General features: G+C 42.8%; 1 protein-coding gene across 1 annotated transcript; it reads left to right on the forward strand.

Annotated features, from left to right (window-relative positions):
- Positions 1 to 10,561: 10,561 nt before the first annotated feature.
- CPS1 (carbamoyl-phosphate synthase 1) lies at positions 10,562 to 115,767 on the forward strand. Its single transcript, XM_009944634.2, has 38 exons — positions 10,562 to 10,684; positions 19,155 to 19,264; positions 23,370 to 23,514; positions 25,183 to 25,272; positions 25,998 to 26,054; positions 28,512 to 28,604; positions 32,677 to 32,766; positions 33,844 to 33,972; positions 34,557 to 34,663; positions 35,056 to 35,197; positions 44,287 to 44,364; positions 45,886 to 45,984; positions 46,685 to 46,780; positions 50,790 to 50,979; positions 51,537 to 51,694; positions 52,464 to 52,592; positions 55,166 to 55,310; positions 55,704 to 55,914; positions 57,005 to 57,203; positions 59,357 to 59,533; positions 64,188 to 64,306; positions 75,400 to 75,541; positions 77,374 to 77,439; positions 78,006 to 78,069; positions 81,537 to 81,718; positions 88,401 to 88,595; positions 89,174 to 89,241; positions 91,442 to 91,517; positions 94,930 to 95,007; positions 96,014 to 96,121; positions 97,338 to 97,427; positions 98,847 to 99,017; positions 101,596 to 101,670; positions 104,616 to 104,714; positions 110,829 to 110,888; positions 111,810 to 111,922; positions 112,456 to 112,585; positions 114,630 to 115,767. Exons 1-38 carry the CDS (start codon positions 10,562 to 10,564, stop codon positions 114,726 to 114,728), a joined length of 4,503 nt encoding a protein of 1,500 aa, XP_009942936.1. The 3' UTR covers positions 114,729 to 115,767.
- The last annotated feature ends 6,129 nt before the right edge of the window (positions 115,768 to 121,896 follow it).

Genomic DNA, 121,896 nt, shown 5'->3' on the forward strand with positions numbered 1-121,896 from the left:
TCTGAGGGATCTGCATTTTTCAAGCCTTATTTCCTCCTGCAAGTCAGAAATGGCAAACTGAAGCTCTTCCTATCCATGTGGCCTATATAAGCAAATTACTCGTCTTTGCTGTGATCTCCAAAGCACATGTTCTTGTTGAGACCTGTGTGATCAGAGTAATGAAATTGAAACTTTCCAGTTGTACTTAGTTGTGGATTTTTATCAGGTTAGTGCAATTTCATTGCACTGGATGTGGTAGTTTCTAATTGCTTTGGTTATAATGGATTGTAGCATGATGGAACCTATAGGAAGTGGACATAAATGAATAGAATTGATTTTGTTTTATTCATGGCAGTGGATAAAGATGAAACACTGTATATTTAAATTACTTTAATCCATACAGGAAAGTGAATAAGCTACCTTTGTACTACTCTCCTTTACAATTTGATTGCTCATTTTACTAAAATCTGATAATATTGTAACCACATCTGTTCATGAAATTAATTATCTGAACACTGAAGCCTGTGTTTAGAGCTCTTAGCTGAAGTAGGCATGGATAGCCAATTTCAAAAAACATACATTTGATTTATTCAGGCCCTAGCTTTGACTCTTGTGGGGCTGAGCGAAGCAAATCCACAGATGTGGGTGTTTTGTTCTTTTCTAATAGTACTATAGCATGTCGACACTGTCCCGACTGTGACTGTGCAAGGACTCGATACCAGCAAATTCAGAGGGCTGTTGGAGGAGCACTAACCAGATGGGCCTTTTTGGTGTCTTCAGCTCTGTGGTTAGTTACTGTGCTCTCACTGGGGGAAGGTCTGTGTGCTTAAAGGAAGAAGGAGAAGCATCTTGTATTGCCTTGGTCTTATCAGTGTGAATTGGGGTGTTTGAGATCCTGCCTTCCTCAAATGAACAAAGAATTAGGACCCTGCTGACACTGCATATATAGTGATTTCTTCCCATGGGGTGATTAATTTAAACCCTGCCGAACATTGGTAGACATCAGAGTGAAGTGAGTTATGGGAACATTACAATACAGAATGTCTTCAGAGAAAGGGCATCCTAACTGCACCCAAAGCCTACAGCACTGGTCCCACTCATGTCTGCCGGGGATGTGTGCCCTCTTTTAAGGTGTGCAATAGAAGCCCCTGCTCAAAAGCATAGACTCTCTTTAAGCCAAGTCGTCTTTGTGAGGAGAAGCCTATTTCTGGGGGTTTTGTTAAGGAAAATACTAGTGTAAAGGGGTGTATTTGTTAAAGTACATCAGTATGTATTGCTGGGTAACAAACTTTATCAAGGGTGTCTCATCCCCATGGAGCATGATATAGTCTTTTAATTAATGCACTCAGAAAGTTTCCGCGTTATTACAAAAATACTAGCTGAATAGACACACTGGGACTTCTTGGGTTAAAGTCTTACCTGACAGCATCAGTTACTTCTTTAAACCTCTTTGCTCTCCTGCCCTGAAAATGTTTTTCAGTTAATCAAAATCACATGCCTTCTTCCCCTTCCCAACTAAATGACATTACAGATCCATATAGCAAGAATTTGCTGTGCTGTTTAGAGATGTCCATCCTCAGGCATGTGTCTGCCTAATGTGTATCTATCCGTAAGTTAAAGTAAAGGCTTCAGTGTATGACAGCCAAAGCTTTTCATTTTTTTTTACCCCCAGGGTAATCACAGGAAGAAAAAAAAAAAAAGTAGAAGTGGGGAGAAGAAAAAAGGCAAACAAATTTTGCAAATCCTTCCAGTCTGAAGCAGCAGGCATGAAGCAACAAGGAAAATGCTGATTGATCAGGGATGCTTTATATATGGTGAGAGGCCAAGGCCATGTTAAGTAACTCCTATGAAATGTTAACTCCTCCTCCCACCAAAACCAGTAACATCCAGCACTGCATCGACTGGTACTAAAGCGATGTTGAGTATTTCCTTTTTCTTTAAAAAGAATAAATATATTTATATGAAAGGGAAGATTAATTCATCTGTATGCTTTTGAAGTTATGGTTCCCGTTTTCTGTGGGAAAATTTCTGTATCTTCTCATATAGAATACTTCAGTTGGAAGGGATCCAGAATGATCATCTAGTCCGACTGCCTGACCTCTTCAGGGCTGACCAAAAGTTAAAGCATATTATTAAAGGCATTGTCCAAATGCTTTTTAAAACACTGACAGGCCTGGGGCATTGACCACCACTCCAGGAAGCCTGTTCCAGTGTTTGACCACCACCTCTGTAAAGAAAGGTTTCATAGTGTCAAGTCTGAACCTCCCCTCATGCAGCTATGAGCCATTCCCACATGTCCTGTCACTGGATATGATGTCTGTTGTAACAAAAGAAATGTTAGAGCATATCATCAGTAGAGTATTGCCTGCTCAGGACAAGCCTGGTCGAATAAGGCCGGGAGATGTTACTTGAACTAAATACTCAAGGTACTAGCCCATAAACTGATCATTAGGACTCATCATGTGTTCCACAATTTTAGTGGAGCTTTTTTTTTCCCCAAAATGAGGCTAGCTCTAAGCTGTAGGCTCTAAGCCTCAGTAACATGCCTGGAACAATAAGCCTGTTTTATTTGGGTTTTTTGTAGTCCGAGGAAGGGGTAGCTGTCCTGCCAGTGACAGTTACTGTGAATCGTATTTCAGAATACCTGTGAGGACCTGTTGTTCTAAGGAAATATACGTGTCTATAACATGCTTTTCTGATCTGGTGCTTATCTCTTCTTATGGATGCTTTCTAATCAATTCCTTACTTCCCTTCTGTGTTTCCCTAGTCACAGATCTGAGATCACAGACTACAGAGTGGTGTGTGATGGGTCTGACCTCTGTCCTCTGTAGATGTCCACGAAGAAGGTTGGACCAAATGATCCCAGGTCAAAATGTCCATGAAAAGTATTTGGTCATAGAAATTTTTATTTCAGTGAGGTTATATTTAACTGGGAAAAAAGGACTGTCACATCAAAGAAAAATAGCAAATCTGTCCAGTGAATACAGTATGTGCCTGTGTGAATGCCCATACACAGTTTTATGTGCATAAATTAGCAGCTCAGGGCAGTTTATATTGTACCTTTCATTCTAGATAAAAGCCTATTTATTTATAGTCTAATCAAGGGCAAGTCAGTTTTGTTTTCCTTTGCTACAACAAACACACTGGGATATGATAACCTATTGAAAATTCACCCATGATAGGACTGCCACAGAAGGAAGCAAGCATAACGTGGCTCTTGAGCAAATGTAGCTAATCTTCATTGTAAGGTCATGTTATTTTTAAAATGTGTAAGGAATGTGTAGCATGGGGGAAACAGTGTTTGTGTAGTCGTTATAATTTGTTTTTATTTCATAAAGCCATTTTGGCCTTTTTGGTGATCCCCGGGAACAAGCCAGTGGAATCTGAGCCTCTGGAACCACAAAGGAAAAGGGATGGCTCTTAATCCTGGCCCTCATTTGTAAAAATGTCTTTTTAGAAAATGTAAGGGAGTGAGAAAACTTGCTGCCTCCAAACATCTTCCAGTAAATAGAGTTCAGCTCTGGGCTGAAGTCAGACACAGCGGACTCCTGTCGGGTAGCTCTAAGACTCCCGGGGCCAGCCTCCCTTGGTTGCATCAACATGAAAATTAGAGTTGTGTCTGAGGTGTGGTGCTCAGTTTGGCACTGGGAGCAAACTGCACTTTGTGTAGTCATTATTACCCCTCGGGCAATACTTTTCTGACTGCACTCAGTTTTAGCTAACTCAGGGTTTTCTGAAATTGCCCTTTTGGAATAGTGTCAGTCTCTATTTCTTCCAAGTCAGCCAATCTAAGAGGAGCTGCTAATCCCAGTGGCAATGGAATTTGACCCATTTTAAAGAAGTTGATTCTTTTTTTCTTGCTGAAGATAAGGCTCTTATCTTCCTCAGGTTTGGGTGAAGCAGGGGTTCAGTATCCCAGGCAGCAGATGACCATACCCTGGTCTGCTCAAGCCTTAAAGAAAAGTTTTAATCTTCTTGAAAATGGATTTTCTCTGACTTGGGAATGGATATAACAGTCTTGCTGTCAACCATTATGTAAACTTTACCGGTCAAAAGGTTGTCTTGATTACTGCTTATATACAAAATTTGGAAAAGAAGGGAGGTGCCAACATGGGCAATTCAGAATTAACATGAAATTTGCCTTTTTTTTTTTTTAAACTATCTTTTATGTGGCCTTGGTTTGAGATTTTTAATTATTCTGTTACAGTATTTTTTCTTTTTACAAAATGAAAAGTCTTATTCAAAGAACTCTTGCACGTTGTGTTTTCCATTAATTGAAGTTGGCTCAGGGCTCAGATCTGTAAATTCTCATTCACCCAGATATGCATGTTCTCTGTGAGTGAGGACTGCAAGGTAGGGATTTAGGAGTAAGATTTTGTTGTGCTGTTAAAGACAGATTTTGTACTGGTTTTCGTATTGATTACTCCCTTCTGTGGGAAATAGTTAAGCTTTGATAGGATTCTTGCCATTTCTAGTGTGAGGTGCTAGTTAGCAGAGATGGCAGTCAAAATCTGTCCTTGCAGGAAAAAGAATCGTGTAGAAAAGTATACGAAAACAAAGGGAAAAGGTGCAAAGGCAGGAATTAATTCTGCTTTTCAAACTGACTTCTACAATCCAATTTCAGCTATCAATGAAACATTTACAGCTTTGTCTCTGGAAACAGATAAAACTGCCCTTGCATTCTCTCCATATTTAGCTGGGTCTTTGGCTAGTAGATGTGGAGGATGAAAAAAATAAATTAGTGGGAAAATATAAAAAGGCAAAAAAAAATTAAACATCTGATCATGTAACCGATCTGATATGAATTTGTCATCTTTATGGCTGTGAGTTATATTTTTCCAGATGTTCTCCCTAAAAACTTTCACTCAACCATGTTATTCAATAGCTGTTTTTCCTCAACAGGAAGTCCTTTCTCAGTGACTCTCAGAACTGAAAAGAGCAGATTTTCTGAAATTCTCCTCAAAGTTCAGCAATTAGTGTAAGGAAATAATGGAGTGAAGTTGTGGATGGGTGCAGAGTGTGCTGCCCTGATACATTTTAATCTGGTGGGTGAAACTGTGCATTTAAAATCTTATAGTTGAATGTTGCCATGCTTACAAAATCGTGTGTGACTTTAGAGAGTAGTCCTGGTGAAGGCAGCAGACTTATTTGTAAAGTAAGACATCAGCTACCCTATCAGGCTGATGTGTTACTGAGTGACAAATCAGGTTACAGTGATTTTGAGGGAGTTACAGAAGTGCCTGCCACTACCACATAGGCAAATTAAAAAACAAATTAAAATAATGATACAATAACCGATTTGTTCATTCTTTTTGTTGTGTTCCTGTAAGTAAGTGGTAGTGGGGGAAACTGAACTTCTGTAGACAATGAGGCTGACGTCTTTCCTCTGAAGTGTGGTTCATGGGAAAGCAGCTTTCAGGACCCATGGAGTGTGGTGGGCAGGAGAGTCACATCAAGGAGCTGCGAGAATGTTACTCCTGCAGAGAAACTGTGGAAGGAAACAGAGAGTAAAAAGCCCAGGTCTCAGGGGTAGAAAGGACAAGGGACCAGAGAGGACTGGGCAGTTTGCATCTCAGGCACGGAGATGTCTGGAAAACAAGTTGCAAGCAAGAGCACTTCTATAAGGGCACAGTGGGTAGCTAGGAGCAGTCCATTTTTAGTCCCTGTTCTTCTTACCTTGTCACTTGGAATTGTTTCCAACTAAAAAACCAAATAATATGAGTTTATATTCAATCATTCCTGTCTTCTGTCAGTTTAAAAGCTATTTGGTATTCTTTGGGAAGCTCAGGGTAGAAAAAAATGTTTAGGATGAAGTCTAGTTTACTTGGGCTATTCACACATCCAGTTTCTGCTTTACTGAAACTAGAATAGGAGGATGAAAACTTTACCTTTACATTTACCTAAATATATTCAGGTCTATGGTAGAATAAGAAGTAAAAGAAAAGTCAACAATCAGCAGTGCTTGGCTTTTTGGATAACAACCTGTCTCTCCATCTGAGGAATCAAACAGGTGGATTTTTAATAAAGTTTATTTGGCTTGTCAGTAAGTTAGGCAAGCAAAGAAAGTGCTTATCAACGTTTATGCCACATGACGGCACTCTGGAACAGTAAGAGAGCATACAGGCTCAAATGTCTGCTGTTTACTCAAAATTTGACTGAGTCTGAAGTGGAAGAGGAATTGCTACAGCTAAACTTTGATTTTTTTTAATTTTTTTTTTCCGTCTATATGTAGATCTGTAATATACTTCTGTCAAAATACCAGTTGGCAGGAGCTGTCAGATTCCACATGGTTGCAAAATGGATTAGACATTCCCCCAAATCATGCTTCATACTAACCTACGTGTATTGTTCTGCCAGGTTTCATGAACTTTCCCAGTCATATTTCTGTGAATGTGCAGTATGGTTCATGAGCTGTGAGTTCCTAACTGCAGGTCAGCGCCAGACTTGCCTTCCAAGCAGGTGTGCTGTTGAGCTGCACACACAGAGGAGATCTGATGCTTCCACAAATCTTTGATCTCTATGTGTGAATTCTAGAGAGTGAATCTGTGCAGTCAGTGTTTCTACCTGTCCAGAAATCCTGAACGAATGTATGAAGCCATCAGTTGCTGCTAATGCAGTAATTCTGTCTGGAAATAGATAGGATCTGGCAAGACTTTAATTTGCTATAATTTGAAACGTAACTTTTAAAAATTTATCTTCTGTGCTGAAGTCAGAACCATGTCTTAAAATTTTATATCACATCTACAAACCTTTTTTGCTTCATATATGAAGGCTGATGTTTTCTAATAATGAACTGCTACTGTTTGGCTGGACTTCAGGAGAAAGGAAAAATGTCAGGATGTACAATTATGTGAGTTGGTAAGAGTGAATCAAAATGCAGCACCCGAATCTGAAGACTGTATTTTGATCTGCTGTGAACCTCTCCCATTAAAATTTAAAATACCCTTTTCCCCAGACCTCCTCTAAAATAGAACAAACTATGTGGAAAAAACCCCATGTTCTCACTGTGGGTTAAATAACAGAAGTCAGGAGAGCCAAGCGGTAAGGCTGGCACTTGATTCTTATTCCTTTCAGTTTCTTTCCATATACTCAGGTGAAGATCAGCCTTTGTTTTGAAATTCTTGGCGTGTCACACTTTGCATGACAATTACTATGTATTCTAAACATTGTGGATTTTGCTTGAAATGCTTCATTTGATGTGAGATTGGCTCAAAGCAGCAGATCTGAAAGTGTAACTGAGCTTGCTTTTTCTCCTGCAGTAATCCAAGAGGATCAGGTGATGGGGATGCCTGGGTGCTGTTAGTTCGTTTGCGTGTGAGTGAGAGAACTTCAGTTTATTTCCCCTTCTACATACTGCAAACAAAGTAAGTTGTGGTCGCCGAAGTAATGGGGTTTGATAGAGTTGTTAGCAATATGCTGTGCTGTTGTATCCACTGCAGTGATCTTGCATGATAAACTAACACTTGATTAGAAAATATATGGCAAATCCTAATATTATTCAGGCAATTTTGAAACTCTTCCTGAAAGTTCCTTGGGAAGCAAGTGGAGCTTGCCGTGAGATGGAAGACAGGGTTTCCGAATCACTTTGAGGGCTTTTCTGCTAGCTGTAGGGATGGAGGAGAATATATGTCTTGTTCACTGTGGCAGGAGAGAATTTCAATTTTGCTGGCACCTTCAACTGTTCTGCTTTTCCACTCAATATTTTTGAAATGTGTTTTAGTCGGGGCAAGACAGGTTGGTCAGAAATCAGACGCAACCGGGCAGATGGCAGGAGAGATTTCCAAAAGCATCTGAAGGACACTTGGGGAAAACAACTCCTCTCTGATCTCAGCTACAAGGAGGAGAGTCCACGCAATTCATGTGGTCTCCTTGTTATGCTGATCCCAATCCAGGAGAGACTTATGCCACCGGAGCTCCACTGAGCTGGAGGCAGTTACTTGAGACTTGCACTGACATGAATCTGGACCAACGTGCCCACAAATTGGCTCTGATCTCTTGTCCTTCAAGGAAGAACAGAGCTATCTTGTGAGTTTTTCAGAGAACATGAAAATGAAAAATCCTGCATAGCTCGATTGCTCATAGCAGAGCTTTCCAACTGTGGCAAGCAACTTTGTGAGCTTCCATTTTGGGGTGCCAGACCTGGGGCACCTAAGCAGGACCTCAAGTGCTCCAAGCACTTGTCTTCTGAAAATCAAGCAGTGTGTTTTAAGCCTCTGAAAATGTAAACACTTAGCTTTCTTTGGATATATTGGCCCTGGGGATTTACAAAGCCACAGACCACTGATTTTGTTTGATTTTTAGGGTACAGTGGGACTATGTGATGAATTTTACTTCTAGTATTTTTCACTTGTAAACAGTAAGAAAAAGCTCCTCATATTAGTAAGCACTTTTCTCTCCTTGTCCTACTCCCTATGTGTGTAGGGTATAGCATAAATGAATATGAAACAAAAGGCCGTCTACCTTTCTCTAAATGGCTATGCTGAGTCTAAGACCATGTTAAGGAAGCCCGAATTGTGAGTACTTCCCTTCCCTCCCACCCCCTGCCCCAAGTATTTGAACTGTTCTTGTCTGAGTGAATTTTCTGCCTTCATGGCTTTGCATTCTTGATTTCTCTGATATGCATCTTTCCTTCAGAACCCCCCAAAATTTCTTTCCTGGAAGGACGATAGGATTGCAAGTCATGTACCAGCAGACGGGTTTTAAGCTCAGGCAGTGTGGTTGCATCTCCATAAAACCATTCGTCTCTCTATGCTCTCCTTTAGAAGAAAGCTGGCTTCTGAATTGCATCTGTGAGTGCATGTGTGTTTGTATGTTAGGATGACCTTTCTACTACAAGGTATAGGTCTTTGCAATCCATTCACTTATAAGCATGCCTTTTCATTCTGTACATTTCCTCTCCCGTGTGTATCTCTGACTTGGATCACTACAGGCTAGAGCAAAGCAAATAGAGGAAGATCTAACAAAAGCATCTCCCCGTTCCCTGGGGTCCATTTGTTTGTTTGCAAAAAGTGAGATCTGTGTGTCTAAAGCTCCATCTATGAATCAGAATGATTGTCAGGTATCTTCTTGTAGGAAAAATGGTTATGTCTGTCATAAACCACACTAAAGTTACCAGTGAACATTGTTGGCTTGCTTCTCCCAACTCTGCACACTTGTAAAGCTTGTGTTAAAGCAGGAAGCTCCTCTACTCATGGGATGTCTTCCACGCTATCAATATTTATCTCTTTCAATCATCTGGATTCAGGCCTTTCCCATGTGTTTCTCATCCAAGTGTCCCATAAACTCACATCACAGAGGGTACTCAAACCCATTGCCCGCTCTTCTCTGTCTTTTTATTACATACCAGCTTGAACCATCATGCACTATAATGAGCTGTGCAGGAAATATTTTCATGTGATATTGGCGACAATTTAGACTAATGTCAAACCATTGTAGACAAAGAAGTCCTGATTATTACTGTCAGTGATTAGAAAAGGTCACCTAAATCCTTTATAGCAGTATATGTCCAGCTGAAAAAAAACAGTCTGTATATATCTTTTTTTTGTTTTCTTGCTCTTAGCTAATTGAAGCTTTGGTCACCTGGGTTTCAAAAAATGCCTCACCATTTTAGTTCTTGAAGAAGAATAATAATGTGCATGCTTCTCCCACAGCTTTTCTCTTCATTAGGCATTTTCATGTCTGGCTAATGAGGAACACGATTCTTTTTGAAGACTATAGTGCAGGATTATAGGAAATATGTGATAGTTATAAAGATCTGTAGTCAGTTAGGAGATAGCATATGGAACATTTAACCTTATTTCAGCCATTGCCCATTGAAGTTTTACCAAAAGATGTTATTCTCTTGCAGCCATTTATTTTTCCTGGTGATGTCCTTTTCATTCATTTGGGGAGGGGCAGCACTTTGGGACCAGTGCTAGGGCATCTAGTGACTGTGTACTCTCCAAACACAGAATAAAGACTGCGGCTTTCCAGAGAATTTGTTCTTGCCACTTCTTTTAGTACAAGTATTCTTGTAGTAGTCAAAGGCTGTCCCACTAGCTACCGTGCAGACCCCAGATCACACTTTGGAGAGCACTCAAAAGCAGACTATGAACAGACTCTCTTAACTTGCTTAGACCACGTGCTGTTAGCAGAGCAAGTGGTGCTATTCCTTGTCTCTTACTGAAAAGTAAAGTATTTGTTTCAGAGAATGAGTACTGTCGTAATTGTTCTGGGTATGATTTCTTTAGCAGGTTTTGCTGTCTTCCAGCAGGCAGGGCTAGTGTCTGGCCTGTGATGCAACCACTCCAAGAGTGCTCAGAGACCAGCCTGAAGAAGAAAAGTGTTGCAAGGGTGTCTAAGCAAGCACCCCTCCAAGGAGGGGCGGGAGGAGGTGGGGCTGCACCAGAAGCTTTTAATGGCAGAATGAATAGGAAGGTGGAGGGCAGCACTGTATATTCAGTCCAGTGTACCTGCGGTGTCTCTGTTCTCTTCCCCTGTAATCTGCAAGAGACGGCGCCAAATCTTGAAGAAATACATATGAGCAGATTTTTGTTTTGTCTTGTTTTCTTTAAACTTTAGTTACCAATCAGCAACTTTCAAGATGACAAGAATTTTGACAGCTTGCAAATTGGTGAAGACTTTGAAAGGCAGGTTGGAGTTTTGCAATGTGTCTGCTGATCACTGGAATTTCTCAAGGACTGGTACCAGGTTGTTGAGCGTCAAGGTAACAGTAACCGAGGTACTGTGGTTTAACAGGTGTGTTTGGCATGCTGAGATATAGCTCACTGCAGATAACAGGGCTTACCTAGACATAAAATTGAACCAAAGGAGATTTGTCTGAACTCTAAGCAAGGGGGGTTGCCTGGCTAAATGGTTTTATTAGCTAAGCAAACACACTTTTTGTTCGTCTGGGATGGAAATTATAGGGTAAATTGCACCAAAAGGTGGGAGTTCAGGGTTTCAGTTAATTGTTATATGGTATTTTCTTTAGAAACACTTCACTGATAGCTAACAGAGCAGATCTTTCAGTCCATATGAGCATGAATCAGCTAGATATTTAAAAACATGCGTCACCTGAAACAGGATTAATCCTACTGGATACACGAAGGATCCATTTTCAGTGTTTTGAAAACCACGGTGGCTCTGAGATTAACTGGAGAGGTTGACTACTCTTTGTGAATCCATCGTTGTATCAGTTCTTGATTTAGTGGGCACTACAGTACTGAACCCCTTAGTTCACTTCCCCAACTTTCTTCTGTTCTTTGTTGCAAGAACTGCAATTTGACCAGCTTTGCTAGTGTAACTCAGGCAGGTGTGGCAGAGCACAGTGGTGAAATGGGACTTTGTGTGAATTTTGTAGCACTGGCAGTGTTTTGTCATCATACACGTTGCATTGAAAAGGGGCTCTTGGAAGTGTATCCTGTTGAACGAATAGTGTAATAGGATTATCAGCTGGAGGAGTGATGTTTCAGTGGGTGGTGGGGAAGAGCTTTTAGAGACTTGGGCTGTGGGTACCCAGTGGATGCTGCCTTACCTGCGGGGGTGGAGTAGGAGGCTAATCAGTATCACATCTGTCCACTGAGAACTAATGTTTCTCTCACCTACCACACAGCCACTGATTTTTCAGGAGTTTTCTGAGCTCCTGGCAACAGATCCAGTACTTTTAAAACAAAAATTGGCTGCAGAGAAAAACTGGATGTGGAAAGAGGCATCCCTATTTTCATCTCTTCCTTCAGCATGTGAGTTTTCAGTTTAGCTTTGTCTCACCCGCACTTGAAAACAGCCTGTGTTGTGACCAGCATTCTTGATAATGGACCTGTCTTCCCTTCACAGAGAGTGCACAGCAGGCATGAACTATTACCTTGTTCTCTGTCTTAAAACACAGCACAGTAATCTTCCTCCCAGCAGATTGATCCTGACTCTGCAATCAGATCTGGCTTAGGAGGAAGTTATTCCTCCTCCTGATGACAACAGGAGTCATTCTTGTGAATTAGAAAGCCATCATGGTTACCAGTTTCCACAGCTGCACCACCTGAAGACAAAGTAGGGCGCTGACATGAGGAGCAAGTTCCTTGGTTGTTTCTTAGGCTGGTGAAGCTATGTTGGTTTAACACTGACCACACATTAAAACTATGTCAGAGCCCTCAGGTGGGGCAGTGCTGTTTTTCACATCTTCTAGGGCAGGTGTCAGCTCCTGTCGTTCTGTTTTGAAATCTCAGCACCGGGCTAGAAAGTGTCTGCTGGTGTGAGAGAGCAAATTGCGACAGTTTGAACAACCTCTTCTCTTTGGGCTGTGTGCTTCAAATTGAAATGGGATAGGATAAAATGGAAACAGTTTTACTGCCAGTATTGCTGGATCAGTGGAACCTGTGAATGCACAGAGAGGTGCTGTTGGCAAATGTCACAGTGTCTAGGTGATAGAAGCCCAGGATTTGTACTTGGCCACTTGGTTTTATGGCTGATGACAGCCTGTAGCATCAGTATGCTGATGCTATGTGTTGTAGAACAGGAGTCCATGCAGGTACACTCAAGTTCACTAAAGTTTTAGAAACTGTCAAACCAACTAAGCTGGACTGAAGCGTTCTTTTCGAACGCCATCCTTGCCTGTCTCTATTGCCTCTGATACCTCTCTTGCTGTTTGGAGATGATGCAGTTATTTCTGCCGTGCTCTGTAGAGTAGAGTACAGCAGTTGAAGCCTTGTGATGCACAGAGGAGTTCAAAGACACATTAGTCTGTGGCTACAAGTCTGCTGCAGTAAAAAGCATCTTCCGCTGGTAAAGCTTTGTAGCCCTAGCCCATGGTTAGGATTCCTGGTTCAGATTTTGATGAGACCCCATCTTTCTTTACATATCCCAGGATATTTTTGGTAGGCACCTGTAGCAGACTGGGTCTGATACATTCTTATACTGATAGATTAGCATCTGAAGTTTGGATCTGGCATCTTAAAAGACAGACTGATGGTGTCACTCATTGAAGGACTGCACAGTGACAGACCTACAAGATCAGATCTCATAGTGCTGAAGCATACAGTTAAGAAATTTCATGCTCATGGAAAACTGCTGTCCTAACCCTGATGGAGTTGAAGCACCAACTGTTCTAGCATCTACCTAATACTGTGCTTGTAAAGCTAAAGAGTGATTGCTTAAAGCCAACGACACCAATGCTAAAGTCAAGGAGAATGAATACCTGTTAAGAAAACAATGCTGAGTGAAACCCTTGGGAACTATTTTAACCTCAAGTCCCAGCAAATACACCCCAGATATGGGTCAGAGTGAATCGGGCCTTTTTTCTGTTTCAAGGTGTATGACAGGATCTATTGCAGCGCAGCCAAGACCTACTGTGCATCTGAAGTGCTGAGTCTGGTGGAGTATTTGTACTTGCACTGTGACTACCTGGCTCACCAGAAGGTGTGGTGCTAGCCAGCCAGCCTCAGAAGTCTCTTTCTTATGTCATCTTCTGCCTTGGCATGGACACTGGGAAAGTTGTTCCTTATTAGACTTAATTATTTGAGTTCAAATACCTAAAGGATTTTGTGCTGCCAGAGTGGATGCTTGAACTCATGGAGAGTAAGAAAGCTGATATCTAGTGTAGTTTAGGAGCCTGTGGCTCTTGAGATCTCTCAGCTCAGGTTTTTAATGCCAATTTTGCCAGGTGCCACGTTGTTCTGTTTCAGTTCAGAATGTGGAATACAAAAACCTGAACCTTTCCTGGCCTGAGGCTTTTGCTTTAAGATAGTGCCAGGCTTATACACCTTTTTCCATGGGACATATGGAAACAGAAGTTGAAGGGACTTTCTAATATACATATGCAAGCAGTAAAGCAGCAGGCCTGAGGGAAAATTTAAGGATAAGTGGTCCTAAAAACCCAACCTATTGCATAACTTTGTGTCAGAGCATGGAAATTAACTGTAGTTGTGAGACAAGTGACCAAGTAGTGACTTAAGGCTGGGTTAAATGTTCCAGCCATCATCATTAGGGATAGTGGATATTTGTAAGAAGTTTGGAGAAAGAGTAAAATGCAAACTAATAAAGGTGTGTGGGCTAATGCCGGTATAGATAATGATCCCATTCTCCCATTATTGCAGGCTTAAATGAGTGTTTAGTTGCCTTTTATTGCTTTTTCTCAGTGAGCTATTTTGGGAAGCATAACAAAATATAATGAAAACATGTTTCTAACCTGTGTATAAGCTATATAAAGCATTAGAGAGCATGAGGGAGAGGTGGTAGTTTTAGCAGAGTGCCTAAATAATTCTTCTCCCAAGACAGTTTTCTGACCAGTTAAACTCAGTATATGTGGGGAAATGCCATTGTAGTTGAGCAGTCTGAGACGTGGGGACTCACAGGTCCATATTTCCCTATTTTGTCACATCCTTCAGTTCTGAAGGAGAGATGAAGCATCCACAGGTGAAAGACGGGCACAGACAGCAGATCAGAGACACCTGTGAGCTCTCTGTAGGGGTGCTTAGCATCAGTGGTTTCAGGGTAATCAAGCTTCTAATTCAGGAATGGGCAGAGAGACTGCAGCTTGAAGCTTGTATCTTTTAATGCTCATCTGAGCCCAATGCAGTTAAATGGGGATGTAAAGAGTATTACAAGCAATAAATAGGTGGCTTGTAACAGTATAGCTGGCTCAGTAAGGAGAGGATTGGGAGAGCTATAAAAACCATGAGGAGCAAGCTAAAAATATTGTTAGAAATGAGAGGGAGAGGAGGAAAATTTTTGAGCACTGGCTTTAGAAACTATTTCGGATTACTGTAAAAGGGCCTTTCAAATACATTTTGAGGCAGGTGGAAAGTACCTGAGAAAATAACTGCATGGGAAGCGGAGAGGTGGATGAGGAGGAGAAAGATCAGTCACAAGCTACTCCACTCCTCTCCCCATGGAGGTAAAAGTGAAGGGAAGGTAAAACTGGGCCTCTTCCCCTAGAGATGGGGGGAACTTAGTGAGATGCTGCTGTGAGGAAGAAGAGAGGTGCATATTTCCTGGGATGCTCACTGACTTCTGCTAAATGCCTCGCCTGTCTTGGTTCGCCCTCCTCCTTTGACTTTTGCCGTGAACAGATATTTGTGGCATTGCTGCAAACAGCCTTAAGAAGAGTTTAAGTTGTAGGAGCTGTGACTTTTCCACCATGGTACCTTGTGTTGTGTTTCTGGCTTTGCTTTCTCTTTGGCTTGGATGGTAAAGGAACTAATCCAAAGCTTCTCCCAAAAGTTAGCCCAAGAGAATCTTCTTTGCTGTATCCTAAGACACGGACCTGGCTTTTGATTAATTTTTTTATTCCTGCCCTTTCTTCTTATCTTAAGTTTAGCCAGAAGCAAATGTGCTAAAATAAAATAGTATATATATATATAGTGTTGGCAAAGGAAGTCTTGACTGTTAGCAATGTGCAGATAGATTTCCAGCCTGTGATGGCATGGTACTCACAGGAAGAGGCATTTTTCTGTCAGAGAAAACTCGTCCTTTGTTGCTGGTTATTTGGTCTTGAGTGAGCGCGTGCAGCACAGTCCTGGTACCAGCTTTCTACTGTAGAAGAAATCTGGTGGCTTTTGGCTGCTTCTGCACTTCTGATATGTTGGCTGTTACGTAACCAGCCAGATTTGTGTGCTGGGAAATGTGGCAGAGGCTGTCATGCTCATGGAATCATGACCTGCCTTAGAAGGGAGATGTTTTATCTTCGTCTTACTGAAGTGAAATAAACTGATCTGCATGGAAATTGAGTCCCATCTGTGTCTCTGCTGTACATCAGTGCCCATCCTGGCTTCAGTACTCGGCATACTCATAGTCCTTCAGCAGCCCACTGTTCAGGGTTCAACTTGGTCTTGCCAAGACAAACTGAGGGATTTCTCTGGAGGTGGAAGAACTTGACTCTCTTGATTGGTTACTCTGTAAGGCAAGTAGAAAAGAGGAAAAATTACCTGTTTACTTTCCAGTACAGGGCTTTATAGTAGAGACACTTAAAAAAACAAATTGTACTGCAGATCTCTTGAGATTTTGCAGATCTTTATCATACATCCTGTAGATGGGAAGGGCTGTTAGAGCAGGGAACTAACTGGAACTAATTTCATCTGGTTTTTTACCTTCTTATTGTTATTGGTTGTTGTTTTTTGTTTTTTTTTTTTTAATTGCTACAGTGCTTTGTTTACTTCGTGTGTGAAGTCCTTAGTAAAGTGGGACCTGAAGTAGTTAACCTTTCAAGTTGTTTGGACAAGATGCACAAAATCTAGCAGTACCACAGTAACAGCATGACCCTTTCTGTTAGCCATCTCCTTCCTCAAAGCTCTTCAAGAGCCCTGCAGACTCACTGGAGCACAGGGAGCTCTGCTAAAGCTACTGGTGTGTAGGAAGGAGAAATCAGATTGCAAATGGTGTGTCTCACATTGGGGGTGTTTGTGGAAGAAACGTTTTAGCCGAGACCACAACAGAGATTGATCTGAGACTACATGGGGAAGCTACTGAGAAGAGTGGAGAGAAAAGGACCTCACAGAAACTCTGGGGTTTTTGCTGATTTCTTGCTTGTTGTTTTTTTTTTTTTGAAAGTGAAAATCTTTCCCAACTAATCCCTGACTGAGCCACCTGGCCTTCTTTATAGCCTGTAAATCACTTTTCACATTAAAAACAAAACTGAAAAGACAAGGTAGGCTAGCAGCTTAGGGATATGGTAACACCTCCGCTGAAAATGTAAGCAAGAATAATTGCTTCTAGAATGCTCAACAAACCAACCTACCACTTAATTAGGAATAATAAATCAAGTAAGGGAGGGAAACATTTGAACATCTGTCCTATAGCTGAACTTGCAGGCAGGTTATGGTTGCTCAGGGACTTTCTTCTACATTACTTTAACACTGTGTAGGGACTGTAATAGTATAACAGGGCTTCTGTTCAACAGATATTATTTCTGTGCTGGTCTGGTGTGTAGGAGGGCAGGTGGCGTGTGGTGGGAGGAAAAATGTGGAGATTTCTGTCAAGTACTATAGTGAGGACGAAGTTCTTAAAGGTCACAATGATTGCTCTGGATTGTGGCCCTCAGGAGTTAGATGGATCTTGACTTTTCTGGTCATTCCACTGTTGTGGACTTTGCTTGCTGGAGCATTCTCCCAGGCTGTCTTTGTAGTTCAGACTGCAATTCAGGCGATTACTCCAAGTTGTTCCAAGGAGAGGTAGGAGTTGATTGAACTTGAGTTGATATTTGGGTGGACTCAAATACGGGATCCATCTCTTGAAATGAAGGCTGAGAGAAATTGGTTCCTACAGTCAGTCTTCCATGTTGGCAGCATGGGCTGGGTTTTCAGCAGGCTTCAGAAAGAGCAGAGGTCCTGTCCAAAGCCCAGTGTGAGGCACCCAGGCTTTTTAATGCTTTGAGTGTGTGGCAGATTTCTGGAATGAGAGACTTGGTGAGATTAGGGAGCTGACCAAACTGTAACTTTTATTTGGGATAAATATAGGGGATTTAGCCACAAAAACTATATTTGTAACTGGGGACAGGGAGTGGGGTGCCTTTTGATGTTGCTGACTATTCCATCCATTGGTTTGGGAAGGTTCAGAAAATGATGGCTAAATCTTTCAAGAATGACTGGATGTTCGACACTAATGAGGAAAAAAATGCAAGGCTAAAAGCATCCCAGAAGCACAGAATTCAATTATTTGGCAGTGGAGTTTGATTTTTGGTGTATTTTGTAGTACATTAGTAATTGATCTGTTCAGTATTTGTAACTGTGGAGGAGCTCTAGATGACTGTTTGTCGTGACTGTTACAAAAAGTTCAATACTAGGAATGAAATTTCTCTTTGCTGTGATTGTTCCTCTGACTTATGGCTAATGGAAAGTAGCTCTCATGCTCCTTTCTACAGAAAATTGATCTTGATTTTTCTTTACCAAGATCCCAGTAAGAGGAATTGTTTTGTAAAAAAAAAACCCAGTATGAAGTTAAATCATGGTGAGAGCTGCTGCCTGGTGGGCATGTTTGGCACATCTCCTCTGGTGCAGACCATTGGGGTTTTTGCACTGGTCATTGCTCTGTGACTGCAGCTCTGTGCCCAGGAGGCAGCTGTGCTTGCATTCCAGAAGTGGAAATTTCTCAGGGCCCAAAAGGTTCATCGTCCAAGTTCTATTAAGCCCAGAAATTTGATGGCAAATCTGTTTTGAGCTTTTCTTACTCTCTCTCTTTCCCTGCTTGTCATCAGTGATTCTACTGCCTGAAGGAATCTCCCAACTCATTCTGTCATTTCTGTTGTGCATATACTGTTTTTTGGGGGGGTTTTTTTGTTTTTATTTTTTTTGGTAGAAGCTGGAGTTCTCAGGTGGTTTCCCTTCCAATTCCTGGACAGGCTAAGAAAGATTTGATTTCCAAATGAGGCAAAAGAGAGTGTGTTTAGTCTGGTATGTGCAAAGACCCAGCTGTGCCACTGAATCTCTTAATGACTTTCATAAAAGCTGTTCTCTGTGTCCCGTCTTCCTCAGCTGTAAAATAGTGACTAAGCCTGCAAGGGATCCTGTGCTTAGTGTGGGACTCAGTTCTGCTAAACACTCTCTGAAACAGGTGTGGTTTTATGGGAGCTTTTCCTTTAGGCTGCTTGTTCCACATCTACCTCTTCCAGGACAATTTATGACCGTTTCTGAGGTAACTGAGACCATGAGTATCTGTCTGATCCACGAGCTCCTCTCTTGTGTCCTACAGAGGAATGGACTGGTATTTTGAATTTTGCTGTCTGACACCAGTCCAACTAAATGTACACTTATTTTCAGTGGCCTAGCTGTACAGTTGCAACAGAAGTTAAGCACTTATCAAAGGTCATGGCTGGATGAGAGCCAGCGTACTCAGCAGCAAACCTAGAGCAAACAAGGAGGAGAGACAAGTGATCTTTACCCCACAGAGTTATGATATTGGTTAATTACAAGATATAATGAGTGAAAGAAATGAACAAAGTGATATGGAAGGGTGATAGCACAGCACATGCTCCACTTGTGGTGAGGTTTGCCAGCTGCCTTGCCCTCATTAGGAGCATGATGTTTCCTAAGAGTTAGAAGGAAAAAATAACATCAGGAAACTAGTAAAAGAGACAGTATGGCAGCTGGGAATGGGAGAGGGGCAGGAATACTTACAAAGTGAGGTGTGAGAGCACGTGTCCTATGTGTTACCTGTATAAACATCGGGCCTTTTCCTCCTGTATATGAGTCTCTTCATGTGCCTTTCTCTAGGCGCAGACAGCGAACTTGGTGCTGGAAGATGGGACGAAGATGAAGGGCTATTCTTTTGGCTATCCATCCTCCACAGCAGGGGAAGTTGTATTCAACACTGGTCTTTCTGGGTAAGGCAAAAAGCAAATGAGATATAAGCACCAAAACTTCTCTGGGAGCTTGTTAAAGTGTGAAAGCTGGCTTTTCCAAGTTCATAGGGTCCTGATTCAAGCACGTAGTAGTCTGTATAAGAAAACACTTTAGTCCAGGGATACAGAGAGAGACACAGATAGTTAATGAAAAGACTTCAGGAAGTCGCCTTGTGTCATAGCATTTTGTGGTGATGAGTAACTTTAAAGACTGATATAACTAACCATGATAGTGAGGTATGTAGGGATTTGATAACTTCCCATTGAAATGCAGCCACTACCGAGTCAGAGCAGAGGAGCTGTCTCTGTTCTCCCTTGAGTGCCCTGATCAAATATAGAGGTTTGAAGTATCTGCGGCCTTCTGAGCAATGGAACTTAGCTTCTGAGTGCAAAATTTTTAAATCATGAGGTTCCCAAGCTGGTCACCTATATGACCTATCCCTTATGACATTTCTTGGCTCATACCATGGTTAAGGATGCATTTAAACTCTGTGCCCTTTCCAGCTAAATGGTAGGATCAGATTCATGCCTAACCTAGCATGACTCTGTCATCTTGAGTGGTAGAATTCAGTGGCTGACTTAAGATGGCAGCCAAATGCTGCTGGTGCTTTTATTGAACTGCTTGAGCAGGGGAAATCTGCCCAGAGGAATAAGGCTTTTGTTTAGGAGAGGAACGTGTCCCTGGGGAGGTGAGACAGCTCTGAGGCTGTTGGTGCTTGAGCTTCTTCTGCAGTCATTTGTAGCTGTCTTTACCCAGCTGCCTTGCATTCCCCAAATTCTGCTATCCTTTGGAGAAACCAGTACTCACAGGGTGAGTTTTTAAATGATCTCATTGGTGAGACTGCTAAATTGCTGCGGAGGGGAATGTGTTTGCAAAGTTTTGCATTAGAAGGCAATTATTTAAGTATTTTGACAGCACTAATTACTGGCTGTGTTAATATACCTGCCAACAAGCAACTGTTTAATATAGATCAGAATGATGGAGGGCACCAGAGTTCTCTTCTTGGTGACAGATTACGGGCAATAAATCTTGTCACATCACAAAAGTCAAGGAGGACTTGATGAATTAATTTCCTCTCCACATGTACTGTGGCAGTAGAAGCTGTGTTTGCTCATTTTCTAGTGATTTGGAGAAGATGCCTGTGAACGAGCGATCTCTTCTGTGCTGGGGAGCATATGGGTATGGAGGGAACATTCAAAATGTAAGGTTGTATCTTCAGAGCACTCTCACGGAACATGACCTTCATTGATTGATTTGGAGAAGAGGAAGATAAGAGTTTTCAGCATTGTTGCAGATCATAAAAGTGACAGATTTTCTACCAGTCCAGGGACTGCTGTCCAGTGAAAGAAACCCTGTAGCTCTGCCTAGTGCTCCTGAGCACAGAGATCAAGACCTTATGTATCCAGAGGAACTCAGCTACCTCTTTTCATTGACACAGTAAGAGGCTGAGTGGCTGTGTGAAGGAGGTGCCCAGGGTTGGGGCCTTTTACAGACTATCTGGGCGTGCAGCAATTTGTCAGTGTAGGGAGCAAGAGGCTAGCACAGGGGTGATTTTGCCATGGCTGTTGTTAAGCCTCAGACCACTGCTTTCCGTGAAGTGGATGTTTCTAGATGTGAAGTTGGGTCATCATGGGCTCTGTACTGGGATGATTAATATGCTGCTCTGCACCTTGTCTCCTCATCTAGACTCCCATGTTCTGATTCATGTCATAGAACTGGGAGGCAAAGCACTTCATGTGTGTGTAGCTTTCAGGCTTGAAGCAGCTGAAGCTGGCTGAAAAGTTATCATATTACTCTGGCATAGAGGGCAGAGAGCACTGTTTTGGGCGTGGAAGGTTGAATGTTCATTAGGAAAGCAAGAGGATGAACTTTTCAGAAACATTTGCTCAAAAAAAAAAATCCTAGTGTTGCAGCCATCTGTTTGGTATAGGAAGAAAAAGGAGAGGAGATTTGCAATTAATAAGAATTACAAGTCATAAAATGTTTCCATGTTTAAAACATCTCAGTAAATGCATTTGCTTCCAATAAGTCTGCGTGTGTTTCCCATGATATTCTAGCAAGAGAACTGATTGATAGGAATTTACTGAAATCAGGCAGGCCTTTGGCCAGGCACAGCAAGGATTAGACCTTGCAGCATCTTTGGAGCTTGCGTTCCCATCTGCTTCTCTGTGCTCCACAAGGCATTGTGCCTGCTTAAAGGGCATTGCATCTCAGTGCGGTGCTGTGCCTTCGTACACCAGCCAATCCCAAAGGCTCTCTGTCCTTGTTTCCTGATTACAAATAACATGCAAAGGTTAACTACATTAGCTTTGTCATTAACAAAGAGACTTTCGGAAGCATAACCAATTGACTCAGAAGGAGAGCGCAATGCCAAATGTGCATGGGTCACTCACTCACTGCAGTTCTGTGATCACACTGCACTTTGTGAGGTTGTTTACCTGCAACAGGCAGTATAGGTTTGAACAGCAGGAGAGGCTTACCTGAAAATATTTCATGGCCATTGCTCATTCAACATGTCATTTCTCAGAGCTGGCTAGTGTGCTGCGTTGTCTATATCTGCCTGCAACCATTCTGGGTTTTGTGAAGAGTTTGCCAGTGTTTGACAATTAGTCTTCTGTCAGGAAATCTGATGTTCTACAAAAATATCTCTTGTGGCTTGCTGATATCTGGTAGATGGCTGGAGTTGTCAATTATGTATTGTTTAAACAATAATGACAATAATAAATCATAGTTTGTATAGGGCAGATTCATCCTGAAGTGTCTTTATCCATTTGGCTAAATATTTGTGTGGACAACTTCAGATGTTGCTAAATTACAGCTGCTTTTGGGTTGAAAGATGGCAATTGTTTAATGGATTGCTGCAACAGTATGCTACAGTAGAAGGGAGAAAGTGAAAGACTGTGTTAATGTGAAGCTGAAGAATAGGAACATACGCATGCAGACCATGTTTAACCTGTTGCCCTCTTTGAGGTTGAAAGTGAGACTGGATCTACCAGATCCAGAGCTGATACTTTGCAAAATCCTAAGTTTGATCCTCCACTGAAGAAGAAGGTTCCACCATGCTTTTAGACCTGTCCTTGCTGAGAAGGCTATTCAGGCAGGTTCTTGAACAAAGTTGCTATTCCTGGGGCTTCTGCCTGGGCATGCTTTGGAGCCTTGTGACCGGAGTGGACTGATGAATCGCAAAGCATTGCCTCCATCTTGCCTTCTTCAGAGATACACAAACCAACTTCCAAGCGCATAGGGGTCTTGTCAGGGGAAATGTATAGTGTCCTGTGGGTGGGAATCTGGAGATTGCCTAGAAGACAGGCCAGGCCTCTGCTGAGAGAAGCTGCACAAGTGGTACCATGGCAGGGTTTGTTGACAGAGCAGGTAGGAGAGAAGAACCCAGAGTAGTAGTGAGGAATCACAAGGATGATTCACAGCTGTTTCCCTGATACCTACATAAAAAGATAGGCATAGATTTGTCTACCTGCTCCCCCACAGAAAGGGCAGTTACAGCCCTGAACATCTCAAGACCTGCAAGCTCCACACTGTGGAAGGGACTAACTCTGGGCAAACAACTCTGTTGCCTGTTGGCTTTTCAGTTTGAGCGTTCTGTTGCCACTGAGAGGGGCAAGTTTTTAGACCACATGAAGGGAAGAACACAGCAATGAGAAAGCACTGCCCACATGCAGTGCCCAGGGAATGACCAAGCCCAAGCTGTTATCTGTGGGTCAAGTGATACGCCATGCACTTACTGCAGTGCTGTGAGCACTCTGCTCTGTGTGTAGTTGTTTACCGTATGTTAAATTACAAGGAGTCTGAGTTTAATAGCTCCTGTGCTTTTCTTAAATGAAGCATAAGAAGCCAAAGCCTTTCCTTGTTTTCAGTGTCAAACGTTTAATCACAGGTGGCAAAGTCAGGGCAGATTCACAAATGCGTTTACTTTTACACTGAGAATGCTTTCACATGAATACCATTTCTGTCTTTTTGTCATATGAGAATTCAGACCTGTCTTGTTTTCACTGGCTCTTTTGTTTTCCTTTCAACTCCAATATACTTTTCAAGACCAATATACTTTTCTTCTATTGCTTCTTCATCTAGATACACTGAAGCCTTGACAGATCCCAGCTACAAAGGACAGATTCTTACACTGGCTAACCCCATAGTTGGGAACGGTGGAGTGCCTGACACGGCTGCTTTGGATGAAATGGGCCTCAGGAGGTTTCTGGAGTCTGACAGGATCAAGGTAAGAGTGGCAGATGCAAAGCTGATCAAAGGGTGGTGCTAGCAGCCAGAGTGTGTGCGCGCAGGAGTTTACTGGCACCCTCATAGATGTGAGAGGGAATCAATGATAGTCAGCCTTTCTTTTTGTTCTTTTGGATACTGTCCTTTGGGGGAATGGTGGTGAAAGATAATCCAGTTGCTTTCTGTACCAGACCAGGTGCTGTCTGAAAGCAATGTATTTCTGATCAGTGATTGACATGCTACAGTTTTTATGAACTGCTCTCCTGGATGGCTTTTTTCCCCACATTCTTTTCTGCCTCGCATTTATCTGTGTTTGCCCAGGACTGGTTGCCACAGAGAGATCAAATGCCGGTGAGAATGAGAAGTTTCTGTGCACTGAGACTTTTCTCTATGTGCCTGTACTACCATAAACAGGGGAGGTGACAGTTGTGTGGAGAAGGCTGTACGTACTAGTGCAGGAGAAGCAGTATTTACACTGTCGTGACAGGGAATATTGGCTAGGAGAAGGGCTGTGTCCATGCAGTGGTGGAAGTACTGAAAAATGAAACAGAAGCATGTAATTGCAGAACTAGTGAAACGCTTTACCTGTCCTGACATGAAACAACTCCTTTATAAGCCTGACTCCACTGGACAATGGAGCTGACTTTTGAAATGAAATGTTGCTTAGAAGCTAAAAGCTTTCTTAAGCAAAAAATGAATCTAAAACATTTTGTCTTGTCTTACATTTCCGTTTTCTTTCTAACAAGAAGTGTTTTCTCAGTTCAGTGCAATTTGTAGCTTTGGTTACCTGGAAGCCACGTTATTCTATGAATTACCTAAGTAAAAGGGCCCAGGTACAACCACGACAGAGTATGAAGTCTTTACCCTTTTGCCAGGTACCTGTTCTGCGCAATCCCCCTGTGAAGACTCAGTTTTGCTATCTTTTTGTTATATAAGACCAGTCACATCATGTCTGCGTAGCCTTGTGTCCTATCCGTGGTATGGTTTGCAGTGGATGAATAGTCAAAACTCAGAAGGTACAGGGCAAGAAAGCCAACCGTATTCTGGGCTGCATCAAATGCAGTGTGGCCAGCAGGTCGAGGGAGGGGATTCTGCCACTCTGCTCCACTCTGGTGAGAGCCCACCTGGAGTCCTGTGCCCAGCTCCGGAGCTCTCAGCACAGGACAGACGTGGACCTGTTGGAGCAGGTCCAGAGGAGGGCTGCCAAAATGGTCTGAGGGCTGGAACACCTCTCCAATGGGGAAAGGCTGAGAGAGTTGGGGCTGTTCAGCCTGGAGAAAAGAAGGCTGCGGGGACACCTTACTGCAGCCTTCTAGTACCTGAAGGGGCCTACAAGAGAGGTGGAGAGGGACTTTTTACAAGGGGTAATGTCTTCAAGCTGAAAGGCGTAGTTTTAGATTAGATATAAGAAATAAATTCTTTTCTGTGAGAGTGGTGAGGCCCTGGCACAGGTTGCCCAGAGAAGCTGTGGCTGTCTCCTCCCTGGCAGTGTTCAAGACCAGGTTGGATGGGGCTTTGGGCACCTTGGTTTAGGGGAAAGTGTCGCTGCCCATGGCAGGGAGGTTGCACTAGATGACCTTTAAATGTTCCTTCCAACCAGAACCATTCTATGATTCTATGAAGTACAAGGTGATCCTTCAGTGCAACATGATGTTTCTTCTCTCTGCAGGTTTCAGGTTTGCTAGTGCTGGATTACAGCAATGAGTACAGCCACTGGCAGGCTACTAGGAGCCTGGGAGAGTGGTTGCAGGAAGAACAGGTGAGCAATCTAGGGGTAACTACATGATGAGAACAGACCTGTACATATGGGAACATGCGAAAGAACTGCTGGCTTTGAGCTGGTAACCACTTTTCTTGTGAGATGTCTTCACAGGTCTGTACTGGGCTCATTGTGTGTTCATTAGTTCTCTGATTCTTTATCTATTTCTCTTTTTCAGGGTGCAATGGTGTTTCCATGATCTGTCCAGAAGGAATGTTAATTAAATGGAGATGTTTTGTTCTCCATAAACACGATACACATTAGATCATATTCAATTCTCACATCAAATGTTTCTGTAGTGCTGCTGCTAGTGGTTGCCATGGTTGTAACCTTGAGAGATGGTAGCTGCCAGAATCGCACTGACTTGAAGCCGTGGGAGTCAAGGACGTGTTAGTAGACTGCCAGTGACTTGTAATGGCTGGGAGGGTTAGGTGCTTTTCAGTAAGGCAAAATGGAGTTCAGAAGTGAGACATATTTGCCCACATGAGCTTTTTATTTTGTGCTTTTTAGTGCAGAAACTAGATTTGAAGAACTAAGCTATTTATGAGTGGGAATAGGAAGAAGAAGTGAAGAACTGGAAATGAGGAAGTCTTGGTAATAGCGATGCTAAGAGCCAGAGCTCCTTGAACACGGACATGTTCTTCTCAGCAAAGTGATCTGGCTGCTGTCTTCCTCTGTCTTAGCTCCATGCTCTCTAACTTATCCTTCACTTGTGTTTTCTTCAGGTGCCAGCACTGTATGGGATTGATACCAGAATGCTGTCCAAATTAATTCGTAGTAAGGTATGATATGCTTCCCTTGATCCACTTGCATTAACCTTGCTATTGGTGGACTCTTTTCCTAACAGTGCAGCAAACCTGGGATACTTCTGCTGGGTTGTCTTGACCTCAGATGCTGCTCAGGTCCCTGTGCTCTTCCAAAGGCTCTGTGTCTTCTGTATGGCTGAGACAATGCTCTGATCTCAGGGAGCCCCCTCTCCTTGGCTCTGCTCTGGGTTTCCTGTTCTACATAAGTGAGCCAGCACAAGCAGATGTAAATGAAAGGCCTCAGGTAGCTATGTCACACTGGTGTGTTAGACACAGCAGGTAGTAGTAGTGTCAGCTACATGTTGCCACAGATATTAACAGAGAGATCAGTAACTTTGTGAGATACTATGGATATTAGGTCACATACAGCACCACCTTTGGCCAGTGGAAATTCTCCCGCTCCTCAGAGACAACGGAATGCCTACAATAACCTAGGCTGGATTGCTAACTCAGCCTAGTTTTCTTTGGTTGAAGCCAGATATTATTTTTAATAGTTATTACATTTCTCTGGTTTCCAAGAGCCGACAACTGAAGGATGTGAGCAGGATTATCTTACCGAATGGAGGTTAATGTTGAGGTACATTTCACACTGGCTAAAACAGTGATCAAAGCCAGTTTGAATGTAAATGCACCTTGGAGGCTCTTTTGTAACGTATTATTCAAAGCTGCTCTTTTCTTTAGGTGATCAATTTGCAGTCTGCAATCCAAGCACACACCCTCTTTCATTCCACAGAGCAAAATACGAACCACCCAGCCTGAATGGGGGAATATTTGTAGAAATGAATTCTTATGGGAAGACAGGGCATTGTCCTGCTCTTACAGACAGCAGACAAATGCAGTTTAATACAAAACAAGTTGGCAATACATTTTCTACTTTCTTGAGACATGCTGTGTAATGGATCAGCATTCCCTTCATCGAAAGTAAATATGCTTTCAATGTGTATGCTGTAACTTAGCCGTGTATGGTAGTAAAGCCCATTATACTGGGACTCCGAGTGTTATTGGTTTATGGCTCTTAAAATAATGCGTAACGTAGCCTTTTCTCCCAATCTTTTCAGGTTAAAAAAACAGCTTAGTATTTCACTCCATGTTGGTTTATAAATTGCGAGTGACAACAGGGTTTCATTATTATAAATGCAAAAGGAGTAGTGACTTGCTAAATTTGACTCTAAAAGTAAATGCAGGGCACCATTTGGCTGAGTAGTGTGGGAGCAAGGAAAGGCACAGGGTTCCTGTTTGAGAGCAATGGCTTTAGGGCTTTGTCATCAGCGTTTGTGGGACAGACTGCATGGTGGCACACAGCAGTTCCTGTGGTTCCCAAGAGCTTGACTTGTTTAAGATTATGCTAATCTTTTCAGCTCTGCTCCATGCAAAGCAGCCTGGAGCAGCTTTTGGTGTAAGGTGCTGCTTAAGGTGAGATAGGATGTCAGCCACTGTTAAGAGCAAAACTCTGTCTTTAAAACTTAGCCTTAGTAGTGTGCATGGCAATGCAAGATGCTGGCTCTTTCTTGCTCTAGGAAAATGACAAGGATACTTCAGGTACGGCCAACCATGGAAGTATCGCTAAACCCAGTGAGCAATCCTGGTGTGCGTGCTTGTCTCATATCCATAGGGCAAAGCTGAGTTTAACATGTTTTATCATGAAAGTGTTGTGTATTAAAAGTCACAACAAAACATTGATTTCCGCTGTTTTGCTTTCCTCTTCCATCCTTGAAAAGTTCTGTGTTGCACACCTGTCCCCTTGCTAAGGAGAGGTTAACCCTAGATTAATCTCACTTATTCCAGGAGTGGGGCTAAGCCAAAACAAGGATTTTTCCACTGAGAAATTTAATGAGCAGAAGGTGGAGAAGGATATGCTGCTGACAGACCAAAAGTGTCCTAGCTTCTGTGAGGTGGAAACAGCAATAAAGAGTAGAGCTTGCTGGTGGTTTTTTGTTGATTGGTTTGGTGGTTTTTTTTATCAGCTTATTCAGAAAACAGCTGTGCTGACCTGTCTCCTACATAACTTTGCCTTACCCTAGCTCTGCTGCCCTGTAGCTATCCACAGGAGGTGGCTGAAGACCTCACAGTGGGTTTCCAAAATCAAGAAGCTTCAAACTGCTTTGTGGATTACTCCCAGATTTACACAACAGTTATTTGGGGATCTGAATTCTGATCTTCTTGGAAGGCTATGCATTTTACTGTCATTAGACAGCTTGCCAAATTGCCTGTTAACAAATTTTACTTCTGACTATGCCTTTAGCCTGAATGAATGATTTCAAACAGATTTTTGATACCAAGGTAGGCTCATAAACCTTGCTAGAAATGGTTATAAGCCACCAAGACACCGTCTCTAAACAGCTGTTCTGGTTGCTGTGCCTGTCAGCACCTTTTCCCGGTGTTCACAGCTTCTCCATTGCTCATGCTTTGTTGTTTACTGGTGTATTTTCACAGGGCACAGTACTTGGGAAGATTGAATTTGAAGGTCAACCCGTGGAGTTTGCAGACCCAAATAAACAAAACCTAGTTGCAGAAGTTTCAACAAAGGTGAGAACTTCTTCTGTAGTCTCAGGGCTGTATGCTCCAGGTAGTAACTGCTCCCCATTTGCTATGGGGATCATCCAGTCTTTCGAAACAAAAAATCTGGGGACCTTTTCTAACCGTACACCTTTCCAGACCTTTGAAGGACTGTCATCTCAACATCATCCTTGTAAAATCCCCATGGCTTCTTAGGTGCAGTGTTGGAGATGTAAAATGAGCTGTGTTGTGCTGTATGTAGTCTGAACAGTACTCTGATCAGAGGATTGTGTGTTACAAAGACAGGATTGAGAAGTATTGCGATACAGTTAGATGTAGTATATGGTTTTCAAAAATAAGAAGAATTAATAACAAGAATGTTTGCTTTCCTTAAATAAATTTCAGGAAAGCTTATAATAACTTTTGATAATCTGTGTTCAGACATAATTTTGTTGAGGTGATTCCAGAAGATATTTCTGGATTTCAAAAAGAGACCAAGTTAGAAATCCCCTGGATCTAATATTACTAGTATTAGCTACTTTGTCTGTAGAACAGCAGTTAAGTTTGTACTCTGTTAGCTCAGCGTGCAAACTGTTTAACCACAAACTAAGAACAACATTACAAATCACAAAGATGTAGCAAACCGGGCCTGTACTAAAAATAGTAACTGTTCTTGTTCCAGTGCAAGGGCTAACGTCTTAAATTGTGGACTCTCTGGGGATTTAATTGTGGGATAAAGAGTACCTTGGCTGCTTAATCCCATTGACTGAAGTGGGAACTGAGTGTATGAGTCTCTCTTACAAATTCCATGCTTACTATGATGTTTGCAGCTCCTTCAAGATCAGTGAGGTTTTGGAAGAGCTCTGCAACTCTGCAAATAGTTGCTTGTGTACTGTTCTGCACAAAAGCTGGTGTGTTAGTGGCATGAGTGCAAAGCATTTCTGAACAGACTGGTTGGTGAGGAGGTGGGAATTTGATGTTCAGTCTCCATCTGGGCTTGGATTTACAGTAGTAACTGCTTACCTGGGATGCCATTGGAATACGTAGGCCGCCTTGCAAATCTCACCTTCAGGGATCTCGCCAACTATGCCAATGCCTCCCCTCTATTCTGAGTCAAGGCCTTGTTACTACACAGAAGGATAGCAATTGCTTACTGAGGTTGTGATCTATGATTGCAAGATGCAGGTGGAGTCATTTTGAGCAGTAACTCAGAAATATGTAAGGCTGCTGATGCTAAACTCTGCGATTACTAAGACACAATTACAGTAAAGATGCTACAAATAGCTTCTGAAAGGGAGATGTAATAAGATTAGTGGAGCTTTGGTGGTCTCATGTTTATAACTTCATTTTGTAGGCTTAAAAAGCAACATCACAAAGCTGAAAATGAAGTAAGCTGTTCAATGTTGGTAACTACTTGACGTAAGAATCTATCTGTTGCCTAACAGCTATTTTCTTGTGAATGAGGGTACAGTAAGATTAGGAATGTGCTTATCAATTGTACAGTAGGAGTGATTGTTTGTGGTTTTTTTATTGTTATTTGTTTCCCTTCCTTCTTTAGATCCTAGTGGTATAGATTATTTGCCAACATTGCCTATAGAGGACAGTATTTTGCAGGAACTTTCATCAGAGATTTATTTTGGTGCATGTGATGGTCAGGGTCCCAGAGCAGATGAGAGGTATTTCACCCCTTGAAGCTAAAAGGTCACTTCTATCTACACACACAGCCCCATGTGCTCTTTCTGTTCTTAACAGTATTGGCAGCAGGAGTTTCTGCTCTCCATGACTGCTGGTTTGCAGCCTTCCTACATCATCCTTTCAGACTGGGACAGTTTTTTATAGGCTGTGCAGTCAACAGAGGAAGGAAATCCTCTGGCTTTAGAAGGAATATATTTTAACAGTTCCCTGATCCAGCTGACAGTGTGGTTTCTGTCTGGACATATTCTTGGCCAGATGCAGGGGTCAGTGCTCTGTAGTACGAAGGTATAAGTGTGAGAAGTAGAGGGAGGGTTGTGAAGACAGCAACACCTAAAATCAGTCTTGTTGCTGAAGGAAATGTTGCAACAAATCATAGCCTAATTAATTGGACAGGGAAGAGTTTTGAGAGTGAGGCAATTAAAGTACCTGAGAGCAGTTTCATCCTACAACTTGCTCTATCCATTAGAACAGCCAAGGAGAACCTTGGAGGGAGATCGTTGCTTTATAATGTTTTGCAGATTTTTAAGTATGAATGTTGTGAGGACTTGAGGAGTCTCCAAAAGCCCCTTTAAAAAGGACGGTGAGTTTTTCTTGTGGGACATGATATTAAGTTAATTTCTGTGAGAACTGGCCACCTTAATCTTCCCGAGATTTTTGAAATCCACTTCCCAGAAGCCTGAAGGACATCAAGTAGAAGAGCCATATAGTTCTTGTGCAGTGATACAATTCCACCATGGACTGTGGAAGTAGAATCCACATGCGTATTGGTGACTGTGAAGATACTGTCATATTTGATGTCAAGGACAGCTTCATATCAGAAGCCTCAGGTGATCTGACAAGACCCAGTTGCAATATGATTTCCATTCTATTCTTTCTCAAGAAGGGATTGTGATGATTGCCATCTGATTATGTAGTGTGAACTACAAGATATGTTCCAATACAAAAATCTCCTTTCAGCATTACACAGCAGGAGTTGTGACAGCAGTGGTAATGCTGGTGGCTCTGTGATGAGTCATGTCTTCTAAGATGGATTAGGGACCATTGGTGGTTCATGTCTTGCAGCTTGAGACCTTCTAACGAAGGTTAGAAGGTCCATCTCTTCCACCCTTACTCCTGACATGGCAGTAAGTTACTCCTGATGATGATCAGAGCTGCCCTCACATCAGATACGCTCTTGCATCCTAAAAATCTCTTCATCTCAGTCTTTGAGAAAAGTTAAAACAAGAACTGAGTTAGGGTAACACAGAGGGAGAACTTGTAACATTCTGCTAATAAACTTCATCTTGGGTTCTCTAGAGAGGGGATATTTTTCCTTCTGGATGGTCATAGTCCTCCTATGAAAAGATTCAGTTCATCACCCAGCATCAGGCATATTGGGCATGGATTTTAGCATCTTTTCATAAAGATGCCCAGCTGTGAAATATGAATGACAGAGAAACTGAGTAAAAGGAAATTACTTAGTTTTGGGGTTTTGGGGGGTTTTTGTTGTTGTTGGTTTTTTTGTTGTTGTTTAAAAAAAAAGACTCTTTTTCAGTGGTGTATTGCACAGGAGAAAAGCCACTTTGGATAAATTACACTTATCAATATCAGCTTTCAGAAGCTGAGCATAACTGAAGGAAACACAAAGTTTGTTTTCATAAGGGAGAAGGCTGCCTTATGTGCTTATTCATGAATAACATTGCAGGCTGGTGCTAAGACAGTGGTTACAACTGTTAGAGAAGTGAGTGAACAAGCATAATGGTCCAGATTTGGGACTGCTGACAAATTATTTTGTTGAATGGGTTAAGGAACAGCAGCTGGAAGAGGAGGAGAACTGTTGTCTGATACATAAAACTGTCAGGTCCGTATGAACGTAGGTCCTGCTCAGTGGCATGCTTGGCCTGTTCTGTACTTCTGTGATGTACTAGAGGTCAGTCACAGGATATTTCCAGCTGTGCTATGCTTTGGTCTTACTGTGGCTGGAGGGTAAGCGTGGTGTTTAATGTGATGGGCCTGTAGCTGGTGTGAAGTAGCCTTGCTCCACTAGCATCAGCAGGAGAACTTCAGCTGAAAATCTCTTACCATGTATCTGGTGTTTCTCTTGGACTGCAATAATCTGTGAGAACTGGCTTGCTTCTTCACTGCTAATGAGGTGAAACACAGGGAAAAAGCTTGTCATTAGCTATGGAAACAAGTGATTTCTTAGGGATTACTGTTACTGCTGTAATCAACAGTATATAAAAGAGCATTATAACTTCTACCTTCACAGAAAAATGTAGTGCTAATGCCTGCGGTACTTCTGGAGATTTCCACGTTAATTGATTCTTAAATACCAGTCGCTGCATGTTGGTGAAAAGTTATTCTACTCCCCTGTGTTTTGGGGGTGGCAGGTGATCTGTCATTTACAGCATGGTCTGTCTTTGTATAGGAAGTCAAGGTTTATGGCAGAGGGAATCCAATAAAAGTTGTAGCTGTCGACTGTGGGTTGAAGCACAATGTTATCCGTCTGCTGGTAAAGGTAGGTCAGTGCTTTACGTCCTTCATCTCTTGTTTTACTTTGGTAAAAGCCTCACCTGTGTTCCCTAGCATTCCTTCCACCTGGACACATCCATTCTAGTAGCAGTTCCCTCCTAAATTGAGGCACTATTTTTAGGATGATTTTTACGGATTGGGAGGTGTTTTGTGAATATTGTACACTGAATTGAGGGGGTAAGGAAGAGGGCCTGTACAGCAACCTCTCAGGCATGAGAAGAATTCCTGGAAGGTGAACTTTAAAAAGACAATGCATAGTCTCTCTAAAAAAGAACCAAGGAAGATCAACCCAACATTGTCAATAATAAATAAATGGGGGAAGAAAATTCTCAATGAGGAGGGTGAATGGCTGACATGGGCCCAGAGAAGTTGTGGAATGCCTGTCCTTGAAGGTACTGAAAACTCAATTGAACAATGCCCTCAGCAACCTGCCCTGAAGTTGAAGTTACCCCTGCTTTGAGCAGGGGCTGGACCAGACAACCTCCTGAGGTCACTCCAGCCTGAGTTGTTCTTTAATTCTGTGATTCTGTGAAAATCTTCTTCTGTTGTTACCACAGTGGTGTAGCAGTCCTTGCTACCCTAGGCACACAGGGGGAATGAGTGCAGTGTCCACTCATTCTCTGGATGTACAAAGTTTCCCTGTTTCTGGTTTTTAGTTAGTGTGGATGTTCCTCCCATTTTTGCTATGCAAACTATTTCTGGAATGTCATAGAATGAGGCTATGAAGCCCTATTTTAGCAGTTAGGATGAATGCATCGTGTAGAAATGAATATATTGTGTACATACACACTTATTTTGCATTGCGTTAGTAAGTTTTGATGTCATTAGTGAATTTCAGATAAACTTGACAAACACTGAAATGGCTTGGAGAGACTAAGTCTGTCAGTTCTGTGAAAATAATCTGGGCAGATAGTGGAGAGAACACTGGTTATTGGTCCTGGCAAAGGAATGACTGAAATCCAAATTCAGCCTCTGGGACATGAGAGCATGGGAACAATCTCCTGACACAAATTCATTTGTTGCCATCCTCCCCTCATTTCTTGTTCCCTTGTTTATTTCCCAGCGAGGTGTGGAAGTACATTTGGTTCCGTGGGACCATGATTTCACCAGCATGGAGTATGATGGGCTCGTGATTTCCGGAGGTCCAGGGGATCCCATGAAGACCCAGGAAGTGATTCAGAATGTCAGAAAGGTACAGTATAATAGCCATAGGCCAATTATTTTTGTTTATTTGACTTTTTTTCAAGTGCCTTAAGTCTAAACAGTTGGTAGTACTAACATGTTACAATCCAAATGTTCAGTCATTTCAGCTGCCTGGGATATTCCTCATCCTGGTCCACTGGGAGTTGTCTCCAGACCAGTAATTACAAGAAGGCTGTACAGACCTTGGTGAACAGTACATAGTAAACATGATTGCTATGATTACCTTACCAGTGCCTTAAAGTACCCTGTGCTCTTTCAGAACCTCTGTGACCTTATGAAAGAACAGCCCTGATTTCACACTCCTCCCATTAGAAATAATGTCCTGTACTAAATGGCTGTAAAGCAGAGGGTCATTGCTTATTCCCCTAGAGTAGACCAAGACATCAAGCTGCGCTTTGAGGCTTCCCTCTGAAGCAGAGGAGAGGAAGAAACTTTCCATTATAGGCTGTTGCCACACTTACATTCAGCTTTTTCCCGAGTCTGTGTGGCTGCTGTGAGGGAACTAGAATGGTTTATGCTGGAACTGCTGAACAGAGACAGTCCAGTATCTCTTGAATACGTTTTCATTTTTAGGTCCTGGAGAGCAATCGCCCAGAACCCTTGTTTGGAATTAGCATGGGAAATCTAATTACTGGAATAGCAGCCGGAGCTACTTCCTACAAGATGCAGATGGCCAACAGGTGCGGCAGCTCTTCTGCTTCCCAGGGCCCAGACAGATCAGCTCAGCATTGCAAAAGGCCACAGTGCTTTGCTCCTGAGCTGCCTTAACAGGCTATCATGGCAGTAACGTTACTTCTTCGTTCCATTTATTTTAAATTGCCATGTCATGCATTACTTTTTATGAAGGTGTTTTGAAATTATTTGGTGTAATTGATCCCCATTAAACTGAAGGATAGCAAAATTTCTCCTAGGATTTATTATTTTGAGATTGCCAGCGTTGAACAGCTACTATTGAACCACTATGTATCTGTTACTATCATAACTAATGCCGTAGTTATCAGCTCCTCCTAATCCTGGCATTTGGACACATCTGGCACTTCTGTCCCTAGTTCTCTGATCCTTTCTCTTTCAGAGGACAGAACCAGCCTGTCCTGAATGCAGTGAATGGACAGGCTGTCATCACTACTCAGAACCATGGTTATGCCATCGACAGCTCTACCCTCCCACCTGGTTGGAAACCTCTCTTTGTGAATGCCAATGATCAGACAAATGAGGTGAGCACATGCTTTCCAGATACCTGCACACAGGAGCCTCTAGTGAGCAGAGACTCTCTCTCACTTTATTTCACCTCCTGGAAGCTTGCTGTCAGATTACAATTAGTTATCAGGACTAAACTTGATGATCTGATCATCTACTTCAATTGGGGCTCACCCAAGGGGGTGAGCCATTACCACCATTCTCCATACTACCCCAAAGTGTAGGATTGCAACAGTGACCATATGATTTCCCTTGAACTTGATTTCCCTTGCCTTATTAACTTCTGTGACTTCCCTGCCATTAGTGGTGCTTACACAGTTACCATTGTCTTAGGGCTTGTGCTGCATGTGTTAGTGTCACCATAGGTGCCTCTGTCACGGTTTTGTTCTGTTGGTTCTGTGTTGGCCAACACAGAAAAAGAATGTTATTGCAGTCTAATATGGTCTGTTATTTTAAGTGACTAAAGTCATGGGGGAGAGAGGCAGTTGCGTCTAGACAAAAACTTACAGAATCTACGGTAGACATCCAATGTCAAGTGGTGTCCGTGTAGGGGAAAAAAAATTAAAAATGCCTTGTCTCTGGAGGTTTACAGCTGAACAGGGAAAAGCGTAGAAAAGAAAACAATATCCCATAGTTCAGTTTTGACGAGGTCAGAGAGACACAGAGACAGATCTCAGGCTGTGTAATTGTCCATTTAAAATCTTGTCCGTTAGGTCCAGTGTTGTGCAAGTCAATTAAGTCTTGCTATTTATTAGAAAATATTGAAAAGAAGGTATTTTCAAAAGCAGTTTCCCCCATGGGAATATCCCTCTCCATTGTTTTGTATAAATGCTCCACATCAAGTCTGGCAGATTGAACAGTGCAGTTCTGGCATATCCTGGCTATACTTTGCAGGATTGAGGAGCAATAATTTCCAGCTGATGGTTTTAGAATAAGTTTTGTCTGTCAGTTGCTGTTTTCTGTATTCTTACAGACATATCTAAACAGAGAGAAATGTTACAAAATAAGATATTATTTCAAAAAATGTACAGCTCTTACATTCAATTTTTGAAATGAATTTATTTTAGCTGTGTTGACAGGCAGAACCCTTTCATCCCCAGGCCTCTCATTTTTGATTTAGCTGAAGATTGGAGACAAGTGTGATGGTGCTTTTGCGTAAAGTGGGTGATAAGGCTGGACATGAGTCTTTTGGTTCCAGAAACATGACATTCTTTTATGTGAGCTAAAGGACCAGTTCTTTGAGCCCCAAAGTGCTATCAGTCTCCTAAACCTTCATAGATGGAGAGGGACAAGGAGCAGTGTTGTTCTAGCACGGGATGCACAAACAGGAACTGGGTTGGATGGGCTGTCTGTTGCATTCCTGCGTTTGAAAAAGAAGAAACATTTCTTGTGGCTGACCTGATCCATCACAGTTGGACAGGGCCCACACAGGTTTCCAAATACTGACAAATCATGAAGTTAACATTTTAAACAGATATTTGTATAGAACTGGAAGTAGCATGGGCATTCAGGGAAAATGTGACTGATGACATTCTTTACTCTGAGGGCAAAAACTCGTACCATAATGGATCGGCTGTGGTCAGTAGCTAATCTCTTGTCCCTGTCCTATCCCAGCATCCCACCCTGCAGCTCTGGATGGCACTGTTGCACTATAGGAGCTTTTGGGACTCCTTTGTCCGTCCCTAAGGGAAACAGGTTGTATCAGCACTGTTTTTTCTGCGGTACCCTCTTGAGAGACTTCTCTGCTTCCACCTGCATTTGGGGGCCATTAGCAATGACAGCTACAGGGTAGTTTCCCAGTGGAACACACTGCTTGGTGCTATCAGGCCATGCAAAAGAGAAGTCTGTTTTTCTTGGCTCCAACTGAAACTGGAAGCACTGTTTCCAAACTCAGTTTAGGTCCTTTATAGCTATTGTTTGTCCAGAGGAGTTGTTTTGGTTTCGGCTGCCGCCGGCAACAAAAGCGCCACGCGGCCGCCCCTCCCCCCGCCGGCGTGCAGAGGAGAATGGAAGGAAAGAGGCAGAAACTGGTGGGTCGGGATAAGGGCAGTTTAACAGAACAGCAAACAGAGGGAAAACAGGAACAACAACGATACAAATAAGGAGAAAACACAACCACGAACCGTACAACAGTCGCTCTCCCGAAACAGGACCGGTGCTGCGCCCGCCCAAGCCGCGAGAGCCTTCCCGCCGCACCCCCCCCCCCACCGGAACCCAGCGTGACGTCCCATGGTATGGAATACCCGGCTCTGTTAGGCCAGGTGGGGTCAGCCCCCACCCCCTGGCTGTGCCCCTTCCTGGAGTCTGGTGAAAATTAACCCTGTCCTGGCCAAACCCAGGACATTATCCACCCCTTATTCCATACCATCTACGTCATGCCCAGGTCCCCCATTGTCCGGTCGATCACCACCACTTCTCCTGTCTCCAGATATCATTCCCTTAGTCTATGGATCATCACTCTAAAGTGTCCGTTGAGTTCATTTAATCCATGACTTCAGGCTCCATCTGTCGTTACGGTCTTCCGTGGCAGGGGAGGTGATGTGTGGTGATGGGCGGTCACTTGCTGCATCCCGAGCTCACGGCTGATGTATCTGGTGCGGCCCGTGCCCACAGTCTGCAGGAGATGTTGATCTTGATGAAGTTGCTGGATGCCAGTTGTTGAAAACCAGGTCCAGTTCCATCATTGCTGTGCTCTGCTAGGTTTTCATCGAAAAAGTCCATCCTTCTTTAATCTGGACGATTCTTACTATGCTACTACTGGTACAAAATATAACAATTATAACAGTGATAACAGACAGTGACAGGGTTATTTAACAATTAACTTTATACAATTTATTTATGGACTATTCTCGCCCAAAATTAAATCCCCATGAGGTACACATCGGACTTCCCCATCCTTCCGCATTACCCACCAGGTACACCCAGGTCCTTGAGCAAAAGCAATCCCACGGACGGGCTTGCCTTTGCCCGAGGCAGGACTAACCCAAACTGTCTTCCCTAACATGTTCCGCATGTGCACTACAGGGACTTTATCCCCTTCTACTGGGCGCTGAGGTTTTGACTGGGCAGGACCAGCCCTGTTGGTGGACCCTCTGGTGTTGACCAACCAGGTGGCCTTTGCTAAATGGGTATCCCAATTTTTGAAAGTCCCACCCCCCATTGCCCTCAAAGTGGTTTTTAGCAGCCCATTGTAACGTTCAATCTTTCCAGAGGCTGGTGCATGGTAGGGGATGTGATACACCCACTCAATACCGTGTTCTTTGGCCCAGGTGTCTATGAGTCTGTTGCGAAAGTGAGTCCCGTTGTCTGACTCGATTCTTTCGGGAGTGCCATGTCGCCACAAGACTTGTTTTTCCAGGCCCAGGATGGTATTCCGGGCGGTGGCATGGGGCACAGGGTAGGTTTCCAGCCATCCGGTGGTGGCCTCCACCATTGTGAGCACATAGCGCTTGCCTTGGCGGGTTTGTGGCAGTGTAATGTAGTCAATCTGCCAAGCCTCCCCGTATTTATATTTTAGCCATCGTCCTCCATACCACTGAGGCTTTACCCGCTTGGCTTGCTTGATTGCAGCGCATGTCTCACATTCATGGATAACCTGTGCGATAGTGTCCATGGTCAAGTCCACCCCTCGGTCACGAGCCCATCTGTATGTCGCGTCTCTTCCTTGGTGGCCCGAGGTGTCATGGGCCCACCGAGCTATAAACAGTTCACCCTTATGTTGCCAGTCCAGATCCACCTGAGCCACTTCAATCTTAGCAGCCTGATCTACCTGGTGGTTGTTTTGATGTTCTTCAGTGGCCCGACTCTTAGGGACGTGGGCGTCCACGTGACGGACTTTTACAGCCAACTGCTCTAGCCGGGCAGCAATATCTTGCCACAATGGGGCAGCCCAGATAGGTTTGCCTCTGCGCTGCCAGTTGTTCTTCTTCCATTGCTGCAGCCACCCCCACAAGGCATTGGCCACCATCCAAGAGTCAGTGTAAAGATAGAGCACTGGCCACTTCTCTCGACTGGCAATGTCTAAAGCCAGCTGGATGGCTTTCACCTCTGCAAACTGGCTGGACTCACCTTCTCCCTCGGCAGTTTCCGCGACTTGTCGTGTAGGGCTCCATACAGCAGCCTTCCACCTCCGCTGCTTCCCCACAATGCGACAGGACCCATCCGTGAACAGGGCATACTGTTTCTTATCTTCTGGCAGCTGGTTATACAGTGGGGCCTCTTCAGCACGTGTCACCTCCTCCTCTGGCGATGCTCCAAAATCTTTGCCTTCTGGCCAGTCCATGATGACCTCCAGAATTCCTGGGCGACTGGGGTTTCCCATTCGGGCGCGCTGGGTGATCAGAGCGACCCACTTACTCCACGTAGCATCGGTGGCATGATGCGTAGAAGGGACCCTCTCTTTGAACATCCAGCCCAGGACCGGCAATCGTGGAGCTAGGAGGAGCTGTGCTTCAGTGCCGACCACTTCTGAAGCAGCTCGAACGCCTTCATATGCTGCCAGAATCTCTTTTTCAGTGGGAGTATAGCGGGCCTCGGATCCTTTGTATCCCCGGCTCCAGAACCCCAGGGGTCGACCTCGAGTCTCCCCTGGTGCTTTCTGCCAGAGACTCCAGGTTGGGCCATTCTCCCCGGCTGCGGTGTAGAGCACGTTTTTAACATCTTGCCCTGACCGGACTGGACCAAGGGCTACGGCATGAACTATCTCCCGTTTAATCTGTTCAAATGCCTGTCGTTGCTCAGGGCCCCATTCAAAATCATTCTTCTTCCGGGTCACGTGGTACAGAGGACTCACAATTTGGCTGTAATTTGGGATGTGCATCCTCCAAAAACCCACAACACCCAGGAAGGTCTGTGCTTCCTTTTTGCTGGTTGGTGGAGACATAGCTGCTATTTTGTTGATGACATCCATTGGGATTTGACGGCGCCCATCCTGCCATTTTATTCCCAAAAACTGGATCTCTTGAGCAGGTCCCTTGACTTTACTTCGCTTAATGGCGAAACCGGCTTTCAGAAGGATCTGAACTATTTTCTCCCCTTTCTCAAAAACTTCCTCCGCTGTGTCGCCCCATATAATGATGTCATCGATGTACTGCAGATGTTCTGGGGCTTCACCCTTTTCCAGTGCAGTCTGGATTAGTCCATGGCAAATGGTGGGACTGTGTTTCCACCCCTGGGGCAGTCGATTCCAGGTGTACTGGATGCCCCTCCAGGTGAAAGCAAACTGTGGCCTGCACTCTGCTGCCAAAGGGATGGAGAAGAATGCATTAGCGATGTCAATTGTAGCGTACCACTTGGCTGCCTTTGACTCCAGCTGATATTGAAGTTCTAGCATGTCTGGCACAGCAGCACTCAGCGGTGGTGTGACTTCATTCAGGCCACGGTAGTCTATTGTCAGTCTCCACTCTCCAGTAGATTTTCTCACTGGCCATATGGGACTATTAAAGGGTGAGTGAGTTTTGCTGATCACTCCTTGACTCTCCAGCTGGCGGATCAGCTGATGAATGGGGAGAAGGGAGTCTCGGTTGGTACGATACTGTCGCCGGTGCACCGTTGTGGTCGCGATGGGTACCTGTTGTTCTTCAACCCTCAGCAACCCCACAACGGAAGGATCCTCCGAGAGACCAGGCAAAATGGACAGCTGTTTAATTTCTTCCGTCTCCACAGCAGCTATGCCAAAAGCCCACCGATACCCCTTTGGGTCCTTGAAATAGCCTCTCCTAAGATAGTCTATCCCAAGGATGCACGGAGCCTCGGGGCCAGTTACAATGGGGTGCTTCTGCCAGTCCTGCCCAGTGAGGCTCACTTCAGCCTCCAGTAGACTCAGCTCTTGGGACCCCCCTGTCACTCCCGAAATGCAAATGGGCTCTGACCCTTTGAACTCTGATGGCATTAAAGTACACTGTGCACCAGTGTCCACTAGAGCTTTATACTCTTGTGGATCTGACGTGCCAGGCCACCGAATCCACACCGTCCAATAGACACGGTTGTCCCTTTCCTCCACCTGGCTGGAGGCAGGGCCCCTCTAATCCTCGTCAGAGAAATTGCTGCTCACCTGCTGTAAAAATGACTTGGAGGTCCCCTCCAGAGGATCGGAATCAAGGTCAAACTGTCTACCTGGTCTGGAGAGCTGGCTTTTGGAAACTGGAGCGGCATTTTTCCTAACAGAGTCCCCTTTTGTGATTGTTTTACCTCGCAACTCACGTACTCGGGCCTCTAGACTTGAGGTGGGTTTTCCATCCCACTTCCTCATGTCCTCTCCGTGGTCACGCAGGTAAAACCACAGGGTGCCTCGGGGTGTATAGCCTCTGTATTCCCTCTCCTGAGCAGGGAAACGCTTGCCCCTAATAGCTGAGACACTGGCCCGTACAGGTGGGGAGTAGGACATGTTCTCTTTGATTTGCCGCACCTCCCGGGCCAGTTTCTCCACAGCTGAGACAAGGGAGGAAGAGAGACTTTCCTCATATTGGCGGAGTCTGACAGCCACCTCGTCCACTGTTGGTACGTCTTTACCTTTCCAGTTTACAACTGCCAGTGAGTTGGCATATGAGGAGGGTGCGCTCCGCACAAACTTCCTCCACATGGATTGTGAGCACTGGAGTTCATCTGGGTCTGTGGGTACCTGCTCATCGTCTGTGTCACAGTAAACCAGCTCCCGCACAGCTAATTCCCTCAAGTACTGAATACCCCTTTCCATATTGGTCCACTTGCCAGGATAGCATACAAAATCGTCACTGAAGGGGTACCTCTCCCTCACGCCTGACAGAAGTCTCCTCCAGAGGCTGAGGATTTGTTCCTTCTTCCCAATGGCCTTGTCAATGCCCCCATCCCTGGCCAGGGATCCCAGCTGCTTGGCTTCCTTGCCCTCTAATTCCAAGCTGCTGGCCCCGTTATCCCAGCACCGCAGCAGCCAGGTGGCAATGTGCTCGCCTGGGTGGCGGCTGAAGTCTTTCCGCATGTCTCGCAGCTCGCTCAGGGACAGGGACCGGGTGATGATCTCTGTCTCTATCTCCCGCGATGACCCTGGCTCATCGTCATCCCTCCCGGAGCGATCTGCTCTCTTTGCGTCTTTCTTTAGTTTTACGGGGGCGACTGCTACCGGCACAGGTTGGTCATTGGGCTCAGCCGCGATGCCTGCGGCTGGAGCTGGGGCTGGAGCAGCTGCTGTGCCTGCCAGGGAAACCGAGGCAGACCCTGCAGCTGTGGCAGTGGCGGTGCCAGTCTGGGGGGCTGTGACTGCCTGCTGGGCTGGAGGGGCTGCAGGGCCGGCTGGGGGGGCAGCGCCAGTTGCAGCGCCTGCCGCTTCGCTTCCCCCCCTTTCCCCTTTAAGGCACTGAACAGTGTTGAACATGGCTCGGTAGGCGTGGGCCAGACCCCAGCACATTGTGGTGATCTGTGTCTCTCTGGAGTTCCCAGGGTGGCAGCACACTTTTTTCAGATATTTTACCAGATTATCCGGATTCTGTATTTGTTCAGGGGTGAGTTTAAAACACACCGGTGGTGCCCACTGCTCTAGACATCTGCCCATGCTGTCCCACACACCCAGCCACTCACAGCTATCCAGCCCCGGGGCAGGTCTCTGCAGGATGTTCTTAACGACTTGCTTAACCCTAAACAAAACCCAGAACCCGTTCAGCAGGCAGAACAAAAGGAGAGTGCTGCCCTGAGCATCCCACGGGTACTCGAAATTCTCAAAAGCAGTTAGGACCAGCCTGAGGAAGAGAGGGGGGGCGAAAGAGTGGGGGAAGGTATCCCCTTCGGCTTTCCCCACAGACTGGGTTTGATTATTAACAAAATCTAAGACATAGGATCCGAGGTACGGAAATGACCGCAGTGCCGCATGCAAATACAAGACTAATTTCATGCATATCATATCATAAGTCGATATCGTAAGGTAGAGCAAAATCATCATCCTGATCTTCTTTCCCGAGGTAACAAACAGCACGGCGGCAAACACATACAGCAAGTAAGGATTTACGTAGCAGAGATATTTGATCAAAGTCAGAAACATTTTTACCGGCGACTATTTTAACACAGAAAAATGCGTATAACAAAATTTAACAAAATGTAAGAAAGCAGTTTTAACACCCGCTGCTCAGCCCTGCCGTTATCCCCGCCCCACGTCTGGGCGCCAATTTAATGTTTTGGTTTCGGCTGCCGCCGGCAACAAAAGCGCCACGCGGCCGCCCCTCCCCCCGCCGGCGTGCGGAGGAGAATGGAAGGAAAGAGGCAGAAACTGGTGGGTCGGGATAAGGGCAGTTTAACAGAACAGCAAACAGAGGGAAAACAGGAACAACAACGATACAAATAAGGAGAAAACACAACCACGAACCGTACAACAGCCGCTCTCCCGAAACAGGACCGGTGCTGCGCCCGCCCAAGCCGCGAGAGCCTTCCCGCCGCACCCCCCCCCCCCCACCGGAACCCAGCGTGACGTCCCATGGTATGGAATACCCGGCTCTGTTAGGCCAGGTGGGGTCAGCCCCCACCCCCTGGCTGTGCCCCTTCCTGGAGTCTGGTGAAAATTAACCCTGTCCTGGCCAAACCCAGGACAGGAGTGGTCCCACTTCATCACAGGCCTGACAATGACCCAGAGCAGAGATCATGTGCAAGGCCCTGTGTCAGTGTTTAAAGTGAGTTATGGAAGTAAAAAGCATGTCCCAGATCCATCTCTCCTGTAGCAGAACAGACCTAGATGGTAAAACCTTTCATTCCATAACAGCAAATTGATCTTTTCTTGCTATGTGTGGTTTTTTCTCTGCCTGGTCCAGGGTCACCATTGGAGGGAGACTAACCTATCTGCTCTGTTAACTGCTTACAACCTAGTAGTGTTTTCTGTTGTAGTGGAATTGATGTCTCCATTATGCTTCTTGTCCACGCACAGCTCAGTGGGTTATACAGGCATTGGGAGTGCTAGCAGAAGAGCAAGAGGGTCAAAGATGCCTCAGATACATTGTTTGAAGGCTGAGAATTAAATGGGTGCAAATTTAGCAGGCCCTAAAAACACCCCAGTCCTTTGGCCTTCAGTGCTTACAGGGATAAAGTGTGGCTTTCTGTTCTTTTTCTCGTTTGCGAGGAGATGTCTAAATGCTTGTTTTTGTTCCTGCAGGGAATTATGCATGAGACCAGACCGATTTTCACAGCACAGTTCTACCCAGATGCAAATCCTGGGCCGAGAGACACAGAGGTATTGTATGAGAGTTGATCTGGGCTTGCTTTCAGATGACCTAGGGAGTGCAGATATGCATCAGCTACAGTGACAAGTCTTTATGTTGGTGATGGTCCCAAATCTTCGTTTTGGAAAAGTCAGGATCCTAACAGGGGGCCCAGTCATGCATAGGCTTGTGTCTGCTTAGCTTGATCCATAGTTAATTACAATCAGCAGCAAGGAATCTATTGACTTCTGTATGCTTTGGATCAATGATTCCATTCATATCATGTGTGTGCTTGGAGTCCTGGTGGGATTATTTGTGTGTTCGAATTTACTGAAGTGCTTAAGCCTTTGCAGGATCAGGCTTAAATCTCTTGTACCTGGGGTGATTGCAAAAGGAGAAGGATTTTATCTTAACAGAAAAAAATACTAGCCAGATGCTTTGTTATAAAATCATTAACTTTCTAATACGTTTTTGTTCCACTTTAAAATTTCATAATTACTGTAGAGTTATGTAAATGGATTCACACTTCTTCACTCTGGTTCTCCTAAGTGAAATGAAATTTTAATCCCCAATCTGTGACTTTGCACAAATTCTATACCAACTGGTTGCATAGTCACAGAGTATGACTTAGCAGCGACAGGGGATGTGGAAGGCAGAGGAGGTATGTTTGAACATAAGTAAACTAGTTAGCGTTTCTTGAGAGAGGAAGATGGAAGAATACATAGAAGTGCTTATTTTCATCTTGATTTGATGATGTTGATTAAACCTGCAAGTAAATCTCTTGATATCAAGAAGTTTCTTGGCAATCTGATTGACTAGTGAATCTCAGAGAACTGAAAACAACCCTCAGCTCTGTCTTTTCCTAGCCTTTGCGGTCCCACTGCTGGGGTGGGTTTGATAGCATAGCGCCTATTCTGCTAGGCTTGCAGGACCTATCCATACTCCTTCCAGAGGTGATTCCCAGCAGCCAGCTTCAGGGGCCTTGTGGACAGAAGCTGTGGAAGTGTGGGGTCAGGTGGGGAGCCTGGTCTATCCCACTGTCTGCAGCTGCCTGCATGCCAGTGGTGGTCATGCTGCCTCCCCTGCCTGGCCTTTTCTCACAGCTGATCTGGGATCTTCTCTGAAAGGACAATACAGATTTAGCACAACCGATGTTTAGATCTACCTATTCGGATCCCAGCTCTGTAGCAGGTTCCGTTCCAGATGGTTCCCTTGCGCTAGTTAAATAAATGATCTTCTGTTTTGTAGCTTTTAGTGCACGCTTATACATTACACTGCCAGCCCTATACAAGCAGAGCACACAGACGTGATTGGTATGTGCTTTCTTCCTGATATAACCGCACTGTCTTGAATGCAGCTTTTGTCAGATATGTCAAAGTTGTTAAATAAATTTCAACTAATGATGCTCTACTGTGATGGTGTAAATCTGCCTTCTGAAGGCAGCAGTGCAGAGCTGATAGCTTGAGCTCACAAATGGCTTGTTTTTTTCCTTCTTCGGTTAGTATTTATTTAATCCACTCTGGGGACTAAACACATGTGTTTATTTTTTCTAGTTCCTGTTTGATTCATTTATTTCATTGATTAAGAGAGGGAAAAGCACTACCATTTCCTCGGTCCTACCTAAGGCTGGAGCGACAGCTTCCAGAGTGGAGGTCAGTGTACAGATACTCATCATTCACGCCTGTTTGTGAGTCTAGGAACTAGGTAATTCCTACTGAGCCCACGGTACACAATGGCACAAAAAGCTGACCATGCAAGTCAAAGGAGGCTTCCCTTAGAAAACACCTGTCAGCTGCCAGTCTCACAGTCATCAGGCATCTCTTCTGTTATTAGCTCCCTTTTCTTTGAGAAAGTTTTAAGATCTGATGTTCCAAGTATCTTTTTCTTCACAGTTCTCCCAAGAAAGGTACTCCCATAGCAGTGTATGAGGTGCCCTGGGGTAATCTGACCAGGAGACTTTGTGCTAGCAGCATAACATTGATGCTCTGTTGCTTAGCAAAGTCGTCTGAAATTCCTAATGTAAGCTGAATTTCATACAGTTTTGCTATCTGAGAAGGCAGCTCGACTTTATGGGCAGCCAAAGTGAGGCATGGTTTTCTATAAGCACATGATCAATTCAAATGTTCATATACCTTATGCGGAAGTCATGCATTTCTCTAACCAGAGATATATGGGAGAAATCCAGTAGAAATATTCTTGGAAGTAAAACTGCAGTGGCTTCAGAGGTGACTTTTCTTCTCTTTTTAGAACTTCTGTTTTGTAATTTGAGGCTGTTCAGTGCTGCATAGTCTCTGTTATTTCAATATCCAGTACCATGGGACTGATTTTTTTCATGCTGTTTAACACTTTTAGGTCTCCAAAGTTCTCATTCTAGGATCTGGGGGTCTGTCGATTGGTCAGGCAGGGGAATTTGATTACTCTGGATCCCAGGCTGTGAAAGCTATGAAGGTGAGAGGATACTCTGCAAATACTAACCTAATGTAATTTACTTTCCCTTCCCTTCTAAAAGCTAACTATGATTAACCAACTGTAGTATCACTGGGGCAGGGAAGTTGGTGAGAATAAATGACTGTAGGGAAATTTAACCATTTTTTATTTGTGAATTTTTTTGTTGAGTGATATGAGTTAACTACTCAAAATTACCTTCCGAAGAGACATGTTTGTGAGGTTTCCATTGCAGTCTTCAAGCAGTTTGTTGTTTGTTATGCATGACTGGTCACTCCAGGCTTGCCATATTGAATGGAAATGAAGAGGTGGAATATGGTCAGCTACACCTGAGCTGAAATTACTGAAACTTTTGTGACATGCTAGCACACTGCAAGGCAGGCAACGATTTTGGGTCCCCTATCAAGGTAGTTTTTCTGAAAGGTATTTATTTTAAATGGGATTTTTAAAGTTCATATATACCAAGTTTTGTTTCCAGAATAGATTCGTAATCTTGAAAGGAATGAATGAAAAGTCATTCATTTGGATTAATTTTGTCCAGTAAACTTACCCAGTTTCTGATGTTCCCTTTCTGAAGCTTGGAGAGCTCTATTATTCTGAAGCAAACAAAAATGCATGAGTACTTCTGTACATGCCTGAGAAGTGCATGCATTTAAAATAGTGCTTTTGCTGAAGCATCCTGTGTTGTACAATCGCATAGTGGATTTTGGGGTCTAACTCACTCTAGCTGTTTCATGCTGCAGAAGTGCAAAGCACCTAGAAAGTGTCTTAGGAGAATAATTCATTCTAGGAGAAGCTGTAGAAGCATAGCAGTATTCCTGTGATGGGGTTAATACTGGCAATGTCACAGTTACCTGGGCCCCCTGGTTCATGTCTAACCTCATCTGAAGAAGGAGAACTTGTAGAGGTCTGTTTGACAGATTCAGAGCAGATATAGCAGCTGCCTTCAGATGAGGAGGTGATTGTGAGCAGCTCTGAGGCTGTTCTGATGTCAGGGCTGTTGTATTTCTGTGCTGACGCTGGAGTCAGAGAAGGAAAAAATCAATTACAGTAATCTTGAATATAATCTGGAGTTGCTCTGGGTTGGTCCTAGTGTTACAACACATTTTGTACTGTGTGTGCTTTGTGTCCTCTATTGCTATTGCTGGCCGCTAGTTTGAAGCGGCCATGTCATCAAGAAAACAATAACAAGTTAGGAGTGGAGGATCCCAGAGTTGGTGAGTGCAGATGACCTGGGTTGGAAAGGAGGCATCTCTCTCCATTTTCTTCTCTTTCAGCCTTCAAACTCATCTCTGGTTTCTGGAAGGGAGTGGAGTTTTTTTAATGATAAATCTCCCTGGCTTGACCTCCCACAGTGCCCTTTCCCTTCCCATGGCCACCAGCCAGCTGCTCTGATCTGCAGGCTAATCAGCCTTATCAGCGGCAGTGCTTGCACTTTCTGACCTTGCCAGGCAGAGTGATTTACATGCAGGAGAGAAGGTGGTTGGTCAGTGGCTGCCAGGGGAAAGTTGCAGACCGTGGGTGGGAGAGAACAGGGACAATAACAGGAGACAAGATAGTTTTCTTTTCCCTTAGACTTCTTTTTCTATAAATGATCTATATGGATTCTCACTGATGGCCGTTCTGATTCGTTTTGCTGTGCACTGCTGTTCTTCCTAGTCTGCTGGACACCAGTTCATTATAAGAAGGAGTTGTTGTTAATATTCAGTCTTACACAGTTAAATGGGTGCCTCTTTTGAAAAGTAAAACCCTGTGGAGCTGACTTTCCCAGTCAGTGAATTTGTGTTTGCAAGAATATTCATCAAAGGCAGGAACATCCTCTGAAGAACAAGACCTGGAAGCATCTGTGGACAAGAGAGGCTGCCTTGTGGTCATCTGAAGAACCTTCGGGATTACACAAAAAGAGGAATGGAGCCCTCCTGGAGTATTATTAATTCACTATTTTAATTATGTTGTAACAAAGATCTCCGGTCAGGATGGGTGGCTATTGCGCAGAGTGCTATGTGCTTGTAAAAAATTATAAAGGCAGAAGCTGAAAGGAAAGAGTTGCAAGGGCTTACAGCAAGTGAATTAAAATCCAACATCCTGAACAGCTGGGCTAGAGGATGTGTAATCAGTACAATGTGACTTTCTTAGCACAGTGAGCATTAATTCTCTGATTAATTATCTTCCTCATCACTAGCTGGTCCTTAAGATACCTTGTCCCAGACAAGTAGGAAAGAAAGGGCTGAGATGTACAGATATTCCATCTTGTTGGAAAGTGATACACCTCTCCCTCACCCATTCATTAAAACAGAATTATAGCTATGAATTTCTGTATATATTTATTAGAGAAGAATGTTTTTTGTTAGAGGTCTACCCTTTTTCCTCAGCACCACCATGAAAACTACCCAGTCTGGGGTCATTTGTCTAAATCTGAAATATTTCCCATAAGGATTTCTCTTCTCTCCCTTCCCTGTTCCACATATTTCCAAGGAAAGTGTGCTTCAGTGAAAAAAATTCAGCTTTTCATGGGGAAAAAAGATCAGCAGAAATTTACAACCAGTCTTTAAGGCGGTATTTTAAGTTATCAAAGATGGAGAAAAAATGTTACCCAATACTTGAACTGAGCAGTCAGAGCTTTAAGTGAGAATCCCACTGCTGCAGGTGAGCTATATATTTGTTCCCCCAAATCCATGGGTCAAGCAGTCACAAATTTTGAACAAACACAGAAAACCTTTACGGTGTTTTGATGCTTATTGTGAACTGGGGGGAAAATAGCAATTTCTATACTGGTCCCAGTAATACTTCTGTAGGATTTGCTTGAGGAATGGCTGACTTTGCCAAATTCCTTCCTGTTTCTTTTAACTCTTTTTTAATCTCTGATTGCGATTCTTGTTTTTAATGAGAGCCTTCATAGTTGTTTCTTAATATCCACAACTTCCATATAGCAAATCTTTCTCTTAAAATGTGTTTTACATCTGTAATTAGCACTGTTTGCAAATGGTTTGTTTGTTTATAGAAGTTTATTGCCTTACAAGAAGGTGATAGAGGTTAGAATGAGTTCCGGTGAAAATTAGGCTACAGCCTTTGCACTTCCCAGACCACCTTTTCAACAAAGCAGTAATATATTGTTCTTTATCTGCTTGTGGTTGATGTGTTTTTTAAGTATGGCCACATTCTGGTCTCATCGTTATTAGCATAACTTGGTTGGCTCCCTCTAATATTTTGAGAGTGAGGAGAGCTGATCTGCCCGGCTCTGACTCAGACTTTTCTATTATTGAGCAAACTGTAGTGAATTTCTATCTGTAGCTGAAAGTGGCAACACTTCCATTGGTATAGCAGGAAACAGATAAACTTTATTATCACTCTGTCTTGATTTCTCATCTGTGACAGAGAAAAAGCAGTGTAAAGTTTGGTCTAACCTTTATCTTGCGTATAGAGGCAGAGTTTGTCTTTTAGTACGTGCAATATCAAATAAAAACGCTATGAGACAAGATTTTTAAAGTGATAACACCAGGAAAATTAAAATATCTTTATGGAAAGTCAAAACAAAAAATGTGTTCTTATACTACTACTAGTCAGTACAAAAATCTGAGAACTACCTGGATACTGATGATCAAAGACCTACTACTTGGCAAGAAAATATTGGGTTCTGATTAAATATTTTTGCTTTGTCACTTTCAGTCTGACTTCCAACAGAAGGCAGACATGATTATGCTAGTGTTTGCTCCTGTCTCCCCTATGTTACTCCTCAATGTGTTAAACAATTTCAACCAAATTTCTGAATTAGGTGGGAATCTCCATTCTCTCAAGATTCACTGACAGGCAGAGGGACAAAAGTAAAGAACTGATGTTAGCTCAGCCTGGTACAAGATACCAGAAATCCCTTATGGGAGAGTACGTAAGGAACCGGACTTTCTGAATTCTGCTGTCAGTGAATTGCTTGTTGAAACCCATCTCTGCTTGCTGCTGCTGCTGTTAGCTCTTTTTGCAAATATGCCTCATTTTAATGCAGATTTTCATTCTTCAGGAAGAAAATGTGAAAGTTGTCCTCATGAATCCCAATATTGCTTCAGTGCAGACCAATGAGACTGGCTTAAAGCAGGCTGATGCTGTCTACTTCCTCCCCATCACTCCACAGTTCGTCACAGAGGTCATCAAGGCAGAGCGTCCCGATGGATTAATTCTGGGCGTGGGTGGCCAGACTGCTCTCAACTGTGGTGAGTGTGATACAAATACCTTGGCAGGCAAACTCATGGTTTTCACCAGTGTCTGTGCAGACACTTAAGACCTGTGTGCCTTCTACATTGCCCAGGTTACTAAGTGATACAGACAGAGGTACTGACCATGGGAGAGACAGTAATTGCTAAGCTGTGAACATAACATCTAATTGCTGGTTTTGATGCTTAAAAGTATTTCATATATCCTGCTTTGCAACTTAAGTCTAAGTTATCATAGTTGAGTTTAGTTGAGGCTATTCAGATCACTTTGAGGCAGAGATCAAAAGGAAAACTTAGCTTCATTTAGCTTCTTGCAACAGTATCCAATCATGTTGCAGATGATGGCCAAGCAGTAACTTTACTAATAGAGTCCCAGGTTTCTTAGTCTTTAGGACAGAAACTTTCATGTTATGGTTCTGAGTTCTAATAATGATAAAGACTAATAAAATTAGCTGTTGGTGAGACCAGACAAGTTGTTAGCTAGTCAGATATCTTCCGAATACTTTCTTCTTCATCTACCGTCAGTTCTCAAATCTATGGCTTTGTTTGCTCTGCAGGAGTGGAGCTCTTCAAGCAAGGAGTCCTGAAGGAGTATGGTGTGAAGGTCCTAGGTACATCAGTTGAATCCATCATGGCTACAGAGGATAGAAAGCTTTTTTCCGATAAACTGACTGAGCTAAATGAAAAGATTGCTCCTAGCTGTGCAGTGGAATCGGTAAATCAACAATTTTGAAGATGAAATTACTATTACTGTTACCCATATGAGTTATTAAAAAGAATTCATAGTTTTGTTGACTGAAAGCTGAATACAGTTGTGGATACTGTAGCTTGTATGCTTTTGTCAGCACTCCACAGTGGTTGATGCTGGGTCACCATGATTCAAAATGAGAGAAAATGCAATTAAGCACTTGGAAAGTCTAAGCTAACCCATTGACAAGAAAAGTTAATTAGATTAGGGTGACTTCTGTGTTCCAGCACAAATATATATAACATTTCAGTGGCTGCCTTTTTTTTAATGTTGCACAAGCCATTTAGACTTAGGTTTTCAGGCCCTCAAAGTCAGCAGTACTGAAATCCGTCTTGAGGATGGGAGTGTGAAAACAAAAAATTGCTTCATTGGGAAGGCCTGTGTGAGTTTGGAGGAAACCAAACAGGGCTTACACCAGAATGTCTTTTGGAGGGGTTATTTCATACTATGCTAAAGTCTGTGAAGACAGACCAGGTAAGGACATTGTCCATGGAAAGTCAGCAAGCAAGTCCACACATATCTAAGGACAGATGTCACCTCTGTGAGTCCATGTTCCAATTTTCTGCTATTTGGTGGAACAAAGCAATGTTACAAAGCCAACTTTTATTCTTTTCATTTTATCTTCAGACAGCTTAGTGTCTTACTGATGGGATTTCCTGTTAACTGAATAACCAGAGCTGAAGACTTCGTCTTAATTGCTATCATATCTCTGAAATGTGTTCCCCTCTCCTTTAAGATTGAAGATGCTCTGAAGGCAGCTGAAAAGATTAGCTACCCAGTCATGATACGTTCTGCTTATGCCCTTGGTGGTCTGGGGTCAGGCATATGTCCTGATAAGGAAAGTTTGCTGGACCTTGGTACGAAGGTATGTCTGCAATTGCAAGCTCTGGGAATAGAGTCTGGACACCTGATTTTCTTAGATATTCTTTTAATAGTCACAGACACTGGATTTGTACATACCCTACCTTTCATCTTATCTGTAAAACGTTATCCTGATTCTTTCTAATGCCTTGTTTTTATAATTACTGTTGACTTGGGTAATGAAAATGAGTAAATAACAACCTTGTTAAATTCATGAGAAACAATTCATATTTTGAGCAAGAGTTTCAGCAATTTTGATCTGAAAAGAAGCATAGTGAACTATATTCACCTACTTTCAGGAGTAAATTGCACATGAAAGATGTCAAGGAAGTTAAAACATTCGAAATGTTGAGCGATAAGGTAGTGTCAGGGACACAGGAGCTGGGAAGCTTGGGCCTCTGTTGTGTTTCTGTCTAAAGACAGTATTTTTGCTAGGTCAAAAGCTTGGGTAGAGATTTAACAGGACGACATTTTGTAACTTGACATCTGCCAGCTATCTCTGCCTATAAAGAGAAGCTCTTTTACTGTAGGAAATCTGGGATTGTTTTTTGTAGATTTGCTGTGAAAAGTAAACAGATAATTGGGGAAAACAAAACAAAACCTTTTTTCCTTAGAAAAAATGCAAATTTTTAGGAAATAAATCTCTAGCAATTGGTCCGTAAAATTCTTGGGTTTATCTTTTCCTGATTTGCTGAACCCCTTAATGATTCTTGTATCTCTAGAAAGAAATACTGTTGATGCCAAGAAGAGCTGTACATGAAAATGACATTTTTGTATTCCCCCCACACTGCTGTCATACAAACAGACTTTGGGTCCAGTGTGCTTAGTGCTGAACAAACATCTGCTCAGGCAGTGTCTGTCACAGGGAAGGTCTGTGGACAGGACTGACAGATGCAGGAGGAGGCAGCGGGTATAGTAACCCCATCTTACGGATTGATGGCTGAGGTTGAAAACACTTTGCTTGCCCAGGCTCACACCTGGTCTGTATTTAGACAAAGTAGAAATTCACCCAGAAACCCTGGGAGTGCAGCTGTATGAAGGATTTATATCAAAACATTTTTCAGTACGAAAACCTGATTTTCATCAGCATTACTTGGTGGTTTTTTTTTTTAATGGTTTTGAACATATCTGTTTTTCACTGAAATCTGTAAAACTGCTGCTCTTTATGAACACCTTATTATCTGTAAAATTTTAGGAGTGGGGCAGTTCATATTTTTAGTAAATTCTTCATGTTTCTGAAACTTATCTTCTGCCAAAAGTCTGATTCTGTTTTATTTTCTAAGTAAATGTTTTCATTTTCTCAAAAATTATATCAAAAGAGCTTCAACATTTAGAACAAAGAGCGGTGTTTAAAAATTTACAGTGAAAAACGTTTTGGGTCTTACTGAATTAGCTCAACCTTGGATGCTCGTTTCCACAGCCCAGCAGAAACTTTGTTCTTTTAAGTTATGAATATGCTCTGTAGTAATTTGGTGAACTGAATTTTCAGGCATGGGACTCTGAATTGTAAATAATTCAGATAACTGAACACCCATGGATGTTTCTTAGCACAGCTAGTTCAAGTGATCTGGCCTTGAGTTCATGTCTCCTGAGTCTGCTCATTTTGAGTGAGAGAAGGCAATAGACAGTAACACAGGAGCACCGTAGATTGTTTTACAAGTGTGGTTAGCTGTTCCTGCTACATCACCACAAACTCAGTGCCTGCTTAGGCTGGGTGTGAAGTGCCACTCCTCAAAATATCTTTTCTTTTTCTTTTTTTTTCTCTCTCTTTTTTTTTTTTGTTTTTGTATGAGTTTGGCAACTGAGCTAAGGGCAGTATTTGAATAACAGCTTGAGCTAACTACAGAGGGGACCAGACTGAAGACTGATTCATGGGCAGCATTAAAACGAGAAGGTTTGCTAAAGGATGGATTGTTAATGTGCCTGTTACTTTCTAGGATTTTAAGCAATGATTGACGAATGTTTTCTGTCTGCTAATATTAAGGCCATTTATTCACTTAGATTATGCTCATTTACCAACAAACTGTATTTTTCATTTTTGTCTCGTGCTGAGGAGTGCTTTCAAGATTAGTTTAACAATAAATCATGAATCTTGCTTCTGGTTAGTATGCCAATGATAAGCAGCATTATTAGTGCTATTAATTACTTAGTGTTTGTTGACATCCACTCCCCCAGCACTTAGTCATTTAGCTTTCTGCAAAGTTCTCCTATTGAAGTCTGTGAGGCTGCCCACATACAAAAACAAAAGCATGTGTCTGTTGCATGATTGAAACCTTAGATATTTTTATATTCCTATTTGTTTTTGACATGTCACTGCAAGCTCACATGCCCTGCCTTTTTTTCCCATCAGATCACATAAATATTTTCTATGCTTTTGAAGTGAAGCTGATGCAATTTTTTTTTTAAAAGAGAAATATAAAATGCTTGTCATTGATGCTATAAACTCTGCTTCTCTTCACCTTTCAATTTCCATGTTTGTCTGGGATATCTGGAGATAAGCCACAGAAGCCTTAAATATGGAACATGTTCTAATAAGTTTTTGCTTTTCACTGTTCATTTTCCCTAACATATTCCCAGGCATTTGCAATGACTAACCAAATTCTGGTGGAAAAGTCAGTTGTTGGCTGGAAGGAGATAGAGTATGAAGTTGTCAGAGATGCTGCTGATAACTGTATTGCTGTCTGCAATATGGAAAACATTGATGCTATGGGAGTCCACACAGGTAGGCTTGGGCACAGGGTGGCTCACTGGAAATGTTTCACTAACTTTTTATGCAGTGCCCTTCTGCCTACTCTTATTGACATAGTTTTGTTGTTGATGAAGTGATCTCTAGAAATACTATTCAGGTCTTGGATACAGCCAGCTAGGGTATGAAAGAGATATCATTAGGTTAAACCTACGCCTATGATCCCATTTTCCATAGGATTGCCTGGCCTCTCCAACTCTGGGCTTCTGACTATCTGTGCTTTTCATCAACTGTGCATCCATAGGTTTGAATGTCTGTGGTAACTTCATTACTAACAAAGGGTTAGCAAAGATAGTGACCTGTGTGGCTAGAATTGACTGCTGCTGAGCTGCTCGTCATTTTCATTCTCTGCTACCTTGTGACAAACAGGAGATTCTGTTGTAGTGGCTCCAAGCCAGACACTCACTAATGAGGAATTTCAGATGCTGAGAGATAGTGCCATCAAAGTTGTCCGACATTTGGGCATCGTGGGAGAGTGTAATATCCAGTTCGCTCTGCATCCAACTTCCCTGGAATACTACATCATTGAAGTTAATGCCAGACTCTCAAGAAGTTCAGCTTTGGCCTCCAAGGCGACAGGGTAAGATTATTTTAGAAACCCACAAATACTGCAGAACAAACAAATGAATAAACAAAAACTGAGGGGAGAAGAACAGAAAGAGAGAATTATGGTAAGGGACTTGGATCAGTGTAATATTTAAATATGTAAGTGACAACTGCAAGGAAGAAAATTTCTTGCATCTGCTCTCCATGCAGTTAAGACAGGGAGGCACAGGCTTAATTTGCAGCAAGGAAGACCGAAGTTGGCTCTTAGGGAGAACTCTGGAGCAGCCAGGTCAGTGAGGTGCAGATTTCTGCATGTGAAGCTTCTAAAAAGAGTTCTTGTCAGCATCTGGTAGGATTGACCCTTGCAGAGTTGGTCCTGCTGGGAGATGGAAGGAGGGGTTAATGAGCCCACCAGGTCCATTCCAGCCTGCTGATGCCGTTATTACAAATGGGAAAACTCCCAGGAGGTGTGTGTGGGGAAGCCTAATAGCTATCCTTACAAAGCATATCCACTGTATCCATATGTTGGCTACAAATCATCGCTGGGACCCAGAGGACACAGTTATTAATGAGCTGTCTGTCAGATTGATGCAAATAGTTATTGCTAGCTGCCTTTGTTTTGTTGGTTAATCATAAACTAATAAAGATAAGGATGGTCAGAGCAGGCAGTTTAAAAATTGGCTTCTTAATTGCACTTTGCAGATGCTGTTGAGAGGCACAAATTAATCTCTAATTTGCAGTTCTCAACAACTCTTGTGACTGTTGAAGTGCCATAGCAGACTGGAGATAAGCCAAGATGTTGGACAGTGGGTGTTTGATTGTTTTCTTTTTGGATGACAGACTTGCAGCAAAACATATCTGTTTATATGGTCTTACTGTGGGTGTAACACATATTTAAAATGGTGGCTTTGCAGGTAATAAAGCAAGTCTCAGATCTAGGTAGGTAGCTCTACAATGTGTTAGGGTAGGAAGCTAGATGGGCCCTGCTGTGCTTGAGCACAGTAACCTTCTGTTGTGCTGAGGAGGGACAATCATGTCACGTCTGTTTAATTTGATCCACTCCTGGGATTTGCAAAAGCAAAGTATTTCCCACTCTACCATTCACTACCTTTCCTCTATGACAGGTATCCATTAGCATTCATTGCTGCCAAAATTGCCTTGGGGATCCCCTTGCCAGAAATTGAGAATGTAGTGACAGGAAAAACCTCTGCCTGCTTTGAGCCCAGTCTGGATTATGTTGTTACCAAGATACCCCGCTGGGATTTGGACCGTTTTCAGCATACGTCCAACCGGATTGGAAGCTCCATGAAGAGCGTGGGAGAGGTGAGTGCAAGACATTCTCCTTCTATTCCATTGCTTGGGAGAGTAACTTCTCTTTCTTCGAAACCCTCAGAATACCTGTCTTCAGGTACCTAATGGCTTTTGAAGATATTTATTTAGCTCAAATGATTTTTTTCCAGTACCATAATTAATTGAATTGTGTTAGAACTGTATAGTCTTGGATATCACAGTGTGGTTTCATAAATAGTTTAACTCTAAGAGAACACTTTGCATCACCTGAGGTTGACTTCACTCTCAAAACTGACTGCAGGACTTGGAGATTTATATTTTATTTGGGGTTCTGTAGTGGTGGTTAATTTCAGTGTAACTTCGGGTTGTAGTCTGTTAAGATTTTCAGTGATGCTGATGAGCCACAGCTCTCAGTTGGTTGTTCTCGTAGTTATTTGTCCTCTCTGTTATAACCATATGCCAAATCTCAGCCTGCTTCTGCTCTCAAAATCCAAACACAACCTGTAATCTTGCTTTGAAGTTTTGACTGCTGTTAGTGATGAAGTCTCATATGCCCAGAACATGACAGTGTGACTTTTAAACCCTGAAGGTGACTGGGACAATGACAGCATTTTCAGACCATGTTTGAAGAGGAGACAAATTAAGCAAAATGGGTAAATTACCCACTTAATTAGTTAATTACATATCAGCTACCAAAGCAAAATAATTAACTGTGTATTTTTTCAGCTGCCTTTTTTTCCTAATGCTATTTAAGTAGCTATTTTATTAAAATATTTTGACCTTCCTAACATCAATTCCACCTTGCTCAGACAGCAAGCCTTCATCACAACTGGAAGGATTAATTAGAACTTGATTTTCCAGTGGCAGTTTTGCCTTTTAATGGCAATAAGGTTTTTTTTCAGTGAGCTGATGCTTACTGATACTACCCCGCTCTACTTAGGGGTTCTTGGACTGTTCTGTGGAGCTGGGATCCCTAAATACAGTTGCCTTGTGCACCGTCAGTTGTAAACACTTCCTGGACATACACATTTGCAGGAGGAAGTATTGAGTCCTTCCAGTTGTCATGTATCACAAAAGCAGAACTGCATGAACCCCCTGTGCTTCTCAAGGCAGGATGCTGGGTAAAGCGAGGAGGGAGATACAGGAAGAGTCCGTGTTCCAACCATGTACGTCTATGACTGCTGGGGGCTGAATGGAAAGGAGTTTAAGAGATGCAGTTTGCAGCTGGTGGAGGTAGTCAGCAAAAAGGTTAGTCTCCAGGGCCTGTGAGTAGGAGAGGGTGTCTTTGAAGCAAAGTGCTTCTTGCCGGTGTGTCTCTATTAGCATGACACTGTTGTCTCCCTAGGCTTGAGCTTGAAGCCAGATCACAGCACCTACTGCCTTTTTATTAATTGAACAGCCTGGCTTGGCCTGGTTTTTCCTGAGCGCTGTTGTGCTGGGCAGTGGGCCTAGAGCTGTGAGAAAAGAGAAAACAATGTTATTTTTTTCTCTTGATATTTTTCAACATTGTGTTTGAAAAGATTTTTATGCTGTTAGGGTTTCACTGCACTGGGAAATAAAAATGTAGAAATTTGAGAAAGGGTTTTGTTACCTTGCAGATTTCCACAGAGAAAGGCTTGTTTTCTTATTAGATGTGATGTCAAGATTGAAGGAGGGAAACCCCAGTGCTGCTATGCCAAGGAGGAGTAATCCTTTAAGAGAGCCCTCACAGGGAAGAGTGTCTGTTAAATATAATTTAAAGGAAGAGGAGCAGATTTCTTCTGAACCTTATAATTCCCACAGTGAGTTTCTATCTCTAACAGGTTGTTAAACAGAAATATCCCTCTATATTACTACACCCATGCTGCTGCATAATGTTTCCCTCTACTGAAGTGCTTCAAAGCAGCTTACAGAGGAGAGCAGGAACTTCCTATATTTTACAGATATGGAGGCAAAAGCGGAAAGGAGTCACTTGTCTGAAACTCCCTGTTGAGAGTATTGGCAGAGTCAGGCCTAAAGTGGGACTCCAAAGGCTCAGTCAGGTGCACCTGTCTTAAATCCAGCAGGACTATCTTAGGGAGGAGGTCCAAAGGTTGTAGACTTTCTGTATTTCTATCTTCATGGTTTAAATTTGCACTCCTCTGTTTTTCAGGGGATAGCTGGGCAACAGCTCACCATAGCTAATGTGGAAGTGCTCTCTGTTACAGGTCATGGCTATTGGACGCACTTTTGAAGAGAGCTTCCAAAAGGCCCTGAGAATGTGCCACGCCTCTGTAGATGGCTTCACTTCACATCTGCCCATGAATAAAGCCTGGCCAGCCGCCGTAGATCTCCAGAAGGAGCTATCTGAGCCATCCAGCACTCGGATATATGCAATAGCCAAGGTAACAAAAATTAGAAATTCCTTGACCTATGTCTCTTGAATTATAGCTACTGGGTTGTGTCAACTGAGGTGACACAGGTTGAGTATTCTTCACCCTCTTGCTTTCCTCTGTCAAGCACACTGGGACCACCTTGTGTAGGATCCTTGCTGTTGAAATGCAAATGTTCTCTATCACGTGTAATTTCCTGTGTGGAACATAATAACTGGGTGGGTATATGACTTTAATTGTTCCTGCTGACATCTGTATTTTGCTGCATCTTCTGTATTCAGGTAATGTGTTAGTGTTTTGGTACAATCTTAGCCCATGCTCCTTGCATTCAGCAGCACATGCATTCCTGTGTCCTGGCACTTCAGTTTGTAGCTAAGTGTTGGTGGAGACCTGGATCAGTTTCCTTTGCTTATTCCTATAGCCAATATTTAATAAACAATTATATTAATGTTCAACCCTTATTTATACTGGTGTGTCAGTCAAAGTTGGCCAGTTTTGCAGATTGACATTAATTTATAGGAAGGGAGGAAGGAAAAAATGAAGATACTTTTGAGAACTGAAATAAAGGATGACAAAGAATGGCAAGCTGGAGTCTGAGAGAGCACTGTCTTTATGCAATTGTTGCATTGGTATGGGCTTGAAACTAAAAAAAATAATTTTAAAACTCTGTTAAATCTAACATACAGAAAATCCTCTGTTCTTTGCTAGGGGAAATTGAGCCTATTTCATTCTTTTAAACCCTCTTCTGTCCCACTGGGCAAATCACTTCATCTTTCAAAATGCCTGGGTAACACGGGGAGTTGTTGTAAGGGGAGCTAGGGTGTGAAATTCTTCCTTCAGCTCCACAGTGTTTGCCTGTATCTATCATGTGGTAAATGTGGGTTAAGTTACTTTACAAGGTAGGTGCAATTTCACACTTTGGCTTTGCTGCAGCTAATTTGTCTATCTGTCCATACCTTCTATGGAGAGGAGGGGACAGCTGTCTTTTGTAGCTCACATCTGTGGGTTTTTAGTTTGTTTGTTTTTTTAAGATTGCAGACCTTCCTGGCAGTCAACAGCCAGTTACTATTTTTTGTGCCCCTTGACTTTGCATGATGGAGTCTTTAAGCCCTTTGTGCTCATGTGTCGATACATCTCTTTACATCCTCCACCTAAGTTCTGGGAGCTGAGGTTGTGCTGTATTTTATAAATGTTTTCACCATTACAAAAGGCCATTCCTTTTGTAAATGGCCTGAATGGAAAGCACAAGATGTCCTATAAAAGTATGGCTTGTCCAGCTGTTGACTCCTTTCAAGCTGGGGAAATGTGTGTCTTCATAAATTTAGAACATTCTTCAGCAGCTGTGCTTGGTCTTTATTATAGCTTTCTCTTGTGACTGAGAGAAAAATCTTGATTCTTGTCTCTCTCAGTGGCTCAGAGAGCTTTTATGAAAGTTTAAACTTAGCCCAATGTTAACACAGGGGATCTGGGGAGATGAAGGTGAGTTTGGGCCCCACTGAACCCTCTAGGTGTTCCCAGCAGGTGACATTGTCACTGGGAGCTGTCGAAAAAATCGAGAGCGAATTCTTAATCCCTCCCTATAAAGAGCTACCTCTGCCTGACACAGCGCACTAATTTGTCCTTGTTAATAACTGAGGCAAGCAATGTCAGTAAGAGGTACTTCTGGCAGCTGGGGCTGCCTGCCTGGAAATCCCTTTCCAGCTTGCTGACATTTAAAAGCGAACAGTTAGTCACTGTTAGTTGTCAGCTTTGTTTGAAACAGGACGGAGCTTCGTTGTATGTCTTCTCCTCTGCCCCCCAAGCCCCACTAGTCAGCTCTCCAAGGCTTTTTACTTTTTCTCTCTCCTTTGTCTGTTCTATGATGAAAACAGTAACTGTTCAGGTGAAAGGGAAGGGATTTCAGCTACCATTCAGAGCCATTGCTGTTGTAATGGGGCTCCCTGTTGTAATGTAAAAGAAGGCACTAGGAGAAAGGCTGAAATAGATGAGACTTGTTCCTTGGCCAAAGCGGCCAAGTGCTGCAAGGATCTAACTGCCTGACGAGCAGGGCTGCTCAGGTTGTATCAGATCTTTTCTGGGCTGTCTCAGAGATTATATACAAATGGCCTTAGAAGACTTACGCTGTAGATTCAGTCCACGCTCTGTTTCATACCAGGGCCCTGGTCTCCTAGTTGTCCACAGTACAGACCTGTTAGTTTGCCTTTGCGTTCCTGTCCACAGGCAGCTAAATACTTTTTTGGTGGGAGGCAGGGGTGGGACTGAAAGGAACAAGGGTGCCGGTTCTAGAGAGTGCATGGGCAGCTGAGCTGCCCTCCCTTGCTTGGCCTAGAGACCAGGCTTGCTCCCTGACTCATGGTGTGAAGGCAGTCCTATAAACCCCTTGGCTTCCAAGTGTGGGGACAGTGTCTACTGGATGGGATGCTCTCGGAGGCAAGCAGGGCTCAAAAGTCACCCTGTCCTGCTGTGGCTCCCTCCCCCTTCTTCCACTGTGTACTCCTTCATGTCGGTTTGAATAGAGTTAAAGCCATCAGAATTCTGTCCAGGGCCCCTGATCAAATCCTACAGGGATTTTCTGCATGGAAACCTGATTTGCCCCTGTAGTGTGGTGATTTGGGAGCAAGAACTGTCTGCAAACTCATTCTTCTCTCCCAGTCTTCAGATTTATGGCACAGCAGTGAACATGGTTTATTTTCTGTGCCCCTCCTCTGATTAAGGAGGGGAAGGCATTTGTTTTTTCAGTTTCACTTGACGATCCCTAGGACTTTTAAATAAAGTGTCCTAAGCAGGTTAAGTGCATGTGATCATGCTATTTGTGTGTGTATGCATGGCTCAGAGACCATTGGCTGAAGACTGGAAATCCTCAAGACATGCAAGTCTGCATGTGTTTTGTGAAAACAGGTGAGCAGAAGAAGGACTTGCTCACATCCCGCTAATGTGGCAGTGTGACCTTACCCTCCAAGCACTGAGGAATCAGGATGGGATGGACCCCTTACCAGTTGCCTCACACTGGTATTATATCCAGCAAGGTGTGAGCAGCCCAGCCTTGTTATTGCCAGTGCTCAGGGACCACTGTGATAGCCCCAGGCTTCTCTTTACAGGCATTTGGAAGAGCAGTGGCTGTTGGATGCCAAGCACCAGCTGAAGATTCAGTGTGTAAATTGACTGGTTACTCTAAAGGAGCAAAATGTGCATTAGAGATTTTCACCACGGCTTGTGAGCAAGTGGAGTATTCAAGTCAGCAGCTTATTACCTCTCAGGACAAGAGAGTGATTGTGAGAGGGAGACGCTGGCAAGCTGCCTAGAAATCCTTTAGAAAAAGTGGAAGGTGATGGTATTTTGCAGTGCCTGATGAGAGCTCTCACCCAACCCTTGTCCATTCAGGTGGTGCCTTCTTGGAGCACAGCAATGCATTTCTCTCAGCTGTCATAAAGTCTCCACATCACAGCGCCGAAACACGCAGTGATGGTACAATGGTTTCTCTGCAGCTTGATAACTTGGAGCAATAATGCTGGGGTGCAGTGGGCCAAACTTGTTCCTGGTTTAATGCTGGAGTCTTTCAGTGGCATTTCTCTGGCTTTGTTCTAGGAATGCTGCCCTGCAAGAAAACAATTAAGCATGGTAACTAATTAATGGACCTGATTACTTCAGCTCAGCAAAGATACCATGCTGGTATTATCATTATGGTTGATTATAACTGTTTTATCAGGAGAGTTGTAACTGTACAGCACTACTGAGATCCAAGAAGTATCAGTGATAGTAGACACAGCTGCAATGTATTAAGATACAACCGCTCCCCAATGCAATCATATAGGTGGGGCTTTCTAGCATATTCCTCTGAGATTTTTTCTTTTAATACTGCAATGTCCTGTAAAACATTGTCATTTGATTAATAACTCAGTGTGGTTCCTTTTTACCCTGTGGTTCCAAATAGTTTGATAAAAATAAAATACATTAAAAAAAATAGCTACACCAAGATAATGCAGGGGAATTTGAATGATCTTGACATTAACTTGAGATGTAGAGAGAAAAGCCTGAGCTACGCTGAGGCTGCAGTGTGTCACCCAGGACTGGACTTCCCCTTGCTTCAGGGGTATTTCAAGGCCGTATGCTTTAATTCAGCTTTGTATTTCAAGGGTAAACCAAGATTTATACTCCAAAGCAAAAAAATTCCTCCACAGCTAAGAAACTGGACCTTGCTGTTTAACCGTTGCAGCTAGGAGGTTGGCATCAGGTCTGAGGTTTGGGCAACCTGATTGGTAAGGGATGCAGGTGGAGGAGTCAGCACACCAGGCTGAATATGCCTTGCTGTAGGTAATTAAGGCACATACTCAGTGGCCACCAAGCCTTGTTGCCATCAGTTTACATTTGGCTGTTGGCTCTGTAAAAAGCAAATTGTCTCTCTCTTGTGCAAACAGAAGCCAGCTTTTGGTGTGAAAGCACGTGCAGAAGTGGCTGATGCCTCCCTACACTGCTTGAGGGGCACGTTTTCTGTTGCTGCGGGAGACAGGATCCTGGGGTAGATGAACCTTTGACTCGTTGAGCTTAGTCTGTAGTACTTTTTATGCCTTTACATGATGTAGTTGCTGCTACCTATTTGCAGACTAAATCTCTGTATTTGCGAAGCATGTATTAAGGGGGCCGTTTGGCACTGTCCTCTTTTTGGCAGGCCTTGGGTAATGAAGTCCCCGTGGATGTCATTCACAAACTCACAGCCATTGACAAGTTGTTCCTGTATAAAATGCGTAGCATTGTGAACATGGAGACGATCCTGAAGGAAGGAGACAGGTAAGAAAAAAACAACAGCCTTGCCTAGAACACAACCAGGGATCCTTCTGCCAGAAAGCCTGTGATGCCAGAAAGCCTGCCAGAAAGCCTGAGCACAGATGCAGTCAATGCTGAGAAATTTATTTCAGTGCTTGGAGTTGTCCTAAAACCCAGTTCACTGTCTCACCTGGACAGAGGAAATTTCTGAGAACACTCTTTTTTGGTAAAAGAACTCCTATGAGTGCTTAGGCATCTTGGCTGTTCTTGGGGATTGTGGAAGCTCCAGTTTATATTGGAAAATCCTCCTTGTATCTCTGAGGCTAAGGCTGGGAATGTGGATGGCCTGCAATGAGTAACAGCAGGCTGCACTCATGTACCTAGGATAGAGCTGGCCTTCAAACAAAGGAATTGTCCTGACTTACTGCTACATCTGAGGGTCAAATACACTGCATTTTTTTCCAGCCTGGCCAATTGACTTTTATGCTTTTCTGCCTTGCTGTGATCATGTGGTATGTGTTGCTTTTCCACTGCACTTTCAGACATCTATAATTCTAGACATATTTAAATATAAATCTTCCTCTTTCTTCAAGAAAAATGACCATATAAAAATGAGCAGGAAAGACAGCAGTAAATTAAAGCGCTGGGCTGTATTTCAGTTCCAGCCTCTTGCTAACTTGAGCTTTCCCTTCGTGGTTTACGAGGCTGGGAGGGCCTCCTTGCCGAGTTATTGGCTGTGTGCTGGCCGGCTTTTCTGCTTCGGGCACCCGTTGTGTTCACCGCGTTTCACCAGGGGATGGCACTGGGAGCGCGCCGTAGCCAGCACATCACTAAGGTGCTCATTAGCTCATCTTCTGTGGTTGCGGCTGCTTTGACCAGCTGCACGGTTTTAATTGAGCAGTTCTTGCTCTCCTTTACCCACCGGAACAAGCTGGATCTGGAACTAAACAAAAATAAATGTGGAGAGAGATGTCGAAGAGGAGGAGTAGCTTCATTATTTACAGAAATCTGTTGTTTGGCTGCACAAATTTCTGCCCTCTAACACCCTTGTCATGTTGCATTTGTCCCAAGTGCCTTAAATGTGTATGTGCAGCTCCTGAGGAAGAAAAACAATATATCTGAATTTCCTCACTGTTGGAGTGGCACGCTCTGGAATGATGCACTTGGGACCCCGGAGGGTGGCCCCATCCTCAGCTGTTACAAATCCAGCATCACTCCACAGAGGCTAATTGTGCCAAACTGTCCTGTATCACTGAGGTTGCTTTCCCTTTCTCTGCAGTGGGAGGCAGGCAGTAATACTGCTACTAATGTGGTCCATAGTTGGTACCATCCTACACAGCTTTTCATACTTCTGGTGACTAGGCAGTGGACTGTATAGCCGGCCTGCTACAGCAAGTGATTTTGCAGTATCCAACCTTGCATTTGTATTGCGTGCAAACAATGTTGTGGCCTGTGTTAAGTGGATTTGTGCAATTCTTCTCAGATTGCAGGTGGTATAAATTGACTTAGTCTCATTTACTTATCAATGCAGATTTTTCACTCTGGTATCCTCGCTCAAATCTTCCCCAGGAAACCCTCGTACCTCGCAGCTTGCATTGGAGGGAGGGGATAGACTGTCTGGCTGCAATATGTTGAAGGCACGTTGGCACAAAGGCAAAGACCCAGGGAAAAACACCTCTGGTCTGAACTAAGAGGCTAGTCCAGTGAGCCACATCAGGAAACACATCTCTGCAATAGCCAAGGGAAAGCTAATTGAGTGAGGCAAATGAGATTTGGCACACAAGTGCTCTTCCTGCAGCCAGCTGCTTCCAGTCCCTGGCATGCCTGGCATGAGTTTTACCTGCGCTACAGGATTATTTCCAATTGAAAAGAATGGGCTGTGACACCATCATTGCTTTAAATCTTTCTCTTGTTGAAACACAGTTACCAGAACCAGAAGTAGTTGCCCTGTGCCCAGGCACTGTTGCTGGTTACAAGCTTGCTTTCTGTTCAGTCGAATCTTTCTCTTCCTTTTTGTCTCTGAATTGGTTTGGGGTTTTTTTGCAGTGAGATTTTGGATGCAGTTGGAAGTAATATCTCTGCCAAGAGTCTTCATTTGGGCCCTGCAGAGCTGTTGTAGAATCCGGTAACAAGGAGATGGTCTCTGCCAAGAGGAAATTCAGAGCTAGAAGTAGTGGATATGACAGACAGATGGGGAAGGGGGATCAGAGGCAGATGGAGGCCTTTGTGAGTAGTTCAGCAAGCAGCATTCACACACTGCATGCTGCCTTGCATCCTTGCCACAAGAACCAATTCAGAGGTGAGCAGAAGGCCTCACCGATTTATGCAGGGAATCTGTTTCCACACATGAAAAGTTGTATGGGATAATGTTATCGGGGGAAAAACCTTTCTGACCTATAAGTATTTGTCCATTCTCAGTGGTGTACAGGCAAGGCCAGCCATTTGCAGAGACTGGGAAGGGCACCCTCTGCCCCTTTTACATTTGTCCCAGCGAGCTCCTTTCCAATGAAAATTGGACCTGGTGCTGGTGAGACTGTATAGCTTTTGTCATGCTGCAGCAGTGTTTCCATTTGACTCTGCCTCTGCAACCTCTAAGACGGAGAAAGAGTTGTTTCAGGTTATGTGATTTGGCTGCAGGAGAGCAAATGGCCTGAGTTGAATTGGGAAAAGAAAGCCATTTTGAGAGTACGTGCAAGAACATCCAGTCATATCATGCACACGTCAAACCTGTACCTCTGCTGTTTCTCCTGTGACCTATATATTTTTCATTTTAAGTGGAAACTTACGTTGGTGGGGGTTTTTGGTTTTTTTTGACCAATTACCTTCATACTTTTGGTAACATAATCTTAACTATAACCTTCACCACCACACACATACACATGCACACAGACAACCAAAATCACGTATATGTACACACAGAGAAAGAGCAAGCACTAGTGCATACTGTCAGTCTGTTAATAGGCAGTGCTGTATGAAGCAGTGGCAGTGCAATAGGATAAGCTGTTATCACGAAATTTTTTCCCTAGATTTGGGCTAATCTATCCCATATAAGAAAATGGAGCAGAAGGGCCCTGGAGTGACCCCACTGTCTGTTCATCACACTGACAACTCATGAAGAAGATGGAAATTTGAACAGACCATGTCTAGCTGTCTGAGGCAGTGAGGAGTGAGATGTGACTTTATGACCAGGGTTATGGACCCAGTCCAAAGTGAGTCAGATTTTCAGGAGGGTCCAGTAACACCATTATCCCCAAGAGCACAGCTGAAGTCAGACTCGAAAGGAATATCTAGGGCCTGTTCAACTCGAGACACCGATGACCTGGGTGCAAGGGAAAGCCTGTTTTGGAATTCGCATCTCTTCTTTGGCCATCTGCAGTGAGGATTTGTTTGCATGTGCCCATGGTTATTTTTATCTGTTCCTGATTTTGTGATCCATGAGAACTGTGGCTGTATGCAAGGAAAATGTATAACAAATACTGTTAAATATAGGTAAAGAGGTAGGCAGCTATGGTGAAATCATCACTTATGCCCAAGTGACATGGGGACAAAAGCCTTGCTGAAAATTAGTAGGACTTGTACTCCTAAGTCACTTAGGCATCTCTGTAGCAATTGAGCCTTCAACTGATTGTATTTACCATTACTTGGGAGCTCACAGGGACAGGGGAAAATGAGCGGTAATGGAGTCAAGTTCACTGCTGAGGAGACTCTGAGTAAGACCCAGGGAAGATTGGGACACCTTGCAACAGGCAGAAGCATGGCTATGTTGCCCAAAGAGGAACATTTCAATATTGATAAAAGGCTGTATTACAGAATTCAAGTGAGAAAAGAGGAGCATGATAAACCCCCATTTTGCAGTCGAGTAGCAAATCGTAGAGATGGTAAGCTTGCCCAAAGTCTCAAAGACAGTCTGGCAGAGCAGTGAACTGGATTCTGCCTTCTTAAATCTCAATTCTTTAAATTAACCTTAATGAAAACAGCAAAACTTCCTTTTGGTGGATACCAAACTAGCCAGCCTACCAGCAGTAGCAACAAAGGCACCAATCAAGTATTGATAATTTTATACTTTGGAGCATTGCTTTGGAGGAGAATGTGCCCTTGCTCTGTGGGCACTGAGTGAAAACACTCCCTGGCCTGAGGTTTGCTTGACAGGGGTAAGTGCAGTCCTGAGTATTGCTCTTGTCATTCCTAAGGAGACACAGGTCAATAGAGGGGAAAGCAGAAAAAAGTGGGCGTGTGCAGACCCACTTCGCCCAGCATTTGTAGCCAGGTGCTCTGCTCAGTGGCCCAAGGAAGTTGTTGTTTATTGCAAATTTCTTTTTGAAGCTCATGTCCTTGGGTCCGTGAAAGGTGTGCTTTGAAAGCTGCTTGTTGGAATTGTGACTTGGTTTCAAAACATGACTGTGATAGAGCAGCCACAGCAGTACAGGTGCTGGAATTAAACCCCGGCTCCAGCAGGTGACCTGGGAAACAATACAGGGAGGAAAGAGCAGACAGGCCATCAGTAACCTGTGCTCTTCCATGGTGGTTGTTGCACACCTGCTCTTCTCAAAAGCAGTGTTTCTGCACACTTCAGTGCTTTTGGGACAAGTCAGGGAGCACAGGTCAGATCCTGTGTGGATATAAAGCAAAGCAGGTCCAGTGACGCTAAATGAGGCTGCACTGATTTATACTGTTTGAGGAACTGTTGCTGATGTATTTGTAGTACTCACTTTTGACTAACTGGGAAGATTACTTTTGTCTTCTTTCTGAACTGTGGGGCAAGGAAGACTCAGGAACAAATTAGGAATTCAGTAGTTGAGGAGAATGTAGTATAAGCAGTTATTCAACATTGTCGTTTGTGCTTTGTGTGGATCTGACATAAGATGCTTTCTCTTTGTCTTACAGAGCCATTGGTAATAATTTCACAGCTGTATTTTCTTTCAAAGCCTGGGTACATTTGTAAAAATGCAAGATGCGTTTTTTCCTTAATACAGAGGGTATACAGGCATCGCCCTTTAAAAGCCGTTGGGGAATCTCTGTAACTGGTATGTACAATACCAGAAACAAAGGAATCTGTACCATGGACTAGTGGTCAGACATTGGAACAGGCTGCCCAGGGAGGTGGTTGAGTCCCCATCCCTGGAGGTGTTTAAAAGCACTTGTAGATGTGGCACTTCAGGATATGGTTTAGTGGGCATGGTGGTGTTGGGCGGATGTTTGGACCTGATGATCTTAGAGGTCTTTTCCAACCTATGATTCCATGGCATCCCAGCAAAGACCTCAAAGCTCTCTTTTACCAGGGGTAGAAAATAGGCTTTGAGGAAGCATGTATGACCCATTTCTTGGCTGTGTTTTGGTGTGAGATGCTGCTTCAGCACATTACTTAATCCTAGGTGCGGGTCATTTAGGTCTTCGGGTACAGTGTGAGATTCGTGTTACTTAAATCGAGATGTCCACAATGAGATTTATTAGTCCAGGGACCTGAATGTTAAAGATGCAGAGTGCTGGAAGGATGGTTGTTCAGTGAGCGAGATTTGTTGGGTTACAGTTCCTGCTTCCCTAAATGTTTCTTTGACAGCTTTTTGTCAGTCATCTCATGAGTTTTTCAGGAGGGGAAATATGGTGACAATCTGTCTCCTTGAGAAGAGAAGCAGGGAGAGAATTTATACACCGATCTCATTATTTTAATTGTAGCATGTTCAAAACCTTGTAAAACATCAGTAGTGATGAAGCAAGCCACTAGGAGCCTTGAAGCACAGCAGGACAATGAGGAAAAGAGGAAGCATATGTCTTGGACCTAATCCAGCCTGAAATCAAGTAGGCTTTTGAAACCCTCCAGGTCTATGACTACTGAGAAAGGAAGAGCTCTCTCAGGACTGGGCATTAGGGATTTTGGGTTCAGTGCTTCTTGCTTTTGGTCTGGTTTGCTTGCCATAGCAAAACTGTAATCTGGGTTGAAAACCACCCTCTCCAGATTTAGGAGGAGCTCAGTTCAAGACTAGTGGGCTGAGCTGAAGTGTGCTCTTCTTTGCAGCTTCTATGTGTGTGCCCAAGCCACATGAATAGCTGCTGAAATAAACCAGAGGTGACCTGTAGGGGTGAGTCTGTGGGCTTACAGGGCAGATGTTAACTGATACAATAGCTGTGTCCCAAATCCTCCCAGCTCCAGTTTTGGCCCTCAGTTCACAAAATATTCCTGATCCTTTTGATCAAGACCTGTTAACATGAGCCTAAGTAATATGTGGACGGGCATAAACTTCACAACATACCTAAAATGAAGCAGAGCCTGATTTGGGAGACAAGAAAAAGAGTGCTGCTTCCCATCTCAAGCTGGGGCTTTCTGCCAGCACATTTGTTCAGCATTATTCCTAAACTGGTGGATCAGGTGAAAGCCAGTCAAGTGGCAGAGAGGGCCGTGCTGAAGCATGCAGCCTCTCCTGATAATTGCAATGCTGCCAGCGTTCCTCCAGTCAGTTAATAGATTTCCCCAGGTCCTCTGTGCCAGGTGAGTATTTCCTCATTAAGAGGAATTTATTTCATTTCCTTTTATCATTTATTATTGAAAAAGTGAGTGAATGGAGTTCCAAAGATGACAGGGTGGAGTTTTAAACAAAAAGCAACAATAAATCAACACTGGAAACTGAAACAGAGGCACAAGCAAGGTTCGGGAAAGGCTTGTGTTGTTTATAAACTGCAAAATGTGCAGAGGACTTTAACTTTCCAAGGAAGTGAACAGCCACTAAATGATGATGGCAGTATGCAAGAGTCTAATCGTCTGGTTTTGAAGCTCTAAAACTTCTGACTGTCATTTTTCAAAGGTGTTAGGAAAAAGGAGCATTATAGGAGTCTGGAATCATGGCCACTTAATCTTTACTTGTTTCAAAGTGGATTATAAACCAGCAAAGGAGTTTAATCTTTGGAAGATTTTTTGCTCTGTGTTTGAAAAGTAAGTGATGCTCCAGGGGAAAATGTGTGGCGGTGATGTAGGACTGGGTCATGTGTTTGGGAATAGCCAGAACTCAGATATTTTTTTTTTTTTCTTCTTCTGTTTTTGGTGCTGGATTTAGTGTCTCCAGCAAGTCTAAAGGGCTGTCTTCAAGCAAAGGCAGTGGGAATGCTGGATCTTAAAAATCATCACCCCTTAAACTCTGCGTGTCTCAGTTTTGCTATCTGTAAGATAAGCATCACCCTACCATTTGCATGTGTGTCCTTATATTCTTTCCATGAAAGTTGAGATATAAATACTAAAAATTATCCTTAGTCATAAATGGTAGTTATCCAGGTATGAAGATGCACATGTGTCCAGTACCTGCAGAGAGGCAACCTGATTTCTATACCAGTACTGAGGGTGTGCAACTCTCTGATCCAGTTTCCTTTAAACACGGTGGAGCAATTCTGCTGGCTTACTCTGCCTGACCCTTCTTCTGGTTGTGCCTCCAAAACCCTGGGAGCTGCCTTGGAGGCTTTTGGCAGTTTCTCATCTTGTGGCAGATTCTGCTTTCAAACACTTGGAAAGCAGCACTGCTGAATGTTTGACTCTTGCTGATTTTCTGTGACATTATTAAATGGCAAAACTGTTACATCCCCAGGGCTGGGTTGTCAGTTCTAACATTTCCTGCCTCGTGGTGAGCTGGGTATGTTTCCTCCATGGCGGTGAGAAATGAGAAAACCATTCCTGTCTAGGTGCTGCCTGGGTAGAGGTTCCCACCGCATCTTTCTTGTTTGCCACACCGAAAGCCCCATCGCTTATCTTTTCTTTATCATGCATTGGGAGTAGCAGAGGAAAAAATGCACGATTTCATTTCCCCTTTAGATACTCAGCTTTTGCACACTGGTTGTCCTGTATGAAACTGGTTGCCTTTTTGCATGGATTAGCAAGTGTCCTAACCTAATTTAAGCTGCTAGCCCAAGGCAAATGAATCACGCTGCCAAATAATCACTGCTTCTCTTCTACCCACCCTTCTGGGGGGGAATGAGGATGAATGATACCGTTATAATGAGATACAAAAAACTGAATTAAAACAAGCTGCAAATGAAGGCAATTTTCTTTCTCTGTCAGTAATCAAATGACAGCCAGCTATGTGTGTTTCTGAGGCAGAAGGGAGGGAGAGCAAGGAAGAAAACTGCACTGAAACAGGCTCATTTTCTTGGGGTCATCAGGTCTACTCACTCGTACTGAGCCAATGCTGAATCTAGGAGAGAAATCTACTGTGGCTGCATTCCTCCTAATAGCCAGTGACGGCTAGAATCTCTTTTGCCACAGAGCTGGCAGGTTTTGCTTGCTGTGTTTCCTCCTGTAAGACACCCATCTGTGCCTTCTGTTCTGGTGTTCATGCTTTGTGCAAGAAGTCCTGCCTCTGAGCTGAGATCAGGAAGTAGAAAGGGCTGAGGAGAAACAGAGGAGTTTTGCGGTGTAGGAGTTAGTACATGGAAACTGCAAGCTTTAATGTACCTGTTGTGGTGCTGCAAAGTGGATCTTATTTTAGGAAGTCTTTCTACACCCAGAACTAAATCCAAAACCTGGGAAGCTCGACCTGCTGGATTAGGCAGGACTGTTTCCTTCTGAAAATAGCAAAGAGCAGGATCTGCTGGGGTGATAAGGTGGAGGGGTTGTGGAGAAGATCAAGGATGTAGGTGGTACTCCTGCCTGGAGTCCCCTGATGGCAGAGCAGGCTGGTTGTTAATGCTTGGCTGGGACACAGTGCAGAGGATAGCAGTTACAGCGAGCATTTCCTTTCTGCAAATCCTCACTAGCTGTCTGCTATACTATTGAAGACAGGTGGAGCACGCTGTTCTCTTATTGCAGGGGAAGGAGAGGTGGCACTGGAGAATTCGTAGAGGAAAACCCATCTACGCAGGGATTTGAACACAGAAGTTTCTGGTCCCCAGTTCTGCTCTCAGAACTACTGGTTTGACATTTCTGTGACTCTCACCTGTTAGCCTGACTCTCACACTAGCCTGACTTCACTGAGGGTAGCAGAGCTGCTCTGTGCCTAAGCCAGAGTGGAAAATTCAATCCAATGACTCTCTTTCATGCTTCAGCTTCCTGACACATTCCAATAAAGTAGCCTTACCCCTCTCCTCCCACTCAAATAACATAATGCTATTTATTTAAGAATACCATCAAGCAAAGAACATGATTCAAAAGCTCTGATTTAGGAAAATTGCTAGTTTTTTAATCGTTTCCTTTTTCCGGATTCAGAGCTTGCTTGCTCATAAAATATTGATTTACTGGGCAAGCAAGGATGTTCTTGGCAATGAAAATGAAAAGCAGAAGTGCTGATAAAAATATGTAGGCTTTTTTATGTTTTTGCAAAAGCTAAGCTTAGAAAAGGTAGCTTAGAAACAGAGACAGGCAGAAACTAGGTGGATTCAAAATAAAGTGGAATAAAGATAGTGTGGGACAGAAAAAAGTGGAGGGAATAAAGGAAGCATGGAGAAGATGAAAAACTCAAAAGCAAAATGGGCAAGAAACTGTTGAACTGCAGAAGTGGCTGGGGAAAGCAATGCATTTGAAATAAACAGCAAAAACTAGGACTCCTGAAAAGCAAAACCAGGAGAACAAGAACATATGAAAGTATTGAGACACCCTGGTTTGCAAATACGAAATCAAAAAGGTGCCCCTGCTTTACCCTGTCTAGCCCTCTCTCCCTATTTTCATAATGCAAGAAGCAGCACAAAGGATACAGAAAAAAGTATACTTGAGACTGTCAGAAGGAAAAACCTACCTTGCATGTGACCCTCTGAAGACCATGTCTTACTATGCATCTCTGAAGTCAGATGCTTTTTCAAAAGACTGGCCATTTCTGAAGGTAGACAGAGCATCCTCAACAACAGAAAGAAGGGCTTGTTTGGGAGACACTGTAGTGTTTTCAGGCAAGTTGTCCCCCAGCTCAGCGGGGTCAAGGGACAGTTATGCCTCTGAATGGCTCATCCTAGAGCTTCAGGAATTTCATGCCTTTGCATGGAGCAGACAGCTGCAATGAGAGGCAGGAGATGCAAGTACATACATGATTATTGATCCAGCTCAGTCTGGTGAGGCCTATATTTTAAAATTTAGACTGAGCAGAGGAATGTAAGGGAGAGACTGAGTTAAAGTTTGGGCATGGAGGTGTGAGCATACTAAATCCAAGAAAGGAATCACTGTAGGTCCTCTGTGGAGGCTGTAATGGTAAATGACCATACAATTGTTGTGGACACAGTGACCCTGTACTGTCCTGGCGGAGAATGGGAGATGATGGACCTCATCATGAGTCACTCATTCCCATCTCAAAAATGTAAGGATAAAAAGTGTTTCACTTCCTAGCATAGCAGTCTGCCTGTAGTCTTTACCTTATAGATGTTTAGGAAGGGGGCATCCAGTGCAAAAAAAAGATCTTTTACGTATGAAGATTGCGTAGCTTAGCTGGGTCTTCTTCCTTTTTTTGCATTTATGTGCAATAGCATCCTGGCTTGCATCAGGAATAGCATGGCCAGCAAGAGTAAGGAAGTGATCATCCCCTTGTACTTGACACTGGTGGGGCCACACCTTGAATACTGTGTTCATTTTTGAGCCCTTCACTACAAGAAAGATATTGAGGTGCTGGAGTGTGTCCAAACAAGGGCTACGAGGCTGGTGAAGGGGCTAGAACAAAAGTCTTATGAGGAGTGGCTGAGGAAACTGGGGCTGTTCAGTCTGAACAAGAGGAGGCTGAGGGGAGACCTTATTGCTCTCTACAACTACATGAAAAGAGGTTGTGGTGAGGTAAGTGTTGGTCTCTTCTCACGAGTAACTATTGATAGGACAAGGGGAAATGGCCTCAAGTTGCGCCAGGGGAGTTCAGATTGGATATTAGGAAAAAATTCTTCTCTGAAAGAGTTATGAAGCATTAGAACAGGCTGCCCAGGGAAGGGGTTGAGGCACTATCTCTGGAGGTATTTAAAAGATGTATAGGTGCAGAGCTTAGGGAGGTGGTTTAGTGGTGGAATTGACAGTGTTAGGTTAATGGTTGGACTTTATGATCTTGGCAGTGTCCTCCAATGAAAATGATTCTATGATCCTATATCAACTCGATATAGTATATAAGACAAGCACTCATTTATCTTTTAAGTATTCCTGTAAAGCCTCATGCAGAGGTGTTTTTCTTATTCAACCCCAGTGAAACAGTTCCAGAAGAGACACTGAGAAGAGCCAAACAGATTGGATTCTCAGACAAACAGATTGGGAAATGTCTGAGGCTGACTGAAGTCCAGTGCCGTCAGCTGAGATTGAGGAAGAGTATAGTGCCCTGGGTGAAACAGGTACGTGACAAATATTGCTGTTTGTGGTGGGGGCCTCCATGAGTGCAAGGAGCAGGAGACTTCCATGCCTGTAGAAACAGCTGAGGTAAACAAAGTGGAACCCCTGGCTCTGTTAACATCCGTGGGAGTTTTGATGTTGACATTAAAGGCGAACAGATTTCACTCACGTAGCTGTTACTTCTGCGCTGCAGGCATCAATGTAATTACATAAACATCCACAAAGAGAGGCTCAGAATATTCTTGTTCATATTCTGTGTGATTGAGGGGGAAACACAGCTACCTGGCTTCATGAAAAGGCTGAGAATGCTGGCCCACCACAGTGTGACTATAAGAAGTGTCATATGCCTTTTCTCTTGGTAGCAACTTTTTACAGGGTAACACTTTATTTGAAGTGTCCTGCTATGGGTTCATTTGCTATTCATTGTGGTAGCACGAGCATAATGAGCTTATCTAATATTCATGGCAGTGTCATGAGTGCTTTGCTAGGTGTTCTGGTGCTGCATTTAAGCCTGTTGGTATTAAAACTGCCACCAGCTGGTTTTTATACCCTAAAGGAGAAAAAAAACCCCAACACAAACTACTGACTGTTTATGAAAGAGTCCGTCTGTATCCTCAGGCCCAATTCCAGGTGCCAAATCTCCTTCTGTTCCGCAGCTGCTGTTTTCCTTCTGTATGTCCCCACCTGGCCCACAGGAACATGCCTGGTCTTGCACTGCATTCTTTCAGCTGCATATGGCACTGCAGTGCTGGATTGATTTGTTTGCCAAGGTACTCTTAAGAAGGTCATTGTGCTTATACCCGTGCTTGTGGCTTCAAAGTGTATGTTTCTCCTTAAGCCATGAAGTATAAGTTGCAGTATTAGCAACAGTAATGAGCAGCAGACACATAGTGCTAATGACGTAAGGTCACAGTCTTCATTATTCACACGCATTTGGACAGCCAGTGAGGATTCTTGAAAATACTTGAAGATTGAACAGATTTTTAAGTAGTATAGAATGCAAAAATTCATGTCAGGACTGCTTCAATATTGTTCCCTGATCAGTATTCTATGTAGAAATATTTCAGCTGTTCCTTCAGGGAACTTCAGCAATTGCTGGTGACCTGGATGGACTAGTTACCAAGTATAACATGCAATAAGTAGTTGACACAAATAGTTTGTGAACAGCCTAGTCGGCAAATTGTTCTTCTGGGCTCTGTGATGACTAATTACATAAGAAATTGTTGAAAACTACATATGAGGGGTGGCTGAAAATCACTTTTGCTTTGTGTAACATTTAATTATCAAAGCATGAGTTATATTGTAATATAAATATGTAGTACTTGCACAGCTGGCTGCTACTCGGCGTGATCTCAAAGTGATATTGTGTGGGTGTTTGTATTCAGTGTGGGGGTAAGATGGGGTCAAGAGTATAGCATGAGGATCCCAGACAGCGCAGCTGAAGAGTACAGGAGGACGTGGAGGAATGGAGATCTGTGTAATTAATGCTACCAAACTAACTAAAGAATGAGGGCCTTGGCAAGAACGGATGGATGGGGAAAGTTACTGGGCTGTGAAGGTGTTTTACCAAAGAGGTGTGGAGCCAAAACTGCATCTTAGAAAGAGATGGTAGATTCTCCTGTTGACTGAACTGTAAGTTCTGGGGGGAAGGCCAGCCATATGTTGTGTTGCCAGCATATAAGAGTTCAGATCACCTCCTTTTGAAGAAGGGAAAATACTAGAACAGAAACAGGAGTAGAAAAGGAAAGAGGGAAAAGAAAACCCCATAACACCTGCATGTGAGAAGGATCTTGCGCTGGCCAAGACACAATCCCTCCTCTTCTTCCCCATACAGATCGACACACTGGCAGCAGAATACCCAGCGGTAACTAATTACCTCTACGTCACATACAACGGGCAGGTAGGCACTTTCAGAAACAACAGACACATTGCTGTCTAGTTTGACCTCTTTCCCCTATGCTGCGTTATATCTGGACATCTTGCAGGTGTCTAGGTCTCTGTAGCAGTTATTTTGGATGGTGTTACATATAATCCCCTTACAGCAGGCCTGGAACTTTGTCTTGCTCAAATACTGATCCAGTGCATTTAGCGTTAATGCCCTTATGTTGTTAAAATCCTGCCCTTTATCACCTGTATTTGCATCCTCTGTGCACAGGTCAGATGCTGGGAGTGCAGAGCTCATGTTTCACTCATCCTAGCATTCATTTTTATGTGAAACTTAACAGCTCCTTAGCTTGCTCAAATAGCCAAATCTGAAGTGCTGTGTTTCCTTTGGTTTGGGTGCAGCAACACTAATTCCAGTAGAGTTGCACTTGATTTACACTGCAGGAAATGAGATCAGACTTGAGCCCTGAAAGATCAGACTGTTGGATATGGGCTGAGCACCAGGAACTGTCTATTCTGCAAAGCATGGAGTTAGGTGCTGTGGAGTACAGATCCTAATGACTTTTCTCCCTCCCTTCTCAGGAACATGATGTAAAATTTGATGACTGTGGAGTGATGGTATTGGGCTGTGGACCATATCACATAGGTAAATCTTTCTTACAATTCCTCTGTTCTCCTTGCACCCTTGAGCCTTCTTTGGATATTCTTGTGGTTCATTTGTTCCTCTTCTCATACGATGACAAAACCCTCCAGAGCACAGTGCACAGGACATCAATTCCTAACACAAAGTTTGCCTTTTATACTTGCTTGGGGACTTCATTTGGCACTCTGGAAAAAACAGGAGAATTTTATTACTTTTTACTTGTCAGTTAGTTATGATTTCCACAAAGTTTTAGGGAATTTTTTTAATCTTACTTTTTGCACATGTTAAGGTCTTGACAACCTGATACCCTGTACAGAGGTTTGTTGCTCCCAGACCTATCTTATACATTTACTGCCAGCTCATGACTATGTTGTTATATACTGTGCATTTTACTTCTGTAAGTATATGCGACTATGAAAATATTTTGATATCTTTAGCTGCTTTTGTATAAGCAATTCTCTGTGTGACGGTTTTTCAGCCCACTCGGATGATTATGCAGCATAAGAGTTTCCTCATGGCTATGAGTACTGGTTAGACAGACTGCTGAATTCTGTATATGATGACTTTCACTTTTTCTTTTCATAGATCCTTCCAAATAGCTTGCAATTAATGACAAGAAAAAAATTGCTTATTATTCAGAAATATTTTTTGCTCTGCATCTCAAAAATAGTGGTGATGGTTCTTGAAAGCTGAAATTTAAAATTGCATCCATTTGTTTTGCTTGGATGGACAGGTCATGTGTTACACTCCTGCTGCTGTTTGGAGGATGTGTCTTTTTGAACTCTGTTTTCAGTATGAATGTTGAGATGAGTGAAATCAGGAGGAATACTCCATGATTATGCTTATTTTTTGTGAACACTGCTGCCAGTCAACATGCTGTGTAGCATGGTTACAAAAAATGAACTTAAAAAGGATGACAGTGTTGTTTAGTAACTTGATTGAAAGTATGTGAATACATTTTGCAGTGTTCACCTAAAACTCCTAATTCCGTAGATTAGACATACAGGTCTGATCTTGGTCTTACCTATTCTGTAGCTTTGATGAGATCAAGACAATCTTTGGAAGAGGCTGCAACTAAATAAAAGCTCCTAAAGGAAACCATTACTTGCACCTCTGAAAGATTTTTTTTTTTTTTTTTTTACCTTTTATTATCCTTTGAAGGCAAGTAAGCAGCATGCTTTTCCTCTATGCTTTCAGAGTTGTAATCATAATTCAGTGGGATCAACTCAGTGTTCCCTGTGGATTTACATTTACAAACCAGGAACAGATCAGAACGAGCTAAATAATGTGGATGGAAGTTAAACATGCAACACTACTTTTCTTTTTTTAAACAAGATTCTTATTTCCTTTGTGAAAACTGAGTTTTAGATTAAAAAAAAAAACTGATTAGTTTTATTTGAAAATATTTTGAAATATATTACAGGAAAATCCTGGATATGTTGACACTTATGCAAAGAAATAAAATTATTTGGGGGAAGTATGAGGTCGCTTCAAAAGATGTGCTATATTCTGTATTATAAAAAAAAAAATATCCAAACTGAAGTGTCTGGTTTTTTTGAAGCTTTCTTGTTCTTGTTAACTAATATGCCAAAGAGAAACACTATGGGAACTGGTACAGTTGGACACTCTTGAACTTCAGCATTTGCTTTGACGCACCTTTCATGCACGTGTAAAGACCTCTGGCTCACTGGGAGCCTGAGCTGCAGTGTCTGACCTGTGCTCCGCGGGGGTATTGCTCATATATTCAAGGCAATGCTTACTCTTCACTTGCTGCCAGGAGGGTGTCTGCTATCCTGGAAGCGAGGTTTGTTTGTGTGAAAGTCAGCCCTGAGAGCAGTATCAATAAGCTGTTCCACCAATGGCATGGACCAGCAGAATGCTCTGTAAATTTAAGGTGTGCACGTAGGTTTAACATGAGTGAAACCTGAAAGTGAGTTCAAAAACATGCCTGCATTGCTGTAGTAATTATCTTCTGAGGAGCAGTGTCTGTCTATGTTACAACAGTCATTACTAGTATTACTAATTATTTGCTGTCCTCTGTTTTCCCACTGTTTGGCCATGACCATTACTGCATATGGCTGGAGTACACTTAGAAGTGTTCAGCTGTTTTCCCAGGTTGTATCTAAAGCAGTCAGACGGGACTCCACATGACGGTTGTGTTCCAAAGTTGAGGTTTCTTATGTATAGAAGAATACCTGAATAAGAGAAGTGGAATACAAAAAGTGAAAGAGCATCTGCTGACCCTTCTGGGAATCATCCAGTTTCAGATTTGACCTCCCTCTCTCTTCTGTGGGGTTTTAGTTGAGGCCTAGGCATATTTTGAGGTTCCTGTTTGACCAAAGTAGGGAGATAAATTGTGTGCCTGTTAGTGAGTGACCTGTGACAGCCATCTGCTTGTTGACTAGGTTGAGGTAGCAGCAATCAGGCACAGCCTGAATTTCCCATGTATCTTGTCATACAACTATATATAAAAATAATGATATCAGTGGTTAATGATCATGTAATATAAACACATCATGATAAGGCCAAGGTTTTCTTGTAGTCTGTAAGCATAACCATTCAATGATGATTTTTAGTATGCATCATTCTCTGCTTATGGTACCCCTCTCAGATATTTGAGCGTAGAATTTTATGGGACAGTAGCTGTTAGCACAAGTCTGGACTCCAGCGTTGCCTGAAGCATGCAGTGTTGCCCACGTCCCAAGTCCTGCAACTTGCCCAGGACCAAGCACCATGCCTGGTGCTCTCCTAAGCCCTGGGTGGCTCCTTCTGTGCCGCTTTCCTGTAGAGATGGCCACAGTGCTTACTCAGGGTTCAGCACAGTGAGATGTGCTTGCTCCACAATGTTGCCGTAGTCACTGTGGCCTTTAAACCAAGATAAAAGGATCACAGAGTGGCTCTAAAAGTGTTGTTCTACCGATTTGCGTTATCTAGAGTCAGCACACAGGAAGGTCAAACCCACTGAGTTGTAATTTTTCTGTTGTTAGATTCGCTGTACTCTGCTCTTCTGGAAGGTGAAAAAACACTTCAGTCTTCTCTTTAAACTCCATCTGTGCTTCATGTTTCCTGGAGTAAACAGCACTGTCTTATAATAATGGGCCCTCAGTTTGGTCACCTCTAAGCTTCTGCCTCTTAAGCTTATCTCAGAGCAAGTTGGTTGGGAGGCAGAGGTATCTGGATGGGCAGCAAGAGCAGACATGAGGGTTTATGAGCGTGGGATGACAGACATGTCAGAGAGGCCTGTCACTCCTGAGCAGCTAAGCTAACGTACCTGTTGTGTTTAGAGGCTCACGTTTGTGGATGATTAGTTTCCATGGAAGGACAATTAGATTTCTTGCTCTGAGCTGACAGGAGGCAATGCTTTTTTTTTTTTCCCTTTTTCTGTTTTAACCTGGAGTATGGAGAACGTCTGTTTATGTTTTCTTCTCTACATCCTTCCTTTCCTTGCCCACTTTTTTGTCTCCTGGCAGGCAGCAGCGTGGAGTTTGATTGGTGTGCTGTCTCCAGTATCCGCACGCTGCGTCAGCTTGGCAACAAGACAGTCGTAGTGAATTGCAACCCAGAGACAGTGAGCACAGATTTTGATGAGTGTGACAGACTGTACTTTGAGGAGCTGTCATTGGAAAGGATCCTGGACATCTACCAATGTGAGGTAAAGAAAAATGGAAGCACAATAAAAAGCCATGAAGCAAACCAAACTTTTCAGGATTCATGTCACTAGCTTGCAGTGGCAGAACAGCTGGGGGCGAGAGGGCAGAGCTTGCTAGCAAAAGCTGTTTGATTTGGATACCAATGTTGCATTTTACACATAGCTGATGTTCCTAGCAGACTGCTCAATAATGAATGCCAAATAAATATTAAATTATTTTACAAGATGCCATATTGTGCAATATTTACAAGCAGATTTAATTTGCTGCACAATCATTTATTGCACAAATTGTTTTGCCCTTGTAGTGCTCAGCTTTAGCACTTAAGCATATCTTTGACTTTAAATACATTGCTCCCCATGAAGCAGGAGAACAAATTATGTACATAATGCTAATGTGTGCTCAAGAACTTGCAGTCTTGGCCTTGCAGTACAGTGACAATGTGGTGGATGTGGTCCAGCGTGCAGGCAGACCCATCAGAAAGGGGCATTCGAATTGCCATCAAGCCGAAACAATTCCAGCTCCTGATCCAGACATTGCCCTTGTCTGTTAGGATTTTTAAAGTGTTCAGAAGTTCTGATACTAAAAGATGGGGAAGAGTCCCGACAGATTTGGGAACGGGAGGGTATGTAATGTAGATGACTGGTCCCAAGACGGAAAATGTTGATTTCTAACTGGTAACACACTCATCTTGGATTTGTTTTGGAGGCTTTCAAAGGTGCTTATAGGAACTTTGTCTTCCTTGAAATTCAGTGTGAGTTGGCTGTGTAACTTGCTCAAGTAACTTTGCAGAACCTAGCTCTTGTTAAACTCATGATCATTTTTTTTTGGCTCTTTTTCACAGTATATGACGATTTGTTCTCATCTCCTTTGTGAATGAGTGCAAGTTTCTGAAGTGATTTTATAACCTGGCTACATTTTGATCATTCCCAAATTTGGAACCAAGCAAAAGCACATCAGACCTCAAGTCCCGGTCTCTGGGCTCTGTTCTTAAACCATTTTCAAAATACTGCCTAGGACCATTTTTAGACTGCATGTTCATACTTTCATATTTGTATATGTGGTTTTACATCTTCTTTAAATTTTCATAACAACGGAAACTGTTATTGGAAAGCATAGATTTAGGACAGGCCAAAAGACTCTGATGGCTCTCTGGAGTCTTAAAGTCTGGTTTTTGAATGTTTTAGGATTATCCATAAGGCTCAGATCTGCAAGCATTGAAATCTTGTTTACGTGAGCAGAACAGAATTTCTGAACTTGGGGCATGGAGGAAACTGGAGTGAAAGTTTGTCAGACAAATAACACTGATGAAACAGCATCTAATTACTGCAAGATCAAAGAGAAGGTAGAGACAGGTGATGAGGGAGCAACTCCTCATTTAAACACGTAGTGCTAGTAATTAGCAAGTTGGGTAAGGAAAATATGTGAAAAGAATAATGCATACATATTGAAACTTGCATTATCCTGCTTGTCACAAAGGGCTTGCTGAGTTTAATGAGAGGTGTGGCAGATCTCAAGGTCTAACAGCAGTATCCTGTGGTACCCAGAGCTGAAAGGAAAGGGTGCTCCGTTAGCAATTTCCCCGGCTCAGCTAGCTGTGCTCATCAGCTGGCTGTGCTCACGCTTCTGGGCACATTTTTGGCCTGTCCCACTTGTGAAGTAAACCAAAAAGTGATCATGAGAGGAGAGAGGGCAGGGAGGAGGCAGCAGGAGCTGAGGTGGTGGGAATAAAAGAATAATAAGGAGGAGAAGAGAGATAGCTGGGAGTTAGCAGAGGATTCTGCTATTCTGACTTGGGTATGAAAGCAAGAAATTTGATGCTTGCTCTGGAGGTGTTAAAGCCATCAGGGGCTGAGCCTAAACATCCAACGTTAGGGTTGTTCTCTCTAATAAATCCCAAGATGAATAACTACTCATCTCTTTTAGAACACTTTTCTTAAGTAGCGACAAAAGGGAATGGTGTCATTATGCCTAATTTGCAAGTAGGGAATCTGAGTCTCTGGGGCAAAGAGAGACTGCACAGTGTCATGCAAAAGGACATAGGCAGACCTGGGGACAGAATCCAGACCTCCAGCAGAGAGTAGTCTAACATATATTATTTGCTATATGTCATTTTTTAAAAAATGAGTGAGCCAAATGCTAATATCCTTTGAACAGAATACTTCCTCAGGTAAATGCAGCTGGAAGTCACTCCCTAAGGAAATCATCAAGTTAAAAAAATCAGGATCTGATTCTGAGATTCGCTAGAGATCCTGCAGATAAGCATCTCTCCCAGCTTCATATACAAAGCATGAATAGTGCCAAGATTTCAGACTGATCTTTTAAACTCTCCTGCTCTTTAGCCTCCTCAAGTGTTCCAATGTGTAATGAACAGTGGCAAATACTCTGAAAAGTCCTGTATCATTAGCAAACCGTAGATAGAATCATAGAATCACAGGTTGGAAAAGACCTCTAAGATCATGGAGCCCAACCATCCCCCCAATACCACCATGCCTACTAAACCGTATCCTGAAGTGCCACGTCTACATGTTTTTTGAACTCTTCCAGGGGTGGTGACTCAACCACCTCCCTGGGAAGCCTATTCCAATGCCTGACCACTCTTACAGTAAAGAAATTTTTCCCAATATCCAATCTAAACCTCCCCTGATGCAACTTGAGGCCATTGCCTCTCATCCTACAGCGAGTTACCTGGGAGAAGAGACAAACACCTGCCTCACTACAATCTCCTTTCAGGTAGTTGTAGAACCATCAGAAAACAATGGATATATCCCTTTGCCTCAGTATAGATGATACATCAACTCCCTAAACATTGTTAGGATTAGCAGCAAACCATGGGCAACTCTTAAGCTCAAATAAATAGGTGCCTGACTTGTCCCAGTTTTTCCAGTTTGACAGGTTAGGCTGCATTGAGGAGCAAGGTTACCAAGGAGACTGAAGGGGCTGGAACCTGCCTACCAAGAGCTGCTCACAGCTTTGCACAGTCCTGTCCCAAGGATGTACTCAGCTGTCCATCCTCTTTTTCTCCCTTGTGTCCCCTTTTACTGCTCCCTTTCCAGTCGACATTCACAGCTGTTCTGACTCACTGGAGACTGAACTTTGCACAACAGAGCCATCCATTGGAGGGAAGTTTAGTTTACTGTGAATGTGCAAAGTTAGGTGGTAGTCTCTGAGGATAATAATGAAAAAAAAAAAATTCTTCCCTCAGATTTATTGGCTTTGTGTTTCCAGAGAAGATGGTCCCTTTTTGTTTTAATATCTGTCAGCTTGAGGGCCTCTTCTGATGCCTTTTCGGTTTCTAGGATCATTTTGAAACAATTCATAAAACTAAAGGAGGCTCTTAGGTACGATTTTAATGGTCTAATTTGTTTTCAAACTCGGGAAAAAAAGAAAACCCAACTCTATTACTAATGACATAAAAGCAAGTTAGTAATAAAAAGAGTGATTTCTGTTATAAAGGGGAAAATCATTCTCTCTAGGCTTCTTTCACTAGATTATGTATCGCGTGTACTTTAAAGATACCTAATGGCAAGGATGTTATTCATTTTCTTTATAATTAAAATATGGCTGATGACAAAGAGGTATGCAGTCGAGTCCATTTCTGTCTGCCCACATTTCTCAGTGGAGCAGTCCTGTTCCCTAGCAGAGCAGTGGGCTGCTCTTTGGACTGGAGCTTGCTTTGGGAAATAACAGCAGAATTTTAAAGAAGTAGTAAGCAGCAGCTGGGTCTCAATTTATGATTCTTTTTGAGTAAAAATGAGTATATGATTCTTTGCTATCTGATTGAATAAGCCATCTCCTCTGTCTCCTTGGGGCTGGAGTCCCTAATGCCATCCCAACTTTGATGCAGGCAGTATTTGGATTTTAGAGGCTCAGTGACTAGACTTGTTTTAAAGGAAGGAACAAGTAGCAGCCAAAGAGATGCTGTTAGCTGGGACATTTGCATTTCAAGTGTGCTGAGGATAGATTAAGATGTTTGTTAACCTTGGCAGAAAAGCTAGGTGGACTTGTTGTCAAACAGGAACCATTCCAAGCTGCAAGGAGGAGTTTGCTTTATTCATTGTCTGGTTCTCATCCATGTGGAGTGACAAGGTGTCCAGGAACTAGAAACAAGTACTGTATTTTGAATGGGTCTGGAAGCAGTAAGGAACAGACTTTTCATCTGAGTTGGAGATGGTGAGCTCCGATGCCATGAGACAACCCCATGTGACCACAAAATAGCCTCTGTCCTTGCTCTACCCTCTACTAATAAGGCATTTTTCACTCCCTGTCCTAAGCTCCTGCACATAGTTCCTCTTGGCCAGCAGCAGCATGCTATCCTGTAAGTGACTGCATGGTGTAAAGGAAAAAAAAATTGTCTCCAACACTGTATATTAGCAGCAAATAGTAGTATTGTAGATCTTAGGATAATAAGTGCTTCTTAAATTCCAGGCTTTTTAAGTGGCTTTTTATTATGGTAGGAAATTAACCACATTAAAGTTGAATGGGGTTTGTACTGGCACTTATCTTCTGTTTTTCCTTAGTCGCTTCTAGTCCATCCTGCTCTCAGCTTGCAGATCTGGCACTCTAAATCCCTTTAAATCCCTCATTAAGAAGTTCCTCTTCCAGGAATGCCAGTGGGGCTAACCTTCTTCAGGAAAAACACAGTTAATTAAAAGAACATTGATACTCTAAAAGATAGAGCCAAACCATGTATCACTTGATTTATGTTTGGCATTTGTTAGAGGTGGGTAAAACTGTGTAAAACATATTTGGTTCAAAAGAGCCCTTCACTACAGCTGTACTGTGGGTATGATTCTCCTTCGGGCAAAGTTTTATTGGCTTTAATTTGGAAGAGAAGTTCTCATTATTTAATTACCCTCGATTATTACACAATCTAAATGTAATTCATGTCCTTATAATTGTTGCAGGTACTCCAAGGGATTTTTTTTACTACTGAAAACTTTCACACCAGATTAGATTGTACTTGAAAGCATTAGGGGTTCTGTGCAAATAACTTGCATAGAAATGAGCATGTATGACAGTTTAGCTGAAATACTTGTTACTATCGAGTGCACTATCAGAAATGAGGAGCTAGGCAAGAATAATGATGATGAGTTAAAATAAAGGGCTACGTGTATCTGTAGTAATTACAGAATGGTCACAGAAGGTTCGGGGTTGGAAGGGACCTCTGTGGGTCATCTAGTCCAACCCCCCTGCCAAAGCAGGGTCACCTACAGCAGGCTGCACAGGAGCTTGTCCAGGCGGGTCTTGAATATCTCCAGAGAAGGAGACTCCACAACCTCCCTGGGCAACCTGTCCCAGTGCTCCGTCACCCTCAGAGTGAAGAAGTTCTTCCTCATGTTCAGCTGGAACTTCCTCTGCTTCAGTTTGTGCCCGTTGCCCCTTGTCCTGTCGCTGGGCACCACTGAAAAGAGTCTGGCCCCATCCTCCTGACACCCACCCTTGTGATATTTATAAGCATTTATTAAGTCCCCTCTCAGCCTTCTCTTCTTCAGGCTGAACAAGCCCATCTCCCTCAACCTCTCCTCGTAGGAGAGATGCTCCAGTCCCCTCATTATACTCGTAGCCCTCCGCTGGACTCTCTGCAGTAGCTCCTCATCTTTCTTGAAGTGGGGAGCCCAGAACTGGACAGAGTACTCCAGATGGGGCCTCACTAAGGCAGAGTAGAGTGGAAGGAGAACCTCCCTCGACCTGCTGTCCACACTCCTTTTGATGCACCCCTGGATCCCATTGGCCTTTTTGACAACCAGGGCACACTGCTGGCTCACCACCACGAGCTGTCTGATGGATTGGTCTCTGCTGAACTAGACTCTGCTTTGCTTTGTACAGGCCAGCAAGGGGTCAGCAGTAAGTGCTCCTTAAAGACTGGCGTCTGGAGCTAGGAAAAGGTGTTTGCTTAGCAAATAACAATAAAAATAAAAAAAAAAAAAAAGAATTCCAGTTGTTTCCCATTGCCTATCTGCTAGGAATTTCTGCCTTCCAATTCTGTAGTAGAAAAGAATTTATGTGAATGTCCGCTACTCTGGAAGTCTCTGACCATGAGCAAGAGAGAGTCTGTTTTCTCAGAAGAGCTTGACTGAGAAAGAAAGAGGACCTAAAACTTCTTGTTTGTTCGTGGTACTGTGTCCAAAGGTTGCAGCAGGGGGGATGGGAAGGGGCTCAGTTGAAGTGGTGGTGTCCATGTCCACATGTGTAGAGAAACCTGACCCCACTGAGTGGAATTCTGAGTTTTACTGTGGGATATGAAGTTTTCATAGCGCAGTGCCCTTCCTCTGCAATGCGAGGGAGCACGTCAGCTCAGTTCTCATCCTCATTGCAAAAGCAGAAGCAACTAAACATGACATGAAAGCAAGGTAACAGTCTGTGGTTCTAGCAGAAGTTAAAATCTTGACTTGATGTCAAAAGACATGTGAACGTTGCAGATTTCTGTGGTTTCCTGGGGGATTTGACCTTCAGTTACTGCTGTCTGTTGAGTGACATCAAGGAGGATATTGCAGTTCTAGAGAGGCTACAGGGTCCGAATCACACTTTGCAGCCTGGGTGCCTCTGAATCAGCATAATTATGATCTGCCTTTGCTCATAGAAACCTGAAAAGTGATGCAATTTAAGTATTGGATTCCTCAATATAAGAGCTCTTAGTGTTAAGCTAACTTGGACATGACTGTGCTCCCTTCTGTCTGCCAACAGGGATGCAGTGGTTGCATTATTTCTGTAGGTGGGCAGATTCCCAACAACTTGGCAGTGCCCCTGCATCAGAGTGGAGTGAAGATCCTTGGCACAAATCCTTTGCAGATTGACCAGGCAGAAGATCGTTCTATATTCTCAGCTGTTCTGGATGAGCTGCATGTGGCCCAGGCTCCCTGGAAGGCAGTCAGCACACTGGTAAGTTAGGATGTTCATCTAGGAAATGATGAAGTGGCTGGGGTTTGTTAGGAGCATCTGCTCGGGGGGACTGACTTACTGATACCTTTCAAGATTCCAAAGATATTTGACAGTTTTTTACTGCCAGTGTTGAAGAACTTTTTGATCAATGTTAAGCGATGCTATAGTGTCACTGGGAGTGGGATGGAAACTGGAAAGGAAGTGTCTTTAAATCACCTTTACACAACATGGGGTATATGCCCAGCAAAAGTTAGCACCACTGTCAAGCTACTCTATTTCATCCTGATGGCCTTCAAAACTATTCTGACTGGTGGAGATTGCAAAGGGATGGAGATGTGTTGGCACTGCTTTTTTTTTTGCCTAGTGAAGCTCTGTGGACTGGAGAAGTCTGAAGATGACGACTCTGGAACCGCAAAGTTGTATATTACATTCAGCCCAGGCTGTAGTCCCCTACATTCTCCCCTGGCCTGCCCCCAGTCTTAATGGCTAGTAAAGTGCAAATGCAGTTAGGGTTGAAATTTTGGTATGACTTTAAAATATTTTCTTGTTCACAGCATGTTTTTCCTCCCTTTCTTTAGAGAGATGCTGTTGAATTTGCAAGCTCTGTGAGTTACCCATGTTTGCTGAGGCCTTCCTATGTTCTGAGGTAAGGTTGAGCCATCAGAGCTCATCAGGCTGGGGATATGAACTACAAAAGCCTCTTTGAGACAAGGGAGAGTAATTTCAGGGGATGTGTGGAAAACGCTATGCTAGGTGCATGCGGCATAAAGCTGCCAGTCTTAACAGGTGGGACAACTGCGCAAACCAATAAAGGAAGCCAATGGATCCCTTATGTCCATCAGGCAGAGATCAAAGGTAGAACATAATCATAAGAATGTCTGTTTAGCTGCATTACCTTTTTCGTGTCTCAAGGCCAAAACCATGAACCATCTGCGATATTCCTTACGGTTCCTGACACTACTACCTGTACAATTAAGCCATAAGATTGTCACCAGGAAAAACAGAAGGCAACATGCTAAGGCAATTTATTGGGGCTGGCATCTATTTTCAGCAAATGACAGTGCATCTTTTGAATTCAGTTTCTTATTTGCTAAGCTTCTCTGCTTCCAGGCATGTTTTATGTCCCTATGCTGTGGCAGCTGCTTCTCTTTAAATAGACATTGTACAGAGCCACACATTTCCAACAGCTAGACATTCTGAAGAAGTTACACCAGTGCATACACACAGCAAGCTCGCATGTTCTGAAAGATCACACTTCTCTGCGAGGGGTTTCTTCATAGCTGGATGACTAGGCACAGAGAGGCAGTTTACTGGGCATAATTTAGAAGTGAAAATAAATTTGAGATAGGATCCTTTTCATATGAGAGACATATCAAAATGAAGCAGAACAATATTAATTTTCAGGGGAGCAAAAAAAAATCTTTTTATTTATAAAGAAGAAAAGGAGAAGGATTTCTTTTATGTTCAACACTCACACAAATATCCTTTAGAAGCGACTGCTGAGTGTGACTTTTCTATCCAGTTTCTGAAACTTGCAGTGGGTTTGCAAAGCAAAGTTAAAAAACAACACTCAGATCAGGAGGAGAAGTTAGAAACTGCTTCTGATGTCATTTTCCAGATTTTTACGGAGGACTTCTTTTAGCCATATTAAATTCAGCATAGGCCCTTTCCATGTAAGTATTTGCTAAAGGGTGTTTGGACAGGTTATGGGGACTTCAGGGGGAAAGATGAAACTGCAGAATGTCAAACTTGAGGAAACAAGAAGTGGAAAGCCCTAGCAGAGCACACTGCCTGGCCTCTATTTGCAGAACAGCAGAGACTTCTTCATCCTTTCAACAGATACAACCTTTAGTATTTGCCAGTTGCCTTGGAAAATTAAATGCATTTCCCCAGTAGCTATGTACTGTGGGTACCAGCTCACATCCTCAGTGGTGCTACTGACATAGGTCGATAGATTTAATTGAATTCTATTGATATACATCAGCTGAAGAGGTAGTCCAGTACGTATAGTCACCTAGGTATTTGTGTCTGTCTATCTTAATGTAAAGTGACTGATTTGGTGGGATAGATCCTTCCTCCACTTTTACCCACAGCCTCTTTGGGCTTGCCCACCAAAGCAAAGGGGAAGCTGAGCATCAATGGTAGAAATGACCAATGTAACATCTTTGCAGTGACTGTCGACCCATGTTCACCCCCTCTCTAATATACTGACAGCTGCATTTCAAAGTAGCTTTCAGATATAGTTTCTGTATATGCTGTGCCTCTCCCTTAAGGACTAAGATGTTAGGGAAGGGGTACAGTGAAATGACCAGCAAAGAACAGCCCATTTTCATCTGCATTTACACTGTTGCAACCATCACTAGTGGCTTGTGGATTGCTCGCTTCATCTGACACTGATGAGCAGTTGGGCTAAAGTGAGTAAAGCATCTGTTTTGTCCTGAGCTCGCAGCTTACCTGCACATATGGTGAAAGCCTGGGTCCTTAGTGGGGCTGTCTGCCTGACTAGCCATCTCTTCCAGCTTAGCGGATGCTTTGAAGGCTTGGGTCAGCAAGGGGATTTGGCAGCAGTGCTAAGGCTGCACAGCCACAGTTCTTTATCTGATTCTTTCTTATGCTTCTGGAATTCACCTGTCTTCTCTGGGAAGTATAATGCAGGTTCATTAGGTACCAGCTCTGCCTTTCTTTCAGTCAAGAGTGGAGCAAGTGATTGGAGTCCGGAGCTTGTTTGGCTAGTCTGTTATACAAAGGGAGCTGGCAACCCTGTGCTGTGGTATCTAACAGTCTCATATCTCCCTTGAAGTCACGAGGGAAGCTGACCTATTTTCTTTTCTTTGTCATTCTCACAGTGGGTCTGCAATGAATGTAGTATTCACTGAAGAGGAAATGAAGAAATTCTTAGCAGAAGCCACTAGAGTCTCTCAGGTACTAGTCTTCATGTTGCTACTGCTTTTTTGTGTTTGCTGTATTTGTTTCACCTCTACTGTGTTTTCCATCTTTTTGTTTCTGTATTGAGTCTTCCTCACTCTTTCCCTTCCTTGTTTGAGGAGGAGCCAGCGAAATTAGAGTTTGACTCCTCAGTTTGGTCACTAATAGGCAGACCATGGCAGCCTGTGCAAGCATCCTTACTGATATCACTGGGATGCCTGCATGGAGCAGAGACGGCAGTTACCCGTTGTACCCAGGCATCCATTTCCATCAGTTAATTATATAAATAGATGTAGGCTAGTGGGCTGGGACCCTTCCTACCCCATCCAAGCTTGCTAGTAGCAGGTTATGCCAGCTATCTCAGAACTGATAGAATCTTTCACTCGGTTCTGAGCTGTTGTGCCTGGCTTCTTTGAACAACTTAAAACTTCATCCCAGCATCTTCTCTCTCACCAATGACCTTTTTTTTTTTTTACCCTTTTAAATGCAGGAACATTTGCAAGATTTTGCTGTGACATTTAACTCTCCAAATCTCCTCTGATACAAAAGCAGGACTGCTTTTGTGCTTTTTTAAATCCAGTGGGATTATTATTGATCTGCAGAGTATGTAAGGGAGAAGATGAAGCTCTGTTTTCCATTTTCAATGTTTTCCAAAAGCTACTTTGTGGTTTTTTTAAAGTGATTTTTTTTTTCTAGCAAAGGGAAGGGTTTGACCTAATACATTGAAATTTGGAAAAGAAAAATTGGAACAATTTCCCAAGGACATGAATGCTTCAGAACACAGTAAAGAACTCAAAGCCTGAATTTATTCTATATCTTCTGTCAGTGTTATTGTACAAGGGATGTTTGGAGAGATGAGATTATGGGAGGAGGTGAAAGTTAAACGATCAAGATTTGCCTCACCTTTTGGTCTGTCTGCTTTCTTCTGAGGGTTTTCCCCCTTTCTTTTTTTTTTTTTTTTGAATGATCACTGCTCAGAACAGTACTGTAGCACCATAACACTACTGTCACAGGAATGTTGGAGTTAAAAATAAGTCAAAGAGGAACTCTCTGAAAACACAACTGTCTATGGACGCCGCTTACTCCAGAGATTTCTTAGGTGGTTAAAGCTTGAACAAGAACAAAACCATGTGGTTTTTAAGTGTATGAGGCAAATAGTGGAAGTTTAGCATTTCAGCAACTAAAGAAGGAATGAAAGGGAGACACCATGCAAAGTAAGAATATCCTGAAGGATAGGTTAGTGTGGAGGCAAGCAGACCACTTATTGTCTTTGAACAACTTTTAAGGGATTTTTTAAAAGTGGAAGAGTACCACTGTTAATTCCATCACAAGGAAATATATAGCTAAGTCTCAAAAGGCTACAGGGTCCGCCTGTATCTGAAAGTATCTGAAACCAAATTCTTAGCAGTGCTCAGCCTCCCAAAACACCTAGTACCTCTGTACTTCATTTTAAGTACTCTGCTTCATCTTTCCCCATGCACTTACAGAAGCAGACAAGGCAGCAGCCTTAAGCCACGTTTAGTGGGACAGATCACTTTCTCATGCTGCTGGATGGCTTTATTACGGCAATGGGTACCCTACAGGAGCCTGAAGCCCAGGAAAGTGACCCTTGGTCAGCTTAACTTGTCACAGCTTGATTGACTTGAATTGGGCCATGTTGCTCTTCATTGCTGAGAGGTCTCATCCCTGGTACAGGAACCCCTGGTGGGAGCTGAAGTTGTAGACTCTGGGCAATATGTGATATATTCCTAGGGGAAAGAGTGGATGTTCCCGTGGGATCCTTATGATGTCTAATTCTGCTACACAAACAAGGCACTGATGCTTGCTGAAAACATGACCAGTTGCACGCCAGGAGTCTTTGGGTGCTCTGGTCCTGATCCTGCAGAGACTTATGCCAGATTTACATGCTAATTTTTTGCTAGTGTAGTCAGACTGTTAAGGGAAGACTTCTTTCTTCATCCAGTATTTTATATTGACAAAAGCTATGGTATAGTTGAAGCTAAGCTAGCAAAAAGCAAAGGAGAACAAAAGTACTGTATTCTGCTTCTAAATTAGGCAGGTTTTTTTAGTCTTATCAAGGCTTTGTGGCCTGTGAGTGGTTCCACAGAAGCTAGCAATATTAGTTGTGAGCATACAACTGAGCCTCAGCATCTCTGTGGGACACAGGTTTTATTTTTCTGGTTCCAAAGCCTTACCTAGTTCTGCTCCGTCTGACAGAGAATCTCCAGATAAAGTGCCTGACCAGTGTTGTTCCATTGTTTTAGCTACTTTGCTGTTATGGTGTTGTGTCATTATGGCATTTATGTTGTCAATAACGTTCAAAACTTCTTGTGCGAGTTGAGACAGATTGGCATAAACAATCACATATAAAATCTTCTGGTGAAAAACTGCATCAAGACAGAAAGTTACAGAACATAAGCCACTAAATTTATGAAATGGTTCAGGCTGGGGCATTGTCCTTGCCTGTGAATTTACCCTTGCACTGATAAAGGCAAAGAAATGTGTCCTGTAACTTTTGCAGTTGCTTTGTTTTTTTTCATGAGGAGCCTTTTGAGCATGCACAGACTGTCATTTATTCCATTTTATTCTCTAATAAATAACAGGCAGTTAATAGTAGATGGGACAGGTAAAATGTTCAGACATAAAGCTGGCCGGGAAGAATTCGGATTAGATTTTTAATTGTCTGTTGCAACAGGTGGCTGGAAGGAGAAAGCATTAGATGAGAATGGGAAGTGTGTTCTAGCATCCCAGAGACAGGCAGGATGAAGAGGAGGGAAAAGAAAGTATACCAGGGAACTTACTGAGAGTCAAGGACAGGTTGTTCTGTCCAGCTATAATTAGTGACAACTTCTCCCTGGGAGACTTAGGAAACTAGGCAGAGAAATGAGAAAGGAATGGATCAGTTGCCTAAAGTATATGACTCTTTCAAATAGCAAACAGCCACTATACAAAGTCATTAAGTATGCCAAGAATCAATTACTTTGTGAACTGATATGTCAAGTGAGGTGCTGGGTGGCTCATAGAGAGGAAGAACTGAAGATCTTGGAGTTAAGGACTATGTTTGGCAGGTAGGATCAGAGGTCACTGGATCTACGCGCATGTCCCACTACCTTCTTTTTGCCATGATGTCACTTGAAAGGTCTTTGTGGTTTTCCACCAAATTTTGCTGTCATGGTGACATTATGGAGGACTCAAACTAATGTATCAGTGGCTTTGGGGAAATCACACCAAGCTTCCCCCCATTATTTCTTTGCAAAATTCACTTATCTGTGGAAATAAGGATATTAATAGATTGATCTTGTGGGATTCTGTTTCCAAAGATTTTCCAGTGTGGAATAGTGGAGCACTTGCATGGTGCACAGATACTCTCAAATAAAAGCTTTCTTCTTTTATCTTGTCTTGATGACAGAATCACCCTGTAGTACTCACTAAATTTATTGAAGATGCCCGTGAGGTGGAAATGGATGCTGTAGCCAAGGCAGGAAGAGTAAGAACATTGCTTTTCTTTAATATGAAACTTGTTTTGCAGTATCAGAGATTTGCAAAATTGTGTGGTTTGAATGATTTGCTCTACAGGCATGGATTCATGCTGAGAAGAGTAGAGAAACAAGAAAAGATGAATTTGTCTTAGGTTCAAAAACAGCGTACTTGAAAAGCTCAACCTACCTTATTTTATACATCTAAATAGTGGTTGTTTTAAGCATTGCTTAGCCATGTGAATGAATCCTTTGAATATCATTTTTGCTGGATTTGCAAATCGCTGCCTTTGCAAATTACTTTCATCAGAATTGCATCAGCATGTGTTATGATATTACCACAGTTGTTTTATTATTACAGCTTCACCTAGCATTTCATTACTAATCAAAGGCAGTTTTCACAAAAAAAAGTCACAAACTTCTCATTTAACAGAAATATTCTGTTTTCAATCTTCATTTTTAACCAGTAGACAAGATCACTTTCTCGGTGTCGAAGTAGTGTGCCTTGATGCAATTCATTCAATTTAAATCCTTAGGGCTGAATTTCCTCTGCTTGGTTTTCCCCATGATTAAAACACCACAAAAAAATGAGCGAATAAAATAATATACAAATGATGTCAGTCTATACTTATTTCTGTTGGGGAATGACTACTTTTTTTGTGCTCCTGGGAAGCAGAACTTAGAGACTTGGATTAAAGCCCAATTAGCATTTACCTTCCGAAATAATGTGTGTTAGAGAGAGGAAGGAAGCCTTAGGATCTCCAGACTGTGGTAGGTTTTATCAAGTTTGCAGTTTGCTTAGCCACCGTGTGAAAGACACTAACATGATCCCCTTGTTCATATGCCTCGTCTCTGCTTCAGGCGTATTCTCCCCAAAATCTTGGGCAATTCCCTTTTTTTTGCCCTGTCTGTATCCTCTTTTGAATACAGCTCTGTTCAGGAGACTGGGCTGGAGGTGGGGGAACAGTTCATGAGAGAGGATGGGGTGATTAACTGCTCACTTGTTACTGTATGCAGGTTATTTCACATGCTATTTCAGAGCATGTGGAGGATGCAGGTGTTCACTCTGGAGATGCCACGCTCATGTTACCCACACAGACTATTAGCCAGGGAGCCTTGGAGAAGGTAAGTGTTACACTAGCACTGAAAAGAGAAAAGAAAGTTTGAATCTGTTTTTCCTCTTTGCTTGGGAGAACTCAATCACCAATGGAGAAATCAAATCGCCAATGTTCTTCTAAAGGCCATTGTGGTATGTTCAAGTGCAGGATGTCAGTGTGCCCTCTGTGATTTGCTGTACTGTATGTAGGAACATCTGAACTGTATCCCATTAATTCAAGCAGTAGATGTACACATTTTCAAACCCATTTTGTTTCATTGGTTTAGAACCAGCTTCCATAGCAGCAGAGGATTGTCTAATTCCTATATATGCCACGGTTCACTTTCCACTTCCTTTTCTTCCTCAGTCCTTAAATGATTAGATCAGGTGTATGACTTTCTATCTGACTGCTTTTCCAGAAAGGATGTCAGGATGAATGAACCTCACCTAATCTTGACTTTTTCCCCTTTCAAGAATAAACCTTGTGATACAGATCTAGCTGTTAAAATGCATTTGCTAAATGAAATGTGCCATCCCCCATTATATCATCCTGTTAAGGGTTTGCCCAGAAGCTAGTAAGAGCTGTAATGCAATGGTCTATGCTCCAGCTCTGTTTACAAGAATGTCCAAGGCCTTGTTTCTGAAAACAGTCATCTCCTGCAGCATGGCTATTCAAATGCTTGTACTGAAATGGCACATGATTTCTTGACAAACCTAGAAAATAAGACCATAGTGTTTTCTTCCAGTTTGTTCCAGACTGTATCTGCTAAGACATCTCCCACTGATCTGTGATGGCACAGGCATGTTGGTGAAAGATTTTTGGGACACTTGTAAAACTGAGTAGTTAATCTCAAATTGCAAAACATTGTTATTCATTATTTCATCAAGAAAGGTATGAAGGCTCCAGTGTGCAGTGCAGGAATTGCTACAGACAGGGCAGGCTTTTATTCTCTCTCTTTCTCCTTCTTTTCTTTGCTTTCTTACACACAAGTGAAGCTGATTTTTAGTTGTGCCCTCAAATGGCGCTTCAGGTTCTAGGTTAGCAGGCAAATTAAACATGCTTGCTTCTGAAAGATAATTCTATTGCCAAAATGAAGTTATAGACAAAAAATATGCTAGAGCAGAGAGATACAACATTTAAAGGAGTCTGCATGTGAGATGATTTATTGCCATGATGCTGTCTGTTTTGTGGGATTTATTTATTTATTATATAGACGCACATTTTTACTTAATTTAATTTCATAGGTGAAAACTGCTACAAAAAAGATTGCAAATGCTTTTGCCATCTCTGGTCCATTCAACATTCAGTTCTTGGTGCGAGGCAACGATGTGCTGGTAAGAGCTCTTGCGGCTGTTGGAGGAGGTCAGGCTCTGCTTTGGATAGCTAGGTGCATGGTTCTTGCAGGCCCTGCCATGGAACCTCTGTGGCGGTAGCAGCTGTGCATTTCTAACCTGCCTTGTCTGAGTATGTGAGGCTCACCTGTGCCACCCCTAGTCATGCAGCTCTCCCTGTCTGTGTGGGAGAGAGCATCCTCCCCTGCCTTCACAATCAGGGAGAAGTGAGTCTGGTTGCATTGTCTGTCAGCACTAGCTTTGTTTCACTGTAGGCTGCTGTCCTTCCCAAAATTACCAGTTTTGAATGTGATGGACAGCACTGGGACCTGCACCTCATCCTAAGGACTGAATAACATTGCTTTTAGATCTCTGATATCTTCTCTCATTTTTAGCTACTTTGATCATTAAAATAAGCCTTCCAAGGTGTTGGGAAGAAAGCAAGACAATTTAAGTGTTTAAGCCTTTAATATGAGCCATTAAGATGATTATCTAAATAGTATGATCCTAGTAGCTATCAGTAACAGGAGTACAGCAGATGTCTGATGCTTTCCACTGCTAATAGAAGAAAGTCAGAGGAATGTGAACAGAGTATGACTGAGGAAGTGGTGAATGGAAAGAAACCTGACGTGGTATAGAAGAGATGCATTACTGGTGAAAGATCATGTCTGGACTATTTGTTGAGAAAAATGTACTTACCATTCTTCACCTTTCTTATGTTTCATACATAGTTATTAAGAAACTCCACAGAGGGACAGAATGGAGTTTTTCCTTCCTTGCTTTCCCTCAGCTGTGCTTGCCTTTCTCTGGATAAACTCCCCTTTTCCATTCTGCCTTAACTTACCTGTTCTTGCCTCCCTTTACTCCCCCTTCATCCCCTTCATTCTCACTTACAGAAATTCCTCTTTTGCTAATAAACTCCATGGTGTGCTTCTCAGCAGGATGTAGAGCTTCTGTATCTCTTGCTTGGGTCACTGAATGACTTCCACATGTAGAAGAGGAAAGTTGATAAGGATAGCCCAGTCATTCATGAAGTACCATTACTATGGAAGAAAAGCGAGATGGGCTTCTAAAGGTTGTACCTAATGCCTGTGCAAAAGTTTCCATGCCTCTTGCACATTAACTTAGGATAAAGTACAACGTGTTTTCCAAAGTGAACTCTGGATTACTCTCAGTTCTAGTTTTCAGACAATAAGATGAAACTCAGTTGCAGAACATCAGGCTTCTTGCATCTCAAGATGGCCACTACCTGTCTGTCATCACTGTTTGTAATATTGAACACAATTTCCGTGTCTCTTATTTGACAATGCGAACAGCATCTCTGCCAAGAGGAGTAAAGACTAATTTTCAGAAATATGAATCAAGCTGTTTCTTCACTGCACAGTGCCTAACCCTGTTATTTCTCCTTTTTAATCCGATCAGGTGATAGAGTGCAACTTGCGGGCTTCACGCTCCTTGCCTTTTGTATCGAAGACTCTGGGTGTGGACTTCATCGATGTGGCCACAAAAGTGATGATTGGTAAAGAGGTTAATGAGTCATACCTCCCCACACTGGAACATCCCATTATTCCACCCAGATATGTTGGGATTAAGGTATGGTTTCCAAAAGAACACCAAGACGACCCACAACAGAGCCAGCACCTGGCGCATTAATAGGCAATTAGTACTTTAATGCCCGGAGAGAACAATTTACTCATTGGCCAAAGGCCAAATTGCCCTTCTGTAGTTTCTGTCAAGATAATGTATGTTGGGAATTTTAGAGAAAAACCAAAGGAAAATTATCCAGTGATTATTAACAAAATCAATCTTCCTTTATTTCTTAATTCTAACCTACTCTGAATCATGTTTACGAACTGCATAATAAATATGCACTTGCAGAATTGAACAGTGAAGTTCAGGCTATTTCGTAATACTATCTAATATATGTGTGGACATGTACAAATTTGTGTTTTGATTACCCCCCAGATTTTATCTTCAGGATTTGGGATGTGGGCTGTTGAATACATGGAATCCCCTTTACATGCACCACCAGTTAAAAAAAGGGGTGAAAGCCTTGGATCCTTTGATTTCAGTGGGACCAACATTTTACTTTTCATAAATATTAAGCTTACACAGCACTCAAGACACCAAAAAGTACTGTAGATATTTTTGAGTGCTTAGTGGAAGGAAAAAAAATTAATTGAAGATCCTAATCATAAAAATCTAGAACAGCAGTGCAGAAAAGACAATGGATAATGATAATTGTTTATACAGAATCTTTCAAGCTTAAAGAGCTTCTGTATCAAATGAAAACTGAGGAATCAGAAAACACCTAACATCTTTCTACTAATAAAATTTTCAGAACTATTAAAATACAAGCCAGATCAGTGGCCCAAGCCAGCTCAGGTTATTGGCAAGCCAGTCAGTCTAGGAGTAGCTTTACATTTTGTTTTGATGTCACAGATAGGCATTATCTGAAATCCTAATCTGACACTTTTTCTTGGTTTTGTGAGTCTCATTTATTTTTATAAATTTCTATTATTTTGACCTGGGGCTTCTGCACCATTATTAGCTAAATTGTTGAGAGCTTTGTCTCTCCTGGGAGTGCTGGCTACGGAGTGGAAAACCCAGCTACACTCTTGAAAACTTCACTGCAAAGCCTTTCGTACTGCATGTTTTCTGTGTGGGTTGGCAAATATAAAAACCTGCTAATATCTTTGGAATTGCTAAACTTTGAAAAATATTCCAGTTAAACCTTGTTCTCGTTATTCATGCATCATATTTTCTGTCCTCTTATGTTTTTATTCTTAGGAATATTTACATGGAAATGGGATTTTCTTTCTCCAGTGGTTGTTAAATGCTTTGTAAAGAGAATATGAAACTCTTTTCTTCTTTCTCAACATAGCTTGCTATCTGTGGATTCAGAGCCCCACCGTTTTAGCTTCAGTGACAGAAATATTGTCTTGCCATTTTTGCTTGCAGAGTAACGCAAGTATATGGTCTCACCAAGATTAAATCCCGGATCAAGCATGACTGACTAAGTTTTAATTAGGATTTAACTGCAGTACTGGAGTCTGCTTCTGCTGATGTTCATGTTCATGGCAGACATAAGTAAGGGATCTGGTGGAAGGCTTTGTTGCTTGTTACATTTCGAGACAATAAGTGCATTAAAAATAAGTCAAGGTGGATACCTTGACTGCCATATCTCAGCTTGAGACTGTAGAGTTGGCCAATGTAGAAATTCTCTCTTTACTTATAGAAGAAGTAAAACTGATCTAAAAGTCACAAAGACACATGACATTTTTTGAAACACCTTTCACAGTGAATTTCTACTGTCACATATTAGTTTGTTATTGTTAGGTGTCAGAGAATTCCAAGAACAGGTTTATGTCTTTGGATTTATAAATAGATTCTTTTTTAAGCAGCAAGGATGATGTCTTTATGAAAATGCCATTAATATTTTAAGATGTAGAGAAGCCCTGTAGAAGATTATTCTCTAGCAGAAAATTTGTTCCACGTTTGCCACGTGGTCATTGGCTCTTTAACAGAGAGTTTCTTTTTCTCCCCCCCCCCTTTTTTTTAAGGTCAAAGTAGACAAGAGAACTCAGAGACCATAGTGACCTAAGTTCTCAGAAAATTATAATGATCAGATTTTTATATTTTCATACAAAAGATAAGAAAAAAATTATGTGTGTGTATTTTGGGAGGGGAGAGGGAAAATATGAAAATAATTTGCAAAGTTTCATCTGGTTTACACCAAAAGAGTGCATTCATGTGGAATGGTTTGATTCCTGTGAATAAAAAAATTCTGTTGGAGAATCTCTCCTTGTTTCATGAATTAGGTGCTTCACAGCCTTTTGGTTTTAAAATGTGTCCTAAAAATTATAGGGATAGGGGGCTACCACAGATTAGAAATCTGCCATCAGAATGTGAGCAGGACTGCAAAAGCTAGAAGGATGATTTATTGGTGAAATACACGTTTATTTGTTCCAGTCCGTCATCAGGATGCTGGGGGAACTCCTTTGCCAAGTATTCACTTGTTTATCAGTCTTAACCTGTGCTTTTTTTGGATTAATTCATGTCTGTCTCTTTCTGTCACTTCCAACTGTAGCTGAATGGTTTGTCTGGCTTTTTTTAAAGGATCCATTGAATTTTCATTTTCTTTCTCTCTTCCCCCTCTTTCTTTCACCAGGCCCCAATGTTTTCTTGGTCCCGGCTGAGAGATGCTGACCCTATTCTCCGATGTGAAATGGCTTCTACTGGGGAGGTATCTTTTAGATCTGCTATTTTTTTTAAACCAGGTTGCCTTTAAATATCATGTATCCTTGAAAATGATGTTATTACTGCCTCAATTATGGTGGTATCTGTAGCTTCTTCAGAAAATTGAAAATGTCTTCTTAGCTGTAAAAACACATTGTCCTGGAAAACTCAGTTTATTCAGCCACTGGATGTCCCTCTTTACCTGTGTGTCAGCTCCCTGAGTTGGACCCTGGTTGGTGTGAGAGCCTGAAATGAGTTTATTTCAGAGCTGTCAGGTTCTGGGAGGCTCTCGGTGTGTCAGTCCGTTTTATGAGTCACCTGCTTCTAGACAGACAGGTTCTTACAGCTCTCAAAAGCCCCCATCAACACATGCCAGAACAGCAGTATTGAGACTCCAGGTCATAAATGTTGGGTCTTGGAACGTGCTAGTTACTTAAAGGCAACAAATCTATGTGGTGATATTTTTGTTGTTGCCTGGTAACTATCAAGGCATGTCCCAAGGTGCAAAAGGCAAGAAAGAGTGAATAAAATGTGACGGCTCCAGTACTGACTGTCGGTAGGATGAGGGGAAGACTGGGCTACTTTACCCACTCTTTATACAGCAAGGCTGTGAGGTGCTTCTGAAGTGTGTCCCTGGTGTACGCATGGCACACTGTAAAGGCACAAAGCTGTTCCTCTTCCGGCGTAGGCTCAGCACTGATTGGAGCCCTCACCCCTCAAGGGGTATAGGTTTCCCTCAACATCATTGGAAGAGATAATAACTTATCTAGAACAAAGAGGTTTGGTTTTGAGTTATTGCTGAGCTTCCATAGATATACCGAAGCTATCTTTAAACTTGCTTGCTCTGTAACTTCCAGAAAAGAGTGGCAGAAGCAAGAAACTTTCTTTGAGCTGGAAAGCCCACTTGGGAAGTGATTATATACTGAGGCAATTAGATCAGGCTTAACTATGCCAGGCAGGTGGCAGAGCCTGGGCTTCTCTATTTGATATGAACTTGGTTATGTCTACATGAGCTGTTTTCATTAGGAAAGACTTATCATTTTAGTATGAAAAAGCAATATACCCAGATACAAGGTGAAAACCGCCTTAGGTCTCCTACATCTCTCCAGAATTACTTTATTTTACTCTTCATAATGTGTGGGAAATCAGTATTGCAGAAGAATTCCTTTCAGTGTAGTTAATGGGCAGAAAAAAGCCAAGTGAATTCGGTGACTTCCTTATTCTCAGAACAAAATTGACTACATAGAACAGGCCTCCCCCCCACCCAAAGAATAAAAATGTAACGAAGGGCAAGAATTCTTTTTCTGATCTTTATATGGAGTTAGAGATTACATTGGTCATAAAAAAGGATTATTAACTTTTATGATTTGGAAAGATCCATATTCACAAATGCCATAAAATGTGACAATTATGAAAGTCTTCCTTATGAGTGAAGTAAGGATAATACCTTGCTTTGGGTAAAATGCTCAATTATTCCTCAAAGACATTTTTCACACACACAGCTTGATTTGGGCTTGAATTTGTCACATCTATCTGGTAGGAATATATTTTACTGGAAGTCATGGATCCCACAACAGTACTGAGGTGGGGGTCACTTTGAGTATTGTGGCTGTTTTGATCACACCATGATGATAAATCTTCTCCTGGCAGGCTGGAAAACCCTGGTCCAAGAATAGAAGCCAGGGGGCTGTCCACCACCCTAGAAAGTCCAGGACAAACATAACCCCTCAGCCAGATACGCTATAGAACAGATTGAATGATCATGGATGAATTTTTAGAGAAAAGCTGAGATACTAGTTGCCATGATTTTTTTTATCTCTTCCCTTGTGGGATTTCTGTTTGTTTGGTTGTTCTTCTTTTACTCCAGAAGATCTGTCAGATCATCATTTGTTCTTATTATTACATGAAAAACTGATTTCTGCTCACCATGGTAACAGTGAGACCATGAATGTGAGGGCTCACTCTGTGATGGGAAGGACCATAAGAGGAAAATGGGAGAGCAATTCTTAGTCAGCCTCTTTATCCCATCTATATATGTGTGTAGATTTGTTATTTCAAAGTGAAAAATCTGTGACAGTTTATGCTTCTGACTGTTTTTCAACAAGTGTGAAGCTGGCCAGAAAAAGTAAGTGTTGCTTTGTTTTGTTTTGTCTTCTTTTTTAGTGTCCACAGAATCTCATGCATTCCTCTTTTCGTTATCAGAATTCAAAATTTTGGTAAAGGAACACAGTTTATTTCTTGCAGAAGATCATTACTCTATGATAGTCTGTAAGCAACTGAGCTCCGCAGGCAGGTCTGAATGATGGAGAACTGCTAAATTATTTGTATTGATTTCTTTATCAACTTTTTGTTTATATAAAATAAATTATTATGAATTGGCATGATTGCTTTGTTGTTTTCCTAAGTACATGCTAACATTTTACCTGAATTTTGTACATCTGTGGACTTTTAATGGAAAATCATCTATATATACCATGGTTTATCTTTGCCAGATATGCCAGAAATACATGACAGCACAAGTGCTGTCTTACCCCCTTTTGCAGCATACACACAGCGAAACATGCCTGCATGCAGAACACTCACTGGTATTTAAGCATTATATAATGTTAAACAATTTGCAGTGCACTCACAAACATTGGAGCAGAGGCTGTGTACATCATTCCCATAACTCGGCAGAATCAATTGTTGTTACTCCTTAGTGTGCTGTTTGAAACTAAAGCGTGGCTTATTCCTTCATTATTGCTTCATTAAAATTATGAGATTTGTCTGCAAAGATTTTCTGATTTATTTTATTTCCTCCCTGCCTGCAGACTCCATGCAAAAGCAGTCTGATTCTGTGTGAAGAAGTCAAAAGAGCCTATTTATAAATTTCATCCCTGTTTCATTTCAAAGCAATGTTTTGGGGTTTTTTTGTTTTTTCCCTCACAAGAGCTTCCTTGTGCCTTTTCCCAGGTCGCATGCTTCGGGGAGGATGTGTACTCTGCCTTCCAGAAAGCTATGCTTGCCACAGGGTTTGTATTTCCTAAGGAAGGAATTTTGATTGGAATCCAGGTGAGTCCTAAAAATCAAAGCTGAGAAAAAGAAAAAAAAGAAAAAGAAAAGCTGACACAGAGAAACTCAGTAACTGTTGCTTTGTTTTCATTCATGTGTCTTTATGGCCTAAATGTGTTTTCTGCAATCCGTCTTGAAGTGTAATAGGACAGTGAGGAACAAACACCATGAAGAGATCTTTACTGGGTTCCCAGGAGTTGACCTGTTCTTTTTCCCTCTGGTTCCTGATAGTTTCTACTGGGAGCTGCAGAAGTTTTCTGGGCACAAAACCCCAGGACTGCTGCAAGAAGAGGCCTGAAATCGGAGGGTTAGAAACCACCTTTCTGCAGGGAACAAAGCCTGTAGACGATCAGTTCAGAGAAATATCCCAGCTAGAACTCGGAGCATGCTCCTTACTCCCACCCAAATGAGAGCCCTGGGTTACTACTTTCTAATCCTGACATATAAACTCCCTTCATCTGCACATTGCTGCTGCTTGCCTTTTTGAAACCAGTTCCCCTCCACCCCCCAAAACAGTGAGACAGTGTCCATACTGCAAAGCAGGACCTGCTAAGCTTTCCCCATAGATGCATATGTTTCATTCCAGGCAGAGCTGTAGCATCATCCAACAGTGTATAAAACGTGATGTTGTTAGGCTGTTGTGAGGCTAGTTGTTGGTATGACACTGTCAGGCAATAAGACCTCCACCAGGCATGGCACTGTCACGTTCCTCTCCTCACTGGAGTCACAATGCGAATATACTTGAGTGCGGTGTGAGGTGAGGGATTAAAAGACAACAGTTTTCACCCTGCAGCCCGGTTTCCTGGCTGCCTAGAGGCATGGCTGCCATTCTTCCTTTCCCTGTTTGGTGATGATGTGTGGCTAATATTATTCCCTACCATGCAGCTCCTATCAGCTAGGAGTAAGTAACTCAGAAAGAAAGAATCAATGCTACGTTTGTGTAGTAAGGTTTCTGGTTTCTGTGTCTTGCCAGAGCGCTCTCCTCTTGGGGATTGCTTTTCAGACACATATTCTGCAGGGACAGTGATTCCATACCAGACTAGAGCTTGGACTTTAGGGTTTCATCTCTTGCTGTCCGCATCCCTCAGAGTTGCTACATGGGACAGAATGTTTGAATGATGTCGTTATGGGAATGTCCTTCAGTGCAATGGCTTCTGCGAACAGCCTTTATGTGAGGAAGCTCCTGATGTGTTTCCTTTAGGAACAGCCCTGCACCACTCTGTAGCAGGAAGGAGGATGTTTGTTTCCGGATGAAAAGGTAGCTAGGCAGAAAAGCAAAAAGTGTTGGTTCTTTATCACAGTATAGTTACCAACTGTAGGAGGTGTTGAAGTCAGATACAATTGTAAACTTTGAGATGTGTTTATGTTCCTCAAAAAAATTCAGACATTTCCGTTGCAACTAGAATGTTGTTAGGCCCCATAAAGACAACTGACTGCCTTCTGCCATTTCCCCATTGTGCTTGTAATAAGCTTATGCCCTACATGATTGCGTAAAGCCAATAAAACAAAAAAATAGAATAGGTGAATTTTCCTGTCAGACAGCTGGGGTATGAAAAGTGTGTTGGATTGTCTGTGCTGGTAGATGATGTGAAGGAAGTGTATGAAAAGTGGCCAGAAAGAACATGACTTCTGCTAACACAGATTACCACTTGGTCCTTAAATATACACATATATACACATATCTATGGACTGAAGCTGTTGCTCTAAATTAGCAGAAAAGTCTTTGCTTACTGCCTAGATGAAGTTTAAAAGTTCAGTATGAAACTCTGGACAGTTGGTACTGTATGTCTACTGTGTATCTAATCACTCCAGATTTTAAAACAGCATTTAAAATAGGAGAAAATAAAAGCCAGAAGCAGAAAAAAGGAGAAAGCCCTGTGTTTAAAATTTAAGCCTCTTTTCCTGATAGCAGCTAAAAGGGAACACGCAGTAAAAAGTAATTTTAGCTATAGAAAGCATTTATGTGGGTTCTCTGTCAGTATCTGTTACACTGAGCCAAATGTTCTTTCTACAAAGGTCTTAAGAAAAAAAAGGAGGGGGGAAAAAAAGTAAAGAAAAAGCAACACTAAAAGCTCACCCTCCCAAACCTTTTAAAAGCAACAAGATTCTGTCCTATTTAATGAGTGGTTTACAGTTCATTTTCTTGCAAAAGAAACTTGAAAACAACAGATCAATCACTTAAAGGTCTCTCTTCATCTCAGCATATTTGTTATATAATTAAACTCCAAAATAAGAAGTGTAAAGTTAATGCTGAGAACCATATATTGCTCCCTCACCACTGTTGGAGTTTGTCACCTACTTACTTTCAATGATTTGTTTCGAAATCTGCCAGGTCTGCAGGCAGAGAGGGGAAATAAAAGATAAGAAGGGAAGGTTGAAATCCTGACCTAGACCTGACGTGTAGACAGAGTGGTCTTCCCTGAGTAGGAAGGGGAGCCCTTCACTGCAGAAACAAGAGGCACAAGGTTCGAGGCACAAGGCAGGCTGTCAACATGAGCAGCGTTGTTCTCATTTTAATCACAAACTTGAGGTCAGCGTACCTCAAATTGGCAAAGTTGTCAGTGTATCCTCAGAGGGGAAACACAGGCTCAGAAGGACAGATACCGAGTCACCCCTCTCCGTGATCACTTCGTGTTTAAATGACATTGCTGTGAGGTGGAGACAGGGTGGAGGTCTCTCCCTGGTGTCACATTAAAGGCTGGGGGGGGTAAGGAGAGTCTGATATTCAACTTGCCTGCCAGAGCCCTTCCAAGGACTTTCACTGAAACAATTTTGCAAAGTTGAAACAATAGGTAATTTATTCAAGCGACAGTTATCACAGATTCGGAATTGCTGTTGATAAATTCACTGTCTACAAAAGTAGAGCTCAAAGTAATAGTTTAGGGCTTTAGTTAACTATGTGTTCCTCGGAATACGTCTGACAAAGTCAGAGGCGCGTCTCTTACCAAAAAGGCGTCCCTTCTTGGGGAGGGGGGAGAGGTGCAGGCTCGTCAACCTGTCCGTCAGGTGAAGTTCTCGCTTGGCTCCTCCTCCCAAAGAGAGTTTTCAAGTGCCAATTTTTATATGTTTGGAAATCTTTTTGCAAGGTGGGACTAAGTCAATCATTGTTTATCGATTGGCTCTTGGCATGGAAAGTCGTGTCGTCAGAAGCAGGACTCAGCAGTGTGACATGCCTTCAGAGCGGCCATCTTGGTATGTGCATTCGGGGGCCATCTGTGCTTTACCCAAAGCAATCTCTGAAGCAATCTCTGGCTGCGCAGCCTCCGTAGTGCCCCACATCACTTGGTTTACAGTGATGGGCTATGCCCCCTTACTTTTGTCTGATGATAAGTACCAGTTAATTACTTCCTTGGCTGTCTCTTCGGCTCTTGACACCTCAGTCGCCAGACGCCTCATTCCAAGTTTGTGAGTTTGTCTTTCGTCTTCCATTTGACAAGTCCAGCAAGGCCATCGATTACACCTGGGCAGATGCCCCTGGCTTTCAAACTGCAGGACGGTTTATGCAAGCTGTTCTGGTGCACTTGGGGCTGATTCTTGTCAGGAGCATGTGCATCAGCCCACTTGGTTGTCTCGGAGGAAGGTGCTGTTTCATCTGCAGTGGATGGTGAAATCAAATCATACTCAGCTTTCGGAGGCTTCATTGCTTCATGATTAGCTGCTTGCTCTGATTTTTAGACTGGACTTTTACATCTTGCAAAGAGAAATAAGAAGCTAAATGGTGGTGAATTCTGCTTCCCTCAGAAGTGTCTAGGTTCAATGTATTTAGGTTATTTGTTAGGCTGCACTTTTATGTCATTGCTATTAATTATGCTGAGGTGAGAGGAGGCTACCTGCTTGAGGATGAAAGTCAAATAGGTGTAGTTAACAATAGTAGAGAGGAAGATCGTTGTTTCCTTGCAAATGTTTCCCTCGGGTATTTTGCAAATCAAGAGTCAAATGGCTGTGCTGCAACCTGCAGTCCAAACAGGTCCCAGTATGCCCTTGCTGAGGGGCTTCCACGTTCGTGTACTTACAGGTTGCAGTTCCAGTGGTAATCCTACTAGGCCCATGCAGAAATGTTGCTAACAAAGTAGTCATCCTGAAGGTCAAACAAGTGAGCACTCTTTGACATCTGCAGGACAGCACAAGGCAGGTTGGGCAGCCAGCCAGGACCTCAAGCCTGCTGAGTTGTTCTTCAGTTGTGAGCACTGTCTGACATTGCACAGGTCAAGATTCCCCAGGATTTTAAAGGCCTGATGCTCTCCCAAGGTAAAAGGACTATGGCTTTCTTGTTAGACAAACGAATCTCTGCCAGTTTATGCAAGCTGATAATCTGACCTCTTTTCTTTTCACAATTCGGAGAAATCTATGATGCTGAAACCCTGAGTCTGCCATTAGATAATTTATACTTTATGCAAGAGGAGTTGAAAAGCTCATTTTATTTTCTTTACTGATTGGGCTATTCAGTGATATCTCTGGGATGGAGTGCATCTGTCTTACATCTGTGCTGGTGACCACAAGATGTGGAAAGTATTGAAGGAGTATTTTATTTTTAAATCCCAGCACTCCAAGTCTGTTGTTTCAAGGTAAACTTCTGCCTTGGTTCCTTACGTACCAGAATTTTTGCATGCTCTACAGTGGATTTGGGTACAGAATTCAAGATTATGACAGGAGATGAGCTGGCTGCGTTTTGAGCTGTATCTTAGTGTAGCTGTATTGAATTCACTGAGGATGTAGCCCTTCACAAATAGCAAGGCATACTAGCAAATATGAGAGAGGTTAGAAGAAATAGAACTTTTATGAACTTTTATATAAAGGAAGAAGAATACAGTTCTCCTACAACAAGCATCTTCCACTAAGTAAATCTGCTTGTACTTTTCACCTTTAGTAACTAATGGTTTCTTGCACATGTTCTTTCAGCCAGCTTGTAAATCTGAGGCTACTCCAATGCAAGCTGACAGCTGTAATTTCTTTTCATGGAGAGGCTGTTTTATGTCACAAGTGTTCAGTACACATTTGATACAAGTTTGTAATACTGTTGTGAAAGGCAACCCTCCTGACCAGAAGGCAGAACCATTCTCTTTGACTGTGAAGCTGCCAATACTGTCACATTGTATATTTATATTTTCCAGTTAGTGTAAAGAGCGAGGTGGCTTTCAGAATGTGATTCTTTTCAGAGTGCTCGAAAAATACCTGTTGACTCCTTTTCTTCATAGGAAATCATTCACCCTTCCAAGTAGTGCTCTCTCACCCGCAAAGGTGAAGCTATCAGTAGCTCCAGCAAGGACAAGGGAGTTGCAATAACATTACTTGCAAATGGCCAGACCAAGCTAAGGTTAAAAGCAAGGTTTGGACTGCCTTGGCAGTGAGGAGGGCATGTGATGCATCTGATCTTTGCATTGCTGTACCATCAACATCCCTAAGAGAATTATGCTGGGATCAAATTTTCACTCACCTGTTGCTCTAAAATGGCTTGTTCAAGTGAAGATGTATACAGGAGGTCATCTTCTCTTTTACTTCTTCCAAATTATGCTGGATCTGAGTATGCATTAAGAGAGGGTCTTTCAAAGGTGCCCTAAGTACTTGGGAATTCAGGTCCTCATGGGAATAGGGTGTCCCAGTCTCTTGAATGGTTTTGTGTTTTCCATTTCCTGGAAAAATGTCCAGCCTGTGGGAGTTAGGAAAGAACTCGCACATACACAGGCTCCACTTCATGTCAATTTGCAGAAAGAGCATCCGAAGGCTAAATGTTTGAGCAATGATTAAAAAGATATTTCATTAGGAACAGAAGAGACTCTGGTTGATGTATTTGAGAAGGTAATTGCCTGGATATTTAGTATGCAGTAGTATATATGTAGTTGCAGCTGAACTCAGCATGGGAACGCTTACCCTGATCTGGTAGCAAAATATGTCTTAGCCGGGAGTGACTTGGGCTTCAGGATCCAGGCAGTTTTCTTGGAATGGCCCTGTACATACACATTCAGACATTTCTGCATGCGCATGCATACACGCTTTCAACACAGAAGGGTGTATTTGCCTGTTAGCATAATCTAAGGAGGAGTTTCCTGTTACCCAACAAAACATTGTTTCTAAGTCCTAGCTTTGACGCTGTATCTAATAAATTTCCTTTTTCAGAAGTCTTTCCGCCCCAGATTCCTCAGTGTAGCAGAAATACTGCATGAGGAAGGTTTTAAGGTAGGTGGTTTCAGTTATTTAAAGCTAGAGAGTTTTCAAAATCTGAAAACTGCCACAGGAATGGAGAACTTCGGAGTTTCTTTGGAGACAGAGAAGAAAGGACATTTTCAAAGCACAATAGGGATTTTTAGCTGAGTGATCCAGTCAGCAGGTATCACCCAACTAAAAGGTTTATGATTGTTGAATTGAACATACGGGACTGTCATGAGGGTAAGAACAACCCTGGCTCTGCTATGAGCCTTCAGCCAAGATGTCACATTATAAACTCCTCTAAGTTCTCCAAGAAACAAAAATGCTATCAGGATGCCAGGTATGATAGTAGAGGAGGAAGGGGAAACCTTTTTTTATGGAGAACGTCTTTACAGTGCTTCATCTTCAGTGATATCCACAAGCTGCAGACATATGAAATTTGTGGTGTTGACATCCCTCTTGTAACTCTTCTGCATTATTTTGCATCCATATCTTTACTGAAAGGTAAATAACACAGCCACAGAAGACTGACAGGAGCTTTTTAGTATTCAGTATTTAAGTACTATATTCCTCGGTGGGACTAGTGTAACTACTGGATTTACAGTTCTGCCTTTCAAAACTTAGTGCTAGGCAAAAAAAAATTTGTAAGTCATTGAGCTGAAGTCCTATTGAATGCCAGAGGGGTTTACGTTTTGCTAAGCCACTTAACTGCTTCTGAATGCGTTACTACCATTCATTGGCTATCATCCATCAGCAAATCACAGATAACAGAAGTTTGGGAAAGTCATGCTGATCTCTCTGTGTCTCTCTGTATGGAGAGACACCCCTGTGATGAAAAATATCCTCCAAAATCAGCTCTGACAACCAGGCTGTGTGTTGGGTCAGACCCACATGAGTTAAATGAAAAGTATTACGAAGCACACAGTAAGTAACCTTTTTTTCCCTTAACAGCTTTATGCCACGGAAGCAACCTCAGACTGGCTCAATGCTAATGGTATCCCAGCAAATCCTGTGGCATGGCCGTCACAGGAAAGCCAGAGTCTGAGCCTCCCTCCAATCAGAAGGTAAGAGCAATACCCACCTTGTCAAATTTGTGTTAACATCCAGGACAGCAAGAGGCAAATTGCTGGCCCTGTTGAGATCAATGATAGTAATTTAATGGGACTTCAGATTCAGTCCAAAAGTTTTGTTTTATCTGATTCTGTCTGGAATTAGCACAGCAGGCAGCTTTCAGCTTAAATTATGAACATCTCATTGAATAGTCCTTTTTAATATGGCTTGGATGTATCGCTGCATGTTACATTTTCACGCAAGGATACGTGGGATCTGAATATTTAGCCTTTAATGGCAGTCAGTCATGCCTTTAACAGAGTTGTGCTGAGTTGTATAAAGACTGAAAATTGCTTTGCATTACTGAATAGAACAGAAATAAAGCCCAAATTCCTGAGTCACAGCTTAGTGCCTTAACCCCTCAACCCTCCTTTCTTGGGAAAAATGAAAATTTTCAGTGTTGTTTACCTGCATGCCTGTGCTATTTATCATAGATTTTCATTAAACAAGACACACTGTGATACCGTCTTGTGCATTGTCTCTTCAGGCTGGTAAGAGATGGGAAAATAGATCTGGTGATTAACCTGCCTAACAGCAACACGAAGTTTGTCCATGATAATTATGTGATCCGGAGGATGGCTATTGACAGTGGGATTGCTCTGCTCACTAATTTCCAGGTACTTCCCATGTTGTTCTTTGTCCTTTTAGTCATAAGAGCCTTCAGAGCTTTCAAGCACTTGTAACCTTAGATTCCAGTGTGTTTGGACACTCGTTATCTCTGACAAATAATAATGTGCCTGAAAGTCATGGAAACACAATTGTTTGAAGGTATTTTCTTTTTGCTACTATACGAAATAACATTGCTCGAAGTAAAACGTAAAAAAGAAGAAAATCCTGAGTCCCGTACTGCAGCTTAAGTTGCTGCTGTGTCATTTTCATGAATCATTTCAATGAAGCAATTTTGTGTATCAATCTCATGAAGTTCAGCAAGGCCAAGTGCAAGGTCCTGCAATGGGTCGGGGCAATCCCAAAAACAAATATAGCCTGGGTGGAGAATAGATTGAGAGCAGCCCAGAGGAGATGGACTTGGGGGTGCTGGTTGATGGGAAGCTTAACATGACCCAGCAGTGTAAGCTCGCAGCCCAGAAGGCCAACCGCATCCTGGGCTGCATCAAAAGCAGCATGACCAGCAGGTCAAGGGAGGGGTTTCTGCCTGATGAGACTTCACCTGGAGTCCTGCGTCATGGACCTGTTGGAGAAGGTCCAAAGGAGGCCACAAAAAATATCAGAGGGATGGAACACCTCTTCTATGAGGAAAGGCTGAGAGAGTTGGGGCTGTTCAGCCTGGAGAAGAGAAGGCTGTGGGGAGACCTTACAGCAGTCTTCCAGTACCTGAAGGGGCCTACAAGAGAGCTGGGGAGGGACTTTTTACGAGGGCGTGTAGTGACAGGAAAAGGGGTAAAGGTTTTAAACTGAAAGAGGGCAGATTTAGATTAGACATGAGAAAGAAATTCTTTCCTGTGAGAGTAGTGAGGCCCTGGCACAGGTTGCCCAGAGAAGCTGTGGCTGCCCCTTCCCTGGAAGTGTTCAAGGCCAGGACGGGGCTTTGAGCAACCTGGTCTAGTTAAAGATGTCCCTGCAGGATGCTTGGGGTGTTGGAACTAGATGATCTGTAAGGTCCCTTCCAACCCAAATCATTCTATGATTCTATGAGCATTTTCATTTCAGAGCAAAATTCTTGCATGGGAGTGCCTGTAATGTTTAAGTTGTGCGTGGTAACAGTTTTTCAGTGGGGTATTTTTCCAGTACAGTCCTTAAGCCTTACAGCAGGGTGTAGCTGGGCTTTCTTTAATGATCCCTGGGGCAATCCAGTTCGAAAGTGTCATCCAAGTGGAATTGCTGCCTGTCCTGTTGTAGTCCCCAGTTGCCAGTCATTATGTGTTTGTAGCTCCTGACAAACCCCTTTCACATACTGACAGGGGAAGAGATAATGCAAAGTGGGACTCATGCTGCCAGCAGTACCTTTACTTCCTTTGTGAGTGGCTTCAACTGTCACAAAAGGGCCTCATCTGGCTCTCATTAAGCCCAATAGCCAAATTCCTGTTGATTTCAGTGGGTGCTGACATGGAACCCAGTGACTTGAACTGGTGTCTAGCTGTGCAAAGTCTTCTGCTGTGATTGGGGTGAGTGGAGAGCAGAGAGAGTGCCAAGCTGTAAATTCATAGACAGGATAATGCCAAACATGATTAGCAGGAATGGGAAATTGAAGACCCATCCTCTGCCTCATAGTGAAATACACATTGACAACCAGAACACAAGGGTCCCCATCCAAAACTTATTACCACACCTGCTTGATGCGTTTCACTGAACCCTTTTGGTTGTAGAGTTTTAATCTCTGATTTCGAGAGGGGAAAACAACCCCGTGCTCTCTTAAAGGCTTGGGCTGTAAGGGGAAACAACAGCTCTCATGCGACATGGCTGCTTTGTCAAAGAAGCCCAGCACCTCTACATCTCGCAGCTGAGCAGACAGGCTTCGGAGGGCTGGAGCCAACACCCATGCACAGTCACCTTGAAATTGTTATCAATTTGGATGGACTCAAGGACTGGACCTGCATAGGGTGGTTTCAGGGTGACAGTGTAGAAGTATGGAGCATGCTCTGTTACTCAGCCTTCTGCAGAAGGGTTTGCAATGCTCAGTCCTCCTCTGGTTTATATTGACAGGTGACAAAGCTTTTTGCTGAAGCTGTCAAATATGCTGGGAAATTGGACTGCAGGAGTCTCTTCCACTACAGAAACTTTGACAATGGAGACACAGCATAGAAGAGGTATCTCCAACCTGCGTTCTTACTGCTTCTGGCACCACGAAAGAGAGGAGAACTCAGATCATCCACCTAACCATCTTTCCATGTATTTTATAGCATCTGCACTGATTGTCTTTCCAACTCACTCAAACTAATTCCCAGCTTTTGATAGTTCATTAGAAAGCCATCCTCTCCCCAGCCTCTCCGCCATCTTCTCCCCATTTCCACAGAGGATTTAATATTAGTTACTTACTAGATGGGTAGATCCAGATACCACCATAGTAGAGGAAAATGGAAGAAGATACAAGTGATCCCACATGGGGGTTGTTCCTTCTTTTCATGACCAAGCCTGTTTGTTCCTGCTTAGGAATGCCTGCCTTGGGTCCGTACTCCCAGCTATTCTGATGCTGGACTGCTGGAGCCTGGCCCCAACTCCTCACAGAAAGACAAGTAGATTTCTCTTTCCATTGCTTGTTATTGGGGATTTTATGACTTTATGTAACAATTAGACATCCTCCTGCTTGATCCACCGAGTGATGCCATGGACAGTTGCCACACCATGAGTGTGGTAGGGGCTCTTTAGAGATGAATGAAGATGGATTCCCCACAATTCCTTGCAACAGCTGACAGGCATGATGCAGCTACTTTTTGCTTTGTTTTTAACCCTGGTCAAGAATCATCATCTTCAGCATGTAGCTTTTATGGAACAGAAAGGCTGTATGTTTGTGTCCTGGAATTGCTTCCAATTTCTGCTCAGTCCTTCAGGCTATTTTTATTATTGTTATTTTTTAAATTCTGGTTCAACATTCTGAATTCAGGTGGCTGTCCCTGTATCATAAAGGCTCCCTCTCCGTTTTGTCTTTGGCTTCAAAAGTGGAGAACTCCCCAAAGACTTCTGTGTCTTGCTGTCAAATATTTTGTGCCGTGATTGTGCGCATTAAAATTGAATCCTTTCAAAATGAGGTGAAAGTGTTGTTGTGCTTTACCCCTCCCAATTAAGTGACTCCTTCACTTTTTGCTCCAGCCTGCTCTGCTGCTTTTTCAGCTCTGGCAACACCTGCAAATGCTGTCCATGGAGCAGACACCCACTGTACCACGTGGTGCATGTTATCACTTGCTTCTGCATGGCAAAAGACTTCACCAGCTCTATGGCCAATGGTACTGGATTCAGCAGCGTATACAGTGCCTGCCTCTGTTTACCAGCTAAGGAATGTATGTGTCTGTCTTTTTTCCCCCATATTGCAGTATGTACACAGGACATCTTGGAGTCAGGAAGATTCAAAGTAGGAGAACTTCTTTGATACTTGCTGTTTTGGTTTCGGCTGCCGCCGGCAACAAAAGCGCCACGCGGCCGCCCCTCCCCCCGCCGGCGTGTGGAGGAGAATGGAAAGAAAGAGGCAGAAACTGGTGGGTCGGGATAAGGGCAGTTTAACAGAACAGCAAACAGAGGGAAAACAGGAACAACAACGATACAAATAAGGAGAAAACACAACAACGAACCGCAGGACCCAGACAGCACCGGCGCCGCGTCCCCCCAAGCCGTGAGTCCCCTTCCGCTGCGCCGCCCCCCCCCCCACCGGAACCCAGCGTGACGTCACATGGTATGGAATACCGGGCTCTGTTTGGCCAGGTGGGGTCAGCCCCCACCCCCCGGCTGTGCCCCTTCCTGGAGTCTGGTGAAAATTAACCCTGTCCTGGCCAAACCCAGGACACTTGCCAGAGTAAGCTGAAGTGGAGTATTTTCCTCTAGCCACACTCAGTCTGTCAGAGATGCCGGACCCAGGGCACTGCTAGCTTTTAGTTACCTACCTCTTATGTATCCCCTAATATCTGCAGGCCCTGCAAAGAAATACCAACGCAAGCTAGTGCTAGAGATGTGGTGGAGCTGGGTACCACCCAGCAGTGCTTTTTCTGAAGCTATCAGCACTGAAGCTAGTGCACCGTGGGCTGTGTTGAGGAGATGAGAAAACCTAGGCTGCTTCTTGCATGTGCTGTCAAGTTCCCTTGGATCACAAGAAGCTACGAGTGTAGAGGGAGAATAAGGGCAGACAGATAGTCTGGGGGTTTTAGAATTAGTGCCAAAAATTTTCAGGAAGGATATAAAATCTGATGAGAGCTGTTATTGAAAAGTGCAAAGGAGTGGGAAGAGGCTGTGATGCCTTTGTATACTATGGGACTCTCTGAACAATTGGTGCTAAGTGCCAAGTCCAAATTTTGAACTAGGTGTGGACTTTATTTCTGATCTGCTTGACATCCCAAGTGCTCTTGTGATGGGCATTTCTTCAGTACTGACTTTTGTGATGAACACAACCCTGCCTGCTGTGCATAGGGAGAGCTTTGCACTTTTAAAGTAGAGATGTTATTTAAAAAACAAAAACACAACCAAAACTTCAGAAGAGCCTGAAGCTATCCAGTGTTCACTCATTCAGTTGTGAAATGGATTACTAATGGCAGTTAATGAAGCAGCACTCTAAATGCATCCTGCACATTTTTTCTTCAGTGGCAAAAATTCCATTAACAACTGGTGTCATCTCACATTCTCCCACCCTGCTTTTACCTCTAGTAGTGAACAAAGCAACATCTTAAAACTTCTCTGTTCCTTTGTTCTTCCTGTTCTATTTTGTCACTTCTCTCTTGAGCTGGAAATGAAATAATGCCCCGGATTTTGACAGCTGCTCATTCTTAAATTCTGTGTGGCCTAGATTCTGCCCTTTTTTTTTTAAGTCATCTTTTTTTAAAGAATTGATGAACACTAGTCTGCTAGGAAACCATCATTGTTACATTTGACAGTGAATGCATCATTTAATGTGGATCTGCTGTATGCCTCAGAGGAGAGGAGGTGGTGGGAAAAGAGCAGCAGGACAAAGCGAATGCTCTTTCTCTACAGCTGCATGTACACAAGAGAAAGGAGAAACCCTGATCCTCCTGGAGGGACATGTGAAATGTAAGTGAGGAACCAGATGACAGAGCAGCGGGCTAAGAAACATCAAAGAGATGGGAACTTTAAAGAAGAGGCTACCAGTTTAGGAAAATGGGAAAACCTTTACTGTTTTTAATTCAACTTTCTTGAACAATGCTCCTGACAGTTAGCTAACACTGTGTGTGTATGTGTATCTGTGTATACAATCCTGTTGTTACTTATTGCAGCGGCTGCAGGTACTTAAACCACAACTTATTGAAGTCCACAGACTCTCATATAATTAGAGTGGAATTTAGTAGAAAAATACACCAGGGCTGAATATATGCTGAGTACTCTGTAATTATGCAGTAGTGTTAATGTTTTGCTGCTGGTGCAAAACACTGGTCCCTTCTCCACTCCTCAGAAACAGGTGACACTAATGCCTTCCACACTTAACCAGACTCCTCTATGTATACACCATCCCCTGAATGGTCTTTTCCTCCATCTCATTTCAGTGTGTTCTCTCCTTCCACTGTTGAAGAAAAAAGTTCATTTTGCTCTGACAGATGCAAGGTGAATCTTTAACTCCTATCATGGTCAGAAGGAGCCAGAAAATCATCCCCCAGCTTACCTTGCGCAAACACTGAATGCTGGCTGAACTTGTTTCTTGATATGCTTTTCTTCTTTGCGTAATGAAGGTATGGACGCTATAGGAAATTATTTTTAAGGATCTACAGATGTTGAGATCAATGCAGATCTGAAAAAAGTTACAATTACTATCTTTTGTACCAAGCTCATCTCTGCTTTCAGCAGATTCTGCCTCATAAATGTCTTTTTCTTATTAATCTTCCGGAGAGTGACAATGACAGATGAAAGAGGATGCTGTTCAGAACAAGAAATTTGCTGATCTATGAACAGTCAAATAATTTAATTCTTTCTTACAGTCTTAAAAGAAGGTTGATAGAGACACGTTAAGGTATAAGAGACAATACAAAGCACAACTTTTGAGATAAGCACAAGAAAATGTGGCAAGAGCCATGATGAAATATGAAGGGACCTATTTTTTGTAACAGAGAGGGGTTTTTTCTCAGTAGTCAGTCTGGTGAGCCACTTTCTGGAACCACTGTTCTCCAACTGTGCAAATGCTGGGAAGCTCTGGAGGCTCGATTTCCCAGGAAGCACTACTGAAAGCTCTTTATCCAGTTGGTTACCTTCCTGGATTTACTCTTCTGCAGTTAGCACCATTTAAATCACTTGGAGATTGCTTAGGCAGCCCCTGCAGAGGTTGGTAGCAAAGCAGTGATAGTTTGGAATGTTGAAAGCAAGAAGAAAAGAATGTAAGAGTGAAGACACCTTATTGCTACCACTTTCTGCTTTCCTGGTAGAGGTCTTAAAACATAATGAGATGAAAGCATCTGCTTTATATAAGTGGAAAAAAAAATAGTGAAAATTTTTGAGGAACTTATTTGCTCTGAGGCCATTTTAAACAGTCAAAAACAGGTTTCTGAAAGTCCTATGAAGTAGCCAGGTAGGAAAGACTCCATGATCTGAAAGAGCTCTTGGCAGTGAGCAGAGAAATAAGTCTTGCTTGGCTTGCAGGTTGCTGGGTTTTCCTGGACTGGAAGTTGCCACCAGGCTGTATGGCATCTTTTTTTCCTTCCCCCACGTACCAAGTATATTTTGCACTCTCAAGGTTTAAAAGCCTACTTTTGCTTTGGTTCTCTGTGCATGCATCAGAGGCATCTAGGAGTTTGGCTGGGAGCTTAGGACCTCAATGTCTTTACAATAAAGTGATCCATAAAAGTAGGGAAAGGATTGGAAGTTAGCACTATACTAAAATCCCCAACTGCAGTTGTGTGCAATACCAGTGGCTCAATGCACGCCTGCTGCCTGTATCCCAGTCAGATGCGAACAACCACTAGCAGGAGGGTGGGCTCATGCAACAACCACGATGAGGTGGTAAAAGCAGAGAGCACCTTTGGCTCCTGCTGTTTGTAGTGTTTATAACACCAAATCATAGTCACAGCAGCCCTGGACCTTGGGAAGCTTTCAGCAGACATAATTAGTGCTGTTGTCATCTCTGCAAGGACAGGAGGTACTGACATGGCATATGAAGCATATGAATGCTACTGCTATAGCCATCTGCAGGATGTTGAAATCTGCTATGGTAGAACAGTCAGCTGCCAAATAGTACCCAATGCCTCTGTTTTTCTTCCTTCTGCATCTCAAAATCTAACACTGCATGATGTAGTTTATAGGGAATAACCTCGTTACGCTGTAACATTTGTTTCACCCTTAAAGAAAATTTAAACATGAACCTTTTAACATGTCCTAATTAAACGGAGAACATGATATTTTGTCATTAACTAGGTAGGCTAAAGTCTCACTCATCCTCATAATTAAAATATATTGAGTTCTGCAGGCTCATAATACCAGTTGACATAAACTCTCTTAATTCAAGGAAGTTTGTGAAGATAAAACTGAGAGACAAAAGCATTTGTTGCAAATTATGTTCAAGCTTTATAATAAAGTACTTTGTGGAAAAGATGAAAAATTTCTAGGGAGTAATGCTAGTGCTTCGGGATTTCCCTAATCTTGGATGAATGCTTTGGATTGTCTAAGACAGTATTCGAAAGTAGCAAGTGCAGCTGTTTTGCAGGGAGCTGCAAGGAGTGCCAAGAGTTTGTATTTCTGGCACAATTCATTCTCACAGGGAAGGTTTCTTGCTGTTAAAGGACATATTTTTACTCCTGTAGCAAGCCGTTTCTTAAGCTCTATGAATATGGGTTTTTGTCAGTCTCTACAGAGTTGCTTACACTAGTGCAAAGCCAGCACGATGTTGCTGTGCTGATTTTGCACTGCTTTTAGCCTCTGGTGTAAATGATTGCCCAAGATATTAATCATAGAGAATCAGGTGCGTTTTCAGGAAAAACATTTGCTCTTCCAGCTCTAGACAAGCTTGTTCTTTTTTCGGACTTCCTGAGAATTACTAAATGCTGCCAAGGTCTTGTTCTTCAAGATTTCTGGTAGTAATGAGACCTCATTATAGCTTAAAATGGCCCTCTGCTATTCACCGTCTTTGAGAGGCGTTACAATCCATCCCCTTATGACAGAAGCACTTGGAACAACTCTTAGAAAAGTGGGTTATGTTCTGACAAATCATCATGGGGCATGGGATGAAGTGTTTGCTGCCTTTCATGATTCATGGGAGACAGAAAGGTGGAGGTGAAGCAGTCAAAATGTGACCTGTGCTGAGGGTCAAATCTGAGCCTTTAGTCAAATTTTTAATGCATTCATGTGGCCAGCTGAATGCAAATAAATAGTGTGTTCTTACTACCAGAGGGTCTGAGTTCTTAGTATATCCTAAAATAAGCATTGAAATCTCTTCCAACAGCTATAAAGCTATCAGTATTTATCTGTTTTGCAGCTTAGCCTTAGCTGTTGATCCTAAAATGAAGGTCTCATTTTTATCTCAGTCAGAGATACTATGTGGGTACTCAAGCACATGGTGCCTCAGCAATAGTGTCTCATGGGGAATCTCTCCTATGCACTTTTCATACAGACAGCAAAACGTGGCTGTTAGAGCTTGGCACAGGTAAGTCCTGTAATGGTGGTGAGGAGGAGGTATATGCCCGTGTTATCATGGACATCAGTACCACATAGTATAGTAGTGCCATGCACTATCTGAACACTGTGCAAACCAGACAGAGAAATAACAGACTGCTAAGAGAACTTAGGCACAGGCCCTGCAGGGCACAGACAGAGAGTACAGGGGAAGAAAGGTTGACATTTGAGTCACTGGGCAAATTCCAGAGTTGTTAGCTTACATTTGTTAGTAAATGCTTTTAAGTCATTTCTGGTAGATATGATAGCTTCTGAGGTTGTTTTACTTTGAAAGGGCTGGAAGCTATTTCAAGTGCAAGAGAAGCCATACTCGGTACCTAGCTGGGAGAGAAACAGATGAGTGGAATGTCAAAATGAGAAATACCAGAATTTAAATGATGGACCTTTTCCATCCTCCTGCTCTCCTCATGCAGCTTAGGCTGGGTGAGATATGCTGTAGGCTGGGGTGAAGTAGTTAATTTTCTGTTTGGAACTGCAGCAGCATCTGGTGTAGGGAGAGCGTGAATACGGGTAACAGTCACATCAACACAGAGCAGGAGTCATCTGGCTGTGCTATGGTCTGGGTTACCACCACTGTTACTCCTCAACTAGAGCTCTTGTACAGCACCTAAATGAGTGCATGACAAAACAACCACTCAAAATTTCTGTTCTTACTAGCATGAAT

Source organism: Opisthocomus hoazin, chromosome 9 (genome assembly GCF_030867145.1).
Source record: "Opisthocomus hoazin isolate bOpiHoa1 chromosome 9, bOpiHoa1.hap1, whole genome shotgun sequence".
Lineage (NCBI taxonomy): Eukaryota > Metazoa > Chordata > Aves > Opisthocomiformes > Opisthocomidae > Opisthocomus > Opisthocomus hoazin.

Coding starts and splice junctions, on each gene's coding strand:
- CPS1 (XM_009944634.2), top strand. CDS start 10,562: ATGACAAGAATTTTGACAGCTTGCAAATTGGTGAAGACTTTGAAAGGC. Junction 35,198..44,286: donor CCAATGATCAGACAAATGAG/GTGAGCACATGC, acceptor TTGTTCCTGCAG/GGAATTATGCATGAGACCAG. Junction 51,695..52,463: donor CTAGCTGTGCAGTGGAATCG/GTAAATCAACAA, acceptor CTCTCCTTTAAG/ATTGAAGATGCTCTGAAGGC.